This window comes from Capra hircus, chromosome 24, assembly GCF_001704415.2.
Source record: "Capra hircus breed San Clemente chromosome 24, ASM170441v1, whole genome shotgun sequence".
Classification (NCBI taxonomy): domain Eukaryota; kingdom Metazoa; phylum Chordata; class Mammalia; order Artiodactyla; family Bovidae; genus Capra; species Capra hircus.
This window is the reverse complement of record NC_030831.1, coordinates 59,395,327-59,539,505: the sequence shown is the minus strand read 5'-3', so window position 1 is coordinate 59,539,505 and position 144,179 is coordinate 59,395,327. Positions and strand designations below refer to the sequence as shown.

The following is a 144,179-nucleotide window of genomic DNA, read 5'->3' as shown; positions in this document are numbered from 1 at the left end:
AATGTAATTAAATTTATATTTTCCATTATAAATAGTAGTATATTATGATGCTGTTTTGTCCTTATGTCAAAAAACTAAATATCATCCTTGATTCTAAGGTCATACTACTTACTAAAGCCAGTTTCTTGTAATGAACTACTTCCCAGGTAGATCTATCAACCAGGAAAGAATGTACTGATAGCAATGATTTCAAATATTCCACCTAGACAAGTATATTTGTTACTAGAAAAATTTTAAAGGCATGAAACATTTTTGGTTTTGGTAATCAGATGATTGAGGAAGAATTACTGTGCACAAAAGATTTGAGTGAACTAGACATGAAGACTGAAAACTAAACAGCTGCATGCTACTTTGGTTCTTAAGGGAATCAATGAACGCCATAAGAGCTATGTTTTAAAATGAAAAAAAAAAGTAACTCACATCCAAAGTTGAATGTAGAAATACAAAACAGACACAAAAGTTCACCCCTTCTTTTAAATTTTTCATATTTTCTCAAAAGTTTGATAGATTTCTCTTTTTGGCCATCAAAATATTTTAATAATGGTTCAATTCCAGTATAAGTGAAATTCTCTTAATTGCTGTTGCTTCATATCACTCGAAGAAAATCGTTGAGGATATATCATTGGCATTAATTATGTTAAAGATAACATTGTTGCATACTATTTTTGTCCTTTACTATTCAAAAAACTAAATGATTTTTACATATATACATGTGTATACATATATATTTATTTTCATTTCCAAAATTTTTGTTGAATTAATCACAAGATATTACATGAGAAGTGCATTTTCAATTTATTTATATTTTGTTAAATTTCACCCTTAGGCATCAATATCATAATAATTATGAATGGAGGAGCTCCAGAGGAGATAATCTCTGAAAGCAGATTGCATTTTGCTATTACAACAGGCAACACTATGGCAGCAATTACCTCCTATGCTTTAGAGCGCGGCAGCTGGCCAATGGGCTGCACGTTTTTTCTCTCTTCAAAGAATATAATCAAATAAATGGTAGACAAGCTTTTGTAGACTCTTGGATATGTAAATTAAGCACCTATTTAACAAGTTATTTTGTCATCCTAATGAGTGGAAACATTGATTTTCAAGACTAATTATACTTGCTATTTTTAGAATAAGCAAGGGGTTTTGCATTATATAGTTTTGCAGAGCATTGGAATTAGGCAGGCTCTCTGCAGGTCAGGCCTCCTCCAAAGATGTCCACGATGTTTACATAAAAGTCGTCTCGGTGAAGGAGATGAGGTTTATAATTCAGCAATTCACCCTTGGGTCCAGTTCGCATTTTGAAGTCAATTGGAACTGTCTGCTTAGACATGCCTCCCCAAATGTCAATGAAGGTCTGCTTCTGTAAATAGCCACTAATTACTAACATATCTTTAGTGAATAAGTCTAGACCCTTATTTGTCCTCTGAAAAGGACCGCTCCTCTAGCAAAAAAATATTTTTTTGTTGAGCTAGGAAAATATCTTCTGAGTCTACTGAGATTCATTGCACAAATCTGTTTTATGTCAAATGGTTTCAAAGAGAGTCCCAAGGGAGGAGTTAACACTTAGGTTTTGGAGTTATCCAAAGAAATATAGAGTTAACAGTCCTTTCCAAGGAAAGAAGTATATAACCAGATACTAAAACAAAATTATATTTTATACTTCTGATTTTCAACGACAAGGAAATTCAGATTTTTCATGGAACACAGAAATACATCACCTAGACTAAAATTTCTGAACTGTTTTCTCTTAAGCACACTAAGGGTGTAAATCTGTGAACTGAATTTTAGAGTCAAGAATAAGTGGAAAATATACACAAGCTGGAAATTGGTGCTCAGGTCTCACACTGGCGGTCAGAGCATGCTTAGAGCCTGAATTTTATTAGTTAACAGAATACAATGTCTCCCTTCAGTGTTCCCCAGAGTTTTGCTCAAGAAATATATTGCTGATTTAAAAAGACTATCCTCCTATGGTTGAGTCTGGGCAGTGGCCTCCACAGTGCAGTTTACCTGAACTCTTCCTGAGAAACCATTTGCCTTCACAAAAGCTGATCTATTCCAGTTGAAGTGAAGTGAAGTGAAGTGAAGTCGCTCAGTCGTGTCCGACTCTTTGCTACCCCATGGACTGTAGCCCACCAGGCTCCTCCATCCATGGGATTCACCAGGCAAGAATACTGGAGTGGGTTGCCATTTCCTTCTCCAGGGGATCGTCCCAACCCAGGGATCGAACCCAGGTCTCCCACATTGCAGGCAGATGCTTTAACCTCTGAGCCACCAGGGAAGCCCATTCCAGTTGAAGAAGAAGCCAAATAGAGGAGGGATTTTTGAATCCATATCAGCACATGCACAAGCCTTCAAAGTCTCAGTGACGAGCACATTCTGGAGTTGACAGGAGCATTATTGTTAGCGACAGTCAACGTGTTTGCAAGATTCAAATGTGCACTATTTATATTAAACTACAACTGTAAATTGTTATCCTCTGTCTCTTTATTTCCCAATCTTAGCATATACTTGGATAGTTAGTCATCAGATTAAAAGTCACAATTGGAGAAGTAAAATCCTAGTTTAACGGGTTTTTATCGTTTTTTAATTTTTCCATCCTCAATACTAAAGAGGTAACATGTGTACACATGTATGTTTTACGTATATATTTGAAAAGTTGAATTAAACATGAGTCAGTTACTTGCTATATAACTGTATAGAGAGGTGACATAACATTTGCAGAGAATCAGTCTGGGTCAGGTACTGCCTTCTGGACTTCACACATATTATTTTCTTTAACCCTCACAGCAGTACTATGAGATTAGAATTATTGTCCTTGCTTGACGGAAGAAGCTGCATGTTATAGATGTTAGTAACTCACCTGCAGACACAACAGTCGTTTTCCCAGAAAGGAGGCTGAGGTGCAGGCGGTCGAGGCTATCGTCACACTGCAAAGCTCACCGCTCACTTGTTTCCTGTTTGCATATTCTAAAGCCCCATTCACTACACACTTGTTGTTGCTCAGTTGCTTAGTCATGCCAGACTCTTGGAGACCCCATGGACCGTAGCACTCCAGGCGCCTCTGTCCTCTACCATCTCCCAGAGTTGGCTCAAATTCATGTTCATCACTATATATGGGAAACAAATAAACTGAGGTTCCTGATTGCAGCCCATGAATTCAGTCAGAAAGACACCGATTTGCTGAAATTGCATATAATACTGTCATTGGTTGTATGTTATCAAGGGGATTGATCCGTAGACTCACATAGACATCATCAGAATCTCAGAGCGCTTTTTGTGATACGGAAAATGGTAAGACAGGACTTGCCTGGTGGTCTGGCTGTTAGGAATCCACCTGCCACAGCAAGAGAAGTCGCTGCAACGAAAGGCCCATGCACCACAATGAAGACCCAGTGGAGCCAAAAACAAAGAAATAAATGTCGCTTTTTTAAATAGTAGGACTGCTGTGACCCAAACAGTACATGCCACATCCATTTGCTCCAGGATGACCTCACTTCAGGCTTTAAAGGACACACGGAGATAAGGACATGTTAAGATAGGAAATGAGCAAGCATCAGAACTGATTTGTGAAACAGTTCACTCTGGCAGGAAACTCTTAACTGAATTGGAAACACCACATTAAATTAAAATAAACATTTGCATATTTGATAAACTAGACTCTTTGTTGCAAACACTGTAGAGCAGATGTGCCTGAGAACAACTTTTGGAATTTAAGAAACTGCACAGATTTTTTTTACTTGCTTAAAATAAAATCAGCATGAGCCTGGCCATGACCGGAAATTTTCTTGACTTTTTATTCTGATCTTGATGATGTATAAAGCCCAGGGAGCAAGGAATGCTGTGTAAAAAATATGCAAAATAACCTTCATCTTAATTCTCATTATTGCAAATCTAGAATAATTCTTTTTCACAATTTTCAAGCTTAATTGGTCACAATTTGTTATTTTGATTTTTGTAATCTTTGTAGACATTGAAATATTGATACAACAAAAACTGTTATGCCAACTATGAAATTTTTCATTCTTCCTAATGCCATTTGGATCCTGTCCCTCTATTTACTATCAAAAGACTGAAACCTGTTCAATGATTGCTGAATTGTTTCAGAGTTTTAGATAATTACCATTTTTGAGTGATTATTCTCCTGCAGGAAAATAAATGCTATTTACCATGCATTTGAGTTTGTTTTCCTTTTAAAGTGTGACTTTGAAATAAGTTCTCATCATGTGAAGAGCTTTGGAAAAACTAGAGCTGCTGAAGCTCAGAAAGACATCTGACTTGACACCTTCTATGAAACATGGTGTCCAGGAATGAACTGCAATCAGCAAACCCATACCATACTAAGCACACGGGTACTCCAGCACACACGCCTCAGAGGCCAGGAGAAAAACGCTGCCAAGTGAGCAGGCTTCTGAAGTGTTAATGCACGGCTTCCCTCCCCAGGGCACTGTGAAATGGCTTTCTCTCCCTCAAAAAAATAGCACAATTATCAGATTTCATTGAGACCCAGATGGAAGAAGATGAGTCTACAAAGGGATGATGGTCACATATCGAGTTCCGCAGAGAATCAGCCTGATGGAATTGGGGCCTCCCTGCGTCTGGCAGGATGGCCAACCGAGAGAATGCAGAGGTCAGTAGCCCAATAACAACGACACATGCATCCTTGGAAAAAAGCTGGGACTTGGGTATTTTCTCTGTCCACCTGATTATCAGTTTCTATAACGTGATCACACAGGGGAAATGTAATATGCATGTGCGTGTATGTGCATGTGTGTGTTCATGAAACCTAAGATTTGCTTATGTGTCACAGACAAAATTAGCTTAGTATGTGTCTAAGCAAACCATGGAGTATTTTTTCCTAAAGAGGTTAGAAAACTTCACTGTTTCAAAGTAGGTTTAAATACAATTTCTTAGGGCCAATTGTTGGATTAAAAATGACTTTTTGCTCTTCTGTGCATGTGTGCATGCTAAGTTGCTTTAGTCGTGTCCAACTCTGTGTGACCCTACAGAATGCAGCCCCCCAGGCTCCTCTGTCCATGGGATTCTCCAGGCAAGAATACTGGAGTGGGTTGCCATGCCCTCCTCCAACACATTTTACTTAATCTCTCACTCTGGCGCTTACAGGGAAATGTGAATAAGGCCTTCAAAACTTATAACCGAGCAGCTCCAAGGGACACAGGGCCAAAAAGTGGGTAATGTTTTGTCTAATATTTCATAGTGTCTTGTTCTTGTAATAGCTGTTGGTTTTCAGTGATATCTGGGTTCATGAAATATTCAAAAAAGTTACTATGCACAGTGGAAATTTCCTCTTTCTGACATCTAGCTATTTTTTATTTTATTTTTATTAACAAGTATTAAAACATTTTAAATGTCATGTAGATTGCAAAAGATGTCTTGAATCAATAAATATTCAATCAACAAATACATTTTACTTGAGGGTTTGTAAGCTTGACTTACAACTTTTCAATTATTTTTGTAGTAGGAATACTCAACATAGGGTCTACCCTCTTAGCGAATTTTAAGTACATTATTATTAGCTATCAACGGTAACAATGTATCTAGACTGTTATCGCCATACTTCCCCTGCCCTCAGCCCCTGGGAATCACCATTCTGTCCCTGTTTCTATAAGGCTGAGATATACAGTATGTGTCCTTGCGTCTGGCTTATTTTATTCAGCATAATATTCTCCAGGCTCATCCGTGTATAGCTGGAAGGATATCCTCTTTTTTAGGCTGAATAATATTCTATTGTGTGCATATATGCCACATTAACTTTATCCATCAGTCTGAGAAGGGGACGACCCAGGATGAGATGGCTGGATGGCATCACGGACTCAATGGACGTGAGTCTGAGTGAACTCCGGGAGGTGGTGATGAACAGGGAGGCCTGGCGTGCTGCGATTCATGGGGTGGCAAAGAGTCGGACACGACTGAGTGACTGAACTGAACTGCTTGAGGATACTTGAGTTGTTTTCATATCTTGGCTATTAATACTGACGCAATGAACATAGGAGTGCAGGTATCTCTTTGAGATACTGACTTCAGTTCTTTGCATAAAAACCCAAAAGTGGGCGTGAAGGATCATACGGTTGTTATATTTTAATGCTGTGAGGAACCTCCATACCACTTTTTCATAATGGGTGTGCCAATTCAATACCATCATTCGTGTATTAGGGCTCCCTTCTCTCCACATCCTCTTCAACACATTATCATCTGCTTTTTAAATAATAGCTGTCCTAACAGATGTGAGGTGACATCTCGTTGCGGTTTTGATTTGCATCCCCTGACGATACTGAGGAAATATCCTTGGAAAAATTGACTGACTTGCCAAAGTTCTAAGTCACTAAGTAGTTAAATTGGGTATTAAAACAAGGTTGTTTAACTCCAAAGGCTGGCTTTTGATCAATACCCCCATATTTTTGTGATTTTTTTTAAAGGAAGAATCTTTTTTTAAAAGGGTACAACTGGAAAGATTAATACTTTTGAGATATACGGAGTGAAATTCATCCAAGAACAACTAAATTCAATATTCTTAAATATTTTAGAATACAATGCTTTAAGATACAAGCCAGACTCAAACATTTATTAACCAGTTACCCAAGTGCTTCACAGGTCCCAAACTGTCTACCATTGGACTGAAAATTCCACTTCGCAATGAAATTAGATTGAACTACTAACATAGTGAGAGATTTCATACATTAGTATAACAGAATTTAAGTCAAAAATCATCTTTATACTAATTAGTGATATGGATCTTTGGAGACAAGGTGACATATTAAAGATCAGCTAATTTTTCTCCCCAATTACACTTCTCTCAAGAAACAAGAAAAATCACAGGAGCTCTAGAAAAGAAGGCATGTGTGTCTATGTGTGTATGTGTCTATGTGTGTGTCTATGTGTGTGTGTGTCTGTGTGTGTGTGTCTATGAGTGTGTGTTCAGTCTCTCAAGCATAGCTGACTCTTTGTGACCTCATGGACTGTAGTCTTCCAGGCTCCTCCATCCATGGTATTTCCCAAGCAAGAATTCTGGAGTGGGGTGCCATTCCTTCCCCCAGGGGATCTTCCTGACTCAGGAATCGAATCCACACCTCTTGCCTCTCCTGCATTGGAGGCAGATTCTGTATCATTGTGTCCCCTGGGAATGCCTTGAAACATACAATATGTTTGTGAAACAGAGAATATGTTTCAATGCCTTGAAACTTTCCCCGAAATTCAGGTATTTGAAATTTGCTCATTTCTCTGGAATCACCTTTAGATGCTTTACTTAAAGACAGAAAGTATATTTTCCTCCTTTCCCTGTGCAAAACGACGGGGAAGTTGTAAAATCAAGTTCATTGGGCATCAGACAGGCCATAACAAGGAGAAGCTATGTAAAATCCCCAGGGTTCGCCACAGAAAACAGGGTCAAGCCAAGAACATTAGTTAGTGCCAAGGCCACAGATGCAATGAAATAGTGAGATACAAGACAAAAGGCTAAATCTAAAAGTCTGAAGTAAGGTCAGTATTAAATGAACACATTAAAAAAAATAAATAAATGAACACGTAGACCTACCTAGAACAGGGATAACTCAAAGTGAGCAGTTTCCGAAAGTTCTTAAGGTAGTGTATCTCTTCCTTCTAGACCTGAATTCATGTGAACATGGGATAACTCTAGAATAGTTGATAACATCTAATATTTGTTGAGAAATAGGAAGTAGACTATATCACACTGTAAGTTTTTAGTTCCACGTTTGCTGAATTTTCAAATTTAGTCATATCCTACCTATATGTCATTACCCTATGGTTGTCTACAGAAGTCTAGAAATTCTTTTCTATCCAGTGTGCTTAGGGTATTGGGGATTTTCTTATAAACTCCAGGCATTTCCATAATACTATTTCAGATACCATAGCTTCTGCCACACATACTCTGCAAGACACCCTTACCACTGTGCACTCTTTCTCTCTAGCGCCCCTGGAAATCCACCAGAAACAACCAACAAGGACAGGCGGTCTACAAGCTGCTTCTAACATATACATCCACTGTATCTTTTTGCATGCTGTATACTTTGATGAGTATGCATAAAGTACAATATATGAATGTCTGTTCAATAGGTCAAGTATTGACTGTAAGTCATAGCAAGCAAGCACTAAACCTATCCCAACCACTTTTCTGCCTAACTTAATGGGCATTGGTTATTTTAAAACAAGAATCAATAAGAGTGACAGATGCCAATGCTATTGCTAGGAATATATATTACTACAAAAAACACCCATGTTATACTTGACCCTGTGTCTTGGAAGGCAGAAAATCAATATCCTTATATCCCTACTAGGGTTAAATTCTCTTCTTGGAATATGCTAATTAAAAGTCAACCAGAGTGCTAACATTTTCTGCATAACTAATACAAATTTATAAAAGGCAAAATAAATTATAATGAACAAGCACTTTTGTTGGAACATTAGTACCAAATTACATCCCTGCACACAAAAACTGCTTATTGTAACCCAAGAAGCCAAAACTACGTCAGGCTGTTCTCTTTCTTGTTACTATTACCTATTAATTATAAAACAATAATATGTGTGTGTGTGTATTTAAAACACACAAGCTCAAATTGTGGTACATTGTGAGGTGCCTTTGTCCCTGGATAATGTGTAGGTAGAAAAGCAATTTAAAGCAATAGAATGCATTCTTTAATGTCAGTACAGCTTTCAGTGTGACTTAAACTTAATGATTTTTGAGGAGAGAAATAAATGGGTTGAGCTCCATCAGATGTCTACTCAATTTCACACTGTAGATAGTGTTTTAAGAGAAAATTTACCATGGAAGTTAGAAAAGTAATTACTCTGCAACCACAGAACTATTGTCTTTTTCAAAGATGCATATATAATTTGGCCTTGGCCTCAGAGAAAGGCTGTCACAATATTAGGGGAACCATCCACTAGTACAGAAAAACCCAGGTCTAGAAGAAATGGAAAAAAAATTAAGAGATGCTAAATGAAGTACAAAATATTGTCATATGTGATTTTTAAAACCCTAGAAATTTATGACATAAAATGAAAATCCAAACAATCCATCCTGGTCTTTTTTAGCTATTCCCAACTGATCAATACTCTTGATGGATTTTTTTTAATTATTAAAAAGAAATTTTCTCATAGATCAACCAAACAGCCAAGTGCCTTTTCTAAAGGAAATTATGTTCAACACTTTCAGCAAAACTGTCCTTACCAAATTCTGCACCAGTTCAGTTATCTTCATTTTTTATTAGGGTCGACTGAGAATCTTTCTTCCTTCATACTGCAGCTTTGAAAGACTATAGTTTTCACCCTCTAAACACTAGTTGTTTGCATGCAATTTGAAGCTGCATACATTTTCCTCTTGAGAAATTTATGCGACTCAACCTTGATTTTTTTTTCCTTCCTTGAAAACAGCAATTTATGAACAAATTAAATTGGTTCTAATGCATTCAACAAAACAAGTGAATTGAAGACCTAGTAGTACCATGCTCAATTCTGAGCAACAAACATAAGAAATGAACAAAAGAGACAAACATCCTTGCCTGCAAAAAAAGCTTAGCTATACTTTCATATTTGCAGTTTCCCTTTCCATGTGGGTGGCTACAGCTGGAACAGGATGGTGTGTCTGGGTCTAAGAAGTCTACCCTACCTATTAAGAAAGCATTGTCATCGTAGGCTTGGTCCTACCTGGAAAATGCATTCTACGTGATTTCAAATCACAAGGTAACCACATAAAAAAGGTAAAATAAAAATCCTAACCAAAAGCAAAATCTGCAATCTCAATGAACTATTTTAAAAGAATTTTAAATTTCTATATTCAACTGCAAATTGTGAGATATAATTAAAAAGAGAACATGTGAAAATATCAGATAGAAGGTAGCTATCTACACTTTAAATACTGTCTATGCCCCACTACAGTACTATCTCTAAAATATTGTGTCTGTTCTTTCTTCACAGCTCATATTGAATTGGCTGGTCACTCTGCCTGATCGCTCTGCCTCAGGCAAATCCGTTATCCAGCTGATAGCAGCTGGAGAAAGGGCTTGTCCGGTCAGAATCTGAGATACGTCCCATGTCCTGAGATGCGTCCCTTCATCACCTCTTTCCTTTGAGAGTATCAGCCAGAGTGGCTTCCCAGCTGGTGCCAGTGGTAAAGAACCCACCCGCCCATGCAGGAGACGCAAGAGATGTATGTTCCATCCCTGGGTGGGAAGGTCCCCTGGAGAAGGGCATGGTAATCCGTTCCAGTCAGAATTCTCGCCTGGAGGATCCCATGGACAGAGGAACCCGACAGAGTGGCTAACCTTCAGAGAGGGTCCTCTTGCCAGGCGATCACTTATTTTTGCGTGGGGAAAGGGCCTTCTCTGATGCGGGGAGTGATGACAAAGGGCTGCGGTATTCATATAGGCTTGGACTGAAAACTTCCAGGCTTTCAGTTTTCAAATGTCAATATACGTACCGCCTTTTGCCTGAATTTATTCTTTCCGTTTGCATTTTGCCCCTCCCCGCTTTCTTAATCCAGGATCCACAAGTTTTCTTTCTATTGTGTAATACTTGATTATTTAATTGATTTTCACTAACCAGAACTTACATAGTTTCCCTGCCATTTTTTTTTCAGACTCTCAAGTTCTATGCATCAAATATCCTGATGTAAATAAGGAAGAAATGTTTGTTATCTAGTTCAGCTTTTTAATTTTATACACAAGGAAAAACAGACACAAAGTGTAAAAGTGAGTGTGGAAGATGTGTGTGTGTCTCTATTAGTCGCTCAGTCGTGTCTGACTCTGCGATCCCTTGGACTGTGGCCCGCCAGGCTCCTCCGTCCATGGAATTCTCCAGGCAAGAAAACTGGAGTGGGTTGCCATTCCTTTCTCTAGGGGATCTTCCAGACCCAGGGATCAAACGCAGGTCTCCTGCATTGCAGGCAGATTCTTTACCATCTGAGCCACCAGTTCAGTTCAGGCCACCAGAAGTAAATAAAATGAAAGCAAAGACCACCCCGCCTTCCCTTCCAGGAAGGAGACTCCCAGGCTGACTCCTCTACACTGCTTGGGCAGAGGCTAGAGGCTGCTAGAACTCCTTCAGGAACCACACTTCAGGGATAAATGGACAGAGTACCAATTTTCAACAGAACAGAAAAAACTTTTTCACTTGTGTGAATTATGAAGAGACTTACCACAATATTTAAGGACTCTTACAAAATGTAGTTGTGTGTGTGTGTGTGTGTTGGTCTTGACTCTTTTGAAATCAGTTCTCCTTCCTGAACAGTAGCTTAAGTCTGTATCCCAAAGGACTTCCTTCATTGCCCCAAGGCCAGGTCCAGACAAGCAGGGACAGCTCCTGCAGCCCAGAACCTGCTGAAGTTGCTCAGATGAGCCAATCTCAAGCCAGCCTTCTTGCCTTCCCTGCCCCCTTTTTTCCCATGAAGTCAAAGTGAAAGTATTAGTGTCTGACTCTTTGTGACCCCATGGACTGTAGCCCGCCAGGATCCTCTATTCATAGGGTTCTCCAGGCCAGAATACTGGAGTGGGTTGTCATTCCCTTCTCCAGGGGATCTTCCTGGCCCACGGATCGAACCCTGGTCATATGTTCTTTACTGTCTGAGCTGCCGGGGAAGCCCATATGTTTGCCTAGTGAAAGTGAAGTCGCTCAGTCGTGTCCGACTCTTTGCGACCCTATGGACTGTAGCCTACCAGGCTCCTCCCTCCATGGGATTCTCCAGGCAAGAGTACAGGAGTGGGTTGCCATTTCCTTCTCCAGGGGATCTTCCTGACCCAGGGATCGAACCTGGGTCTCCTGCATTCCAGGCAGACGCTTTAAACCTCTGAGCTACCAAGTGTGTTTCTATTAATCCAGTACTCCTAACTGCAACACTTATTTTAAATTGTTCATAATAGCATCTCCCTAACATCTGTTGTGAGGATTTAATGTACACAGTATATATAAATCGCTAGGTACAGTGCCTAGCATATAGAAAGAATGCAAGAAATAATTTCTGTATTCACCATTGCCCAAATAGTTTCAACATAACCAGCATAAGCTATTCAAAAGGCCTTCTAACGTGTAGTTGTTTTAAGGTAAAACGATCGCTTGCTGTATATCTTTCAATGTAGCTGCAAATGTTTATCTTTTTCTCTAACATACACTAGGCAAACTGAAACAGCAATGGGAAATCTAAAAGCCGGCAGCCCTTCTCAGGCTCCCCAGAACCGAATCCTGTTAACATTAGGCTCTGAAGTCAAATCAAAGGACCAAGGAATTTACAGCTTGCTGGAGGCATGCCACTGGTTCTAACCCTTCTGGATAAAGATAGGGGGGCGGGTGGGAGTAATCTGTTGTAAAAATGTAAGATCCAGTGGGAATAACACTGCCAATGGTGATTGCAGCCATGAAATTAAAAGATGCTTACTCCCTGGAAGAAAAGTTATGACCAACCTAGATAGCATATTCAAAAGCAGAGACATTACTTTGCCGACTAAGGTCCGTTTAGTCAAGGCTATGGTTTTTCTAGTAGTCACGTATGGATGTGAGAGCTGGACTGTGAAGAAAATTGAGTGCCGAAGAATTGATGCTTTTGAACTGTGGTGCTGGAGAAGACTCTTGAGAGTCCCTTGGACTGCAAGGAGATCCAACCAGTCCATCCTAAAGGAGATCAACCCTGGGATTTCTTTGGAAGGAATGATGCTGAAGCTGAAGCTCCAGTACTTTAGCCACCTCGTGCAAGGAGTTGACTCATTGGAAAAGACTCTGATGCTGGGAGGGATTGGGGGCAGGAGGAGAAGGGGACGACAGAGGATAAGATGGCTGGATGGCATCACTGACTCCATCGACGTGAGTCTGAGTGAACTCCGGGAGATGGTGATGGACAGGGAGGCCTGGTGTGCTGCGATTCATGGGGTCGCAAAGAGTCGGACACGACTTAGCGACTGAACTGAACTGAACTGAACTGAACTGAAGCGGGCCCCCGTGGCTTTCAGGCTCTTATCGCTCTTATCAGTCACTATCATATCACCACTTCAAGCCTTTATATATGCATGCAAATATTTCACAAAGCCAGAATCATCCCACAACCACTGCCTCTATTCGGTTCTGGCTGATGCAAGTCGTGCGCGGAGAAGAGAGGTAATCTTGCCCGGAAAGAGGCGACGCCTGCGTTCCCAGGACTTGGCGCAGCACGCCTCCCTCGCCTGCAGCACTGGCCAAACGCGCTCCGGGATCTCGCAGCTCGCCATGAGACCCACCTAACCTGCAGCCGGGAGCAGCGTCGAGGTTGTCTAATTCCTCGCAAATAAAGCATGTCAAAGTTTTGCCAAGAACTCTTTTTCTAGACTATTTCACAGCCTCTGGGCTAATCATGCCATCTGGTGGACAGATTAAGTAAATGCAAGGACGGTTTCTTGGTTACCTGCATGTATATGTGATGGAAAGTAGTAAAGGGATGGTATTTAAGACTAGGAAATAAAGTAGCATATTCCATTCTAACTATAAAAAGATCAGTTTCTAAGTAGTGGCATTCAGTTCAGTACAGCTCAGTTGCTCAGCCATATCCGGCTCTTTGTGACCCCATGGACTGCAGCACGGCCAGGCCTCCTGACCATCACCAACTCCCGGAGTTTACCCAAACTCATGTCCATTGAGTTGGTGATGCCATCCAAGTTATCTCATCCTCTGTCATTCCCTTCTCCTCCTGCCTTCAATCTTTCCCAGCATCAGGATCTTTTCCAATGAGTCAGTTCTTCCCATCAGGTAGCCAAAGTATTGGAGTTTCAGCCTCAGCATCAGTCCTTCCAATGAATATTCAGCACTGATTTCCTTTAGGATGGACTGATTGGATCTCGTTATAGTCCAAGGGACTCTCAAGAGTCTTCTGCAACACCATAGTTCAAAGCATCAATTTTTTGGCACTCAGCTTTCTTTATAGTCCAATACTCACATCCATACATGACCACTGGAAAAACCATAGCCTTGACTAGACGGACCTTTGTTGGCAAAGTAGCGTCTCTGCTTTTTAATATGCTCTCTAGGTTGGTCATAATTTTTCTTCCAAGGAACAAGCATCTTTTAATTTCATGGCTGCAGTCACCATCTGCAGTGATTTTGGAGCCCCCCAAAAATAGTCTGTCTCTGTTTCCATTGCTTCCCCATCTATTTGCCATGAAGTGATGGGACCAGATGCCATGATCTTAGTTTCAAACTTGCCCCAAATATATCTAACAAGTTCTACAGAGTAGTGCCAAACCCCTATTGGTCAGTTATGCAGGATAAACTTAAGAAAACTGCATTAATTTCTGAGTCTCATTTAATTTGCATTCATAATATCAGTTAATTTTCACAAGAGAAGATTACAAGGAGTATATTAAATTTCTCATTTTTTAATGAGAAATATCCTATGGCTTGAAACAAGTTAGGCATTCTACAGCAGGTAATTCTTCTGGCTTATCAACCCTTTGAATATTATTTCATTTATTGGAATTTTGGTTATATGGCACACAGAAACCCATGATCTTCTGTTTCGTTTGAAACTCTGAGAATCTATCGTACATACGTAGAACTTCTGCAAACAAAGACACCACACAATCGCATATGACTTCCATTCGAACATAAGCTACAATAAGCCAAAGTTTCTAGGGGAAAAGGCGCCACCTTGTGGAAAAGGAAGATAAAGAGAAAATGAGAAACTGCTGTTGCCTTTGGCCTGAGCAGGGCTTTTGAGACCACTGGATAGGCGGAAACTGCACTGTGGAGTCTTCGTCTCCATCCCCTCAGGATGTGGGTCTTTGTATGTTTTGGCTAATAGTCCACAGATACGTCTTTTCCAAATATATTTTTCACTGTCTGTGGTGTTTCTTCTCATTCTTTTTAGCTATAGAGTAAAAGTTCTTTATCAAGTTATTTATCAAGTACGAACTATGTTTGTAGTTTGTGGAGTGTTTCTATCATGAATAAGTGTTGGTTTTTGTCAAATACTTTTTCTGCATCTTTTGATATGATCATAAGATTTTTCCTCTTAAGCCTGGTGATATGACAGATGACATTAATTGGTTTTCCAATGCTGAATTAACCAAATGCTCTAGAGCTTCAAAAATAAATCTATTTTGTGCTTCTGTAGATTAAAGAACAGATTTAATCAGTAAGATGGAGAGATTACATTTAAGAACATTGTGGCTATTGCTAATTAGATTGTAGTCAGAGACAATCTAATTGTTAAGGTTAAAAGAATTTTAAGATGAAACCCCATAAATACATAGATTTTAAGATGAAACCCCATAAATACATAAATGCATATGGCTGAATTTCACCTAGACTTGACACTCCAATTTTGTTAATTATTTACACTTGAAAGTTAAAATCTAAGTGATTTAATTAACATAAAATTGTTTTCAAAAAAAACTCAAAGATTGATTTCATTCACACCCTTTGTTTTATGTTTAAAGTGCTTTCTTTTTGTATTTTTTTACATGCAGAAATATACACTGTATTTTCAATATAGTACATGCTTTTTCCCTACCTGCCCTTCACTGATAAGAAATTTACTGTAAATTACCTCCTTCCTTGAAACAAAATATTTTGGTTAAATTTACCAATCAACCTAAGGAAAGATTTTATTGGAATTATAATAATCTGTTTCAAATTTCGATAGACAAAGACTGAGCAAATGATGTTTTCAACCAAGGAGCAGTCTTTGTATTTCATGTTTTCCCATATCTTTTTTCCTTCAAAATTTCTGATCATATTTATTTAATTTTTTTTCTTAAATTCCTACAAAATGCAATGCCTTTGTCAATAATTCACTTGCTAGTGGACTCTTCTTAGGTAGCCCCTGAGAGTAACTGCTGTAGTCATAACTAATGGAGGCACTCTAATTCTGCAATTCTTTCATTCGTATAATTTCAAACCTACTCTGTACTTCTTTTTTTTGTTTGTTTTGCTATTATTGAAAACTGTTCCACTTCCAAATCTCTTATTCAAGAAACAGAATCCCAGTTCCTTCTATTCATCCAGTACATTCATCTATATCCTTCAGACTCCTCGTTTGCACACATCGCAGCCTAATCAGCTGAGATCCAAGACCGGGGATTTAAGATCTTCACAATGGCCTTCCCCACCCTTTTATATTTCTTCTGAATTCATAGCACAGTTTTAACCAAGGATGAGGACAACTGTCCAGTTTTGCAGAATTTTTATTTTGGGGGGGGGGGCATTTTTAATTCTGTGCTCCTCTCTAGGGATACCAGTTTTCCTGATCTTGAGTAATCTTATCTCTTTCCCATATTCCATCATGGGACTCTTTCCATTTTTGTTTTAAATGAATTCACAATGAATACTTCACTCCTTTCTTTCAAACAACAAACTCAGTTTTGAGCTGTATGTTATGAGCAGTGACCACCGTGTTACTTAATCCAATGACTCTTCTTTAGCCCTCATCTTTTGTGATCTTTTAGGAGCTCGGGACACTTTGACAGCTCCATTGTCCTAGAAACACTTTCCTCCCTTAGCTTCAGTGACATCATATCCTTCTGCTTTCCGCTGTATCTCTCTTGCTATTTTTTATCCTCTGTTGGCTCAGACGTCACCTGATCTTTGATGTCAGAAGTATTCAAGAATCAGATCAAGACTCATTTTTCTTTCCCTATTAATTTTTATTTAAAAATTCTTCAAATCTACTATAAAGAAAAAAAGTATAGTAACAAGTTAATGGTTCAAGTTGGTTAGCTTTTAATTTATTTCTTCCTCTGGTGCACTTGTAGTTTAAGTGTGTTGAAGAAAAACTGGATGCATGGATACCAACAACACCCAAAGCAAATTGTGTCCTAGCAGGTGACTCTGATGAGCTCAAGGGGGCAGAGTCTGTAGATTCAGGTTCAGAGTCCAGTTTGGAGACTGTGCTGGCGAAGTCCACTTCTGCCAGCTCTCAGGTCTCCACGAGATGTGCTGTCTGCAGAACTGCTCTGAAGGACTCCTCAGCCCGTTGTCACCGTAAATGCATTGACCTGGGCAGTCCTCCCCAACAAGAAAGTCCTTTTCCAACTAAGCCAAGAAAATGAAGCTTTGGAAATGAGCTGCGAGTGGAGAAGCAACTTCAAGTCAAATGGAAAATACATCTCTCTGATGCTCTGTGATCAGTTTTTTTAATAATGAAACTTATAGGAACTTAAAAAAATAAGAAAATAAAAAGATTTCATTAGACAAACTTGCTCTTGACTCAGTCCGAAAGAGTAGGAAAGATAACACTGAAACTATTCTAAGCAACAAAGTTGGTGTTGGTCACCGAGTCAGATGCACCATAATAGACACTGCCAGTGCCCCAGCTAAACCCCCTCTGGCCCCACTTTGCAGTGCCCTGGGCTTCACTCCTTGTTGCCAGCGCCTATTCCCTATAGGAGGAAACGCCAACCTACTCCATTATTCTTGCATGGAAAATTCCAGGCAAGAGGAGCCTGGGGGGCTCCAGTCCGAGGGGTTGCAGAAGAGTTGTACTGAGCACTCAGCACACCTCTGCCTGAGGGGTTCATCCCGCCGCTGGAGCCTGACTAGCCGTATACAGCAAGTCAGAGGTCCTGAAGGATTAACATTCTCGGGACAGCCCTCAGTCTGTGATTGTTGATTTCGATTGTGTCTCAGTGGGGTTAAATTAAGGTCTGTTTGCTCATGGTGGTGGCTGGCTAGCTGAGAGATCTTTTATTGGCTGCCTCTCCCACACCCCTGTAGGTGTTGCCTTCACTTCCCATATAAATTCAAATACTGTTCTCAGAGTCTATTTCTGGACAGATATAAATTATATGATCTATAACGTTGCCTGCATGGCTTTAAAAATATTTATGCTCATTTAGTACAATCATGCATCTTCTCACATTTTTAGATAATTCTTTACATCTGTAAAAATTATAAATTAAATATCATTATTAGAGTCCCCTTAGGTTCCCTAAATAAATTCTCTCCTGTAAATAATTGATATGATTTTTGCTTCGATTTCCTTGGAAGGAAAAGCAACATAAACTGAACTATACTTTGCAATGGATAAACAATGAAAACCAAATTTATGTCTTCTACTATAATTTAATATTACAGAAGAACAGAAGAGATTACAATATTGAGCAGTGTCATTTAAATAAGGAAAATATAGTATAAAACAGCATTAAGGGCAGTGGAAAAACCAATAGAAAAGAATAGAGAACTCACTGCTTACCCACATTAAGGAATGTATTAAATTTCTTCTTTGTCTTACATACATCTAAAATCAGTCACTGTATTAATGGGCATTTGAGTTTAGGTGAGGAAATATCCATACCATATTGAGATGACTCCGATAAATTGCTGCTCAAATGGCACATTCTGATTTTATTCTAGAAAAGAGGTTGGCAAACTCTGGCCTCTGGGCTAAATTCAGCTTGCTGCTGCTGCGTCGCTTCAGTCGTGTCCAACTCTGTGTGACCCCACAGATGGCAGCCCACCAGGCTCCCCTGTCCCTGGGATTCTCCAGGCAAGAACACTGGAGTGGGTTGCCATTTCCTTCTCCAATGCATGAAAGTGAAAAGTGAAAGTGAAGTCGTTCAGTCGTGTCCGACTCTTCGCGACCCAATGGATTGATTTTCCAGGCAAGAGTACTGGAGTGAGGTGCCATTGCCGTCTCCAAATGCAGCTTGCTACCTATTTTTGTCAATAAAGTTTTATTGGAACACAGCTATGCCCATTTGTTTGCATGTTGTCTGATGTTTTCACATTAGAGTAGGAGGGTGCAGTATTGTGACAGAGACCATATGGTCCTCCAGGCCTAACAGATTGCTTTCATATTTTTATATGAAAAACTAGCAAAGAAGGCAGTGGCACCCCACTCCAGTACTCTTGCCTGGAAAATCCCATGGATGGAGGAGCCTGGTGGGCTGCAGTCCATAGGGTCACTAAGAGTTGGACACGACTGAGCGACTTCACTTTCACTTTTCACTTTCATGCATTGGAGAAGGAAATGGCAACCCACTCCAGCATTCTTACCTGGAGAATCCCAGGACGGGGGAGCCTGCTGGGCTGCTGTCTATGGGGTCGCACAGAGTCGGACGCGACTGAAGCGACTTAGCAGCAGCAGCAGCAGCAGACTAACAGTAGAAACATCTATGCATCCAGACCTGCTTATCATTCTTTCTCTTCTTTTTAATATAAAGAACAAGCTTACTTTTATATTTAATATGTACAATTTCATGTTTCAATAAAATGGGTAAAATAACTTTGGAAAGCCAATTAAACTTGCATTTACCATGATTTATGAGTGAGTCATGTATGGATGTGAGAGTTGGACTGTGAAGAAAGCTGAGTGCCGAAGAATTGATGCTTTTGAACTGTGGTGCTGGAGAAGACCCTTGAGAGTCCCTTGGACTGCAAGGAGATCCAACCAGTCCATTCTGAAGGAGATCAACCCTGGGATTTCTTTGGAAGGAATGATGCTGAAGCTGAAACTCCAGTACTTTGGCCACCTCGTGCGAAGAGTTGACTCATTGGAAAAGACTCTGATACTGGGAGGGATTGGGGGCAGGAGGAGAAGGGGACAACAGAGGATGAGATGGCTGGATGGCATCACGGACTCCATGAACGTGAGTCTGAGTGAACTCCAGGGGTTGGTGTTGGACAGGGAGACCTGGTGTGCTGCGATTCATGAAGTCTCAAAGAGTCGGACACGACTGAGCGACTGAACTGAACTGAACTGATGAGTGAGTTGGACTCCTCATTTCTTTAAGGAGCCCCCCTGGTGTCTCAGTGGTAAATAATCCGCCTTCAATGTAGGAGTCACAGGATTAAATCCATGGGTGGGGAAAATCCCCTGGAGGAGGGCGTGGCAACCCACTCCAGTGTTCTTGCCTGGAGAATCCCAGGGACGAGGAGCCTGGTGGGCTGCCATCTATGGGGTCGCACAGAGTCGGACACGACTGAAGTGACTCAGCAGCAGCAGCAGCAGCAGACTAATAGTAGAAACATCTATGCATCCAGACCTGCTTATCATTCTTTCATTCTTTATCTTCTTTTTTAATATAAAGAACAAGCTTACTTTTATATTTAATATGTACAAATTCATATTTCAATACAATGGGTAAAATAACTTTGGAAAGCCAATTAAACTTGCATTTACCATGATTTATGAGCAAGTTGGACTCTTCAATTTTTTAAGGAGCCTCTCTGATGGCTCAGTGGTAAATAATCCAACCTCAATGTAGGAGTCACAGGAGATGCTGATTGGATCCATGGCGGGGGGAGATCCCCTGGAGGAGGGCATGGCAACCCACTCCAGTGTTCTTGCCTGGAGAATCCCACGGACCCAGCAGCCTGCCAGGCCAGAGTCCATGGGGTCGTAAAGAGTCAGACAAGACTGAGGCGGCTTAGCACACAAGCGTGCACCGACCACTGCTCTTCACTCTTCAATCGTCTACTACAATATCAGCAAATAAAAAAGCGCTTTGCCTTTGGAACGATGTCGTACCCCAATCAAGACACTTTGAAATGTTTTATAGTGGTTGAAAGTTTAAGCAAATAAAGTTTCTGATAACTGATCATTTTGAACTTTTAGAAATTAGTAATAGCCCATATCAAGTTATTCTTGATATTTTTATTCACACATTGTTTTGCTTTTTATACAAAATGCCTGGTTTTACACTGATGGAATGTTATTTTCATCCACATAGAATTAAATGTGCTTTTTCAGTTGTAACTATCTGCAACCAGTCCATTGTAAAGGAGATCAGTCCTGGGATTCCTTTGGAAGGAATGATGCTAAAGCTGAAACTCCAGTACTTTGGCCACCTCATGCGAAGAGCTGACTCTTTGGAAAAGACTCTGATGCTGGGAGGGATTGGGGACAGGAGGAGAAGGGGACAACAGAGGATGAGATGGCTGGATGGCATCACCAACTCGATGGACGTGAGTTTGAGTGAACTCTGGGATATGGTGATCGACAGGGAGGCCTGGCGTGCTGCGATTCATGGGGTCGCAAAGAATTGGACATGCCTGAGCAACTGAACTGAACTGAACTGAACCTGGTTGCTGCAGTTTTCAAGCACATCTATCTTGTCAATTTCATGGCCCTTAGAGTAGGACTAAGCATTGGTAAAAAGAGAAGATTTTGGTTTTATCTGTTCAAATAGGTTATTAGATAACTTTTAACTGATTTAAGGAATTATTGCATTCCCAATCAAGCTCTTATACAAGCTGAACTTTCTTAGCTACATTATTAAGGAAGTATTTTTTGCTATTATCTGGTATAATTTTATACATTGCTTAGCCACTTATAGAGACAAATTAAAAGTTAAAATCTTAGATTTTATATCTAATACAGGAATACACTGTCTATGGAAGTGTGGTTTTGTGTTGAGAGCTCTTTGTACATCAGCATTTTATAATAAAATATTATTTTACTAATTATTTTTCAAAAATTTTAAATAAAAAATTTCCTGAAGGATAACTTAGCCACCCCTTATTCATCATGACCATCTAACAGACCATTTTGAAAAGTTGCTATGACTTTTTTATAGTTTTAAATATTAAAATGTGCTTTAAAGAAATGTTTAGTAAGCTTACGCCATGATATTTCAAAGGCATGGTTCCCAGGTCCTTGCAAAAGACATTCTTAGACTGTAAAAATGGCAAGAAGTTTTAAAAAGATTTATATCTCAAAGGGTTAGTCAATGAATTTACAGTTATAAATTTTCTAAAACGAATGTTTCAGAGAAGGAAGGTCAGGGTCTGACTGAGCATCAGGAAGAAGTGTCTAAAGTTTAGTCACTCTGAGGGAAACTTCAGACAGCTTCATCAGGTATAAGGTATAATGGGTGCTGGCCCCTTCCAGGTGTGAGATTTCTTTGTGAATACCTTCTCAGTTTGAATTCTCAGAGCTATATGATAGGCCAGAATCACTGAGTGACTTGTAGCAAGTTTCCTGGCATCAAACAGTAGAGCTTCTACCCTGGAAGATCAACTTTCTCTTTTTGCTATCCCCCTTGTCCATTGTCCCCAAAAAGGGAATTAAAGGTAGAGTCAGTGCATTTGAAAACTTTTGGGACTTCCTTGGTGGCCGTGATTAAGACTCCACCCACTACAAGGGATTCCCTCGTAGCTCAGTCAGTAAAGAATTTGCCTACAATGCAGGAGACCCAGGTTGGATTCCTGGAAGATCCCGTGGAGAAGGAAATGGCAACCCACTCCTGTATTCTGGCCTGAAGAATTCCATGGACAGAGGAGCCCAGAGGGCTGCAGCCCATGGGCTCACAAGATTTGGACACAACTTAGTGACTAAACCACCACCACCCCTACAAGGGAGTCAGGTTCCATCCCTGGTCAGAGAACCAAGATCCTGTGTGCTGTGAAGCACAACTCCCCGCCCCTACTCCCAATTTTTTAAATATAAATAAAAGGTAAATAAAAATAAAAACGTGATATGTTTTGTTAAGCTCTGAATTTGCTATTTAAATATTTGATGTCCCAATATAGAAGTCAAGTGTGATTGCCTTGCCTTTTGCTGACATCTGCTGGCACTTTCATGAAACTATACTCCTTTGCCTTTTTTAATATGCTTTTTAAAGTCCTGGGAAAAAGACAGCCAGGTGTCCACTCTCAGGCCTGACAGGGTAACTCCAGCAACCTAAGTGCCTGTACACAAAACTCAAACCTCAGTGCCTGTCCACACAAAACTCAAACCTCAGTGCCTGTCCACACAAAACTCAAACCTAAGTGCCTGTCCACACAAAACTGAGCGCTCTGTCAATCAATGAAGACGACAGGGAGGTCTGCTCAGTGCTCTGCGGTGACCTGAAGGGAAGAAAATCCCCAAAGAGGGGTGTGTATACATATGGCAGACTCACTTTGCTGTACAGTAGCCACTAACACAGCATTGGAAAGCGACTATACCCCAGTAGCAATTAATTAAAACAACCGCCCCCCACCCCCCAAAAAAAGGATGACAGGATCTATTCTCCTTATACCTCCAAGACCTTGAGGAATTTCAATTCACCTGTGAGGATTTCAGTCCGGAATGAAAACTATTTGAACCAGAGCTGAGTTCACTGTCTCAGTTTTACGTGATACAATCTGATAAAAAAAAAAAGTTCAGAACCCACGATCTGCTTGGCCAACCATCCTACCCCTGGTGGGGATCCCAGGCCATCCTCTGAGTGAAGCAGGCAGGGAGTGTCATGGGCAAAATGCTTTGGCTTTGCGGCTACGAGGGGCAGCGATGACGTTCTGAGAGGCCTGGTGATGGAGAGGGGAGGTCCAGTATGGTGAGTCAGTGCTGGAGAGGATAGAAATGTGTGAACTGTGTCACACAGTGCAAAGAAAATGTAGCTGGAAAGGTTACTCTGAAGTCTCGTTGCCTTTTTCTGAACTCATGAGTGGGGCAGATACAGTGAGTGAACAATCGTGTTATCTGCTCGTTTTCCTATGGTCTAGTTCTGCCCTGTGCCTAGTTACAACTAACCAGACTAAATGACCACACTGAGACCTGCCTGGGAGGCAGCAAGAGATCACTACTCTTATTAAAACAACAACTGCAGCAGAAGTATCGTTTTGTATCTTATTTACCCTCCCCCCCTTTTTTTAAATACTTCTATTTCTTTATTTCTTTGGTTGTGCCAGGCCTTAGGTTCTGCATGTGGGATCTGGTTCCACAACCAGGGGCAGCAAACCGATACCCTTGCACTGGGGTCTCGAGCCACTGAACCACCAGGGAAGTCCCGTTAAATCCCCACTTAACAGGCTTGTCAGGTCAGCAAGTAAAGCAGATACTCTGGAGGTTAAGAGTATGGAGAATCACATAGGCGGTGTCTTTGGTGGCTCCCGCTCCATGCAAAGGAAGAAAGAACAAATGACTCAAAGTGAGCTGTGTCCTCACAGATCTGGCTAAGGTCTTCTTTTCAATGCAAACTTGAAGCCCAGCCAGGCCCACTTTCCACTCTTTTGGATGGAACTCTGTAGACATTGACTATTTTCCCACTGGGATATTTGAATACATGGCCATTTGTCATAATTAGATGAGGAAGGACTTGGAAATGATAAACATTAAGAGCCAGTTAGTGCATTACATTGATGATATTATCATAATTGCTCCTCAGAGAATTAAGGAGCAGGAGTTAAGAACTGTAGTCACCTGCTTGACAAACACAGGCTGGCTGATAAATTCTGCTACAATTCAAAGCTCATTGAAATTCCTGGGAAATACGTGGGTTAGAGCAGCCAGGGCCGTTACCATTTGGTGGTTGAAGGCACAGACCTCTTCTAGTGGCTTTATTTCATTAATGAGAACACTGATCCTTGACAGCTCACTTATAGAGATAATTAAAGGCTGAAAAGGGATGAAAATTCAAGTTTTCTGACTTTCAGTTCATATTTTCCAACTACTCCAAAAATGAGTTTCTAATTTGTTTAAATACGAAATATTTTAATCATATAGAAGATGATTTAACAAATTTCCATTCACCCATCATTCAGATAAACAAAGCTTAATATTGTTTTTTCCATTTGCTTGATAGTCAAGAAATGTAATTGGACAGACCCATCATAAGCACAGAAATTGAAACTGTAATCAGAAATCTTCCAGCAAACAAAAGCCCAGGTCCAGACAGCTTCACGGCTGAATTCTACCAAAAATTTAGAGAAGAGCTAACACCTATCCTCCTCAAACTCTTCCAGAAAATTGCAGAGGAAGGTAACTTCCAAACTCATTCTATGAGGCCACCATCACCCTAATACCAAAACCTGACAAAGATGCCACAAAAAAGAAAACTACAGGCCAATATCACTGATGAACATAGATGCAAAAATCCTTAACAAAATTCTAGCAATCAGAATCCAACAACACACTAGAAAGATCATACACCATGACCAAGTGGGCTTTATCCAAGGGATGCAAGGATTCTTCAATATCCACAAATCAGTCAATGTAATTCACCACATTAACAAATTGAAAAATAAAAGTCATATGATTATCTCAATAGATGCAGAGAAAGCCTTTGACAAAATTCAACATCCATTTATGATAAAAACTCTCCAGAAAGCAGGAATAGAAGGAACATACCTCAATATACTAAAAGCTATATATGACAAACCCACAGCAAATATTATCCTCAATGGTGAAAAATTGAAAGCATTTCCCCTAAAGTCAGGAACAAGACAAGGGTGCCCACTTTCACCACTATTATTTAACATAGTTCTGGAAGTTTTGGCCACAGCAATCAGAGCAGAAAAAGAAATAAAAGGATTCCAAACTGGAAAAGAAGTAAAACTCTCACTGTTTGCAGATGACATGATCCTCTACATAGAAAACCGTAAAGACTCCACAAGAAAGTTACTAGAGCTAAAAAATGAACATAGTAAAGTTGCAGGATATAAAATCAACACAACACAGAAATCCCTTGCATTGCTATACACTAATAATGAGAAAGTAGAAAAAGAAATTAAGGAAACAATATTTCTGCTTTATTGACTATGCCAAAGCCTTTGACTGTGTGGATCACAATAAACTGTGGAAAATTCTGAAAGAGATGGGAATACTAGACCACCTGACCTGCCTCTTGAGAAACCTATATGCAGGTCAGGAAGCAACAGTTAGAAATGGACATGGAACAACAGACTGGTTCCAAATAGGAAAAGGAGTATATCAAGGCTGTATATTGTCACCCTGCTTATTTAACTTATATGCAGAGTACATCATGAGAAACACTGGGCTGGAAGAAGCACAAGCTGGAATCAAGATTGCCAGGAGAAATATCAATAACCTCAGATATGCAGAGGACACCACCCTTATGGAGGAAGCAAGAATCCTCTTGATGAAAGTGAAAGTGGAGAGTGAAAAAGTTGGCTTAAAGCTCAACATTCAGAAAACGAAGATCATGGCATCTGGTCCCATCACTTTATGGGAAATAGATGGGGAAACAGTGGAAACAGTGTCAGACTTTAATTTTGGGGGCTCCAAAATAGCTGCAGATGGTGACTGCAGCCATGAAATTAAAAGACACTTACTCCTTGGAAGAAAGGTTATGACCAACCTAGACAGCATATTGAAAAGCAGAGACATTACTTTGCCAACAAAGGTCCATCTAGTCAAGGCTATGGTTTTTCCAGTGGTTGTGTATGGATGTGAGAGTTGGAATGTGAAGAAAGCTGAGCACCAAAGAATCAATGCTTTTGAACTGTGGTGTTGGAGAAGACTCTTGAGAGTCCCTTGGACTGCAAGGAGATTGAACCAGTCCATTCTGAAGGAAATCAGCCCTGGGATTTCTTTGGAAGGAATGATGCTGAAGCTGAAGCTCCAGTACTTTGGCCACCTCATGCGAAGAGTTGACTCATTGGAAAAGACCCTGATGCTGGGAGGGATTGGGGGCAGGAGGAGAAGGGGATGACAGAGGATGAGACGGCATCACTGACTCGATGGACATGAGTCTGAGTGAGCTCTGAGAGTTGGTGATGGACAGGGAGGCCTGGTGTGCTGCAATTCATGGGGTTCCAAAGAGTCGGACATGACTGAGCGACTGAACTGAACTGAACTGAAAGAAACTAAAGACCTATATATAGAAAACTATAAAACACTGGTGAAAGAAATCAATAGATGGAGAAATATACCATGTTCATGGATTGGAAGAATCAATATAGTGAAAATGAGTATACTACCCAAAGCAATCTACAGATTCAACACAATCCCTATCAAGCTACCAGCTGTATTTTTCACAGAGCTAGAACAAATAATTTCACAATTTGTATGGAAATACAATAAAACCTCCAATAGCAAAAGCAATCTTGAGAAAGAAGAATGAAGGAATCAACCTGCCTGACTTCAAGCTCTACTAAAAAGCCACAGTCATCAAGACAGTATGGTACTGGCACAAAGACAGAAATATAGAATAGAACAAAATAGAAAGCCCAGAGATAAATCCACACACCTATGGACACCTTATCTTTGACAAAGGAGGCAAGAATATACAATGGATTAAAGACAATCTCTTTAACAAGTAGTGCTGGGAAAACTGGTCAATCACTTGTAAAAGAATGAAACTAGAACACTTTCTAACACCATACACTAAAATAAACTCAAAATGGATTAAAGATCTAAACATAAGATTAGAAACTATAAAACTGCTAGAGGAGAACATAGGCAAAACACTCTCCGACATACATCACAGCAGGATCCTCTATGACCCACCCCCCAGAATATTGGAAATAAAAGCAAAAATAAACAAATGGGATCTAATTAAAATTAAAAGCTTCTGCACAACAAAGGAAACTATAAGCAAGGTGAAAAGATAGCCTTCAGAATGGGAGAAAATAATAGCAAATGAAGCAACTGACAAACAACTAATCTCAAAAATATACAAGCAACTCCTGAAGCTCAATTCCAGAAAAATAAACAGCCCAATCAAAAAATGGGCCAAAGAACTAAACAGACATTTCTCCAAAGAAGACATACAGATGGCTAACAAACACATGAAAAGATGCTCAACATCACTCATTATCAGAGAAACGCAAATCAAAAGCACAATGAGGTACCATTTTACACCAGTCAGAATGGCAGCGATCCAAAAGTCTACAAGCAATAAATGCTGGAGAGGGTGTGGAGAAAAGGGAACCCTCCTACACTGTTGGTGGGAATGCAAACTAGTACAGCCACTATGGAAAACAGTGTGGAGACTCCTTAAAAAACTGGGAATAGAACTGCCTTATGACCCAGCAATCCCATTGCTGGTCATACACACGGAGGAAACCAGAACTGAAAGAGACACGTATACCCCAATGTTCATTGCAGCACTGTTTATAATAGCCAGGACATGGAAGCAACCTAAATGTCATCAGCAGATGAATGGATAAGAAAGCTGTGGTACATATACACAATGGAGTATTACTCAGCCATTAAAAAGAATACATTTGAATCATTTTTACCACCTTCCTACAATAGTTAACAATGCCCCATGATATACAGGAAAATTGAGAGTCAATTCTAAGAGCTCTCATCAAAAGTAGAAAATTTTCCTTTCCTTTTCTCCTTTCTTTGTATTGTATCTACATGAGAAGATGGATGTTAGTAATCACTTCACAATGTACGTAAATCAAGCCATCATTCTGTAAACCTTAAAGAAGCATATATGCCAATTATTTTTCAATAAAACTGGGAAAAAAAGAAACATCAGTTTCCATGTTTTGTTGAAATGCTATTTCGACTGTTTCCTGTGTCAAGAAGAAAGTTATTAATCGTGAAATTGGCACGTATCCTGCTCACCCATATTTTTACTTTTCCATTACATATAAATGAATTCTCACTTTCAGCTCCAGCCATCCAGTAAGACACTGATCTGCTCCTCTGTCATTACCTGCATCTGAACTACTTGAGCTTTACAGAAAGTTTTGATATCCGGTAAGGCAAGTTCTTCTTCCTTATGCTGACACTGATGCTTCAGAATGACTTAGGTGTTCATGGTTCTTTGTTCCATTATCAGAAGTTTGAGATCAGGCTATGAAGTTTTGAAAAATAAACACAAAACCTCTGTTGAGAATCTGATTGAAACTGCTTTGAATGTAAAGATTACTTAAGAAAGCCTTCTGTTTTAAGACACTGAGTCTTCTTTTAGGTGAGCAAACACTGCTGAATACGATTTGATGGTATTTTATTTAAAATATACAACTCAGTGGTCACAAGAGTGTTTGGTACAAAATGTAGTTTTATTATACTATTCTATTTTGGTCTTACTAAAACAGAGTACATGTATATTTGGGAATTAGGGGTTACTTTCTTTTCTTATTCTGTGATGAAATTATACTATCTGTTTCTTGAGGCTGTAAAAAAAACTCACCTACAAAAATACCAAGACCCAATGTCTGTCTCCACTATAGGGCAGCAAATTTACTGTGTCAACTGATTTAATGTTTTTACTTTCTTCTATTTTTATACTTCTTATTGAGAGTATCATGGGAATATGTTCTTCAAAATTATTAACATTAGTTTTTGCTTTGAATTTTATTATTATTTTTTAAATCTGTATTTGAGGCCCTGTTTCATCTTAAGCGTTAACATGTACTTCTATCCATTTATTGATCATTTTGCCAGAGGTTTGTTTTCTTTATTTAGAATATGAGAATACATCATTTAGTGAAATAATTTCTTTTTTATAATACTAAACTTATATCAGCAGTATAGAAGTCAAGAACTTTTGGAGGCAAACGTTTTTATATAAGCATTTCTTTTATCAAAACCTCATATTAAAGTTTTGACCTTTAGATACAGACTGATGACATACATTTTAGACTTTTCCAATTTAGATTTATTCTTTATACCTTGAAAATAAAAGGATATTCTCTGAAATGCCCTTGAAAGGCTAGTTGAAATTAAAATTTGGATTCATTCTTTTTTGGTTGCGTGTTTTATCTAGAGGAAAAAAAAATCCTGAGGCAACTCTACTTGTTGAATAAATTATAAAGACAAGAGAAGTTGTTGCCATATCCTTATTCCCGCCCCCGCCTCGTAGCCCACCAGGCTCCTTTGTCCATGGGATTCTCCAGGCAAGAATACTGGAGCAGGTAGCCATTCCCTTCTTCAGGGGATCTTCCTGACCCAGGGATCAAATCCAGTCTCCTGAGTAATACGCAGATTCTTTATAGTCTGAGCCACCAGGGAAGCCAGACATCTATTCAAATACCAGAGATATTTCTAAGAACACATTAAGTGCTCAGATAATGAGCTCTTTGGGTCAACTGGATACTTTCAGTTCAGTTCAGTCACTCAGTTGTGTCCGACTCTTTGCAACCACATGGACTGCAGCACGCCAGACCTTCCTGTCCATCACCAACTCCCGGAGCTTGCTCAAACTCATGTCCATTGAGTAGGTGATGGCATCCAACCATCTCATCCTCTGTTGTTCCTTCTCCTCCCACCTTCAATCTTTCCCAGCATCAGGGTCTTTTCCATTGAGTCAGCTCTTCACATCAGGTGGGAAAAGTGTTGGGAGTTTCAGCTTCAACATCAGGCCTTCCAATGAACACCCGGGACTGATCTCCTTTAGGATGGACTGGTTGGATCTCCTTGCAGTCCAAGGGACTCGCAAGAGTCTTCTCCAACACCACAGTTCAAAAGCATCAATTCTTCGGTGCTCAACTTTCTTCACAGTCCAACTCTTACATCTATACATGACCACTGGAAAAACCGTAGCCTTGACTAGACAGACTTTTGTTGACAAAGTAATGTCTCTGCTTTTTAATATGCTGTCTAGGTTGGTCACAACTTTTCTTCCAAGGAGTAAGTTTCTTTTAATTTCATGGCTTCAGTCACCATCTGCAGTGATTTTGGAGCCCCCAAAAATAAAGTCTGACAGTTTCCACTGTTTCCCTATCTATTTGCCATGAAGTGATGGGACCGGATGCCATGATCTTTGTTTTCTGAATATTGAGTTTTAAGCCAACTTTTTCACTCTCCTCTTTCACTTTCATCCAGAGGCTCTTTAGTTCTTCTTCACTTTCTGCCATAAGGGTGGTGTCATCTGCATATTGAGGTTATTGATATTTCTCCCAGGAATCTTGATTCCAATTTGTGCTTCATCCAGCCCAGAATTTCTCATGATATTTCATTAGACATTGTGGTAGAGCAAAACATTGTGTACAATAAATGTGTACATTCATTCAGAGACTCAACTATAACTGTTTATTAGAATCACTGGGGATGTTTTTAAAACTATTCTGATCACAATCCCAGAAGTTCTCATTTAATTTGTCTGGGTGGCTCCTTGCATTGTACCAAAAAAAAAAAAAAAAAGCTCCCCCAGAGAAAACTGAGTTGAATGAACAGACAGAGTCATGAGCCAGAGTTTAAAAACCACCAGAGGCAAAATAAGGTTCAAACACCCGAAGTGCTGAATTCCAGCCAAGTAATCTCTAATAGAACACTGTAGAAAACTGTGTTTTACTAAAAAATGAGAAAGAATGCCACTAAGTCCTTGTCAATATAATGTGTGAAGAGTGATCAAATAATGTCACTATATTTTAAAAATTCTGGCTTTGCCTCCTCATGATACACCCATGTATAGCCTTGGAATTCAACATACTAAAGTCTTGCTTAGGGCCATCTACAATAATGAATGAATTAACTTTTGTTTTATGTAATTGCTCCTGACTTTATGTAATTTTTATATGTGTGTGGTTTATGTGTCATCTGCTCTTTGTATTAAATTATTCTGTACCACTTTCTTCTGTACCATTTCTCTATAGGACAGGGACTAAGAAATGACACGTGTTAAACCATAGAGAAAGAACAGTCCTAAATTCCATTATGCTATAGTTATCTAAACCTTGAAGCATTGCCTTTGTACAGTTAAGTGCATGACACAGCAATGTACTACACATCACTGCATACCTATCACTTGCAAAGAATAGTGTCATCCTTGGCCCAAAAGAGGTTACTGTCCAGTGAGAGAGCCAGTTTGCCAAGCATATCAATGCCATGTCATGTATTCAGCATTACCCATGTCAGTTGCTGCTGCTGCTAAGTCGCTTCAGTTGTGTCCAACTCTGTCCGACCCCATAGATGGCAGCCCACCAGGCTCCCTCATCCCTGAGATTCTCCAGGCAAGAACACTGGAGTGGGTTGCCATTTCCTTCTCCAAGGCATGAAAGTGAAAAGTGAAAGTGAAGTTGCTTAGTCGTGTCTGACTCTTAGCAACCCCATGGACTGCAGTCCACCAGGCTCCTCCATCCATGGGATTTTCCAGGCAAGAGTACTGGAGTGGGTTGCCATTGCCTTCTCCATCCATGTCAGTAAACATATGTTAATTGTATTCTTACTGTTGTTCAGTCGCTAAGTTATATCTGACTCTTTGCCACCCCATGAACTGCAGCATGCCAGGCTTCCCTGTCCTTCATTATCTCCCAGAGTTTGCTCAAACTCATGTCCATGTTGAGTCATGTAACCACCCAACCATCTCATCCTCTGTCACCCCTTTCTCTTGCCTTCAACATTCCGCAGCATCAGGGTATTTTCCAGTGAGTTGGCTCTTCACATCAGGTGGTCAAAGTATTGAGCTTCTAATATTCAGGGTTGATTTCCTTTAAGATTGACTAGTTTGATCTTCTTGCTGTCCAAGAGACTCTCCAGAGTCTTCTCCAGCACCACAGTTTGAAAGCAAAAATTCTTCAGGACTCAGCCTTCTTTACTGGTCCAACTCTCACATCCGTATGTGACTACTGGAAGAGCCATAGCTTTGACTCTGTGGACATTTGTTGGCAAATAGATGTCTCTGCTTTTTAATATGCTGTCTGGGTTTATCATAGCTTTTCTTACAGTTATATTCTTGACAGTCACATAATTGGTCCTGGTTCCAAAATGGTAGTCCTATAGGTCATCTTCATCTTTGTAGAGATAATTGCCTAATTGAATACAAGAAGTATCTATTATTGAAAGAAACATTATTTTAGAAAAAAATCTTGTAAATAAGGATATATATGTAAAGACAGAATTAAGATTCATAGCTTGGTTGATTATCTCTCCAGGCCAGTTGAGCAAGAACTTTCTCTTCTGCTGCAGATGAACAAGCACCCGGAAAACCATCAAGCTGGTAATAATTGTATACTGAGCACAGTAGTAGGGTCATCAGTAGAGAATAGTGTGGAAATGTATGCAGTCCAGAGAAGGGGAAGGCAATGGTAACCCACTCCAGTACTCTTGCCTGGAATATTCCATGGATGGAGGAGCCTGGTAGGCTACGGTCCATGGGGTCGCAAAGAGTCAGACACGCTGGAGCAACTCACACACACACACACACACAAACACAAACACACATACACACAAACACACACACACATGTAGTCCAGAGAAGCAGTAGTTTACAAGGATCACTAGATCAAGAGGAAACAGCTTGCCAAGGTCTGACATCATAAACACTGATGGAATGGCTCAGAAGACAGCCTGCACAAAAAGAATTCAGACGGAGTTTGGAGCGATGTGTCACGCTGCCATTTTTGATTAATCACATCCCCCTATCAAATATGTAACTGCGTTTCTAAAGAGCCGTAGTTAATAGTTTCTCCATTTCCACATCTCTGTTGTCATGGCAACAAATATAGAAGACCCACTGAGTGATCAGTCACCTGAAATGAAGGATAGAAAGGTGGATATGAGTTTCTCTATTTTTCTTTGCTCGAGAAGAAGCAGCCAGAAGCCCATTAAATGGGGCCCTATTAAATACTGGTCTTTCTCTAATTTTTGTGACTCACTCTTATTTTAAGACTTCAGATCATCTGTCAAAGTAGATGTGTAGATTTTCTGCCAAAGTGGAAATTTTCCACATGGTTCTCGTTGTAAAATGTACTTTTAATTATATTTGTAAACTCTTTCCCTCCTTTATTTACAAAATATTCAACTCAATTATTTGTCTCCATGTATCTTATCATTAGTGATTCAACTTAAAAAATATCTATTAATAGATTTGCAAATTTGGGGGTTTTTTTTAGTAATAGAAGCAATTATAGGCATCTGTACCCCAAACCCAATGGCAATGGTATCTAAAATAGATATTACTTTTTGGATGAATGGATGAATCCATCACGAACTTTTGGATCCCAACATTTTATTTTGCATCCAGGAGTTTCTGCCTATAGAATGGAGTGAAAATAAAGTCCATCCATGTTATAAGCTATAATTAATACATCTGGTAAATAATTAATATATCTGGTAAAATATATAACAAGCATGGCAAATCCCCCAATTTTTAGCAGTATAGTGGCAGGGTAATATTTTTGAAATATTTACCAGCACTCGGTATTTTGTGACTACTGTTTGTCTCACGTTGACTCTCTAATCACTGAGTCAAATAATTGTATTGCTTCAGAAGTGCAACTGAGGACAAAGCAGTCATTACTTTGCTTTAATTTTCCAGATTGTTATTTTTTTATTTTAAAAATTACAAAGGGTAAAATTAACTTTTTACCATATACAGTTCTCTGGGTTTTGACAAAGGCGTAGAGTATCGCATCCACCACTACTGTCTCTACACAAAATAGTTTGATCATCTCTTTCAGAGAATATCCCCCTCCCCTGTGACTTGCAATTCTTGAGAATCATTCATCTGATCTCTGTCTCCAATAATTTTGCCTTTTCCTACAATTGATGCATAACTACTTTCACTTAACAAAGTGCATTGGAGAGTCATCTATGTTGTTACAGGAACCAACAGTTTCTTTCTTACTGAGAGTATACAATGTGATATATACTACAGTCGGTTTATCCGTTTACTAGTTGAAGGACATTTGGGTTGTTTCTTGTTTTTTGGTGATAAGAAATAGAGTTGCTATAAATAAACATTTGCCTGCAAGATTTATACAAACAAGATTTTATTCCTCTTAGACAAATAACTGAGAGTGGAATTTACTGAGTTTTATAAGAAGTCTATGTCTAAGAAAAGGCCAAATTCTTTTCTCACAGAATTGCACTATTTTGCATTCCTATTAGGAATGCAGGAGAGTTAGAGTTGATCTGCATTCTGGTAAGCAGTTGGTATTGCCAATTTTTTTAAGTCTGAAATGATATTTCATTGCAGTTTTGATGGGGCTTTTACTAATGAATAATTATGTTGAGCATATTTTCATGTGCTTATTTGCCATCTCTGATGAAGTATCTGTTCAGATCTTTTGCCCGTTCTTTAATATCAGGTTCCTTCTTTTTCTTATTGCTGGATTCTGAGAGCTCTTATATAATCTGGAAACAAGTGCTTTGTCGGAAACATGATTTTTCTCCCAGTCTATGCTTATATGGAGCTTCCCTGGTGGCTCAGATGGTAAAGCGTCTGCCTGCAATGTGGGAGACCCAGGTTCGATCCCTGGGTTGGGAAGATCTCCTGGAGAAGGAAATGGCAACCCACTTCAGTATTCTTGCCTGGAGAATCCCACAGACAGAGGAGCACGGTAGGCTACAATCCACGGGGTCGCAAAGAGTCGGACACGACTGAGCGAAAGTCCTAGGTCCTTATGCTTGTATGGATGTGAGAGTTGGAGTGTGAAGAAAGCTGGGCACTGAAGAATTGATGATTTTGAACTATGGTGTTGGAGAAGACTCTTGAGAGTCCCTTGGACTGCAAGGAGATCCAACCAATCCATTCTAAAGGAGATCAGTCCTGGGTGTTCTTTGGAAGGAATGATGCTAAAGCTGAAACTCCAGTACTTTGGCCACCTCATGCGAAGAGTTGACTCATTGGAAAAGACTCTGATGTTGGGAAGGATTGGGGGCAAGAGGCAAAGGGGACGACAGAGGATGAGATGGCTGGATGGCATCACCGATTCGATGGATGTGAGTTTGAGTGAACTCTGGGAGTTGGTGATGGACAGGGAGGCCTGGCATGCTGCGGTTCATGGGGTCACAAAGAGTAGGACATGACTGAGCAACTGAACTGAACTGAACTGAACTGATGCTTGTCTTCTCTTCTTAACTGTGTTTTCACAGACTTAAAGTTTTTAATTTTGTAAAGCTCCAATTTTTCTTTTATGAATTTCACTAAAAGCTTTTTGACTGACCCAACACATTTTTCCTTCTATATTTTACAAATACATATACATATATAAGTTGTGAGCTATGGGGTCAAGATTTTGTGTATGTGTGCGGCACCACTTACTTTCTGTTGTTGTGTAGTTGCCAAGTCATGTCCAACTCTTTGCAACCTCATGGACTAAGCACTTCAGGCTTCCTGGTCCCTCACCATCTCCCAGAGTTTGCCCAAGTTTATGTCCATTGAACCACTTACTTAAAAGATGATCATCTCTCAATCAACTTATCCTTGAATCTTTGTTAAAACTGGCTTACTATATTTATGTTGGTTTACTTTTATATTGTTACAATAATCCACATGTCTGGATTTTGACCAATACCACAGTCTTAATTACTTTAGCTTTATCCTAGGTCTTGTAATTGGGTTGCATGAAATCAGTCAAAATGCTTTGTGCCCTCAGAAGCCTGGGAGACTCAGGTCACAGAACTTGGAGCATTGACCCAAAAGTCTGCAATAAAGTGTGTTTCTGTTCTTAGAAAACAAAACCAACTTAAATTTCTGTGATTTTCATAAGTTCTAAGTGTCACAAGGAAATAGTAACATTTAGCCAGTTTCCACAAAACTACTTACACATGATTTCATTAGCTGGGTGCATTATTGTGAGGACTTGTGAATGTGCAAGTCAGTCAACAAATAACCCAGCTCCTCGTGGCCCCTGACATATACCAGGTCCTAGACTGCAGCCATGAAACTAAAAGACGCTTACTCCTTGGAAAGTTATGATCAACCTGCTGCTGCTACTGCTAAGTCACTTCAGTCATGTCTAACTCTGTGCGACCCCATAGACAGCAGCCCACCAGGCTCCCCCGTCCCTGGGATTCTCCAGGCAAGAACACTGGAATGGGTTACCATTTCCTTCTCCTATGCATGAAAGTGAAAAGTGAAAGTGAAGTCGCTCAGTCATGTCCGACCCTTTGCGACCCCATGGACTGCAGCCTACCAGGCTCCTCTTTCCATGGGATTTTCCAGGCAAGAGCACTGGAGTGGGGTGCCATGGCCTTCTCCATTGATCAACCTAGACAGCATATTAACCTAGACAGCATATTAACAAGCAGAGACATGACTTTGCCAACAAAGGTCCATCTAGTCAAAGCTATGGTTTTCCCAGTGGTCATGTATGGATGTGAGAGTTGGACTGTGAAGAAAGCTGAGTGCTGAAGAATTGATGCTTTTGAACTGTGGTGTTGGAGAAGACTCTTGAGAGTCCTTGGACTGCAAGGAGATCCAACCAGTCCATTCTGAAGGAGATCAGCCCTGGGATTTCTTTGGAAGGAAGTTGGTGATGGACAGGGAGGCCTGGCTACTGCTACACACACACTATCCACTAATACCCCCTACTACTGGAGTATTAGTGGATAGAGTGTGTGTGTGTGTGTGTGTGTGTGTGTGTGTTAGCTGCCCAGTCGTGTCTGGTTCTTTGCGACCCAATGGACTGTAGCCTGACAGGCTCCTCTGTTCATGAAATTCTCCAGGCAAGAATACTGGAGTAGGTAGCCATTCTTTTCTCCAGGGATCGAACCCAGGTCTCCTGAATTACAAGCAGATTCTTTACCATATGAGCCACCAGGGAAGCCCTGGGAAAAGTAATAGAAACCGAATTTAGTAAAGGAATAAAGCAACTCTATATAGTTTGCATTCTCACATTTTTGTCAACTTACTTCCAGGAGGCATTTAACTTTTCTATGCAGAGTCATTGTAACCAAAATCAAGCACAGTTGAATGATCATGATAAATTATCTGTTAAAAGGAAATTTTAATTTATAACACAGTTACTGAATGTGTTTGCTGTAATTATACAAGGATCAGTCCATAGCATTTGAGAGGGGCTGGGTAGTGCTGATTTTCAAAGTTATCCATAAATCACTGAAATAAAGGACATGTCCTAAAGTTAAATTGTTTGAACAAAGTTGTACTTTTAATTATGCAAGTTTTTCCCTCAGCTCTGTGGTCTGGGCAAAGGGAACTAACATAAGTATGAATTAGGCCAGGCTTCCCAGTGGCGCTGGTGGGGAAGAACCCACTTGCCAATGCAAGAAACATGAGATGCTGGTTTGATCCCTGGATTGGGACGATCCCCTGGAGGAGGAAATGGCAACACACCCCAGGATTCTTACCTGGAGAATCCCATGGACAGAGGAACCTGGTGGGCTACAGTCCATAGGGTCGCAAAGAGTTAGACACAACTGAAGCAACTTAGCACACACAGATAAATTATGACATACCTCTGGAGTGGTTGCCCTGCCCTAGAGGGTCTTCCAACCCAGGGATCAAACCCACTTGTCTTTACGTCTCCTGCATTGACAGGCGGGTTCTTTACCACCAGCGCTTCCTGGGAAGCCCTTTAAGTCCTTGAATAAATCAAACATAATTTGGATAGGTATGGTTTCACTTCTATTTCTATTTATGTTTAAATGATTTGACAAATGGAAATACAGGAGCTGAGACAGAAATACTGTGTTTACTACCTGTGGAAAGCTAAATTTGCCATAAAATATTCCCAAGGGACCACAATGGCAAAATGCTGTTAAGATTGCAGAGTCGCTGAGAGAAAATTTGAAATTGTGGGTCAGTTCCAAGTACAAGTTTCAAATGTATGAGATATCTCTGCAGCCAAGATTATTTGGTCTGCCTGGGAATACAGAACCAACCTCAACAAACATAACATTCATTGTTTTGATACACACGGGTTACTGGCTGTCTCAAAAATTTCCATCTCTCATAAGTGTCTCCATAATTCACATGAGTAACCTTTATTCTTGCTGTATTTCAGCGTTTAAGACACCGAGACCACACATGTGCTAAACACAGGAGACAGCCAGGAAAACTCATGTGGGTCAGGTACAATTCACGGATAAAATTCGTATAAAACTTCTTTTCCTGATACAGTTATGTCTTTTCATTCTAGATTAATATTATATTTTCTGATAAAGTCTGGTCATTTTATAAGAAAGATGATGTTCTTTGCACTTAGGAAATAAAATTATAAAATCTGAGTATAATTGAAAATTATTTTATTTTTTCGGCTTTCAGGGACCTTAGCTTCATGAAGTACTGCTAGAATTCAAAGTACTGCTAAAATGTATTGACCACAGCCAATTTAATTTTTTAAATTTATTTTTAGTTGAAGGATAATTGCTTTACAATCTTGTGTTGGTTTTTGCCGTGTATCCACATGAATCAGCCATAGGTATACATATGTTGAACCTCCTGAACCTCCCTCCCACCTCCCACCCCATCCCACCCCGCTAGGTTGATACAGAGCCCCGGGCTGAGCTCCCTGAGTCAGGCAGCGACTTCCCACTGACTATCCATCTTGCGTATGGCAGTGCTCATGTTTCCCCGCTACTCTCTCCATTCATCCGACCCTCTCTTCCCCTCCACTCCCTGTGTCCACGAGTCTGTTCTTTATGCTTGCCTCTGGATTGCTGCCCTCCAAACTGGTTCATCAGTACCATCTTTCTAGATTCCATTTATATGTCTTAATATATGGTATTTGTTTATCTCTTTCTGACTGACTTCAATCTGTATAATAATCAGGCTCTAGGTTCTTCCACTTCATTAGCACTGACTCAAATGCGTTCCTTTTTAATGACTGAGTGATACTCCATTGTTTATAATTAAAAACCTGGGAAGGTATGCATCTGGGCTTCCGAGGGGGTGCCAGTGATAAAGAACCCACCCGTCAATGCAGGAGATACAAGCGAGGTAGGTCCTATCCCTGGGCTGGGAAGATCCCTTGGAGTAGGTAATGGCAACTCACTCTAGTATTCTTGCCTGGAAAATTCCATGGACAGAGAAACCTGGTGGGCTACAGCCCATTGGGTCACAGAAAGTTGGACATGACTAAGTGACTGAGTAACTTGAGTACACACACACTCACACAGAGATGCATCTAGATGTACCAAAGCTACTTTTTAAAAGAAAATTTTAAGTTATTCTTAATAGGATAGTTCAGAATACTGAGTGGAAGTTGCTAGCTGGTAAGACTGTTTAAATATCCAATGAACTGCAGAATTTAAGTCACAACAGTACTCCTCATGAATGCTTCATTAGTTTGAGAGTATACAGGTGTGGTTTAATGGGCTGTCTATTATTCCTATATGGAGTTTAAATAACATATCAGCATAGCCACTGTCACTACTTTATCAAGGCAGTGTCTTGCAAAGTTTTTCTTTTTTTCTACATGAAAAGACATTCCATGTGAGAGTGAAGGTCAGAAAGATGTAATGTACCTCTCTTCTTGTATTTGTGAAAGGAAAACTAAGATGGGGACCTAGAGATAAGAAGCGTCACATGAGATTGGGAAAATCAACTCTGATGTTTCTGTAAAAATATTTATTGAATTTGTATCCACATCATGCTGGGGATTGGGATTAGGAAAAGAGCAGATATGTTTAGATGGACATTAAATATCACTGTTGTTGATCTTCAGAGACATTAAAAATGGCATTGCAGAAACAATTAATTGAATCACTGCATGTAAGCTTGGTAGAAGCACAATTCCTTCTAAATAAAAATGCAAGGAGCAAAAGGCTAATCTGTCAGCCCTGTCATTCTCCTCTCTGACTCTCTGCTCCAGAATTCAGAACATTTCTTCCCCTGATTTATTGAAACAGAGAAACATCATATGCGTTACTTTATTTTTTACAGAGACAGAATGCTACCATATGATACTGAAAATGATTTGAACTTGGCAAGTCTTTATGCAATGAAATCAATCATGTAAATATATATTAACTTACCAAATTTTACAATGGAATTTCTTTTTTTATAAGAGGAGGGATTTCTGTCTTTTTAATTTACTGATGTATTTTAATGCACCAAGAAATGTCCTTGACAGCTGTGGTGGTTATTTAGTTGCTCAGTCATGTCCGACTCTTTGTGACCCCGTGGACTGCAGTACACTAGGCTTCCTGTCCTTCACCATCTCCTGGACCACACTCAAACTCATGTTCATTGAGTCAGTGATGCCACCCAACCATCTCATCCTCTGTCGTCCCCTTCTCCTTCCGCCTTCAATCTTTCCCAGCATCAGTCTTTTCTAATGAGTCAGCTCTTTGCATCAGGTGGCCAAAGTACTGGAGCTTCAGTTTCAGCATCAGTACTTCTAATGAATATTCAGAACTAATTTCCTTTAAGATGGACTGGTTGGATCTCCCTGCAGTCTAAGGGACTCTCAAGAGTCTTCGACACCACAATTCAAAAGCATCAATTCTTTGGCGCTCAGCTTTCTTTATAGTCCAACTCTCATATCCATACATGACTACTGGAAAAACCATAGCTTTGACTAGATGGACGTTAGTCAGCAAAGTGATGTCTGCTTTTTAATACGCCATCTAGGTTTGTCATAGCTTTTCATCCAAGGAGCAAGCATCTTTTATTTTCATGGCTTCAGTCACCATCTGCAGTGATTTTGAAGCCCAAGACAGTTGTGACTTTCCATAAATTTTACTGAATTAGTGAAAACAACAAATACATAAACAAACTTGAATCTCTATATCTGTCTCCAGTGAGCCCACTCCCCTGTCATCATCTTACATAACAGGATAAAAAAGAATCAAACATTCTAAAGAGAAGATACCATTTATAATATCCCTTTATTATCTTTAGCAATAGATTTTTCAAGTTGGTTTTTACATTTGGTATTCAAGTTTGTACTGCAGTATCATAAATCTTTCCCAAGTCTTTGAATTTCATCAATAAGATAGTCAACATCTGTTTGTCTTGTGGCAGGATTAGAAAAGACCATTCGGAAAAAATTTACTTTGTCCCCACAGGGCTGGTAGCTGAGCATGACTGTACCTTCCACTATCATCTGTGCTTTAATCTTTGGAGCAATCTGTGTATAAATGCAAATTTCATTAAAAAGAAGGCTTACAACTAAATACTGTTCTACCTCCTAGATGACTACATGACTATCATTAGCTTGAGGTAAATTGCAGGCAATTTAAAACTGTCAGGGATAATTTTTAAGGAGCAGCTTACTACAGAAAAAAAAAGCAGCATGTTCTAAACACATTAACGCTCTTGCTAGTCCATGATTCACAAGTACCAAACTCATAAAATAATGCAAGTGTCCTAGAATACATTAAAGAAGGTTGTGTGACATTTTGTTCACATTTATAAGCCAATCTAAACAGACAGATCCGGGAGAGAGGTAACATGAACTAGAGAATGGAAAAGTCGGAATACCTTCTGGTATTCTAACTTTCACTCTTTGAATTATGACAATACAACTTGAGTTTTTCAACAAGGTCACTGTTGCACAGCAAAACATGGCTTCTTCGTCAGCTCTACAGAGGAAAGTTCTACCTGTTTAAAGTCTTCGCAGCTCTTAAAACGATACCGCACAGGTGCTATTAGATCACATAGCAGTCTGGGGTCATTATGGAAACTATAGGACAAAGTGGCACCGAGACTGGGACATGCAGAGGGCATCCACACGCTGCTTAAAATGCAGAATTCAAATGATAACCCCCCTCTCACTCACACGCAAACTTACCTTTTGCAGTTCTTGATCTCTTTCAAAACTTTTTGGGATGTGTTTAAGTCTTGGTGGGAAATACCAGAAGCAGACATTGGTGAACTCAGGCTAAATCAAAAATTAACACTTTACAAGTATTCTTATAGTTTCATCTACTTCTCTAGTAATTTTATGAGTATTCTTAAAGCCCTACTTAATTTCTTAATTATCCCAGAAGTATTTTAATTACCCATGCCATCAAGCTGCCAAGGGGCTGACTGGCCCTTGAAGAGGAAGATGGATATAATACTAGCAAAACTCTCAATTTTATCATTAATATCTGTAATTTAGTATCTTAATAATAATTAACCAAGGATTATCAGGTAACTTAAAGACCACTTTTTCCTATGTCACCTACTCTCCAAAAATCCAACTGCATAGTCTAACTTACATGAAAAATGCTAGGAAAAATTAAATGTCTCTGATTAAGTGCTATCAAAATCAGAAAAGCAATTATAACCAAATAGTTTTATCTTAATCCTTTTTTTTAATATAGAGCCTGGTGGAATACAGTCCATGGGAACACTAAGAGTCAGACACAATTAAGCGTGCACAAAGGCAAGGCAACTATTAAATTACTCTATTAGGCCCTAAGCCTATAGAAAAAGAGAATTTAATGGAAAAGTTTTTAAGATCTAAATGTTTTGCAGCACTTAGATAAAATAAAATGTGTATGATAATTATTGCATATCACTTTTGAATTATCTCAAAGTGTTTTAGACAGGTAATAGATTCAAGAAAAAATACTCAGCAAATAAAGAAAAGATACATTAAAGTATCACCAAAAAAAAGTCCACTAATAGAGTCCTTACCTCTGCATCAAATACAAGCTTAAAGTTATCTTTTTTCTTTAAAACTTTATAGAAGTATTTTGCAAGTTCCATATATCTGTCAATCTGTACCTCAAAGCCATAGGTTCCCTGCAGTTTAAAAAAAAACATCAAAAGCTTTATTCAAGTAAGTACCTTTAAATTAAACCAAAGAAGCTCTTGAAATGTATTAAATTTATTTAAATGAACTTATTTAAATAAATGTGACTATCACCTACTAGCAGCGGGTATCCTCTATTCTCACTGCGTTCCTATTTCTGTCTCCTCAATCTGCTTTCACTCCCTACTGTCCGCGGAACTTGAGGCAGGTTACTTAGCCTTGTTAAGCTTATGTTGTCCAGATCTACAAATGTTAGATAAATATTTGACATGAGTTTTTAAAATAATTTTACTTGTTTGTTTGTTTTTGAATGTACTGTTCTCCCTTGCTGGGAGGGCTTTTTCTTTAGCTGTGGTGACTCAGGGCTACTTTCTAGTTGTGGGGTACAGACTCCTCTTGCTGTATAGCATGTGCTCTACGGTGAGTGTGCCCTAGGGTGCCTGTGCTCTAGGGTGCATGTGCCCTAGGGTGTGTGTGGCTCTAGGGTGTGTGTGCTCTAGGGTGTGTGGCTCTAGGGTGAGTGTGGCCTCAGGTGTGTGTGCTCTAGGGTGAGTGTACTCTAGGGTGTGTGTGCCCTAGGGAGCGTATGCTCTAGGTTGAGTGTGCTCTAGGGTGCATGTGCTCTAGGGTGAGTATGCCCTCAGGTGAGTGTACCCTAGGGTGTGTGGCTCTAGGGTGTGTGTGGCTCTAGGGTGTGTGTGGCTCTAGGGTGGGTGTGCTCTAGGGTGGGTGTGCCCTAGGGTGTGTGTGCCCTAGGGTGCGTGTGCCCTAGGGTGGGTGTGCCCTAGGATGCATCTGCCCTAGGGTGCGTGTGCCCTAGGGTGAGTGTGCCCTCAGGTGCATGTGCCCTAGGGTGAGTGTGCCCTAGGGTGTGTGTGCCCTAGGGTGAGTGTGCCCTAGGGTGTGTGGCTCTAGGGTGTGTGTGGCTCTAGGGTGGGTGTACCCTAGGGTGTGTGTGCTCCTGTGCTCTAGGGTGAATGTGCCCTAGGGTGGGTGTGCCCTAGGGTGAGTGTGCCCTCGGGTGCGTGTGCTCTAGGGTGCGTGTGCCCTAGGGTGGGTGTGCCCTAGGGTGAGTGTGCCCTCGGGTGCGTGTGCCCTAGGGTGCGTGTGCCCTAGGGTGAGTGTGCCCTAGGGTGGGTGTGCCCTAGGGTGTGTGTGCCCTCGGGTGCGTGTGCCCTCGGGTGCATGTGCTCTAGGGTGAGTGGCCTCTAGGGTGCCTGGCCTTCAGTGGCCATGCCCTGGGCTCTCGAGCGCAGGCCCAGCAGTTGTGGCTCTCGGCCTCCTGTGCTCCACAGCATGCGGGATCTTTCCAGACCAGGGGTGGATCCCACGTCTCCTGTGTTGGCAGGTGGATCCTTTACCACTCAGCCACCAGGGAAGCCCTTGACATCTGGTTTTCATCTGTCTAGTATGCAGAGCAATATGTTCCAAAAATTTCATACAATGCAGTGAGGAACAGGGGAAATATGGCAAATAAAGCCTTTGGCATACTGGCTGGCATAGGATGCCTTAGAACTGAGAGTTGCTGACCTTTAGCTGTAGCCCAGGTAAGTAGTTCACTGCTTTGCACTCTTGGTTTAATTCGCTCTTAGAGTGCTATAAAGTGGACTGCAAAGGCACGGAGAAACCAACCCATCTCTGTCTCTGTTAGCTTTCTTTCCCTCCGTGATTGCCACTTGTCTCATGGCTCCAAGCAATATGGAAAGGCTGATGACTCTCCCACTTATATTTCCACCTGAGACCTCATCTCTGAACCTCAGATTCATATGTTTGATTCCCTGTTAATATAACTAACATCTCAAAATGACATGCCCAGAACTGAACTCCTGACCTTTCTCCACAAACTTGTACTTCCCAGTGTTCCCAATCTCCATTCTATCCTTTAGTTGCCAAGGTCCAAACCATCAGCATCTCATCCTTGATTTTCTTCTTTTTTCACACCCACACTCAGTAGAATTTTTTGGAAAATGCCATTGGATTTAACTCTAAAAGGTAATTAAATTCTAATATATCTTAACCTATTTGTTGCCACTATGCTGGACCAATCACCCGCTCCTGCGTTACTGAATTTGCTTTCTAATGATCTCTGCTTCTGTCTGTGCATCCCAGATATCCTTTGCTGAGGGTACCCATTACTGGTTACTTTAGGGTATGCAATGTAGGGCCTTTACAACAGTATGAGGTGGCACTTCAGCATCTTCTCAATACTTGAGCTTTTGTGACCAGGCGGACTGCTGTCCTCGGGGCCGCAAAGACGCAGACGCCACTGAGCGCACACACATACCTGTGTGAAAGACAGTAGGAAGGAGGTAGGCAGACGGGGAAAGCTTTCAGACTGTGAATAAATATGACTGTGTGTGTGTGTGTTAGTCGCTCAGTCACGTCTGACTCTCTGTGACCCCAGGGACTGTGGCCCGCAAGGCTCCTCTGTCCATGGGAGTCTCCAGGCAAGAAAGCTGCAGTGGGTTGCCATTCCCTTCTCCAGGGGACCTTCCCAACCCAGGGACTGAACCCTAGAGTCTCACATTGCAGGCAAATTCTTTACCATTTGAGCCACCAGGCAAGCCCCAATATGACTCTAAGTGAAGGGAAAAGATGGGCAAAGGTGGAGTGGAAGCATCCTAGACTACAGGGAAATCTAAGATGTAGGAAGGCCTTTAAGACCTCTTCACATCAGCTCAGCTATTAGGGACAGTCTCCTGTCTCTCAGCAGCTGTATGCCTTAGCCTCCCTGGAAAGCACCGTCAGTCACTGACGGGAGAAAACCGGGACCCCAGCCTCAGGGCAAATGCAATCCTGACTTCAGAAGAAGCAGACGGGCTCTTGCGCAGTTAAGCTCGATAGCTTTCTCCTGGCCAAACACAGTCATTGTATGAATACGAAACTAGTCCAACTTTTGTAGAAAATCCATCCAAACAGAGAAGCTTGTTCATTAGTTTTGCTTTTGGACAATAATCAGCGTTTGTGGAACCTTATATTTCTATATGATTTTCTTATTACTTAGTTTTATAACCTACCACAGTATTTTATGGAATTAATTTTACTTTAAGGAAATATGAATTTCATTAAAAATGGCTCCTCTTTTCTGTAATCAATGAGGTATTCATTCTGTAATTACAGCAAATGAGGAAAAAAGTATAAAATTTTCACTTATATCTCTAGACTTTCTTCTTAATTCCCATCATCTTGTCAAGAGTACTGATGGAGACTCACCCAGCAAATGTTTAAATATTTAGTAGTTATAGATTAGGCAACAAACTTGCAAGGCAACTCCTCCCGTTCAAGCCTGCCATGGATATTTACCTGAACTTGCATTTTAACATATAAACATGTTCTTAAATATGAAAATAATTTCCATTCTGCTGTATACTGGAATTTTGTTTCCCTACTCTCAGGAATGGCCTTGTTAACATAATATCTGTTTATACACCTTTTTTTGGTAACAGTTTCCATATGCAAATGGTGATAAACCTGCTTCTGCATCACTATTCTAGATGAGTTTTAGCATTCCCATAGTGCTATGAATTATGTTAAGAAAGATAATATGGATTTGTGGAAAAATAGATTTTGAATTTGAGAGTCAGCTGTGCTCCTTAGATTAAGTTCTCTTCATCTATCAGCAAGTTAATTTCTTTACCTATTTACCAGATATAACCAGCTCAACTGTTGGGACACGTAAGCTAAATTACATAAGTAAAGCTTTAATATATGTTCAACGTATGGTAAACCCATGACTACTGAAGACCTATACTATTGAATAGATATATTTATTATTTCAATGCCTTATTATTGAAAGAATTTAAGGTGAGTTATCAATATATATACACTATTCAAAGCGGGTTTTTAAATGCTTATTTCAAACAAGGTGATTATCAGGTTAAGAAAAAGCAGGTGATAAAAGATAAATTTGTAAGAGAAAATGCTGCCAATGTATTATAGATTACTAAAGAAGTATCATGAATTTGCCTCTGTGATTCATGTTACAGAACATGTTTTTCTATTTGTGTTTTGTACTAGGACTTCTATATCCACCAAATAAAAATCTAAGCAATTTTTCTGGAGAAGGATAACTACCTGTGATACACAGAAGAGTCCCCTTGAGATGCAGAGGGTGGGTGATGCGTTGTGATCAGGTTCCCACTGCATTAAAGAAGCTGTCGGTTCATGTCAAAGCTTTCATCTTCAGAGGACCTACTGCCTATCTTCCTATAGAGGATTAGGAAGGAGGTGATAGAAATAGCTTCCTAAACGCATTTCCATTATTTAAGCTGAAAATTATAAACAGCAGAAGGAGGGTGTGAACATGTCCTGCTGTTGCGATCTTCGGAGAGACTGTATCTGTTGGCCTTGACCCTGTGTGTGTGTGTGTGTGTGTGTGTGTGTGTGTGTGTGTGTGTGTTTATTAATCACTCAGTCGTGTCCGACTCTTTGCGACCCATGGACTGTATCCTGCCAGGCTCTTCTGTCCATGGGATTCTCCAGGCAAGAACACTGGAGTGGGTTGCCATTTCTTTCTTCAGGGGATCTCCCCGATCCAGGCATCAAACCCAGGTCTCTTGCACCTCCTGCGTTAGCAGATGGATTTTCTACCACTGTGCCACCTGGGAAGCCCCGACCTTGACTCTAAGATAGATTGAATATTCAGGTAATTGATAAGTGTTCACAGCTGGGAATATATACTGACTTCAAGTGGCTTGACCTATTTCCAATTCCAATTAGAATAAAAAAAAGTTTCTTTTTTTTTAAAACCTGCAGGCAAATTTATATTCCTAACAGATTTTACTCCTACCATTTGATAGAATACATATTGATGGTAAAACAAGCTAAAATCTTCTCCACCTCAGTGGGATTTTGAGCTCAGAACCAAGCTTGCCATTTGCAGTTAGAGCAGTTTCGTTGACAGAAGTTTAACAAAATAAAAGGACCATAGGGCTCCTCTGGGGGCTCAAGGGTAAAGAACCTCCTGCGAATGTAGGAGATAGGGATTCAGTCCCTTATCTCGGGAGATCCCACCTGCCGCGGAGCAAATAAGCCCGTGTGCCACGACTGCCGTGCCTGCGCTCTGAAGCCTGCGAACTGCAGCTACCAGGCCCACGTGCTGCAAGGACCGGAGCCCCAGGCGCCCCAGAGCCTGCGCTCTGCAGCCAGAGAGGACACCGCAGGGAGAAGCCCGGAGCTAGAGCGCAGCCCCGCTTCGCCACAACTAAAGAGAAGCCCGAGCAGCGGTGAAGCCAAACACAAATAAATAAAATTTTAAAAAGAGAAGAACTTAAAATGAAAGGACCATAATCTGGGGAAAGACATCCAAAGTAAGCTCTAAAATGTGGGACTGGTTACATCGGGCATCCAAGCGCATAGGACCTCTTAAAAGGCGGCAAATTCCTACCTTTGCCTTCCACATTAACCAGAGCTTAAAGACATCAACATGTCGGCCGCATTGAACAGTTTTATCCCCGGTGTCAAAGTTAATATTGTAGACTTTATCAGGCTGGAAAAGGTATTCAGCCTGCATCTGGTTGCATGCTCCCAGAAGACCCTGAAAAAGGAATGGTGTATCTACTGTGTAAGTCATCCACGCCTCAATAAGAAGCCACAATCACTTATTTATTTCAGTTCACTTAGCATTTCTACTTTACAGGCACATTTAAATAGAATTTTTGTTTAGTTTATATAAACATATGTTACTTTCTTAGGATTTTCATGGATTCAGTCAGTTGTTCTTTGGATTTATCTGAAACAGTAGATGGTGTAATTAGATTGCCAGTTGCCTATATTTCTTTAACTTTTCTTAAAAACCTTGAAGTTTTGCTGCTCTTTTGAAATTATGTGACCAGCCTGCCTTGAAGTTAATTAGAATTGAGTGTCTGGTTCACTTTAACTAAGCTTTCTCATGAATCAACCATTTAGATGCCAGTCAAGCAAACTGCTCTGACGGCCACAGGAGGTAGAGAATAAAACAGTCCACTTATTTAATTTTGCCCTTCCTTAGCCATTTCCTCTTACATAAAAGGTGTCAAAAACCTTCCTCCTTGGTGTTGAAGAATGGAGAAATACTCCTTTTGAATGATTAAATAATAATCACTAGAGAAAAGAAATGTTTTCCATCAGCCAGTTGAAAAGAGGCTTTTCTCAAAAGACATGCATTGCCACAGCATAACAAAGGCTAAACCTGTGTGCGCTGACTGGGTAGAGTTTAAATCCATACCAACTATAACCTTTTGAATATGAAGCAAATAAGAATGTATTTATCACGTGCCTATTATATACTGGACACATCACAAATATACCGTCTGATCCTCATGGAAGACTTAGGGCGTAAGTGCTACTATTATATCATTTTTATAGATTGAAGAAACAGAAACTTCACCACAGTAAGGAATTTTCAAGATCATATATCTGTACAGTGCTAAGTCTGAGAGCTAACAAGAGGGTAGTTCGTCTGGGAGTCTGCGGCAATCCAATTTCCAAGGGAAGAAAACTCACACTCTTATTTAGGAGCGGCTTATGGGTCTAAGGAAAGGATCGCAACTGGTGATGAGATTTGAAGTACTGGGGTGAGATAGAGAAGAAATGATACCCTGCAGAGGAGAGGACCTTGTGTGTGTGTGTGTGTGCAGTGTGTGTGTATATGCACAATATACTACATACATATATATATACATACTACATACACTGTTTTCAAATATTTTAGTCTCCAGTCCCTATCTAACAAAATACTCAAGTAGCAGAATACCAGAGTGGGTCGCCATTCTCTTCTCCAGGGGATCCTCCCAACCCAGGGACGGACCCATGTCTCCTGCGTCTCCTGCATTGCAGGCAGATCCTTCGATTCTTTGCCATCTGGCTCAGGAGAATTCCAGGGACAGAGGAGCCTGGTGGGCTACAGTCCCTGGGGTCACAAAGAATCAGAAATGACTGAATGACTAATACGCTATACACTATAGGGTCCAATTTACACATGAAAAATATTTTCCCTTTAGTTTACTTCAAACTTCGACTTTAATATTTTGTTAGACAGGAAAGAAAGAAAGTGAAGTCACTCAGTCGTGTCCGGCTCTTTGCAACCCCATGGACTGTAGCCTACCAGGCTCCTCCCTCCATGGGATTCTCCAGGCAAGAGTACTGGAGTGGGTTGCCATTTCCTTCTCCAGGGGATCGTCCCAACCCAGGGATCGAACCCGGGTCTCCTGCATTCCAGGCAGACGCTTTAACCTCTGAGCCCCCAGGAAAGCCCCATTAGAACTAGAAACTGAAATATTTTAAAACAGTGTAAACAATGTGAGTTTCAACTATAGTTCTTAGATAAAGATTGTGTGTGTGCTCAGTTGAGTCTGACTCTTTGCAAACCCATGGACTGTAGCCCACCAGGCTCCTGTGCTGATGAGATTTCCCAGGCAAGAATACTGCAGTGGGTTGTCATTTCTTTTCCCAGGGATCCTCCTAAGCCAGGGGCTGAACCCACATCTCTGGCCTCTCCTGCACTGGCAGCTGGATGCTTTAGACTGCTGTGCCACCTGGGAAGCCTCTGAGGTAAAAATTAAGCACCTAAAATCTTTCATACTCTGTGCTGGGACTGTGGATTTGCAGCAAGGAAAAACTCTAGCCTAGTTGAGTTTACAGTCTGGGTTGTAGGAAGCTGAGCAGTGAAGGGCAGGGCTATTTCCACATACTCATTATGAGTGAAGAAATGAAGAAAGACTGCAGAAAATTTGGTTTTGAGCCCTAAATATAAAAGTACCGGAAATCTGCAAGTGGACTATAGACCTGAGAGCAAAGTGGAGGGCTTGTTGCCACGCAGGCAACTGAGCAGGAGCTGCATCAGAGCTCCTGGTCCCCGCCTGGACTGCTGAGAATGCCTCGGGGTAGGAGAGGACGAAGATGGTCTTAAAGCTAGAGAAGAGGTGTGTGATCTCATACCTCACTCAACAGAAAGTGGGGAGTACCAGCTCAGGCAGTTTATAATGGGAAGACAAGCACTTTAAGTTCAAACCACTGGAGTGCTTGTGAGTAAGAGAGAAAGAAAACAAAGCTATAAATGATAGCTACGTAAAGTATGTCTGCACCTCTGAGAACTAAGTAGAGACAGGGAACATTCAAATTGAACTTTGTAATTGTATCTCTTCTTGCAGGAGATCACGGGCTTATCTCCTTGTGTAGCATTACATTTACTATTGGCAGAGATAAAATACACAAGTGAAAAAGTGAAGTCGCTCAGTCGTGTCTGACTCTTTGCGACCCCGTGGACTGCAGCCCACCAGGCTCCTCTGTCCATAGGATTCTCCAGGCAAGAATACTGGAGTGGGTTGCCATTTCCTTTTCCAGGGGATCTTCCCAACCCAGGAATCGAACCCACGTCTCCCACATTGCAGGGAGACGCTTTAACCTCTGAGCCACCAGGGAAGCCTAAGCAAAAAATAATTTCATACAACCCGTAATTTTTTGCTTTTTATGCTAAATGTACATCACCGATACTGATAGTTATCCCTACTTAAAACAAGTCTTGTTTTGGCCTTACTCTCCGAGATAACAAATTGGTCAGCAGGCCAAATCTGACTCCAAAGAGGCCTCACATTCATTCATGGTGTCTTTAGAAGGGAGGTCACAAATGACCACATTTTCTGTCATCTATTCTATTTCTCATCACTGTCTATTGTCTTATCCCAGATCGCTTTCACATGTTAACTTACTACCTGCGGCCCTACAGTCACTGGATTCTGTGACACTTTAGTTACCCACTGCCAGTGTTAGTTGCTCAGTCGTGTCCGCCTCTTTACGACTCCATGGACTCTGTCCATGGGATTCTCCAGGAAAGAGTACTGGAGTGGGTTGCCATTTCCTTCTCCAGGGGATCTTCCTGACCCAGGGATCAAACCCGGGTCTCCCACATTGCAGGCAGATTCTTTACCATTTGACCCACTAGGGAAGCCCAGTGGTTGCTAATTAAGGAGCAGCTTTCCTCTAGAGGGCAAATGGTCCTGCACTACATGAATTCAGTGAGGCCATAATGATTTTGGTTTTGAACATGCACAAAGAACCTAGTCATGACCAGGGTCTCCATTACATCACTACTCGAAAACAGGGGTCACTTACTTTTTCCCGGGTCAGGAGAGCAGAGCACTGAAGGGGCACACCCATGAGTTTGTGGGGGTTCCAGGTCACGGAGTCGGCCCTAGGCGATAAAACAGCAGTGTTCACAGGCTGAGGAGACAAGACAGAAGCCTGGAGAGGTCCTTCCGCTTGCACGAGCAGCGGCCGAATTCTCACCTTTCAATGCCACTGAGTTTATAGGAATGCTTTCTGGACAACAGCAATCCACCTCCCCAAGCTGCCTACAATAGACAAAAAGGTTTTGTGTTTTTACGTGAATTATTTCTTTTCACATAGCACTGACTGCTCTTCCCTATGTTATATTTATTTCAAAAGTTGATGAAGATTTGATCGCTATGCTAGATAACTATAAACTGGGCTATAATTATCTCATTTAAAAGGGCCATGCATTTAGAATTTTCCTCCTATGGGTTCTCATTATCTATTCATGACATAGTAAAGTTTTAGGTTTCTATTGACAATTAATGCAAAGAGACACCTTCTGTATAATTTCCAGAGACAGAATTGTTTTAAAGTTGGCATCAGATTTGGCAATACTACAGAAAAATTGAAGTATCTACCATATTATATAACTTTACATTTGTCCAACTCTAATCAAAGCCAAAGACATCTTTGCACAGTCATTGTACCAATAACATCAAAAGTTTTTACTTCCATAACAGCTATTAATTAAGAAATATATATTAGAGTAAGGGGCTAAGTCTCTGATTTAAAATCAGGTTTAACTGTTTCTTCAAATTGATGTTCTAAATTGTTGGTTGAATATTGATAGGCATTTAGACTTAAAAAATATTGATACATATGTAGCTCTTTCTATGGGAGTGCATTGTCTATTTTAAGGTAATTTATGCAAGTGAGACTATTTTTTCTTGATATTTATTCATTATAAAAATTAGAGTTACAGAGAAATTTTGGTCTTGCTTGTAATGTCAATTAAGAAATTATGGGGACTGTGCCCAGGTAACATTCTTAAAAAAGGGAAATTATGAGCCAGACTCTAGGACATGACTTACATCCACGTGCATCCAGAGTCTGTGTATCTCACAAATATCTGCGATGTCATGGAGCGGGTCGAAGGCCCCAAACACGGTGCTGCCAGCTGTGGCCACCACACAGAAAGGAGTCTGGCCCTGGGATGGCAAAAGCGGCATCATTCTTACAGTCTCGTGAAGTCCATTGTTGCTGCTTAGTTGCTAACTCACATTCGAATCTTTTGCAGCCCCACGGACGATAGCTCACTAGATTCCTCTTTCCATGGGATTTCCCAGACAGGAACCCTGGAGTGGGGTGCCGTTTCCTGCTCCAGCCAATCTTCTCAACTCAGGGGTGCAAGCCACGTCTCCTGCACTGACAGGTGGATTCTTTACTACTGAGCCACCAGGGAAGCCCCTGAGTAAGGACATTAGATAACTAATAACTTCAAACATTTAGAGGCACCTACAGTAACAGAAAAAGCAGCTTAATCATAAGATGAACAAATATCATTGCCTCTGAATCTCATTTATTGTTATTTCTCTCTGAATTTATTTTCAGAAAATCATACCACAACAATAAAGATGACTAAACTCCTTTAGTAGTAAATAAACTACTTTATTTACTTTGGGTGGTAACTTTTCTTTTGATATTTAACAGAAACAAAATGGTCAGGGAAATATTGCAATGTCATTTAATTATTTCACTTCAGCTTTAGAAGAAATTTCCTACATTTAGAGATTACTTTATTTCCTGCAGCAATTCTTATCAGTTGCTTGCCACTAATGAAAGTCAGGAAAGAAAATACAGATGCATTCGCAAGTTAAATATGGAACTTCAGAACTTACCTTTCTTTGAGCTTGTAATATATTTTTCTCTAACTCAGCTGGAATCATCTTTCCCCTTAAAAAGTCAAACACACATTGTTTTCTTATGAGTGAACAAACATATTGATTTTACCAGTTAGAAGAATTAATAATATTCAAGATTAAAAAATTAGTTCTTAGTGACTCCCAAAGGTATTTATAGATGTGGAAAACAAGCCATAAGCAGTTCCCTAAACCAAGATAAAATATCATGTTATTCGAATTAAAGGAAGCTGAGTTTAGTATTCAGTCATCTTAAAATCTTCATTATTTACATATCAGAAGATTCTGATTTTTCTAAGATACATAATGGTTTTCTTTCTTCCCTCTTTTCTTTCTTCCTTTCTCTATTGATTAACCTTTAATTATAAAGACTTCTTGGGGCTTCCCTGATAGCTCGCTCAGTTGGTAAAGAATCCACCTGCAATGCGGAAGACCCTGGTGGTTCAAATCCTGGGCCGGGAAGATCCCCTGGAGAAGGGATAGGCTACCCACTCCAGTATTCTTGGGTTTCCCTGGTGGCTCAGCTGGTAAAGAATCCGCCTGCAATGTGGGAGACCTGGGTTCGATCCCTGGATTGGGAAGATTCCCAGGAGAAGGGAACGGTACCCACTCCAGTATTCTGGCCTGTATAGTCCATGGGATCACAAAGAGTCAGACACGACTGAGCGACTTTCACTTTCATAAAGACTTCTTGGCATTAAGACAGAAAAATCAAAGATACAAATTGGTGGGGGGAATGTGGCAAAAATTCAGGTGGTCTCACATTTTTCTTCACAGCAAATTTCTGGGACAAAAAAAACAAAAGCCAGTATTTTCCTGCTACATCGCGTTACCAGACTGAAACACCGTCTTCACTGGAAGCATTCCTCTTAAAGTCCAGGATCAAGTAAGGATGCCTACCACCATCAATATTACAGTACCTTTTTTTTCTGAAGAAACACCTGTTATCTAGGGAGGTAATCATGATGATAATAGATGATAGATAGAAACAAAAATAAGAAAAATCTCTAATTTAAGTACATACGGTTGTACACCTGGAATACCTAACATTGCTTATTGAAAAACTTTTGAAAACTATAAGAATGTTGAGCAATGGGAGGGTTACAATAGTAAATTAGGTTCCTATTTTTTTTTAACTAATTGTTCTGAATAAACACAGAAAATATCCTATTCGTAGTAGTAAAAACAGATACAAAATATCTGGGAAAGAGACTCTCAGCAAATGTACAGGGTTTATATAAAGAAAACCAAACAACTTGAAGTAAGTATAGAATGACAAACTTATAAAGCATGTTTGCAAAATATTTTATAGTCATATATTTTGCATTTCAAAATATCTCAGTATATAAATATTTTTACAAGCCAATAAATAATAAACTACCAATAAGAAATTGGCAAACGGAAATGAACAGACATGTTGCGGTAACACACAGCTGGTTGGTCAGTATACTAGACAGAAATAGTTCTAAACAACTGAAGGTCATCTTCATCTATCAGAATTTTCAAGTATAGAAGTATTGACAATATTCAAGTTTCTCCCAGTAGATAAGTGTCAGTTAACTCAAAAATATTTGAAGGGCAAATGAAAATCTATATGACATTTAAAGTGCAGACAGTCTTTGAACCTGTAATTCAACTTCTAGGGATTCATGTGAGAAATATTCAAATACAGACAGTCAAGTATACTTGTATAATTATATGCATTAAATCAGCACTTCCCAGGTGCTGTGAGTGGTAAAGAATCCACCTGCCAATACAGGAGACCCGAAAGATTCAGATTTGTTCCCTGGGTCAGGAAGATCTCTTCGAGAGGAAATGGTGACCCACTCTAGTATTTTTGCCTGGAAAATTCCATGAACAGAGGAGCCTGGCAGGCTACAGTCCATGGGGTCACAGAGTCAGACATGACCGAGCACACACACACACACACATTCATTTAATCATTGTCTTTAAATACTTAAATCTAGGTGAAAACCTTTTAAGTAAGATATGTGAAATTATATTTACAAAATGGAAAACTTCAAAGTAATTAAAAAAGAATAAGGAAAGTCTGTATAAATTCACAGGCTAAGGTTTCTAAGATATAGTCTAAAGCCAAAAAAATTTAAAAAATAAGTTGCAGATTGTAACACAGAATTTGATATGCATAAATATATTTAATATGCATCAAAATGATCTTCCAGAATATATGTATTTATCATATAGCTTATTCATGAAAAGTAAGATTCAAGAGAAATGGAAATATATTTTCACACTGTAAATTTCTGATGCAACTGACTTTTTCATCAAACATCATTATATTGCTACTTCAATATACTTAAAACAAAGAAAAGGTATGTGCACTCTCACTTGCACAGGGCTGTATTCAGTACAGGATACTGTATAGGATAACTTTGGTACTTCTTTCATAATTACTTCCAGTTAAAATTATTGAAACTAATCTGGGAAAAGTATTCTTGCTAAAAATTGGGATAATAGAAAAATGGGGTTCTAATCTTTATATGAAGGATAATGATAATAAAAATCTCGAGACTGTGTTAAGAAACATACCTTTCATCACATTTAACTTCGATTACATTATCTGTCCCAATACCAAGAGTGGCTGCAGCTTTCTTTATGGAATAATGACCCTTGGGCAAAAATGAACACAGGAAAGGCATTAATTTTCCTGCCTTAAATCGTCACTTACACTAGTGCACCACTCAAATTAGGGCATATATGCATACGTCTGAATGGATCTGTGCATATATACATATACACACACACACATACAGAAGTGTAGTTCTCAAGGCACACTTCCAGACCCTTGTCATGACGTTAGTTGAGATGAGGAAGGCTGTAGCACCTCTTTCTAGGAGGCATTGTCACTCAGCACAACACTTTGAACGCAGGGATTTGATTGTTCTTATTCTAGTTTTCTGTATCCACATGAATCGTGTCATTTATAAATTTACTGACAATATTCTCCAGGTAAATCCTTGCATGTTATGGACAGCTTTAAGTCTTGAATTTCCAATTTTTTTTTAGGAGGGGCCTAAAGAAAGGAATTAATTTTTCCTCTGCTTGTAGTTTTTAATTCTGACTTTGATATCAACTTTGATTTCTTGCCTTCTGGGTGACTACTATCTCATGGCACAATTCGCATAATATAAACAGAATCAGTAAGATGGAGCTGACAGCTCAAAGATGAACTTTTCCTGGGTTATTTTTAGTTGTCTGGAAAAGACCACATATATGAGAGAAAAGAGAAATTTAAAACCCTTACGATGTTTTCATTTCAATGAAGAGTATGAATACATAGATTAAATAGGAAATGATTTTTAAAAAATGACATTATGGGATTTTAGCTTATTTGCTCATAATATTGAAAAAGTATATGTTAAATGATAAAAATGACATTTATAAACAAGTATCGTTGATTGTATTGTTTTATAGTAAATTACATTAAGTATGCAGCAATGGAATTTGCCTGGTGGCTCAGTGGTAAAGAATCCGCCTGCAATGCAGGAGACTCGGGTTCGATCCCTGGGTCAGGAAGATCCCCTGGAGAAGGAAGTGGCAACCCACTCCAGTACTCTTGCCTGGGAAATCCCATGGACAGAGGAGCCTGGCATGCTACTGTCCATGGGGTCGAAAAAGAGTCAGACAAGACTTAGCCACTGAACCAAAACAATGCAGCAATGGTCGCAATTTGGTAATATGTATTTATATAATGCTAATTTGAGTTTAGTAAAGGAAGGGCATTGCAGACATAGGGACATTTTTAGAAAATCCAGTGTTTCCAAGTACTTTTAGGTACAATTCTCAAGCTGGGACTTCAATTACACTTTACAATTATGAATGTTACCAGGGTGGAAAAGAAAAAGTGATCAGATTTATCAGAGGGATTAACTGATTTTTATAAAGAAGTTTTGATACTATACACAGAGTCGGAACATGAAAGCTAAAGGGGACCTCAGTGGATCTATTGTCAATTTCATAAACAGTTGGCTGAGGGCATGTAAAAACAAAGCTTTCTCTTCAACCAACTCCTTCCGGCCTAACTGGAAAAACAGAACATTAATCACTTTCTTCTTCTCTTCATGCAATGTTAAAAAGAAGCATTAAATATTTGAAATTTTTATACCTTGATTTTTTTTTGGTAAAGATAGCAGAATGTTTTATATTTACAATCATATTTTTTTTTCCTGTTAGTTTCTCCTATGTTGAAATAAAATTTTTCCTGAATTATTTGTATTGTTAATCTATATAGTCTGTATAGACTGGAAAGTTGTTTTTCTCCTTTCCAATACCGATATATAAATCCAAACAGAGATTACAGAGTATTTTTAACATAAAAATGAAGCTAATATTCTCAATGTCTAAATTACTTTATCAGTATATCTTAGAAGATTCTTAAAGCTTAGAAAAATCTAGACTTGATACTTACTTGTTCAGAAACAAACAATACAATGCATGGGAGGACGGCCATGCCTCTTGCTTTTATCTCTGGATATTGCTTATAACGAGCTACTAATATACCATAGAGGTTTGATATACTCCCACCTATGGAAGAGAAATTGTGACTGTTAATCTAATTTCAAAAATCTGAAATGTTGATTGAGATGATTTGAGAGTTTTCTGAAAGTAAAATGGTGCAAATCACTGATGTTGTTTTTAAAATAGTCTTCCTTGAAAGTATTAAAAGAAATCACAAACAACAAAATCCACAACTTTTAGATTTCAAAAAACTTTGTTTATGATTATAACCAACAATATGGCTTATGAACATTCAAATTAGTTCAATGACTCAATCATATTAATTTAAATACATTTTTACTTTCTCCTATTATTTCTTTTCACTTATAAACCTTTTTCTTACCAGGTGAAAATATTCCATCTGCTTCTGTTTCTCTCCAGCCAATAATTTCACACATTTTCTTAAGAAGAACTGTTTCCATGACAGTAAATACTGGAGCTATTTCATAGGTAAACCTATAATATATAGAGAGAGAAATTCCACTGTCAATTATATTAAATGGAAGAGGATAAAGTCATGTGCTAGGTAAGATTATACAGATTTTTGTATTCTACAACAGACTGTGCAAGAAATGGTTAAATTTTATATGCTCTTGCACCTGATCAAGAGTATGTTAGTTCTCCAAAGTGTCATGGTTCCTATTGTTTTGTGCAATACCTGGGAATTTCGTTTGCCACCAAAAGGAAATTGAAAGTAGCCCCATCCCCTCAGCACACACACAACACTGTTAGGGACAGAAAATGCCCAGTTATCAATAAAATATATACACATTTCCTGAGGGTCAACATATTTACAGCTACAGATAATGATTTGCAGAATATGAAAGAGCTTTTTCTAAAAATTGATTTATAAATGTTATCGAGCTAAAGATTGTATTATGAGCAAACACATCAAAAAAAAAAAAAAAAGGCTAAAAACTGTTGGTTCCAGTGACAGCAAGTAGATGGTACAGGCAAGAACATTTCATCGAAAAGAATTCAAAGGAGACTGTTCTATACAGATGTATAGAACAGACTTTGGCCTCTGGGAGAGGGAGAGGGTGGGATGATTTGGGAGAATGGCATTGAAACATGTATAATATCATGTAAGAAACGAATTGCCAGTCTAGGTTTGAAGCAGGATACAGGATGCTTGGGGCTGGTGCACCGGGATGACCCAGAGAGATGGTATAGGGAGGGAGGTGGGACGGGGGTTCAGAACTGGGAACTCACATACACCCGTGGCGGATTCATGTTGATGTATGGCAAAACCAATACAGTATTGTAAAGCAAAATAAAAATAAATAAATAAATAAAAAAGAAGACTGCTGTGGGGGACTCTCCTCTGAGTCACCCTGCGAAATTAGCTCTACAGAAAGAAGTTGAGATTAAAACAGAAGGCTTGACGCTTTTCTTTATAAATACCAAAATGCAGTAAATAATAATGGATATACTGCTGCTGCTGCTAAGTCATTTCAGTTGTGTCTGACTCTGGGTGACCCCATAGACGGCAGACCACCAGGCTCCGCTGTCCCTGGGATTCTCCAGGCAAGAACACTGGAGTGGGTTGCCATTTCCTTCTCCAATGCATGAAAGTGAAAAGTGAAAGTGAAGTTGCTCAGTCGTGTCTGACTCTTCAGGACCCCATGGACTGCTGCCCACCAGGCTTCTCCATCCATGGGATCTTCCAGGCAAGAGTACTTCTCCAATGGATGTACTAAGGACTCCCAAATCAAAGAGTGGGCCCAGTTATTCTCAATAAATCCTTTTTATTTGTCCTCAAAACAAGTTTAAGGATCCCTTTAAGCGTAGTTCCATGTGGATCCCTGTACCAGGCACCAGCTATGTGCCATTTCAGATGTGCTCAGCTTGCTCTCTCTCAGGTCTTCGGACATGATTCAGGCCCAGCCACCATGACCACGTTCACCTATAACATGATAGAGAATCACACGTTTGCAGTCCCTACCCTTCAGCCCTGGGACTTCCTTTCGCCTTTATGACAAGCCATGGAATCAGCTGGGAGTCCCAAGAATGCCCAGTGATGATGGGTGGGGCACGTTGACATCCTATTGTGTAGTCCTTTGGTCGTAAGAGACCTGGTGGAGAACAAATTTGTTCCCTTGCTCCCTACAGAGGGCCTGATGGTAGAAGCAGTTCTCTACAGGGGGGTGTACATGCCCAGAGACCGTGCACTCGCTTCTGCTTATTCTAAGGGGTAACCAGGTCTAAAAGGGCCCTCGTGTTACCCTCTGCCTTGTCCTGACTCCCCTCATTCCCCATCAATCCTGCTCCTCTGGATGGCATGCGCTAATCCAGTGATAATACATAAGCTCTGGCCCAGGGCTCTGTACAAAAACCCAGGCTGAGAAAACCCACTGCCTATTAGAATTAAGCTGCTAGTTCTAAGAGGAACAAAGTTTACAAAGCAAGCCTTACAGACTTCTCTTTCAATGAGGCTCATTTTTGCCAGTACTGTGTCAGTTTCAGCTTCTTACACACATTACCTTTTGATCCTATTTCAATTCCGTGGAGTAGACATTATTCTTTTCAGACAACAGTCAGCCCGTCAGTTCAGTCGCTCAGTCATGTATGACTCTTTGTAACCCCATGGACTGCAGCACACCAGGCCTCTCTGTCCATCGCCAACTCCTAGAGTTTATTTAAACTCACATCCATTGAGTCGGAGATGCCATCCAACCATCTCATCCTCTGTCGTCCCCTTCTCCTCCCACCTTCAATCTTTCCCAGCATCAGGAAACAGTCTTTTCAAATGAGTCGGTTCTTCACATCAGGTGGCCAAAGTATTGGAGTTTCAGCTTCAACATCAGTCCTTCCAGTGAATATTCAGGACTGATTTCCTTTAGGATGGACTGGTTGGATCTCCTTGCAGTCCAAGGGACTCGCAAGAGGCTTCTCTAATACTACACTTCAAAAGCATCAATTCTTCGGTGCTCAGCTTTCTTTAGTCCAAATCTCATATCCATACATGACAACTGGAAAAATCATAACCTTAACTACACGGACCTTTGTGAGCAAAGTAATGTCTCTGCTTTTCAATGTGCTGTCTAGGTCAGTCATAACTTTCCTTCCAAGGAGTAAGCGTCTTTTAATTTCATGGCTGCAGTTACCATCTGCAGTGATTTTGGAGCCCCCCAAAATAAAGTCTGTCACTGTTTACACTGTTCTCCCATCTATTTCCCACGAAGCGATGGGACCAGATGCCATGATCTTGGTTTTCTGAATATTGAGCTTTAAGCCCACTTTTTCACTCTCCTCTTTCACTTTCATCAAGAGGCTCTTTAGTTCTTCTTAACTTTCTGCCATAAGGGTGGTGTCATCTGCATATCTGATATTATTGATATTTCTCCTGGCAATCTTGATTCCAGCCACTTAGCATGCATGCACACATCCGCTGATTCAAGTAAGAACAATTCAAACATATAGAACCATCTCTTAAATGCTTTCTCTTTGTGTTTCTCTACTATTTCTCTATTTAAACCAAAAATCTATATTTTCTTCGTACAGAGAATGATTGCTTCATAGCAATAAGATTCCATATAATTGAGTAAGATTTGTAAAATGATTTTTATGTAATAATTTATATAAAATGCATCACATTTTATATATCACAAATGATATAGGTTCTTTAAGGGTCTCCTGCATTGCAGGTGGATTCTTTACCAACTGAGCTATCAGAGAAGCTCCCAAAAGTGTTACTCTATGTGTGTTCAAATAAAGAGCTACAATCAAGCAATGAAAATTAAAACTAGAAATAAACTGTGCAGCTTATTTTTCTATGCATTTCACATTTATAAAACAGTGTGCACCATTAAGATCCCAATGACACTTAAACAGTGAAAATAAACCACAGCTTTCCTACACAGTAAAGCAGTCAGTTCTCATAAATGTTTAGTTCCTGGTTTTAAAGTTTAAATTTCTACCAGCTATCTCTTTTGATTGTAGTTAAATTATGTTACTATCTGAGACAGACTATTCCTTCCAATTTCATGTCCAATCATTTCCCTATTCCTTTAAACTTGAAATATATTGCCCTGAAATTAATTTTACTTCAAAACAGTACAGCGGTGTATCTCATTTTCATAAGACTGAAAGTTTTGTTGTGACAAAGGTCAAAATTTTTAAGGAGTCACATTGGAATTCGATTTCACTTTAATATTTTACTTTCTTCACCTTTGAGCAGATTAAGTTCTAATTACTATCCGGGCCACTTTCCATACACTGGTGTGCGTCATTTTCGGACTGTACGCTCCGGGCTGTTTCGGGTAGTATTGCAGTGATTTCAGTCCTGGAGCTGGACTCCCAGTCTGCACACTAATGACTCAGGCTAATCAACTGAACTTTACTATTTACCAGGAAATTTGGAACAAGAGAGACAGTCCAGAGGACCAGTTAAAATGTCCGCCAGGGAACAGGAACCATTTTCTTCGCATTTCTTTCTGGTATCACCTATTTGTTCCTGATAGAGCAAACATCCTGTCCAGCAACACGGAACTTCAACAACTGACACCTTCACTCTTGCTCACGTGTCTCACAGTCTCACGTTCCTCAGATTCAGAAGGACACTCACATGTTGGTATTTGCAGTGGCTGTCAACCATTCCCCTGCAAGTCCAATCACATCTAGCCCGCTGGAGAGCTGGTTAAAATAGCGAGGATGTCCTGGGAAAAAAAGACAAAATTGCACATGGGTCAAAGTGTAGACACAGGGCTGAAATGTGGTTAAATTTTATAGCAGTTTGTCAGCGAACAGGTGTTATGGATCAAGTACACGATTTCATTCAGTGAACATTCCTGAGCGATTATCCTATGCTGGGAGTGTTCTGGGTTTTAGGGCCCAGCGGTCATACAGGGTGGACATAGCTGCTACATGGGGGTCTCACTTACTATTGAAAGGAGGAGACATAATCAAATAATGACAAAAATGTATTTAAGTACAGTAAAAAGCAAAAACTATGAAGCAAAGGATCAGCATGTTATAAGACCATTTCTAAGGGGTCAGGAGTAGGAGAGGCAGTCTCCAGAGAAGGCTTTTGGAGGAAGTGATCTTTCAGAGAAGGTCTTAAGTCTATTTCCAAACAGTGGAGGAGGAGGAGCAGCTATAAGAAGCCACCAAAATGAGAAAGGCTCAAATACCAGAGTGAGGAACCCAGCTGAAGTAGAAAGACCGAGGGTGGGGTGTGGGAAGCTACCTCAGTGAACGGGGGAAAGATCACCTGGAAGATGAAATAATTTTCCTTCCAAAGCTGCTTATACGTTTTTGGGATGAAATATCAGGTCCCTAGAGATTATCATACTAAGCAAGAAACACCATGTGAGAGCTGGGCCATAAAGAAGACTGAGTGACAAAGAACTGACGCTTCCCAACTGTGGTGCCGGAGAAGGCTCGGAGAGGCCCTTGGACTGCAAGATCAAACCAGCCAATCTGAAAGGAAATCAGCCCTGATTATTCACTGGAAGAACTGATGCTGAAGCCGAGCCCCATTATTTTGGCTACCTGATGGCAAAGAGCCAACACGTTGGAAAAGACTGTGATGCTGGCAAACATTGAGGGCAGAAGGAGAAGGGGGCGGCAGAGGCTGAGATAGTTAGACAGCATCACCAACTCAGTGAACATGGACTTGAGCAAACTCCAGAAGACGATAGAGGACAGAGGAGCCTGGCGTGCTGCAGCCCATGGGGTCGCAGTCAGACACAACTTAGCGGCTGAGCAACAGATACGTGGAATCCAAAATACGACACAAATAAGCTTATCTACAAAACAGAAACAGAAGCACAAACACAGACAACAGACTTGTGATTGCCAAGGAGGAGGGGGTGGAGGGCAAACTGCTTTGGGAGTTTGGGGTTAGCAGATGGAAACTGTCACATGTAGGATGGATAAAGAGCAAGGTCCTAGTGTAGGGCACGGGATAGTCAACATCCTGTAAGAAACCAAAATGGAAAAGAATTCTTTAAAAATACAGGCAGCAAAAAAAGATAAATAATTTCAACTATAAAAATACCAGGTTCCTCTTATAATGATTTTTCAAATTTTTATATGAAGGACAATATTGCTTGTCAAATTGAACACTCCATATTCAACTCAGGTTAAATTAAGCTTCTCCTCCTTAGCCCCACAATGGATTGTTCTGTACACCGGCTTTACACTCTATCTTAAAGGTAACAAGTCTGATAGCTCTTTGTGAATCTGTTTTGCCTCTACAGTTTTGTTCAGATATCACTTGCTCCTGGAAATACCATTGTTTTAGGAGATTACGTTCAGTTACAATAATGTTATTTTAATCAGAAAACACTTTCCAAAATATAGGCTGTATATATAAATTACATATATATCTAATTTTAGCATCCTATATTTTATTGAAGTACAGAGATAATAAATCAAGCATCCAGTAATGAATATGATCAAATAAAGCAAAAAAATGAAAAAGGTAAATAAAAACTGTATGTTATTTGCCATTGGGATATATCCCTCCAAACCAAAATCATTTGGTTTACTTTCTCTGTTAATTAATAAACAATTCATATATGAAAATACCAATTTAAAATAAACTAGACAAATATTTTAAATAAAAATGAATGAAATTAGGGTATTTTTCAAACTTAAGGCTACTCATTCAGTCTCCAGTTTGGGCAAACAAACTTGAAAATTACCTGTTTTTACACCATATTTTAAGGTGTCTGTGCAATCAACCAGCAACTGCTCCAGAGATTCAGGATGGTCAGACAGTTCTAAGTCAAACCCATCCAAACCTTCAAGAAGCTGATGAGGATGATGAAAGTCCAATATTTTACTCTTAACATCAAAAGTTTTCTCAATGTAGTGCAGAAGAATATTTACCACTCGCAGCAGAAAACACTTTGTTAAATCTTCGCCCTCCTTGGATGGCAACAAATCTAGAGAAAAAAGAAATGAACAACAAGGTCAGTATCTAAAGAGTCAAAGAAACTCACTATCAGAATTTTAATCATAGAAAATTAAAGACATTTGAAGGCCACGCCAGATAGTAAATAAAGCAACATCTGTCCCAATCCTACAAATAATCTGCATTTGAAGTCCCACTTGTTGAATTGAATAACAATTGAATTGTTGAATCGAATAACAATTTTCACTAAAAAGCAAGCCAATTTAAATAAACGCCATGAAAGTAATTGGCCCTTTAAGCTCTACCAGGTGGTCCTTATTTGACTGTCTTCAAAAATGAGCTGGTAAGTCGTACTTTTAAAAGTCAGCTAAAGTGTACTTATAAAAGTTAGTCTATAGATCTTAAGAAAATCAAAATTGCTTCAATAATATGTATATAACAGAGTTTTATAAACTTTTTTGATTTTTTACTAAAAACATGAAACAACATTTGTTAACAGCATCCATACCTGAAGCATAAGCATTTGATAAATTAGTCATTAGATTCTCAGCAGGAGCTTCTTTTATCACGTCTTTGTCAGTTGATTGACAAGCATGAATGGACTTTTTTCTCATCTGTTTTTTATCTAAGTGGAGAAAGAAAATATTTATAATTATTAAAACATGCTAATAAGATGTATTACTGCAATCAAATCTGTAATCAAATGGATGCTTCGAAAAAAACTCATAACACTTGAAATTTTTATTTACATGTGATCTCTGGTGGAGCGGGATAAACTGGAGAGAAGCATGACCTCTACTGAAATTATGCAAGGGTCTTTAATCACCACACAGAGAGCAATGATACAACTGTTACACGCTAGCTTCGTGTCAGCTTAGCATAGAGGATTGATAATGTAATAATAAAGACCATTCATGAGAGTAAAGTGAAAGTGTTAGTCACTCAGCCATGTCTGACTCTTTGCGACCCCATGGACTGGAGTCCACTAGGAATTCTCCAGGCAAGAATCCTGGAGTGGATTGCCATTCCCTTCTCCAGGGGATCTTCCCAACCCAGGGACTGAACCCTGGTTTCCTACATGGCAACTTGATTCTTGACTGTCTGAACCACTAGGGAAGACCTGTCATCTTTCACTATAAATAACAATGCCTGCTAAGGGATAAGATCCTTGCATGGGTGTTGACATTTAAGTACATATAACCATATCTACTACATATTCAGAGTCCTAAGTGCTGTGCACACAATTTGATCCTCCAATATAGGTAACATATAGTAACCATCCAATATAGGTACATTTCCCCAGTATGTCGATAAACAGATTTAAAGAAGTTAAATAATAGTAATAAACCAACTCTTGTTGAGCACTTTTTATGGCCCAGGCACTGTTCTAAGTTCTTCACCTGTGTCATTCTATTCAATCCTCATAATACAGGCTTATGATATGGATACTGTTATTAACAAAAATAGCTTTATATATGGTTGGACTGGAATTTATAGACAAGTGTTTAAATCCAAAGATCAATACATTATCCTCTTTAAAAATTAATATTTGAAAATAATAAGTCTTATGGTCTTCTTCAATAAAATTGTTAAACCAAATATCCCGTCAAGCCAGCTATTTCATTGTTAATATCATTTCACGTCCTGAACAACATAGGAGAATAAAGAAAGTGCTAACTGTAATTTATAAAATCGATTGTTTGCCAATAGCTATATAGAAAAAACACGAAGTAATCAGAAAATGCCCTGGGGAAGGAAATGGGAACCCACTCCAGTATCCTTCCTGCGAAATCCCATGGACAGAGGAGCCTGGTGGGCTACGGTCCACGGGGTCACAAAAGAGTCAGACACAAGTCAGGGACTAAAAAACAACAGCAAGTCAGAAAAATGATGTATGGCTAAATTTTGTAGCTTCTATTTTGTAAGCTTAGTAGTATTGTTTCAAGTTCTACTGGATTTTTCTTGAAACAAAATAAGCTATTCCCCTATATAATCCAGATTGCATTTGTTAAGACTGCAGCAAGATTAATTTGGTTTAACTTTTAAGCATTGATACATTTATCAGTTTATAAAACATAAGCATTTTAAATGTTTATGTATAACGGACAAAAGTGTTTCAGTATAGCTTTCTCTGTAAGGAAAATCCTAATACATGAGAAAATTGCACATAAGAAAAGACAACATAGATTACAGAAATATGAGATACTTTTGCAGAGAATTCAGTATACTTAAAAACAGATTTTCATATTACATGGTGATCCAGTAGACATAAATTAATATTTTGTACAATTTTTTTTCTAGAGGAAAATTGCTTTTTTCCAAGTTTCAGTGCTATAGACAGTGAGTAATAATTGATAATAAATAAATTTTAAAGTACTAAAGCTTTAAATGCATCACTTCTTATAAATAGTGGAAACAAAAATCACAAGAAAAGTGAAATAAAAAAATTCTATCCATGAAAGAGTATTACAGAACATTTATTAAAAAGTTATGTAGCAACTAAAAGATTTGATATAGCAGAATAAGAATTATACTCCATTAATAGTTCAACTATGCATTGGCTCTACAACCTGAAATTAAATTAATATTTAATAACAAAATGCTTGCTTTAAATGCATAAGATGAAGATTGCTAATATGTTCTGTCAAAATATGTTAATAACTAATAATCATAGAAAATAAACAAGACTTGAGAGTCTGAACTTTTAATTTTCACTTTTTCTCACAAAATTTCAACTTACTTGCCAGGCTATATCCACACTCCTCGAGGTCCATGAAAAAATAATATCTACTTTAAGAGAATTCCTGCACCCAGAGCACACTTTGATGTAATGAAAAGAACTTGACTATTAAAGATGAGTAACTGCTATAATTTATAAGGGACCCTTTCAAGGTCCTTTTTTTCTTTTTCCTTTTTTGATGGCATAGAAATTTGGAGCAATTCCATTACTTGTAAAAACAGGCCGCAATACAATGCTCCTGTTTGTTTAGAGAATTTACTGAGAAAGAATTGTATGTAAGGGTTAGCTGCTCAGTCATGTCCAACTCTTTGCAACCCCATGGACTGTAGCCCACCAGGCTCCTCTGTTCATGGGATGCTCCTGGCAAGAATACTGGAGTGGGTTGCCATTTTCTTCTCCAGGAAATCTTCTCAACCAAGGGATCAAACCTGGGTCTGCTTTGCAGGTGAATTCTTTACTATTCGAGTTACCAGGGAAGTTATAATTGTATGTATCGTGTTTAAACATCACTTGCTTTTTAAAAGTATGATTTACTGGGAAAAAAAATGAATTTCAATTTCCCTTTAACAATTACAACTTTTATCTATAGATCGACATATATGTTAGGTATATTAATATTCTAGGGTACAAACAAAAATAATGCATGGGCATATTAATAGTATAATTCAAATGTTTGTAACAGGAATTATTTTCTACTTTTGGATTGAAAATTCTAAAATAATCCAAAAATACATGATGATGGTCATTTCTGAGCCCCATTTCCAGGTGAACCTTTTCTCAAGAGTTTGTCAACTAGTCCCTTGGAATTTACAACTATTAAATAACGTGCTGGTCAACATTGCTATTTTTTAAAATTAAGCACCTTTTGAGCTAATGAAAGAACATGAAAAGATGGGTGGCTCACAAAACAAAGGGGCCTGGAAATATGTTAGCTTCTCTCCTCCGCGTTTCGGGTCCGACTCTCTGCGACCCTGTGGACTGTTGCCTACCAGGCTCCTCCCTCCACGGGATTCTCCAGGCAAGAGTACCCGAGTGGGTTGCCATTTCCTTCTCCAGGATAAAAAGATTCAGTGATGTCTAATTCACTCTGATAATGATAGGGGGGGAAAAATGAGGGTTGTCAAAAGCCATTGACAAATTCCAACCTAATCTGGACCCATTATTACAATCTTTTCCTCATCAAGGAGTTCACTAGAGCCTCTAACAAATAAACAAAAGACACATTGGATGATTTGAAAACCATTTTCTCTGCGTGTTTCTTGCTCCTTTCATTGCTTGCAGGAGAACTGACTGATGACTGGGAAGTGACATAGAAGCGGGAGAATGGAAAACAGAAGCTCCCCGGAGTCCCGAGTCCGTAGCCGCATCCACCCGGCCGTGCTAAGCCGCTTCCGTCGCGTCCAGCTCCGTGCGACCCCATGGATGGAGCCCACCCGGCTCCTCTGTCCGTGGGACTCCCCAGGCAAGAAGATGCAGTGGGGTGCCATTTCCTCCTCCAGGGGATCTTCCGGGCCAGGGATCGAACCCCGGTCTCCAGCACTGGCAGGCGGGTTCTTCACCGCTTGTGTCTCTACATCCACTAGGGAAGATGATCTCATTATCTTCATTCGAAGGTCGGCTCTGCTCTTGACTCCTGGACCCCCGCTCATTTCTGTTCATAAACCCGGTTCTGTCCCTGCCCTGCTTGCACTGTGAGAACCCCCTCCCGTGCACAGTTCATCCCACAAAGTCCCCTAGCTTCCTCCTCCTCACCCGCTCCTTCCCCACACACTGACCGCGGGCACTCTGTGCTCTGAAGGACTCGGACAATCCCGGTTCTGAGCAAACGGGTCTCCCCCACAGAGTAATCTCTGTCGCTCTATTTCTTCCCCTTCACGTCCTCACAATGAGACCTTTATGTCTAAACACACAGCTGACCCTCCCCAGTCCAAGGGGAAATTAATGTTGCTGTCTTTTTCACTTGATTCTAATTTTATGCATTTGTAAAACATATATAAATTGAAATGAAAACTCAATAATTTTTATCTACAAAGCATGTCCAAGATTTCTTGTATTATATTACACTATATTAGATAGGACTTCCAGAGGAAATGGGGATAATACTCTTAAAAAACAGTCACTCAAGGTTAAACCTATAGCTTTTTTCCTATTGGACACTTACTGTATTAATACAGTGCTAAATATATTTCATATATTGACTCCTCATAGAACTTCAGTGATTTAGATATTATTACTGTTGTGTTCTGTTTCACATCTTTCTTTACTTCAGCCCTCCCAGCAATAAAGTGGGCACCATAGTAATACCTACTCATGAGCTTTCAATATAAAAAGAGATGATGCTTTTGAAGTGTTTATAGCAAACTATGAATTCTTTTTCCTGACAGTCTTGACAGATAGAAAAAAAAAACAATCAAAAATGATTTTGATAATGCCATTGCCTGGACCAAAAACTTCTAATGATGATATCTACTATAAACTCCTTAAGTTGACACTTTTCTTGCCTTCCCTCCTACCACTCACCTACAGAAACCTTTTGCATCTCAGAAATAGCTCCCTCACTCTCTCCTATTAACTCCACCTCTTCTTACTTCCTTGCACTTTGTATAGAGCAACTTCATATATTTTAAATGACTTCTCTCCTTCTTTCTCCTAATTAGAAGCCCATGGATCACACCTTTACTGAGTACTTATGTGCCAAGCACTCTTGTAAGAGAGATTCACATTAATCCATTTATTTCTCCCTGCAACCTTATAAAACGCTATTTACTTCCCTCATTTTACAGATGAAGCACCTAAAGCACAGAGAAGTCAAGCTATTTCCCAGAAATCACACAGCTAGTAAGTGGCAAACCCAGGATTCGAACTCGATCATTCTCATTGTAGAGTCCACTCTCTTAATCCTTCCTCTTGTCATAGCTTAGTAACTCCATAAATATTTGCATATTTCCACCACTGAACTGAAGTGATCTTTATTTCCCTCTGAATTATCAGAGCAACGTGTTTTCAATTTTTGTACAGCTCCTTTGGCAGTTTAAGGCATTTGTTAGAAGTTCTATCTTGGTGTTGGAGGGGAGGTACAAAAAGTACAATCAAATCCACCCTCAAGGAAGTTACAATTTAGCAGAAAAGAAGAATAACAGACAGGACAAAAGTCTACATATTTTAATGACATGAAAAATGCCACACTTATAATAAAATTATAATCAATTAGAGTAGTGACCTGGGATGGGACGCTCCATGAATGTGCCACCAAGTTGCTCTGAGAGAATTAACAGATGACTAACAGTCTGAAAGGCCATCTGCAGCTCTCTGAAGAGGGTGTGTGTGAGCTGAAATCTGAACCGAGTGACATTTAACGAGGTGATGAGACAGGAAAATCACATCCAAGAAAATTTTTAAAATGCACAGTATCTTGAGGTGCTAATTGAGGAAATAAGGAAAAATAAGTGTATGTGATATCCCAGGAAACCAGCGGGGAGAAGTTATCAACAGGGGAAGTGGGAAAGACCCATAAATGTGTTTGGCATTTAGCGGACAAAACCACACAGGATCTGGGCCGTGGAATGACGTGATCGTGGTTTCCTTATGGTTGTAGAAACAATTGTGAAGGGATTGTGGTTGAAAGTAGTCAGTCTCTTGGTAAAACTTAGAGCAAGAGTTTGTTTTTTTTTAATCGTCTGTGAGACTGGTGGAGATGCTAGAAGCAGGAGCGTAGGCTCTCCGACAAATTCTTCAAAATGAATCCCAATTAAAGGCATGAAATTGAGTGATGATGGCACTATGTAATACAAATATCTAAAATGGGCTATAGGCTTATGGAGGGAGAAAATTTCTTTCAGTTTGGAAATATATTAAGAATGGTAAATCTTATACGCTTCGAACTTTTAGTATACTCTGCATGCGGGCTTAGTTGTGTCCGACTCTTTGGGACCCCATGGACAGTATCCCATCAGGCTCCCCGTCCATGGAATTTTCCAGGCAAGAATACTGGAGAAGGTTGCCTTTTCCTGCTCCAGGGGATCATCCCAACCCAGGGATCAAACCCACGTTTCTTTCGTCCCCTGCGTTGGTAGGCGGATTCTTTACCACTGAGCCATCTGGGAAGCTCCGGGCTTTAGTATATGGCAGGCTCTAGTCGAAGCCCTTCAGAGGCATTCATTCATTCAACCCTCTCAACAAATCTAGGAAGTAGTTTATTAGTTAAAACAGTGTATGGCTGCCTTAACAAAAACAAAAATAAGAGTGATTTAAACCGATAATTTTATTTTCTCTTTTACGAAGAAGTCTAAACTGGGTGGAAGGTGTTCAGAGTTCTGCTCCATGAGTTCATCCAAAGACCTGAGTTCTTGTCTTCCATGGCACCGCCATTCCCTTCATCTGTGCTATCCATTTTATATGGTACTTAAAAGTAAAAGAAAAAAATGCTCAGAAAAATAGCATATTCAAAAATTTTAAAAACAGGTGAATTAACTTTAATAATATTTTTAAGTTTTATCATTTCAAGCATGAACTGCTTCTCAATGAAGATGTTAGATTTCATTTGAAATACTTAGTCTGTATTTAGATCTCATGCAATTTTCAATTAAAAAATAAATGAACATATATAAATTGTTTCAAAGATACTTCAAACTTTCCAATAACTAAATTGAGTATGAGTTTTTATATTTAAATTAACTATAAGGAAGTAAAGTTTGAAATTTATCTCTTCAACTACACTAGCTACATTTCAAGTACTCAAAAGCCACACGTGGCCACTCACCACTGAACTGGCAGCACCAGTCAAGATTGCTTCTTTCACCTTTTTATCCACAAAGCTAGCTTATTAGCCTTGTGCCTGAATTCTAGACCAAGGAATGGGGGGGAAGGAGATGAAAGAAATTAGGCTACTGTTTAAAGTGAGTTAGAACTTACGTACATCCCATTGGCCAGATCTTAGTTCCACGGTCAGAGACAGCCGCCCTGGTCACACAGAACCGCTGGGAGGCTAGGTTAGAAACCATAGTCACCTTCTAAACAAACTTTTTCTTTGGTAACACTTTGTGCATAGGGTAAGGAGGAGGAGAACGGGGGAAGGAAGGTTTTCCATTTCTAAAACAAAGAGAAGAGGGATACTAGGGAAAATTAACAGGCTATGCCATGCGCAGATACTAGTGTAGAACTTTCTTTAGATAAGTAATGGGAAACACAAAATGATCACACGCCTTGCGCACATTTATAGTTTTTAACGAGTAGAGTTGGAAAAAGAATGATATCTGGACCATGATAGAAGGCTGTTTGTAATTTCAATATATTGTTAAAAAAAATAACGTGTGGGTCATTGCCATTTAATGTTTTATTATTTTTTTTAACTTTGCCTGTGTTGATATTCTATCCCTTACACTGCATAAACTTTGAAGACAGAAAAAAATATTTGAGTATTTTTTTCTGTCTTCAGAAAATCATTTAATTATTTTCGTATCTATATGATGCTTAGTCATACTACAAAGTCCAAAGAAGAATTGTCACTGCTTTCACTGGAAATATTTATTAGCCTTTCTTTCCATATAATGTCTGATTATCTGGGTTCAAATAGAAAGATACGTTTGAAGACAGAGTAAATAATTAAGACTGTGGAATAGAAAGATACAAATAACACCCAGGAGACATATTGATGTGTGTTTACTTTGTAAGGTTTGACTTCATTTGTTTTCATTAGTCACTGATTTCTTCTGGGAGAATTTGTTTTTGTCTTTGAGAAACGATTTTAACAATACCATGAGGCACAATGTTCTGAATATACAAAGGACAGAGAGAACAGCTCTTGCTTTATGGAACAATCTGGTCCTTACAATTATGTGATTCTTTCATCTTACATTTCACTTTAGTTTTCCGATCCGCACTTGCAAACCTACTGTTTACACACTGTAAGGAGAAAAGATTATAATCATTCAATATACTTGAACCAATATTTTTCTTTGTACTTTTTGTGTCTAGACTATAGGACGTCTTTCTTTTATCAGCTTGCTTTGTAAAGCAGAAGAAGAGCTTTTTTTGTTTTGCTTTGTTTTTTGTAGCAAAGCAAAACAAATGCCATTCCCATTATTCAGATATATAATTCTAACAAAATACCAACAGTATAGAAACTATTTTCCAGAAAACTTAGGGAGTTTGCCCCCTACAAAGTATAACTAACAACTTTCAGAACAGAGATTCAACCCCAGACCAAAACGCAGATCTTCCAACTTTAATCTCTTCATTTTATTAAAACAACATAGCACACCATTTCCCATTTCTTTCCACCTAGTGATTTTTTAAAATCCAGCCTATTGTGTTTTCAGTATTTTATATTGGGTTCAGTTGGTGTGTGTTTTCACTTCAGCATAAAATATGAATATGTAAAGTAATACTGATGCTTGGCTTTGCAGATTCCTGACTTACCCCCTTCTTCAGGGTGCCTTCCCAACCTAGGGATTAAGGCCGGGTGTCCTGCACTGCAGGCAGACTCGTTGCCATCTGAGCCACCAGGTCAGCCCCTCACCGGGGGAAGTGAACGGCCATTTCATGTTGCTACTTCCTATTTGTTAACACACGCACTTTATGTTTCTTTTCTCAGAAGCTCCCACATTTTCTCAAAGCCTACATTTTGAAGCATGATTTTAGAATGCGGACTAATAGCAACAAATAATTCCAAGCTGAATTCCGCAGAGTTCAGTGTAACCTGGCCTGAACCACATCTGTAGCATCTGCGCTAAATGAATGACAGCAGCTTCAGGGAACAAAGGCAAATCTCAGGTTACCCCGGTCACGGAAGCCGGAAACAGCCAAGTGTTAATAATATCCAGTTTGCTACAAATAGTTGTTACGATGAGCTTTAGATTGGTTTTGGGAAATAGAATTATTTTTTATAAAAAACCATGTTATTTCTGTTAATATATAATACATTGCATGCAGATTCTTTACCATCTGAGCCACTAGTGAAGTGCAATATATATAACAGATTTGCAATTTTTGTGTTTAAATAAACTGATAAATATTTTAAATATACTAATTTAATTTGGAATATTTCTAGTAGAACCAGATTATTAGATATAACCCACATAAAGCAAATTCTTTGAGGTTTTCACTAATTTTTTAAGACTGTATGTAAAGGGATCCTGAGACCAAAAAGTTATCAAGTGCTGTGTTTGTAAACTTCAGTGTAGATACAAAATTGTTCTGAAATACACAGCAGGGTTTCAAATGGTATTGTCTTATTGAAAAGGAGGCAATAAGTTATTTTTTTTCCTCATGAAGATGTATTATTCATTTTTTAATGATGTACAGGTATGACAACTACACCTAGTGTTTGCATTTGAATCTCAAATGATCATTACTGAATACAAAGAGGAAAAAAATAACCTCTGGGTATCACGAAATAAACCAGTAACACAAATTGGCTCATGAATATTTATTTGTGCATTATTTCTTCTATGGATAAAACAAATGAATAAACTCATAAATATCCCCTGAATTATTTATCTATGCATCTTTTTGTAGAAGATGCTTGGTACAAAAATTTTTCTCCTTATATAAATGACATTTGAATAGTTTTAAAAAATCCTCTGCCATTATAATCACTGGATACCACTGTGCTAATAAAAAGCAAAGATGAAAGACAGAAATTTGCATAACTGAACACTGTTTGAAAATGAGATATTAGCTTGATTCTTGTTTACACATTAGAAAGCTTTAAAACTGTCCGAGATAGCCATGATTAACCAGAAAAGAGCAGAGGAAAATACATTTATCTCTCATCTTTCTAGTCTGCAGTAGGAATGAGGATAGAGCTCTATTTATCTATTAACTGTCATTCACTTAGTCTACAGCGTGAACTATATATACAAGATGAGAGGACTTCAGTCACTTGAGTTAATTAATTATTAAATGTATTTGTTTTGCTGTTAACTCAATTTTGCATGTCTTCCCCAAATTCCCTTTATTATTTGAAAAGTCCTACTTATTCTTACAGGACTCACTTATTCTTTCTCAACAGCATAAGATGAAATAGTTTTCTGTTTCCTCATTATTGATACAGAATGTTTTTTCAGTATTCTGGGATTTTACCTTAGGGTGTTGATTATCTTGCAATGTAATTATTTGCGTTTATGCGTTCTGCTTCATTGACTACATTATCAGTTTCTTGAAGTAACTACTATTGTGTCTTTCTCACCCTTGTCTATATTGATGTGCAAAACTGGAAACTTAGTAGATGGCTATTTTGTGTTAATGAAGTGAATTAAACAACCTCAGAAAATTCTATCAGCTCAGTCCGAATCACCTAGTGTGAGGACCAAAAATTAAATTTTAACCAAGGAAATAAAGCATCAAGAATACCATCATTATATTTTATATTATTATTGAATAAGAATTTAAGAACACGTCATATCTTACCATGAAAGAAGAAATATAAAATGCATGTTTTTAAGTCTTGGAATAAATGCAAAATATAGACATAGAACTGAGGCATCTGTGACACCAAGGTTCCATTTTTGGGAGTCACTTTAAATCATATCTTTGTCTCATTTTCTTCTAAGTTGCCAGCAAGATTTCAAAAGTTTCCTAACTGAATTTATTCTCTGTAATGATATTTCTTTCTTTTTTCTTCTCATTTTTTAAATTATGAAGGTATGATAACACATTTACAGGAGATTTGGAAAATTCAGAACAAAGTAACATTAATTAAATTTTATTCAACGCTTAAAAACCACAGTAAAGTGAGTATTATGTTAGTTCATTGATTTCTTAAAAGGACATTTATTGACTATAATGTGTCTGTAGGGGAGGAAAACATGTTTTTCTTTCCAGAAAACTCTAGGTTCTTGGCTGAGACTCGCCTGTAATAAAGACATATTCAGTTCAGTTCAGTTCAGTCACTCAGTCGTGTCCGACTCTTTGTGACCCCATGAACCGCACCACGCCAGGCCTCCCTGTCAAAACAATAATAAGTTTAATAACTTGTTTACCTTCTGCATACATAAGATTTAGCAAGGAAAACCTTTGTAACTCCCAAAATGGCCCAAGCTCCCACCTTAAATACCATTTTCAGCTAAAGATAAAAGAATACGTTGGAAGTCTGAGGGGAGACCCGCTGTGGGAGGTTGTCGGGAACAAGAAGACTAAGGCTGTTGTGCAGATTCGCACCAGTGCCTTCTCCACTGATGAGAATTTCTAGAGATGTGTGCACGTGGGCATGCTCAGTCGTGTCTGACTCTCTGCAACCCCATGGACCGCAGCCTGCCAGGCTCCTATGTCCATGGACTTTCCCAGGCAAGAATACTGGAGTGGGTATCCATTTCCTACTCCAGGGGATCTGACCCAGGGATTGAACCCAGGCTTCCTGCTTTGGCAGGCAGATCCTTCACCACTGAGCCCCCAGGGAAGCCCCCTGGCTGCATACTTGGTGTAATTTACTATAAACCAATACAATTGAAGATGCTTGTTTACAAATGTCACTTAATCATCCAACATATACTTTTTCAATATTATGTAGTTTCCCAACAATTTCCCTTTTCTGCTATGCTTAATTCTTCAAAACTGAATTATCTTAAGGACTTCTTTAATCTTAAATGGCCACATAAAGATTAGTTATTTCTTTCTGGAGAAAAATCATGGGGGAAAGACCTTCCCTGTTCAGAGCAGATGTGAACTATGTTTAAGCACTTACACACTTCTCTGTGTGTCTTTGGATTATTCCCTTTGTCTGGAATACATTCTTTTTTCCATACCTAGCCAATTTATACTTCAAAGTCAGTTCTAATCTTATTTATGAAGATTCCTTACTTCTTAGAGTACTACTAACAGCTTACTCCTCCCAAGAAAGCTATGAACCTCTGCTGCTGCTGCTAAGTCGCTTCAGTCGTGTCCGGCTCTGTGTGACCCCATGGACAGCCGCCCACCAGGCTCCCCTGTCCATAGGATTCTCCAGGCAAGAATACTGGAATGGTCTGCCATTTCCTTCTCCAATATGAACCGCTACAATTGTGTAATTGGTTGAGCCATGGCAACCAGTAAGTTCGAACCGAGTCGTATCTTTGACTCGACTGTGGCCTTTTCAGTGTTGGCGATAGTGCTGGCTTCATTCCCTATCTCCGGGCTCCGCCATATGCCTAGGACTTAGTACATGTTCAATTAAGACTTTTCAAATGAACAAAAATATCATTTCAGCCTCAGAACTGGATCAGAACTGGATTGCTTCCCTTCAAATAAGCTGTGAGGAGGATCCCTACATCATCCTCTTTTTACTGAATTTTACCTGGCTTTCTCCATCCATCCCAAAACAGATTTTCCATCTGCTCATACTGGTCCCCATAAAGCAAATGTGAATGAGTCCAGCTGATGAATCCAAATTCTAAATTTGAACCCAAATTCTAACTTTTAAAATTAACACTGAGACTCAAAACTTACTCCACTCTGAGGTTCAGGTTCCACTTAAGTTCATCTCAGCAGGATCCTTGCATCCATGGAAGGCTGAAGGAAATGTAGCTGAGAAAGAAATCTGAAAAAGCGTGAGGAATATGAGTGGAACTCTTTGAGGTAAAGACTGGATGAGCACACTGCTGCTGCTGCTGCTGCTGCTGCTAAGTCACCACCTCAGTCGTGTCCGACTCTGTGCAACCCCAGAGATGGCAGCCCCCCAGGGTCCCCCATCCCTGGGATTCTCCAGGCAAGAACACTGGGGTGGGTTGCCATTTCCTTCTCTAATGCATGAAAGTGAAAGTGAAGTCTCTCAGTCATGTCCGACCCTCAGCAACCCCAGGGACTGCAGCCTTCCAGGCTCCTCTGTCCATGGGATTTTCCAGGCAAGAGTACTGGAGTGGGGTGCCATTGCCTTCTCCCTGGGTGAGCATAACCACGTACAATTCATTTAATTCCATTTTCTAAATCATCAAATAACCTATTTCTTTGTAATCAGGGACAGATGGAGCAGGAGTGAAACTGCAAAATCAGGAGATTGCAGGAAGCCTCACATTTCATGAGAGACATTTGTAGGTTTACATTACACCAGCAACAGTGGTCGGCAAGCAGTGGGGGTGGTCAAAGTGACGAACCATCAGTGGGGTTTTCGTATCACGTGACACACTAGCTGTGCTTTTGGAAAATAAATTTTATTTTAAAGAATACACTACTTGACCTAAATGCCTAATAAATTCATAGCTTAGTTTTCTTGTTTTAAAGGTATGAATTTTAACAGACTTTAATAATTGTACAGTACTAACTTACAAGTAAGGAGCTGAAAAACAGTTTAAACTACATGAAGCAGACTTAAAATAGACATTTACAACCCAGCCATAATTATGTCACTCTCTTTAGCTCTCATTTTATTTACTTTGATGCTCTTGCAGGGGAGATTTATTCCCCCACCCCACAACCACCATTGTTTTCTGTTCCAGAGATTTCTTAAAAAATTATTTTTCTGCCTTCCACTTGTAGGTGCCCTCTGCAATCTCTCATCCTTTGCAACGAACAATTTTCATTAGTAGTCATGGATGTTTAAACCCTCAGTTCTGCTCCTTCAAAATAAGTATTATATTCTCAAATCCAAGGGCACTGTCTTTCAAAACATCATAAGATAGTAAGCAAATATGCTTTGTACTGTAAATAAGCCATACCTGGTATAAAGGAGGTACTGGGTGATTGTATTAACCTCTATGAAAGAACAAACAGCTTTCTTATATAGAGAGTTTAATGATGTTTGGAGATGATAAAACACTGATGGATTTAGCTAATAATAAAAGTTAGGAAAAGCAAAATCCCATAGATTTTATTTTTCAAGTGAATCAACACTAAATCATGAGAGCTTCAAGTTCTCAACGCTTGCTTCACTACCTTCCCATTAACGACTTCCTGTCTTTAGTCCCTTCCCAGCTGGCAGAGGCCCCACGGTTCATTACTGCAGTCTCCTGCCAATATTCTCAACATCTTGCTTTATTGTTTTGTAGCCTCTTTCCCACCCAGCAAATCTTCCTCAAAATTTCAGCCCAGCTCCTCTGCCATATTTCTTCCTGCGATGATAAAAGCCATCGAGCCCAGCGCCTGTGCACGCTGAGAGCAGCTGCACCTCTGGTTTTCAGTTTCTGTTGCCGTAAAGATCCCTCCTCTGTGGCCAAGCCTCACCTGCATATTTTTCCATCCTATCCCCCACAGGGACTTCACTCCCTCTTGGTTCCCTTCTCTCTCCTCTGACTTCGACTCCTTCCCCTTTACAGGAAACAAAGCTCCAACAGAAGGCTTGGGGGTGGGGTCGTGTCCCCACAAATCCCATATGTTGACGTCTCACCCCCAGTACCTTAGAATGCGACTGCATTTGGAAATAGGGTCTTTAAATAGCTGATTGAGTTAAACGGGGTTATTAGGATGGATCCTAATCCAATATACCTCGTGCTGTTATAGGAAAAAGAAATCAGGTCACGGAAATACACAGAGGAAAGAACAAATAAGACAGAGAAAGACAGCCACCTACAAAGCCAAGAAAACAGAGCAGACTCAGAAGAAACCAGTCTTACTGACATCTTAATCTCAAGACGTCTAGCCTCTAGAATCGGAGAAGGCAATGGCAGCCCACTCCAGTACTCTTTTGCCTGGAAAATCCCATGGAAGGAGGAGCCTGGTAGGCTGCAGTCCATGGGGTCGAGAAGAATCAGGCACGACTGAGCAACTTCACTTTCACTTTTCACTTTCATGCATTAGAGAAGGAAATGGCAACCCACTCCAGTGTTCTTGCCTGGAGAATCCCAGGGACGGGGGAGCCTGGTGGGCTGCCGTAGAGTCAGACACGACTGCAGTGACTTAGCAGCAGCAGCAGCAGCAGCAGCCTCTAGAACTGAGAGAAAATAAGTTCCTGTTGTTTAAGCTACTCAACCTATGGCAATTTGTTATGGATGCCCTAATGAACTAATACAGATTTCATTCGTCCTTATAGAAAGTCAAAACTTTTCCAACTTCAAAACTTCCTCTATTTGTGAACCCATATGATTCACTTTTATCATACAGTTTTTTTCTTCCTCTTGAGCATCAGGCTTCCTCACTTGCGGGCCATTTTACCTGTGTTTCCTCCACTTTTAGCAATTATTCAATTCGTTACCATTTGCATTCTACCTCGCAGGTATTGAAACTTTTTTCCTTTCCTGTCTCTAAATTTTAATCCTGATGACCACTTTCTCCTTTCTCAAATGTTTCCTTAACTTGTTTTTTATAATATCATACTATGTTGCTTTTCTCTCCACCTCTTCCTGATGATCACACCATCTTCAGCTCTACTGGGCTCCTGTTTCTCTTTGATATTTGTTTATTTAGAGTTCAAGCCATGACTTTCTTCAATTCTTATTTTACTTACCATGCTCATCATTTCAAAGTTCTAGTTCAAGTTGCCGGGCTTTAAACTCATTGGAAGCATAAACTAATACTCTAAAGTGGCATATTTGAGCCAGGACTCATTTTCTGTCCTTCCTGGCCTTTCTCCTGTTCCTGTGAATGCAGCATTGTATAGTCGCTTTCCCAGATGAGGAATGTGTCGGCCCTCACTCCTTCTTCTCCCCAACATCTCCCGTGAAATAGTTAAGTACTTTTGGCTTTACTTCTTCAGGAGTTCTATATTTTTATACTTCTCTTACATCTGTACTATCTTGATTCCCTAACTTCCACTCTTGACAGACACTGCATTTATAAAGTCATCAGTTTGAAGCATTAATATGACTTTAAAGTTATCCTACCTAAAATCTTTCAGTGGTACAAAGGCCCAAATTACTTAGTATGATATATAAAGTCCTTTCTGGTCCTGTCTGTGCCACCAAGTTTAACACTTCTCTTTCCGCAGCCTTCATAGTCTGTTTTCAAGGGGACTCTTACCCCCCAGGGGGTAAGATGATTAACACAATTCCATGTTCTTTGATCTGGTCCATTTAAAATGTAATCCCTTTAGCCCATCCTTCTCCCTAACCCTTTGCTTAGCTAATTGGTATTCATCCTTCTGGTCGTAAATTACACGTGTTCATTTTCCATAACTTCCCAGAGCATACAAAACTGAATTAGGTTCGCTTCCTATGCAATTCCTTGGCATTTTATGCTAACATATTTCGGTATTTAGACAGGTAAGCAGTCACTGACTGCTCATTGTCAGTCGTCTTTCAGTTCACATCCATTTCCGGACTTCTTAAGAGACAATAAATATCTATTAAATGAAATAATATGTCAATGTTTGAGTTTAGAGGATATTTCTTAAGCAAGACTGATACAGTTTGTAAAAAAAAAAATTTTTTTCAACATCTCCCTACTGTGTTCCACACAGCATGGAGCTTGGCATATTATAAATTTTTAAGGACAATGTGAACTTGATAAAAACAAAGAAACCCTAATAAATATAACTATTTTTAAATTAGCTTCCCTGCTTCTATATTAACAATGATATATGTTGTTAGGGAATACCTGACAAAATATTTTGGAAGAAAATTGTTGAGATTTAGCAATGACATTTCTTAAACACGCCACTCTGGTGTCCCATTAATAATACCCCAGACACCACCTTGTGTTCTTGTCCTCTGCTGCGACTTTGTCAGTCTTATATTTGTGTCTCCTAACATGTCACTGTAGATATAATAAATAGCAACAAGTCTCTCACATGACTTCAAAAATCCATTTTTCTTAAGTAGAGGCATGTTCATACAACTAGGCTCTTTATGATGGGTAAAGAAAATTGCTAACTTTCAATCTTAACATGAATTCAAAGAGCTAGGGTGTGTCCATGACATCCATGAGAAAATGTTTTACAAAACAATGTGTGTCTTCCAATAAAAGAAAAAGAAATGTATTTACTTAGCTAAAAGCATGTTATAAAAATAAAATTCACAGCAAAAATAAATACGATAAGGTGCGGCAGCAGTAGATTCCAGACTTTGAAGGAGTGAATGAGGACAGAATGATAGTCAGCGGCCAAAACCAGTCAACAAAGAAGCAGCAGGAAATGCTAAGTATTTGCAAAGCTGTTTACATACATGAGCGATTGAAACTACAGAGACTGACGGGTGTTTGCAAAACCTTTGAGATGCAGTCAAGTTTCTCGTTGGTGAGATTGGTTCAGTGATAATTGCTAAAATCTCAGAAAATCACACAAAATTGTGAATATCAAACTAAATAATGGGTGGATGCTCTTAAAAAAAAGAAAAAACCAAGTGCAAGAAACAAACACTGTCTACTATGGGCCAGGATAAAAGGCTTAATTATGGGAGTAAGGGAGAAAAACATCTGCTGCTGCTGCTGCTAAGTCACATCAGTTGTGTCCAACTCTGTGTGACCCCATAGACGGTGGCCCACGAGGCTCCCATCCCTGGGACTCTCCAGGCAAGAACACTGGAGTGGGTTGCCATTTCCTTCTCCAATGCATGAAAGTGAAAAGTGAAAATGAAGTTGCTCAGTCATGTCCAACTCTTAGCGACCCCATGGCCTGCAGCCTTCCAGGCTCCTCTGTCCATGGGATTTTCCAGGCAAGAGTACTGGAGTGGGGTGCCATTGCCTTCTCTGGAAAAACATCTTCTAGATTTTTCTAAAAGTGCTCAGGCACTTTGACTTGGAAAACTGAACTATAATCGAATAATTTGAAATCAATCGTCAGAATAGAATAGATAGTAGATGGAAACTGTTACATACAGAATAACTGGACAAGATCCTACCTACGGTACAGGGAACTGTATTCCCTAGCCTGGGATAAACCATAATAGAAAAGAAAAGAATGTTATGCATGTGTGTAAGTCACTGAGCCACTTTGCTGTACAGCAGAAATTAACACAGCATTGTAAATTAACTCTATTTTATTAAAAAAATACAAACTATGACAGACAGAAAAGAGCCAGACGTGAAGCAGCATGGGAGCATGGAGAGAGAAAGGCCAGCTCTGCTGGAGAGTTGGGAGGTTTCGGAAGGAAATGTAGTTTTCACTAGATGTGTAAGTTAAATTGTAAAGGAGGGTAGAAGAGCATCTCAAGCCAATGGAACTGTGATCTGAACACAGACGGCTGAAGGCCTCAGTTATGAATATGCACCACAGCGTGTTGAGTGCATTGACCTAAAGTTGGGGAAGCAGGGATGCAGATCGGAGCTATCTGTGTTCACCCAGCTCCGAGGCAGTCCTCGCCTGGGTCGTGTGCGTGTGCGTGTGCGTGTGCGTGTGCGTATGCGTGTGCGTGTGCTGAGTCCCTTCAGTGGTATCCGACTCCTTGCAGCCCTACGGACTGTAGGCCTCCAAGCTCCTCTGCCCGTGGGATTCTCCAGGCAAGAACACTGGAGTGGGGTGCCATGCCCTCCTCCAGGGGGTCTTCCCGACGCAGGGATTGGACCCACGTCTCTTATGCCTCCTGTACTGGCAGGCGGGTTCTCTACCACCAGCGCCACCTGGGAGCCCCGGGTCTTGTGAGTCCTGCCTGTGATACAGCTCCTGCCACTCCCTATGGACCGGAGGATGGGAAAATGTAGGATGCTGGTCCCAGATAACTGTTAGTTGCTCAGTCATGTCTGACTCTGCGACCCCATGGACTGTGGCCCGCCAGGCTCCTCTGTCCATGGGATTCTCCAGGCAAGAACACTGAAGTGGATGGCCATTCCCTTCTGCAAGGGATCTTCCTGACCCAAAGATCAAACCCAGGTCCCTTGCATTGCAGAAAGCTTCTTTACCATCTAAGCCGTCAGGGAAGCCCATCGTGTGAGTGCTCAGTTATAGGAACTTGTCTGAAGGGGAAGGAGCCTTTGTATTCTCCCTTGAGCATTGCCAGTTAAACTATTTCACCTCTCTGCAGGGGTCCAGCCAGTAAATTTCCAATTTTCGAACTTTCGCTCCCTTCTGACCTTGACTTGCTATCTCCCTACTCCACGGTCAGATGTCCAGTAGGCTGCTCCGTCAAGACCAAGGGCCAATTATTTTCTTACCATGAAGACCAAGAAAAAGGTGACTACAGGTGATTCGACCGCTAACACACACACACGCACACACAACGTGGACAGTCAGAGAGCTGAGTTAAAGCATAACTATTTTACCTCCAAATTACCACTAATGCTGAAAAGTACTGGTATTTATCTAAAGTGTTTCAGGGTCATGTGTGGGAAAGTTGAATGTTAGGTGGAGTTAATTTAACCAGCAGCTATTGTGAGATGAACTGTCAGAAAGAAACTTGCTTTTTAAAAAAACATGTTTGTCTTTATTTAGCCTCTCAAAGATCAGGTCAGCAGGCTTCCTTGGTGGCTCAGAGGCTAAAGAATCCACCTGCATTGCAGGATCCTTGGATTGGGAAGATCCTCTGGAGAAGGAAACAGCAATCCACTCCAGTATTCTTGCCTGGGAAATCCCATGGACAGAGAAGCCTGCTGAGCTATAGTCCTTGGGGTCACATAGGGTCGGACACAACTGAGCACACATAAGCGCCCACACAGTCTCTCAAAATTCAGAAGGTCAGCCATTCTAAAGGATATTGTTCTATGTTGAATATAATGAAATCCATGCTTTGTGCTCTGAGACAATGGGAATATCCTTAAATTTGGCTGATGGGGCATGAAATTCAATTACTGTTCATTCAAGTATTGTTTGAACTATTCCTTTGTTCTTTTATAAAATTTACCATATGGAAAGGAAGTACAATGTCTTCCAGTTGAAAGATATAATTGGCATTAATATACTATAATTAAATTGGCTTTATTTTCCATTAATTTTTTGAAGACTTGTATCCAGAAAGACAGTGAGAGAGAGAGAATAGTGAAAAAAAAAAAAAAAGGGGCAGAATAAACTTGAATAACTCAACTAGATGGCTTATAATCAACTTGATGCTGAGCAGTACCTTGTTGGACTTCCCAGCATGTCCTGCATTTCTTGCAGGCAAGACTCCGGCCTCCGTGACTTTTCCTGAGTTCCAAGGGGCAGATCAGTTGCTAATCAAGGAAGCTCGAGCGATGAAACTACCTGGGGCAAGATTAAAAAGGCCAGGGAGACTCATTAAGATTAGGAGAGCCACACTCTATGTTGTGTGTTCAGTTGCCAAGTCATGTCCAACTCTTTGGGACCCTACAGACTGCATCACACCAGGCTTCCCTGTCCCTCACTGTCTCCCAGAGTTTGCCCAAGTTCATGTCCATTGAGTCTGTGATGCCATCCAACCATCTCATCCTCTGTTGCTCCCTTCTCTGCCTCAGTCTTTCCCAGCATCAGGGTCTTTTCCAATGAGTCAGCTGTTCAAATCAGGTGGCCAAAGTGTTGGAGCTTCAACTTCAGCATCAGTCCTTCCAGTGAGTATTCAGGGTTGGTCTCCTTTAAGATGGACTGGTTTGATCTCCTTGCAGTCCAAGAGACTGTCAAGAGTCTTCTCCAACACCTCAGTTCAAAAGCATTAATTCTTCAGCACTCTGCCTTCTTTGTGGTCCAGCTCTCACATCCATACACGACTGCTAGAAAGAACATAGCTCTGACTACACAGATCTTTGTCGGCAAAGTGAGGTCTTTGCTTTCTACTACACTGTCTAAGTCTGTCATAGCTTTCCTGTCAAGAATCAATCGTCTTCTAATTCCAGGGCTGCAGTCGCCGTTTGCAGTGATCCTAGAGCCGAGCCGCAGAGATCAGTCACCTCTTCCACCTTCTCCCCCTCCTTCTATTTGCTGTGAAGTCATAGGGCTGGATACCATGGAGTTTTTTTAATGTTGAGTTTTAAGCCAGCTTTTTCACTCTCCTCTTTCACCCTTATCAAGAGGCTTTTTAGGTCCTCTTTGCTTTCTGCCATTTGAGTGGCATCATCTGCATATCTGAGGTTGTTGATATTTCTCCCAGCAACCTTGATTCCAGATTGTAACTCATCCAGCCTGGCATTTTGCATGACTCTACACATTCTAATCTTGTCAGCAATCTCTTCCTTTTGGAACTTTGCAGCAGAAAGAATGCAAAGTTGCTGTTAGTGCCTTGATCCTTATCACTTAGCCTTGCCTGACTATATAGCCTCTCCTTACTCACCAGGGAGAGGGGCGCAGTTCTTGGGGCACTAGGCCACTATGTTCTCTCTTTGCCTGGAAAGTAATGAAGCCATTCTTTCCTTCTCCTCTGTAACTGTTTCTGTATTTCTGTTTAGCACAGAGGCACAGAAAGCCAAGATGTTAGCAAAGAACTCAGCAAGTTTTTCAACTTAATTTTTTATAGCAATCATCTATAGTATAAATAAGTTAGCAATACATTTCATCATGAGGTCATCTCATTTAATTACTCTACCAAAGGTAGAGCATCTCTTCTGAAATATCTGTGTCAAATGATACATCATATTCTCTTAAACTAGAATCTGCCTTCGTATTAGTTTCTCTGGGATCCGAATAACTTCATCCTGCCTGCAAAAGTGAAAATACTGGATCAATCTTCCCTTTGAAACCTCCAATTTCCACATGATGGATTACAGTTATTTTGGAGACTAGCAACAATTTTCTTATCAGCCAAGAAAAATATAGAATGTGTTATTGGTTTTCATGAAAGGACTGTGGCATGATTTTTATAAACCTGCAATTTCAACATCTATTAAAAATGCTGGGGCTTAATTTAGACTTCTTCTGCCTTAGAATACAAATCATGAATCTTACAGAATTGTATTTACAAGCAGCCATTATTCACTAGAAGGTCTGTTGCTAATGCTGAAGCTCCAATACTTTGGCCATGTGATGTGAAGAGATGACTCATTGGAAAAATCCCTGATGCTGGGAAAGGTTGAGGGCAGGAGGAGAAGGGGGTGACAGAGAATGAGATGGTTGGATATTGTCACTGACTCAGTGAACTTGAGTTTCAGCAATCCATGGGAGATAGTGAAGGACGGGAGACAGGCATGCTACAGTCTGTGAGGTCACAAAGAGTCCAGAACTTAGCGACTGAACAGCAAATTGTTTTACTTAGAAACTTCACAGATACCAAGCTCAATGTTTGCATATGAACAGTAGAACCTTCCTTATAGCCTTATCAGGGAGTAGGCGTGGTCAATAGCAATTAATTTCAGTTTGTTTTTTATGCTTAAAAAATAGTCAGGGTAAAAGACTGTTTTGAAGGAAAGCATAAACATTAGATAACTAAAACAAGAAAAATAAATAGTACATATGTTTTAATATCGATTATCTAAATTCACCTAACTTTAAGTATGTTACAGTATCAGACTTTTAGTTAAAACACAAAGTCAGTATAAAGCAAAGACCTCAGACTAGCCACTTACATGTGATTTAAATAATTAAGAATTGTTAATTCTTAATAATAATTAAGAATTGTTTCACACCCCCAAAAAAGTAATTGAAAGACTGCTGCTGCTGCTGCTGCTAAGTCGCTTCAGTTGTGTCCAACTCTGTGCGACCCCAGAGACGGCAGCCCACTAGGCTACCCCGTCCCTGGGATTCTCCAGGCAAAATCACTGGAGTGGGTTGCCATTTCCTTCTCCAATGCATGAAAGTGAAAAGTCAAAGTGAAATCGCTCAGTCGTGTCTGACTCTATACTGTGGACTGCTAAAACATTCTAATTCCAAATTGTGTCAAGTGTTAAATCCAATGCAAAAATAGCACCAAGCTATAATCCTGAATTTTCCTTATGTCAGTTCCCATTTTTTTTTTCTTGCATTCATCCTGTAGAGACGAGAATAAGAATTTCTACGTTCTCACATCAATGGTGTTAGTTATATGAGTTTTGGTGCAATCCTGAATATTGATACTGCCTCATATTCTCAGACAAGTCAGTGAGAGCTCCCTCTGTAAATTATCCATTCCTCATCATTCTGACCTGTAACTCTCATGTCACTGGGCTGTAATTTCTCAGAGCAGTCAAAACTATCTGAAAGTGCAAAATTCATTCAATTGTTGACCATTTGATTGTCTGAACACCCTCTCTAACGTCCCCATGAGAACGAGGCTCTCAATGTACTCACTTCCGTATCCCTGGTTCCCAAGATGGGATGGCGGATACTGTTGTTTAGTCACTGAGTCGTGTCCGACTCTTTTGCGACCCTATGGACTGTAGCTCGCCAGGATTTTCTGTCCTTAGGATTTCCCAGGCAAGAGTACTGGAGTGGGTTGCCATTTCCACCTCCAGGGGATCTCGCCAACCCAGGGACTGAACCCACGCCTCCTGTACTGCAGGCAGACTCTTTACCGCTGAACCACCAGGGAAGCCCAGTGGTATATGCTGCGCCGTGCTTAGTTGCTCAGTCTGTCTGACTCTTTGTGACCCAGAAGGAAATGGCACCCCACTCCAGTACTCTTGCCTGGGAAATCCCATGGACGGAGAAGCCTGATAGACTACAGTCCATGGGGTCGCAAAAAGTTGGATACGACCAAGTGACTTCACTTTGGACTGTTGCCCACCAGGCTCCTCTGTCCATGGGAATTTTCCAGGGAAGATTGGCGTGGGTTGCTGTGCCCTCCTCCCAATGTTATTTGTTAAGTAGCTAATAATGATCTGGAAGAAATCAATTATTGTTTTTTCCTTAAAAACATTGACAGTCCTGAACTTCTTCGTCGGGACTCAAAATGTTTACCTGTGAAATAATACCTTTAATGACAAAATAAAATTCTCCATCTAATGAAAACTGTTGATTCATATTAATTAGGCCACAGTGACCATGTACCAAGCTCAGAGGTAACTGAGTCAGCCCTGCTCAACAAACCGCTTCCTCACACGTCAGTACCCTTAACCATCAGATTGAATAAGAACACTGATTAACAAAAGTGGAGTCCCTCAAAAGAAATTGCTATGTTACTTTTATTAGGAGAAATCATCTAGAAAAGGGTGCTGTTTCTAGACATATGAAGCTCTCAAGGAAAGATGACTAATGACAATTAACAGCTGGCAACTGAAGAGTTATTTGATCTCAAAGATAAACATAGTACAGGAGCGAGTTTTCCAGAAATCTAATTCCAAGCAGTGACAACCTTTAAGAGATCACATTAAAAACAAAAAAAGAAATTCCAAAATTACTTAAAATTCAGATATGGCTTTAAAAGTGTCATAATATATAAGATTTAATTTTTTCCAGCAACCTGTACCAGACACCTATCTTCTTAAAACAGCAAAAGATATTGCTGATTTAGAAATAGAAAACATTGAGAATTATGTGTTTTATATGAAAGATTATATGGCTAAATTTTTCTTGCTATACCTATTTTATTTTGCAGATGTAAATCATAAATCTGAGGTCAGAGTTTTGTTTTCTTGATCATTCTGTGTTGTTTTCCAAATGCTGGAATTTTGTACAGAAAATGGGAAGTAGATGGCACTCTTGGACTTGCAATCAGATGTGGGAAGCCTGTGCAGGATGGAATTCAAGCAATTAGCTCGGCAAGGTCCGCTTCCCTCACTTTGTTTACCAAAACTATTTTTTAAAACCATTTAATAGCTTCTACTACATGCTGCTTCCCCCCTTACAGTGTATTAAGAGACAAAAGTATCTTTTAACTATTGATAGTCCAACCTGAGCTTTTCCCTTTCTCAGTGCATTAAGAAAATCGCATTGCTGAATTATTCATACAGGAATTTTTTAACAAATATAGCAAAATTATTAATAAAATTACTTAAAATGAAGTGGAGAAATTTATAATGGGTCAAGTGGTACACGTTTTTCAGTTCTGGGGAACATATGTGTTGGCTTGGAGAGATCACATTTACAGAAAAAATATGCTTTAGATGTGATTATCCAGGATCTCCACAATAAGAGAAAGTATTTCTTTATCCACATTCAATAATCCTCAGTTTGTTCATGGCACTCATTTTTTGATGCAGGCCATATATATTTAATTGCCTCTTTTGATTGAGATAGGTTCATTTTTTATCCCATTTCTTCTCCTTCCATCAAAAATGCTGCCAAACTGTTAGCAGTCATGAGAAATTTCACCTTAATCTCCAAGTCTTTTGGTACCTGTGACCCACACATTCTCTCCTGAAAGGAAATCTAATCATTTTCTTCCTTTCCCCACAGGGACATTCTGTATCCTGCCATATCACACCTCATATCACAGTCGCCTGTGAGCATGTGTTATCCCCTTGCTAGACTCTCGAGACCCACGGTCACGAAGCCCCAGTCTAGAGACCCCAGAACCAAAGCCATCCACCTGTCCTTCTTGGTCATAGGTGAGAGGCCTCCAACCAAGGGCCCAGCAAGGGCCTACTTGGAGAAGTGGAACAATTTGAGCAGCTTCCATCTTCAGCCCCCTTTCCCCCACCCGTGATCACATTCTCCTCTCTCCCCCAGCAGGTGAGCAGCCTTTATCTCACCCCGCCGTGTCACTTGGGCTGGTCCTCCCTAGAGGACCATATGTGGACAAGGTAAACATATGTGTGTGTGCTGAGTCGCTCAGTCGTGTTTGACTCTTGCGACCCATAGATTGTAGCCTGCCAGACTCCTCTGTCCATAGGATTCTCCAGGCAAGAAGACAGGAGTGGGTAGATTTTTCCTTCTTCAGGGGATTTTCCCGACTCAGGAATCGAACCCTGGTCTCCTGCCTTGGCAGGCGGATTCTTTACAGACTGAGCTACATTGCTTCTTGACCAAGGTAAATATAAAATTTTCTGTTTAAAGGCTTGAGAATAGAAAGATTACTACTAAAATACACAGGCCTGACACTTGCATTAACAAACTGAATGACGTTTAGCAGGATAATTTCACATATGAGAGAAAGAGAAGTTATTGGTCCATTATCATACAGCCTCAATTACCCACTGTGTGCATACACAGAGGTCCTCAGGGAGATATATTTCTATGAAATGATGGAAGATAGAAGCGATTGAATTTTGAGTTTAGTTTTCTCTTAACTGAGAAGAAGAACAGAATACAGAGACGAGGGCAGGCTTTCTCTCCAAAGAGGAAATCTTCTGATTCTCCCACCGCTAATTTGCAGGAAAGAGGCAGGATAGCCCACTTCGGAGGTTAGTATGTCTGCCTGCTATAAAAACAGCCCGATCGGAGATTTCACCGCTGATATATCCACAGGAACCCTGTTCTGTAGGAGGGGAATCCTTATTCCTCTCTTGGAGGATGGCTCAAGGGACACTGTGAAAGCAGCAGTGATTTACGGTGTGAATTTGGGTAAGTTAGATAACCTCATTAACTTCATAGAGATCAATACCTTCATCAAGATCATTCTGAAGGTGATAATGTTTCCACTCATTCTCTCACTTACTTGATAAAAAATTAACAACTAATTGATTACTAAGTGCTATTTACCATTCTAAGCATTAAGGATATTGTCTTTTAAAAAAAAATGGTATTAGTGTACTGACCACTGAGTTACTAATGAATAGTATTCTTTCTGTAATAGCAGTGATTTATAGGCCCACATTTGTTTCCCTAGAATGCTTACATTTCTTCTAGTATATACAAAGCATAAATTCATAATCTTTACTTCATAAACCCAGGACCACTGATTTAGTAGAGGGGTAAATCCAAATTAAATCTTACACATATGAAAGAAAAGGTAAATATTATTTTAGACCTGGCCATTTTAAAGATATTTGGTTTTCAGTATTTTAGAAGCAACTTAAGATGATAAGAACATATTATTACTCAGTTTGGTTTCTAACTGCTTCCTCAGAGCTGGGAGAACAGAAGCTCTGCCTTTTATTACATATATATGCTAAACTAAAACATGCCGTATGCTTACTCAGTTCTTGATAGAACCAGAAGCAAGTGATTTACTTTCAAAAGAAGTCTTTCATATATATTTTTTTAATTATGAAAGATTTCAAACATGATAAAAGTACAGAGAACAATGAAGCAATGTACTCACTCAGTTCAGTTCAGTCGCTCAGTCGTGCCCGGCTCTTTGTGACCCCGTGAATCACAGCACACCAGGCCTCCCTGTCCATCACCAACTCCCGGACTACCCAGATTTTAAAATTGCTTTACTGTATTTACTTAGGGATTTTAATTATACACATTTACTATAAAATGTGTATATGTGAACAATAATATACTCTATTATATACAGATTTTTGAATATATAAAAATAAAATTTATATAAACTGTTACAAAAAGGATTAAAAATGTCTATCTCACCATCGACCTGTCCTCTCGTGAGTAAACCATGCACACCCTTCTCTTTATGATTTATAACGTCGTAACATATTCACTATCTATAAATAACAAACACAATTCCTCTGTGTATTTCTAAAATTTACACCATAATATGATTTACCTTCCTTTAGTAACCCCAATGTTAGATTTTAAGATTTATCAATTCTGAATGGAACTAATTAAATTTCTTTCTGCTGTATAAAAGCACCATAGTAAGGTGTTCCTTGTGTATATTGATAAACATTTATTTTTTCATTTGTTTTTGCTTTCCCAAATAAGGCTAGAATGATTATACTAATATGCTCACCTGTACACGTGTTCAGGTCTTTTAAATAGATCTTAATGCTGTAAGTAGAATGGCAGGATTGAAACACAGGCAGAGCTCAGCTTTACTAGAAATTGCCAGTTCCTCCTCTAAACAGTGCAAACATTTATATTCCTACAAGCCCAGTGGGAGAGGCTTTGTTTCACCATGTTCTAGCTAAGACTCGACATTATCAGAGTTCAAGGTGTGCCGATTATGTGAGAACGGTATTTTCCGGCTGTCATGTCTTCCATTTCCCTAGTAAGCCGTAAGATCGGGTGTCTCTCGTCCGTCTATTGGCTCTTGGGGCTCCCCTTCAGTGAACGCCTGTGTTTTTTATTGATTCCATAACCAACTTACTTTCTCTTGCTAGTTAATCTGTACTTTTCTAAGTTTTAAACTTTCACTTTTTACTTTCAGATTTTCAGTGTTCTCTATGCTATGAGCAGGAATCTAAGCTTTTAAACATATATATAGCTGAATGGTAAACATCACTCTTATAAAGCAATCCATCTTTTTGTTGCAGGAAGGGGGACCCCTTCCAGAACCCGAAACTGGGCTCTTGTCTAACACTCAGAAATGAACTGTCGGAGGAGACACATGTACTGACCAAGCAAGAGATTTTATTAGGAAAGGGCACCCGGGTGGAGAGAAGTCGGGGAAGAGAGCCCAGGAGATCAGCTCTGCCACATGGCTCGCAGTCTCGGGTTTTATGGTGATGGGATTAGTTTCTGGGTTGTCTTTAGCCAATCATTCTGACTCAGAGTCCTTCCTGGTGGTGCATGCCTTGTTCAGCCAAGGTGGATGCCAGAGCGAAGGATTCTGGGACGTGGTGTCTCCTTTTAACCTTTCCTGAACTCTTCCGGTTGGTGGAGGCTTATTAGTTCCGTGTTCCTCACCCAGACCTCCTGTCGTAAAACAACTCATGCAGATGGTTACTGTGGTGCCTGGCCAGGGCGGGCGGCTTCAATCAGTGTGCTTTCCCTAACATTTTCACTTTTCCATTGTTTTTTATACTGCTATCTCTATTACATCAAAAAATTCCCATATATATTCAAAACTATTTTCTAGCCTTCATCCTTGTTTATGTGGGGCTTCCCTCTGCATTCTTTTCCAAGCTTGTTTATGCTCTAATTTAGGTGCCCAGCCTTTTCATGTGAATTTTTAGGATCTGAATGTTAATTTTCACAACCACAACAACAACAACAACAACAACAACAAAACTGGCATTTTTATAGGGATTTGATTTGCCTTATTAACAATATTAGGTCTTTCAATCCATGAACACACAATATCTCTTCATTTATTTAGATCTATTTTAATTTCTTTCAACAAGGGTTTGCAATTTTCAATGTAAAATCTTGCGTTTACTCTGTTAAATTTATTTTCAAGTATTGATATGTGATTCCTTTTAATAGCATTGTAAATTTAATCATTTCCTAAATTTTATTTTTGGATTTCTGATTGCTATTTTATAGAAATACAATTGATTTTTTAATGTGGATCTCGTGTCATGCTGCTTTGCTTAATTCTCTCATTAATTCTAACAGACTTGTGGGGGTAGATTCACTTGTATTTTCTAGATCCAAAATCATGGCATGTCATCTGCAAGTAGAGAAAATCTTTGTTCTTTCCAGTCCGTATGCCTTTGTTTTTCCTTGTACTGACTACACCCTTTCAGTATATTGTTGAGTAGAGGTAGGACAGTGAACATCCTCGTCTTACTCCTGATTTGGTGGAAAACATCTGGTCTTTTATGTGTAAGTATGATGTTAGCTATAATTTTTGTGGGTTTTTCTTCGTTTATGACACTCATCAGTTTTAAGAAGTTCTCTTCTAAGCATAGTTTGCTGACTGTTTTTACTATGAAAGGTGCTTGTCTTTCACAAATGCTTTTTTCTGCACTTTTGAGATGATGGTGTGTTTCTCTTCTTTATTCTAATGATTAAATATGCTGTATCATTTGATAGTTAATTTGAACATCACTCATGGGTCACATTTTTTGTTTTCAATTTTAAAAGGCATACTCTACCCCAATAGGCCAGCCTATACCTGGGGCAAATTACAAGCTTCTTTCTACTTTTCAAGGTTGGTTAAAAGATTTTTTCCTGTTTCGTTTTCACTGAAGAGGGAACATCTCAAGGTCCTAGTCTTGTGGTATTATTGAGGATTTTTAAATCTATTTATAAGACTTAATTAAAAGTCCAAGGCTCCATGTGGAGCCAGAACCTCTGCTCCAAATTTCTAGGCTTTACATCTGGTCTTGTTGTCCCCTCTTCCAATTTTTGGAGTTTTCAAAATCATCAGTTTTAGTCTCTTGACTTGGCATAGAGGGTCTTGTCTATTTCTAGTACTCAGAAGTTTTTTTCTTTACACCTTATCTGTATATTTTAAGTGTTCTTATATTTTATTCAACATTTTATTATTTATAATGGAAAGGATCCATTTTGGCTGTCTTATGTTTTGCTGGAGACATTGATATTTATTATTTCACATTCTAGTGAATATCAGCAACAGTAACAAAAAACTAAATCATTGATTCTTTAAATAGCAATATTTATTATTAATAAATAGCAATTAGTTATTCAGTTCTGTCACTCATTCGTGTCTGACTCTTTGCAACCCCATGAACCACAGCACACCAGGCCTCCCTGTCCATCACCAATTCCCAAAGTCCACCCACACCCATGTCCATCAAGTTGGTAATGCCATCCAACCATTGCATCCTCTGTCATCCCCTTCTCCTGCCTTCAATCTTTCCCAGCATCAGGGTCTTTTCAAATGAGTCAGCTCTCCACATCAGGTGGCCAAAGTATTGGAGTTTCAGCTTCAACATCAGTCCTTCCAATGAACAACCAGGACTAATCTCCTTTAGGATAGACTGGTTGGATCTCCTTGCAGTCCAAGGGACTCTCAAGAGTCTTCTCAAACACCACAGTTCATAAGCATCAATTCTTCGGCACTCAGCTTTCTTTATAGTCCAACTCTCACATCCATACATAACTACTGGAAAAACCATAGCCTCAACTAGACGGACCTTTGTTGGCAAAGTAATGTCTCTGCTTTTGAGTATGCTCTCTAGGTTGGTCATAATTTTCCTTCCAAAGAGTAAGCGTCTTTTAATTTCATGGCTGCAGTCACCATCTGCAGTGATTTTGGAGCCCCAAAAAATAAAGTCAGCCATTGTTTCTACTGTTTCCCTATCTATTTCCCATGAAGTGATGGGACCGAATGCCATGATCTTCGTTTTCTGAATGTTGAGCTTTAAGCCAACTTTTTTACTCTCCTCTTTCACTTTCATCAAGAGGCTCTTGAGTTCTTCTTCACTTTCTGCCATAAGGGTGGTGTCATCTGCATATCTGAGGTTATTGATATTTCTCCCGGCGATCTTGATTCCAGCTTGTGCTTCTTCCAGCCCAGCGTTTCTCATGATGTACTCTGCATAGAAGCTAAATAAGCAGGGTGACAATATACAGCCTTGATGTACTCCTTTTCCTATTTGGAACCAGTCTGTTGTTCCATGTCCAGTTCTAACTGTTGCTTCCTGACCTGGATATAGGTTTCTCAAGAGGCAGGTCAAGTGCTCTGGTATTCCCATCTCTTTCAGAATTTTCCACAGTTTCTTGTGATCCACACAGTCAAAGGTTTTGGCATAATCAATAATGCAGAAATAGATGTTTTTTTGTAACTCTCTTGCTTTTTCCATGATCCAGAGGATGTTGGCAATTTGATCTCTGGTTCCTCTGTCTTTTCTAAAACCAGCTTGAACATATGGAAGTTCATGGTTCACATATTGCTAAAGCCTGGCTTGGAGAATTTTGAGCATTACTTTACTAGCATGTGAGATGAGTGCAATTGTGCGGTAGTTTGAGCATTCTTTGGCATTGCCTGTCTTTGAGATTGGAATGAAAACTGACCTTTTCAAGTCCTGGAAAATATATTATATTATATATTATAGTTACAATATAATAACTAATAACAATTAGTTATTAGCAAATAGTTATATTAGTTAATAGTAAAAATCATACAATGTAACATGAGATCTTCACCTTATATCTTAGAACTCTTTTTTTATGAGAAGCCAAGAAACACAATCCAGTAAAGGAAAGTACAAATTTGAATACTTTTCTATGACTCAAATGGACAGGGTGTGAGGATTTATTTTTTCTTCCAAAATAAACCATTCTACTAAATTAAAACAAAATCATCATTATATTTGAATATATGCCTATAAGTGTGATATTCAAGGGCAAGAAGATAGAGGGACAATGAAAAGATCCCACAAATCTTAGGAAAGAGGAATGTCACGTGAGTGCTACCAAACTTCACCGCATAGTTACGCACACCCCAGACATTATCACGCTCGTCCACATCGGGCCTCAGTCTCCTCTGTATTCACCGCACGGTTACGCACACCCCAGACATTATCACGCTCGTCCACATCGGGCCTCAGTCTTCTCTGTATGGTTCTCTAGAGGAAAGGAAAGCAAAGCCTGAAGTCTTGCCCCGTCTTGGAACTCTTTCAGGATATTCCTGGGTATACACCAGGTGTAGGAGAGCTAAAGACTGCAGAGAAATAAAAGGTACTTCTTCGTCATGAGCGTCCCAGGTGACTCAGTGGTAATGAATCTGCCTGTCAATGCAGAAGATGTGGGTTTGATCCTTGGGTTGGGAAGGTCCTCTGGAGAAGGAAATGGCAACCCACTCCAGTATTCTTGCCTGGGCAATCCCATGGACAGAGGAGCGTGGCAGGCCACAGTTCATGGGGTCACAAAAGAGTTGGACACGACTAAGTGATCAAACAACAACAATTTCCTCATGAAGAGCTGGAGTTCTCTCGACAGGAAATTAATTGTTTCTCTAAAAAAGTCATGGAAGTTCATTATAACTGTACTTTTAACAGAATAAGCCTTGAAAAATGCCTGGCACAGAGCAGGAGTTCAGTTTCCTACCTTTATTCTCCCTAGTTACAGTAACTATCATTATACGCTAAGTCTTTGCACATCAGTTGGGTATAGAACAGGAGAAATGGCCTGTGGCGACTGGCTAAGGTTCATTGCCTCAGGGATAATGTGGATACATTTCTGTAGTGATATTACTGATGCACGGACACTGTGTCTAATCTCCCATCACTACTTGCAGGAATGTGTCTTTCACATGCCCCTGTTGTTGCTGCTCATTCACCCAGGCGTGTCTGACTCTCTGTGACCCCGTGGACTGCAGCACGCCAGCCCTCCCTGTCCCTCACCATCTCCCAGAGCTTGCTCAAACTCATGTCCATTGAGACATGAATCCATTCACACGCCCTAGGCTTCTCGTTTACAGGGCTTCAAAACAGCCCTGTAAGAGTGGGGCTGTTTTTCTTCACTTTGAAGATGAGGCTCAAAGATGAACCTATTCGTGTAAGTAAGACGTGGAGCTTGGATTAAAATCAGGCTTTACTTAATTTCAAAGCACTGTAATGTCCACATTCTTAAAGGAGAGCACATTTCTAGTGTTCTTTGTGCAGCAGTGATGTCTTGAAAAAGAAATGGTTGTCTTCATGAGTGCATGCTCAGGGTTCTCACATGCATGAAGTCACACACTCTTTCTTTTAAGCGATTGTGAATGCCTGGGACGTTTCCCTTTACAGGAGGTACACCTGCTAAAGTTTAAAGAAATTGGTAACTCTTTGGGAGGGTCAGTAATAATAAAAATGCTTTGCCTCTCTAAACTTCACAAGTATATATATATAAGGAAAACAATTTGATGTTTACAGGACCTAAAACTCCATGAAGTGAGTGAGTAGGACTGTGCTAAGACTAATCATTTTATCTCAATGGCTAATGGTTTGTATGAGTAGATAAATTCATAAATAAGCCATGTCACCCTCTGGGAATGTGCTTGGGTAAAGCAATAGGGTGAGATGTAGCAGGAACGATCTTATCACTCTAATGTGGTGAAACTGATGATGTTAAGACTGAATCTCAGGGAACATCGTGTGATGACGACTTGCAAAACCACCTTCAATGGCGGTAAATACACAGCATTTACACGATTCCAAGAAATGGGGTACATGAGTTAATAGTGCAGAGCATGAGGGTACTCTTCTATCCCCAGAACATGCCCATGCTGACCGCCTGCCGACGTTTCTGTCTTCTAGTAAGAATCTTGATTTCTGAAACAATGTGTGTGATAGATAACATTATTGGAAATGTGCTCTTTATTTCTGGTTGCATGGTTTCTTGGTTGCTTTATGTCAGTGATAAACTGGCCTTTAGTTGGTTTCGATTGAAGGACATAGTAGAAACCTCAAGAATAGAATCACTTTGCTTATTTTCTATTCACTTACAAGAATGTTCAGTTCAATCAAAGGGTGATACTGAATACTGAAGAAGGGGAGACTGGTGTTTTCCTTTGTTAGAGACATTTGTGTCATTTATGGGCTTCGTCCATAAAAAATCAACTTTCTGACTCTCAGTAGTCTGAAGATGTTAAAATGGAAAATTGTGAGTCTTATTATTGATGATACAATCAATTATTTTCTACCTCCCATCTTTGAACAAAGAAATTTCTGATTTCATGGTAGCAAATCACCAACCACTTTTCTCTTATAAGCACTGATTTTTTTTTCTACTAGACAACAGAGATTTTCTTCTTTTAGTTTCCTGGATTCGACATGTTAAGCACTTGATGTTTTTGGATTCCAGAAGGATAAATCAAAAAAGCATGTTTGTATAGATCAGGATTTCCTCTGTTCTCGTGAGATAGTTCAATTCTTCTACTGAAAAACATTTGTTGGCTTCTCAGAAAATTTATAAAGACTAAAGTTTAGAAAATATAAATATAGCTTATAATTTTAAGATAGGAATGAGAAAAGATTTCATTCATCTGGACAGATATTTTCTCTTCTTCCATTTACTGCTCATTAGGCTTTCTTGTCACTCAGGCGTGTCTGACTCTTTGCAGCCCGATGGACTACAGGATCCCCAGCTCATGCCTGAAACCCAATCTCGTATATTTGAGGTTTATTTAAACAAATGTAAGCTTCAGTGTCTTTCCTGCTGCTAGTTCCAAATTCATGCATTTTCCTACAGGGATAATATTGGTGATCATCAGGGCTTATATCCAATCAGTTCTGAAATATCATATAGGTTATGAAGATACTGACGTAATAGTAGAAGCCCTACATCCATAAGACCCTCCACTATAGCCCCACCTTCCGCCAGGGACCTTGAACACACTTGGGCTGGAAATATTGAGAAGTTAACATTGAGATTCCTGCCAACTGAGAACAGTATGAAATTGAAACGGATTGAAATTTGGAAGTTAGAAGAGAGGAAATCTCAAGAGTCAATTAATTCAAGACATATTTTGTGATAAATTATAGTCCCTTTTTGTAGCTAACTTTAAAGAGACAAATACTGCATGGTCTCATTTTAGATATGGAATCTAAAATACAGCAGTCTCCCCTTAACCACAGAAAATTCCTTCCAAGACCCCCACTGTATATCTGAAACCACAGATAATACCGAACCTGTATTGTCCCTGTGTTGTGTTTTTCTTTATTCGTGCACGAGTGAGTGAGTGTCGCTCAGTCGTGTCCGACTCTTTGCGACCCCATGAACTGTGTAGCCCACCAGGCTCCTCCATCCATGGGATTTTCCAGGCAAGAATACTGGAGTGCGTTGCCATTTCCTTCTCCAGGAGATCTTCCCAACCCAGGGATTGAACCCAGGTCTCCCGCATTGTAGGCAGACGCTTTACTGTCTGAGCCACCAGGGAAGTCCTTACTTAGGATAAAGTTTCATTTATAAATTAGGTAAAATAAGACAATATCCGACTTGCCAGCATCACTACTCTTGCTTTTAGAGGCCAATATTAAGTGAAATAAGGGTTACTTGTACAAAAAAACTGATACATTGACAGTCAATCTGATAACAAGCATTTAAGGGCCTGGAGACATCAGACAAAGGGGAGATTCACACCAAGAGATGGAGCTGGTCAGCGCAAGATTTCATCACACTACTCATAATGGGGTGCAATACAAAACTTAGGAATCATTTGTTCCTGGAATCTTCCATTTAATATCATCACATCACGGTTCATTGAGAGTCACTGAAACTGCAGACAGAGTGGCCTCAGACAAGCGGGGACTTCAGGCACGTCAGACTCTTCATGACTCTATAGACTGTACCCTGCCAGGCTCCTCCATCCATGGAATTTTTCAGGTAGGAATAATAGAGTGGGTTGCCATTTCCTTCTCCAAGGGATCTTCGAGACCCAGGGATGGAATCTGGGTCTCCTGCACTTCTTGCATTGGCAGACCGATTCTTTGCCACTAAGCCACCTGGGAAGCCCAAGGGGGCACTTGTGTAGACAAATTCATACAAGCAGAGAGTAGAATAGTGGTTCCCAAAGACTCGCAGGAAAGAGTGACACTGCTCAAAGGGCAAAAGGTTAGCTATGGAAGGTGAGTTCTTGAGATCTAACATACAGCCTGGTGGCCTGGTATCTATCATTAATACTATATTGCATACTTTAAATTTGCTAACAGGGTAACTACAAAATTAAATTTTCAATCACACATGAAAAGGAAATGGTAACTATATAGAGGTGATGGATGTAATAATTAGCCTGATGTGGTGATCATTTAACAATGTATACATATCAAAACATCAAGTCACACAGCTTAAACATATATGATGTTCGTATGTCTGTTATAACCTCAATAAAGCTGTCTTTTAAGAAAAAGCCTGTGGTGGAAGCAATGCTGCCCACTCATTTTCACAGGGTCCATTGAATGACATACCAAAACCAAGGAAGCTAGTATCAGTCTGGGTCCAATCAGGAGACGGAAGCCACGTCAGTTCAGTTCAGTTCAGTCGCTCAGTCGTGTCCGACTCTTTGCAACCCCATGAATCGCAGCACGCCAGGCCTCCCTGTCCATCACCATCTCCCGGAGTTCACTCAGACTCACATCCATCGAGTCCGTGATGCCATCCAGCCATCTCATCCTCGGTCGTCCCCTTCTCCTCCTGCCCCCAATCCCTCCCAGCATCAGAGTCTTTTCCAATGAGTCAACTCTTCGCATGAGGTGGCCAAAGTACTGGAGTTTCAGCTTTAGCATCCTTCCTTCCAAAGAAATCCCAGGGCTGATCTTCAGAGTGGACTGGTTGGATCTCCTTGCAGTCCAAGGGACTCTCAAGAGTCTTCTCCAACACCACAGTTCAAAAGCATCAATTCTTTGGCGTTCAGCCTTCTTCACAGTCCAACTCTCACATCCATACATGACCACTGGAAAAACCATAGCCTTGACTAGACAGACCTTAGTCGGCAAAGTAATGTCTCTGCTTTTGAATATACTATCTAGGTTGATCATAACTTTTCTTCCAAAGAGTAAGCGTCTTTTAATTTCATGGCTGCAGTCACCATCTGCAGTGATTCTGGAGCCCCCAAAAAATAAAGTCTGACACTGTTTCCACTGTTTCCCCATCTATTTCCCACGAAGTGATGGGACCGGATGCCATGATCTTCTTTTTCTGAATGTTGAGCTTTAAGCCAACGTTTTTGCTCTCTTCTTTCACTTTCATCAAGAGGCTTTTTAGTTCCTCTTCACTTTCTGCCATAAGGGTGGTGTCATCTGCATATCTGAGGTGATTGATATTTCTCCCAGCAATCTTGATTCCAGCTTGTGCTTCTTCCAGCCCAGCGTTTCTCATGATGTACTCTGCATATAAGTTAAATAAGCAGGGTGACAATATACAGCTTGACATACTCCTTTTCCTATTTGGAACCAGTCTGTTGTTCCATGTCCAGTTCTAACTGTTGCTTCCTGACCTGCACATAGGTTTCTCAAGAGGCAGGTCAGGTGGTCTGGTATTCCCATCTCTTTCAGAATTTTCCAGTTTCTTGTGATTCACACAGTCAAAGGCTTTGGCATAGTCAATAAAGCAGAAATAGATGTTTTTCTGGAACTCTCTTGCTTTTTCCATGATCCAGCGGATGGTGGCAATTTGATCCCTGGTTCCTCTGCCTTTTCTAAAACCAGCTTGAACTCCAGGGAGTTCACAGTTCACGTATTGCCAAAGCCTGGCTTGGAGAATTTTGAGCATTACTTTACTAGCATGTGAGATGAGTGCAATTGTGCGGTAGTTTGAGCATTCTTTGGCATTGCCTTTCTTTGGAATTGGAATGAAAACTGAACTTTTCCAGTCCTGTGGCCACTGCTGAGTTTTCCAAATGTGCTGGCATATTGAGTGCAGCACTTTCACAGCATCATCTTTCCGGATTTGAAACAGCTCAATTGGAATTTCATCACCTCCACTAGCTTTGTTTGTAGTGATGCTTTCTAAGGCCCACTTGACTTCACATTCCAAGATGTCTGGTTCTAGATTAGTGATCACATCATCATGACTATCTGGGTCATGAAGATCTTTTTTGTACAGTTCTTCCATGAAGCCACGTAGTGATTTAATATTACCGAGAAGTTAAATATAAAGAATTATTAAACCTCGATTTAAGAGTGGGGCTTCCTTGGTGGCTCAGATGGTAAAGAATCTGTCGGCAGTGCAGGAGACCTGGGTTCAATCCCTGGGTCAGGAAGATCTCCTGGAGAAGGGAACAGCTACCCACACCAATATTGTTGCCTGGAGAATTCCATGGACAGGGGAGCCTGGTGGACTGCAGTCCATGGGGTCGCAAAGAGTCGGATATGACTGAGCAATTAACACTTTAAGAGTAACTATTAAATGTAAGAGAATTCTGTACAGCATGCAGGGACTAAGGGCACACACTCTAGAAAGGGAAATCTTGAACGGAGACCCTCATTCCGATGTTAGGAATTACATGTCATTGGAAAAGGTGTGGTCACAACCCACCGGATGACAGAAGTTTACGAACTGGCTTGCCCTCGAGCTGGTCTGCAGAGAGCACGCTTTGGGGATACACGTGAGCCTTGATTCACGGCTGTGTAAAGAAAATGGGATGCCAGATAACTATGTCTTTTGCAATTTGAAAATCAGTGTTATATTACTTTAATGGAAAAAATTAGGAAGCATTCTTTCTTTAAGATCTAGAACAGTAAATGTATAGAAAGGACAGTCTCATAACAAGGTCCCACTGTACAGCACAGAGAATTATATTCAGTATTCTGTGATAAACCATAATGGAAAAGAATATGAAAAAGCATGTGTATATAACATATATTCATTCTCACATAACTGAATATATACGTGTATGTACATGGGTGTGCGTGCAAGTGTGCATTCACACATATATGTAACTGAACGGCTTTGCTGTGAAACAGAAATTAACACTTCATTGTAAATCAACAAGACTTTAATAAAATAAATTTTAAAAAAAGAAAAGAGTCTTATAGGTCTGTGTAAACTTAAAAATAGAACTTTATAAGTCCAGGTTACAAAGTCATTTAAAATGGAAAAGTAGTCTACTCTGATAATGTTTTACTTAACTCTAATTTGGTAAATTAAGCCATATTTGAAGATTGCAGAATAGTAATTCCACCAAGATACTCTCATTGATATTAATTAATATGTTAGATACTCTATATTCTGGGAAATATATTTTTTAATCTAAAACTTGAATTCAGACTTGCTGTCTTTTTCTCTTAATTACCCTCACTGAAGGATGTGTACTGTAATGGTGTTTTCAAAGACCAGCAATTTCACTTACTTCTTGAATAGCATTTTTACTATTAGGTAGCATTCATGGTTTTGATGTGATTTCCTTACACTTATTTTACTTTTTCCTAATTTTTAATTGGATATTGATTTTCTGATTCTTCTGATTTAATAACAGCATTTAAAGCTATGAATTACATGTAGGATATTGAAACAGCTTAGTGTGAGAAGAATAAATAATGCTATTTGGAGCAACATGGCTGGAGCCACAGATCATCATATTAAGCAAAGAAAGTCAGAAAGAGACAAGTACCATATGATATCACTTGTGCATGGAATCTAAACTACGACACAAATGAATGTACCTATGACATACAGACTCACAGACATAGAGAACAGACGGGGTTGCCAAGGTGGGGGATGGAGGAGGGAAGAACTGGGAGTTTGGAAACAGCCCATGCAAAGCATCATACATAGAATGCGTAAGCAGGGTCCTCCTGCGTAGCACGGGGACTGTATTCAGTGTCCTGTGAGGAACCACAGTGAAAAAGAAAAAAATATATATATACAGATACGGACGTTGGCAATTTGATCTCTGGTTCCTCTGCCTTTTCTAAATCCAGCTTGAACATCCAGAAGTTCACGGTTCACGTACTGTTGAAGCCTGGCTTGGAGAATGTTGAGCATTACAACACTGCTTCAGATATATAAAATTCAGCAAAGGATTTTTAAAAGAAACGCTATTGTATTACATGATGGATTAGTCTGCAAAGATTACAAATAATACTGTAAATCTACCATTGTTAATATGGGAAAAACCTTCTACAACATATACCTATACAAAACGAGGGCAAGTTGCAAAGCACTATATGGAGTAGTATTCTATTTTTTAAAATAAACTTTTATTTTTTTTTTTAGTTTTTTATTTTTTTAATTTTAAAATCTTTAATTCTTACATGCGTTCCCAAACATGAACCCCCCTCCCACCTCCCTCCCCATAACATCTCTGTGGGTCATCCCCATGCACCAGCCCCAAGCTTGCTGTATCCTGCGTCAGACATAGACCGGCGATTCAAAAACTTTTAATTTTAGACCAAGTTTGGATTTGCAGAAAAATAACAACCATAGTACAAAGAGTTCCCGTATATCCCAAATCCAATTTCTTCTCATTAATCTCTTACACTGCAACTATGCCTCGTGGTAACTTTCTGTAGCACTTTATTTGAGGAATGTTTCTTGGTAAACCCTCAAATATCTGGATTTTGTTACATGGCACTAATAACATTTATCTTTTAACAGGTATGTTTTATTTTCTTACACTTAAATTTTAAAAGAATATATTTGGTCTCATTCCTCTTGTTTAATTGTTTTATGCTATCTTTATATTTCATGGTACCTTGTTTTCTATCCTTTCTGTCTTTTACTGTATGAACTGTCTTTCTTGACTGTTTTTACTCTGTTTTTTACTGTATGAATTGGTTTTAAGAAAGACTGTCAGATAGCATTAAGCTTTTCATCTCCCCAACAGTTATTGCGGTGTCTCTGTCTGCACCCGTATCTGCGTCTGCCTCTATGTCTCTGCCTACATCTGCGTTTGTTTGTCTCTATCTTCGTTCAATCTCTGAGTGCGGTGCTTGCTGCTGTGTCGTTGTTTTTATGAAAACAATAAAAGTAATATATTATCTGAGTCTTTGAATAACAAAAAATGTCTTCACACTACAATATCATAATAACCCAGCCTGATGCACGAGAGATGTTTGTCACAATATGTCCTGTGAAAACTATCTGTTGCTTCTTCATGTTTGTTTCTTGTGTAACTCACAGTCCAAGAAGCCTGTTATTTCTTCCTTTGCAACTAGTTTGTGTTTATGTGTGTGTGTGTGCATTTTCTTTCTAGCAGTTCCTTTTTTATCCTCAAAATTAAAAAAAATAATAATAAATTCTCCTACATAGCTTTAAGAGCCAGCCTTTGAATATTCCAGATAAGAAAATTAACACATTGAAAGACTGGCTCCTAAAGGTATGTAGGAGAATGTTTTTTAATTGTTTTCCTCTAAATGGCAGACTCATTCTGTTCATTGGTAATAAAATGTCTGCCAAATACCCACGTCTAAAAGAACCATAGATTGTCAGTCATTCTTTAAAGTGAAAACAGTGTTAGATGAAAAAAAGGTGCCAGTTCAGCTCAGCATTCAATGGAACGAGTGTTTCTCCTTAGGACAAGCTTGGTGGTTCGCTGCCCAGCAGCTGCTTTACGTGTATTTTCTATTGCCTTATATAGACTATTTCTCCCAGGCAACAAAGTGGTAAAGAACCCACTTGCCACTGCAGGAGAAGCAAGGTACAGGGGTTCCATCCCTGGGCCATGCAGATCGCCTGGAGCAGGGAAAGGATCTTGCCTGGAAAAGTCCATGGACAGAGGCACCGGGAGACCTGCAGTCCAGGCGGTCTCCGAGGCACACGACTGGGGGAGTGAGCACGGCATGGCATTCAAAGACCAACGTCTATTAAGGCAAACGATCTCCACTGTGTCCTCCCACACATTCCTAAGTAAAACTAGGCTTTTGTTTGCCTCCTTTGTTCTGCTTTGGGCTTTTGTGAAGCTGTGTGTGTGCGTTGGGGTTGGTTTGGGTTGACTGCATGAGCAAAGTCTTCATGTCTAGGAGGCCAGCTCAGCGTAACTTAATTTGTGCTGAGGAACCACTAATGTTATTCTTCTTTGCCTTTGTACCACCAGTGCAAATGTGAACACAGTGAAAAAGATAAATAACTTACTAGTTTTATTATAAAAGTGTGGCTGACCTCGCATTCCCCCTGAGAGGATCCGATGGACCTTCAGGGTTACCTGAAAAAAGACTGCAAAACCGTGCCATGGGCTACAATAAACTCAGAAACTGTAATGGGTGGGCTTATTGTACTTGATTGCCTTAATCCCAATACATCTAGTACATTGTTTTGAGTTTTTTCTCCTGGATTTTAATAATTATATAATATTTCTTAAAATGGTACTGCTCTATCTAATAAACGAATTTTGGAAAGAAAAGAAAGAGGAAAAACTTGAGGAAACCAAGACAAAATCTTCTGATTATAGAAATAATACATCTTCAAAACAAAGAAAGAAAATTGAGAAGCGATGTAAAATCATAAACATATAAAAAAATCACTTTCACCTGTCCATCCATCAGTTACTACTGGTGACATTTTGAAGTATATCCTTTCAAACTACTAGGCCAAAAAAAAGCTTGTGCAACAAATTTCATTACAACATTATTTCAGATACTATAAAGTTCAATAAAGGGTTGTTCAATAAATTTGGTTATATTATATAATAAATGACTCTGTATTATAAATAATGGGAATAGCAAGTTGCAAAGTAGTATGTAAGAGAGAATTGTGTTTTTCAATCATTTAAAAAAAAATTTTAGACCAATTTTGGATTTATAGGAGAATTTCAAGTATAGTACAGAGAGTTTCCATATCCTCCAAACTCAGCTTCTCCTACCACAGACTTGCTTTGCCTGTTGCCCAAACCCAGCATTTTTCCCCCCTATTTTATATTAATAGAATTATGACAATAGGGCTAACCTAGCTCCAATGATTTCATTATGGTAGAAAGCAAAATTTCCCTTTGATTTAATTATGTGCTTTCACAAGCATTTTATATTTGGAAATGGCATAATAATTTCAACTAGCTTTCTATTATACTATCTTAAATGAATTCAATTTGTAGGTTTTTAATATTTTTTTAATAAAAAGCATAAGAGGTTATGAAATGCTTTAACTCACCAAGACAAAATATCAGATCTAAGCCATGGGATGTTTGGCTTCATGAGGAACATACAGGGAAATGAATCCACCCTTTTATTAAAAATATATTATGACATATATTAATAAATCCAATAAAAAGATGAGTTAATCCCATTTAAATATTCACTGGGGCTTCCCTGGTGGTGCAGAGGTTAAAGCGTCTTCCTGTCTACTATGTTAATCTAATTTCACCCTAAAAAAACTCTGACACTTTGAGACACATTTTGCACATAAATATACTCAGCTTCATTGAAATTAAATAAATTACACAAGATCACAGACCTAGTTAATTTTCAGAGATTAACTGAACACATTTATGAATTACTCTAAAACCTATGCTATGGACTCAGAAACTGTAATTATCACCCCTTTAACCAAGGATTTATATATTTATATATAAGGTATTGGTATAAATTGTTAAGGAAAAAGAAGGTGACCTCTGCAGATAATCAAGAATATGGAGTTGCAGTCTAGAGAAAGGCCTTGCCACGTGGTTCAGTGGTAAAGAACTAACTTGCCAATGCAGAAGACGCAGGTTCCTTCCCTGGGTCAGGAAGACCTCCTGGAAAAGGAACGGCACCCCACTCCAGTATCTCTGTCTGGGAAATCCCATGGACAGAGGAGGCTGGCAGGGGTGGGAAAGGAGTCAGACACAACTGAGGGACTAAACAGCAAACCACCAATCCAATGAAGCCACTCTTCCCAGTGGACTTCTCCCGAGACGCTGGTGGAAAACAAACTTGATAAAAATAATAAAGTCTTTCTGAGACTGTATTTAAATAAGAATAAAATGTCTTAGTAGAATTAAGACTTGGGATATAATAGATGTTACACGGCCCTTCTCTGCCTTATGATGGTAAATATAAATTTCCAAACCAGGAAACCTCTCTGCATGCTATATGAGATGTTGCCCGATGGGTGAGTCATTTAACAAAGCCGTTCACTCTATTTGTTAACAGGCTGGAGGCAGTGAGGAACTCCGAAGCAAACTTCTCGTGACATTCTAGGACAAGCGTTCTTACCCATTACTGAAAGTGAAAACCCCTCAGTCATGTCTGACTCTTTGCAACCCCATGGGTTACAGTCCATGGAATTCTCCAGGCCAGAGTACTAGAGTGGGGAGCCTTTCCCTTCTCCAGGGGAATCTTCCCAACCGAGGGATGGAACCCAGGTCTCCCGCGTTGCAGGCGGATGCTTTAGCAGCTGAGCCAGGAGGAGGGGCACTGGTGAGCTCCTCTCTGTGTGAGCTGCACCCACAGCATTCAGGCTCCCGGGGCGGTTCGCTGGCCTTTACAGGGCAGACCCAGCTGGGCCAGGCGACCTAGCTGGGCCAGGCGACCTAGCTGGGCCAGGCGACCTAGCTGGGTTCTGCCTGGACCTAAGCCCCTAGCCTGTAAGACCGCATTTTTCCAGAAGGAAAAATCACATTGGTGCATGTCACAACATAGAAAATCCATGCTGACCTCCCAGGGGGCGCTTGTGACACTCCCTCCGTTGTGCCACGCTCTCGCAATCCGCGCGGCACGCTCTGACACATCGCGGTGTGCGGGCGTCTCCGGCGTGGCTCTGCGTGCGTGTTGTGACACGCTTTGTGTCGCGGCATCTCCCTGTTTCGTGGCCCTCTTGGGTCACAGTACAAGGAGGCGTGTAGTAGCACGGGGTGGTGGGTTGCAATAGTGAGCGTGCCGCTGCAGAAAGGGTTTGGCCGCGGTGTGGTTTTCTGTCTTGACATGCTGGACGGGCTCCATGTGCATTGTGTCCTGATACGGGGGCCTGCCTGGCCTGGGGTCAGGCCAGGGGGCACTCGGGTCCAGGAGAAGGGACCACAGGTGGTGTGGTCACGTGTCGGCAATTGGAGAGGCCTCGAAACACGTTCATGCGTCTCAGCACGGTTCCTTCTGTCACGATAAGAGGAATGGGTTGCTGTCACAACCCAAGGCTGTCACAGCTGCGCGTCTGCATGGGCGCGGTGTCGAGACATTCCCTGGTGTCCAGAGGCGGGCGTTTCCGACAGGGGCTCATCCTTGTGCACCTCAATCCAGGCAGCGGCTCAACATCCAGTCATGTCGCGACGGCCCCTTGGTGTGCCCGGTTGTGTCCCAACACAGCTGGTGTATCGAGACGCAGGGGCACTCCTGTCGTGGTGTGTCCAGGCAGTGACACGGGCCCTGTACTGTGGCGGGTGTGACATGTCTGGGCGAATCATGGTGTGTGCGCAGGAGCAAGTCACGATGTGCACGTGGAGATACGCATGTCAATGGAATGTACATGCAGATGTGTATATATTTATCACATTCTCTAATCCCATCAAATCCAGTAAATCAATGCTATTGAATAATATAATACAGCAGTATACCTTGCATATGCACTGAGAAGTCAAAAAAAAAAAACCTCATGTGGCTTTTTCATTAAAATATTCACTCTATCACAGTGGTAGGAACCAACTCCAGGGTCTCTGAGGTATGCCTGTTCCCAACACTAATCTAATGCAGCCATCCTACCTCACCAGAGGGGAGAGGAAAAAAAACTCTGAAATACTTGTGACGCGCACAGTCCAGAGGCATAAGCTCCCTAAAGATGGAGACCTGATCCATCAGGACCACAGAAGGCTTCCCGTCCCCCGCGCTCACCGCCGCATCCCTGAACACCCACTCGCAGCTGCTTTTCTTTCTAGGAAGCTGACTTTCATCTCTTTACGTGTTTGTTTCTGGCTGCTCTGGCTCTTTGTGGCTGCATGCGGGCTTTCTCCAGTTGTGGCCAGTGGGGCCTGCTCACTAGTTGGGAGAGGGCTGTCCTTGCAGTGGCTTCCCTGAGTGCAGAGCCTGGGCTCTAGAGCTCCAGCTCAGCGGCTGTGGCAGGTAGGCTACAGTTGCTCCGAGGCAAGTGGAATCTTCCCAGACCAGGGACCGAACCCACGTCCCCTGTGTTGGCAGGCGGGTGCTTTCCCACTGCTCCAGCAGGGAAGTCCTGGAATACTTTTGATCGAAAAGATTTCATATAACATTTGTCCTACAACCAGAAATATCCTAAAAAATGCTTTTTTTTTTTCCTGCATCCAAATTATGCTTCCTCGCTTATCTCTAACACTCAGCTATAACACCAAACCTCAGTACCCACTTTTGTACTCTAGTCTTCAGTTTAAAACTATAGTCCTTTACCTCAAGGGAAAGGTTGAAGAAGGAAAACAGATTTTTGGATAACCTAGGGTTGTGAACATGTTTCATTGCAGTGGGTCATTATCTTAACCTTTCAGTGGACAAACTAAACAGCTACAGATGAGTTTTATCTACGGGGTATCACTTAATTTAAAAAGATTAGCAGTCAACTTTTCATAAATGAATTTATTCTATAAAATAGTAATTTTAAAAAGTGACCCACAAGATGATGGTTTTTATTACAGTATGCTTAAAATGATATGGATGTTTATGACTTTCTTCAACTCCTAATATTGCATTAATCTGTTTAGAAAAAAAAATACTGATGTAGCATGGACCCTAAATGCAAAGCATATTTGTTAAATTATCATCTAGAAGCATAAAAAGGCCAGAGAAGTAAACAATTGTTGTATTTTAAAAATATTTATTTTCTTGGTCTTCATATTTATAAAGTTATAACTTGCCCTTTTTCAAAATCAAAGTAACTTAAGAGTCTCTAACCTCAGCCTTCGTTTGGGCTGCCTCCCAGGTGGTCTTGGGGATCAAATTTCGAATAAGGGAGAAAACCAGTCTAGCAGTCTAGTAATGATTAACTCCATTGGGTTTCATGCTAAGTTATTGCTTCACAGCAGGCTAAGATTATTCTCATAATCCAAGATAATTAGACTAAGTTTTTCATGGAGAGGAGTATCATAGAATTTCTGAGTAAAATAATATTAAGTAGCATCTGTAAAGCCTTAAAATACTCTAGACACTGCCTTTTACAGTATTTCTCTCATGGGGCAAAGTTATGGTATTGGTAAGTACCATGAGATACCCAGAACTCAGAGAGGTCAAGCAAAAGTTTTAAAGGCACACAGTAAACAGAGAAGACAGATTTCACATGTATCTGTTTAACTGCGAAGCTCATCCTCTTTATTCCTATGCTGGCTGCTTGGCACAGTGATGTATATTTCTAGTCCTGCCGTGACTGCCTGAGGCAAGCGCAGCAGGAATGCAAACCAACAACAGAGACCTCAAGTGTCACAGAGACAGTCAAATCCTTCCCTTGAGAAGCAGGAGTTTTGTTCTTCTGAATTGTTCTGAAATCAAAATATGTGTACATTTTTCACCAGCTGATCCAAAGTGGGATAGGCAAATTAGAATCTAATGTGCAATATTTTGAATGACTTTATACCTAAAGTGCCCCTTGACTGATTCACCTGGAAGTCTCAACAAGTCATCAAACTACTCACTTAACACTGCTTCTGCCTTCCTCTCAGAACAGGAAGTTGTCAGCTGTATTTATCAGAATAATGGTCTGCATTTCCAAAGCTCTTCATTGCCCTTGTTAAAACTTCTCTCTTTTCCTTAGCTTTGAATTTTATAGAAAGGCCTTACCAAACCAAGTCAAGGTTTAATTTTTCTATTGGGAGCTTAAATAATGATGAAATTTATTATTAAATTATCATGTTATTACATTCATATCATTAAAAAGTTTTACAATTATTCAATAACAGTGCTAAATTTTAAATATCAGTTATATCCAATTAACAATCCCAGTGTACCAGTTAAAATGAGTTAAGAAGGTTGAGTGCCAAAGAATTGCTGTTTTCAAATTGTGGTGCTGGAGAAGACTCTTGAGAGTCCCTTGGACTGTAAGGAGATTAAACCAGTCAACCCTGAATATTCATTGGAAGGACTGATGTTGAAGCTGAAACTCCAATATTTTGGCTACCTCATGGAAAGAGCCGACTTACTAGGAAAGAACCTGATGCTGGGAAAGATGGAGGGCAGGAGGAGAAGGGGGTGACAGAGGATGAGATGGTTGGATGGCATCACTGACTCAATGGACATGGGTTGGAGCAAACTCCAGGAATAGTGAAGGACAGGGAATCCTGGCACCCTGCAATCCATGGGGTAGCAAAGAGTCAGACACAAATTAGCAACTGAACAACAACAACAATATTAAACACATACAATTACATCTCAACAGTTTATTTTTAAAAAAAGGTCAGTTTTTTAAATTATTTCCTATGAGAATTCATTTAATCACATTTAGTTTTTTTCCCTTATGGGTTTCTCCTCTGTATCAACAAAAGATAAAAAGAATATTAAACAAGACTAGTTCCTTATACAAGACCCTTTGAAACCATCTACTTTGAAGTCGAGGCTGAATAAAATTAAGTATCAGTAATAGTAGACACCAAGGCTGATTTTTACTACATCCAACCAGGACTATTTAGTGAAATCTTTCAGGAATGGTGAAGCAAAATGAAGTGAAAGTTCCTCAGTCATGTCTGACTCTTTGTGACCCCATGGACTATACAGTCCATGGAATTCTCCAGGCCAGAATACTGGAGTGGGTAGCCTTTCCCTTCTCTGGGGGATCTTCCCAACCCAGGGATTGGACCCAGATCTCCCACATTGCAGGCAGATTCTTCAGCAGCTGAGCCACCAAGGAAACGCAAGAATACTGGAGTGGGTAGCCTATCTCTTCTCCAGGGGATCTTCCAGACCCAGGAATCAAACTGGGGTCTCCTGCATTGCAGACAGGTTCTTTACCAGCTGAGATACCAGGGAATGGTAATTGTGGAGAAAAAGAAAGAAAACTGGTCCCCCCATAATGACTGCCAGTACAAATGAATTTATCAGGAAGCAAAGCAGGCAGGCACCTATGTGATGCTATTCCAAATTGTATCCAATTCAAGGTCTATTCATCCCCGCAAGGCTTAATTAGAGACTTTCCTTCCAGCCACCAGTTAATACAGTTGCCTTTCCTCATACAAACCCCAAATAAACTCTTGGACTGGAAACCTGAGCAGGAAGAAAGATAATCTTTTTTTTTTTTTTAAAATGAGTGGGGGTTGAGTGGGGAGAGAAACATTCCAGAAGAAAAACCAAAGCTAGAGTCTGTCAAAGGCAGAATAGAAAATCTGGAATGAAATCCGAAATGAGGTCCAAATAGTCAGTAGAAGCAGGTGATATCCCCTGGGTACATAGACTTCAAAACTGGAGTCAGCCTCAGCTCAGGAAGGAAGCCTTACATTCATTTTTTATAGCATAGGAACCAACTTTTTAATTTATCTTAAACTATGCCTGAGGCCCAGGCCTCTGATGAACAGATTCAGAGGCATGAGATAGAGAAACTGAAAGATACCTTAGAGATCACAGTTCAACTAATTAGTCTGACAAATGGAAGCACTCAGCGGCAGAGCAATGAGGGAGGTTGCTTAAGTCCACACAGTGAATAGCAGAGACCAGGTCTAGTTGTTCAAAAGCTCCCTCTCCTTACGCCACAGCACGTACATGGAAGATACTGACCCAAGAGAAACCGAGTTCTGATGAGCACAAAGAATGGACCAGCATTTGAATGAAAGACAAACATCTGATTAAAGCTAGCTCTTCTCAGGGGCCGAAGTAAACCAGAGAAATAGCACGAAAACACGAGGAAAACAGTTCAAGAAGACGACAGCAGGTCAAAGGGGCACAGAGATGGGAAATGCACACGTCTGCTCAGTCCTGTCTGACTCTTAGCGACCCCATGGACTGCAGCCCGCCAGGCTCCTCTGCCCATGGGATTCTCCAGGCAAGAGTACTGGAGTGGGTGGCCACGCCTTTCTCCAGGGGATCTTCCCGCCCAAGAGACTGAAGCTGAGTCCACTGCGTCTCCTGCACCGCAGGGGGCTTCTTTACAGCCGAGGCACTGGGGAAGCTCTGGGTACAGCGTGCCAAATGCTCTATTTATTTCCCTTCACTTCACCTCTGTTCAAGGGGAAAAAGAAATGTTTCCTACCCAACTAAGGCCTCTTCGCAATTCACTCTGTTAGTAAAATGTGGAATAAAGTGTTCATTCTCTGAGGATGCTTTATATCATCATATGGTATAAAGACTAAAATTAAGACTCACTAGTGCTAGGCGTCCTTGGCGGCTCAGCAGTGAGGAATCCACCTGGCAGTGCAGGAGACTAGGGTTCAGTCCCTGGATTGGGAAGATCTCCTGGAGAAATAAGTAGCAACCCACTCCAGTATTCTTCCCTAGGAGATCCTATGGGCAGAGGAGCTTGGCGGCTACAGTCCCTGGGGTCACAAAAATTCGAACACGACTCAGTGACTGAGCAGCAACACACTGAGGGCTACCGTAATACCTGGAGAAACTGAGAGGCTCTGAATGGCCCAGTTTCTCCTGACTCTGTTCCTAAGAATAGGGCCCCTTAGCTGAATGACCTTCCTTATCAAAGGGGCCTGGAGCAGTTCCTGCTTAGTTCCAGATTAGGGTGTTTTAGTTCGCTGCTAGCTGGGAATTATTCAAAGAAGCCAGTCACATCCTCAAGTGAGAACCAGGGGTCACCTCACCTTCTTGATGGTTCAAAACCTGCCTCCCCAGCCCCCGGTTGATAGCTCTGTTCCCAAGTGCAGTCCCAGGGTGGCCTTGCATGGAATAGCGGTCCTCCCCGAGGCTGTGAGTATATGTGACTAACAAACTGGTGTGATCTCATCTGTCAAGTGTTGGGTGTCAAGCGTTAGCCATCCCCATATGTCTAGTGAAGGAATCTCCCACTCACTGATGGGGTATGATGGGGGTGGACGAAACACAGTATATGTTTACCAACTCTCCACACATCCAGATCACTCTGGTAGGTATCATCACAGTCAGAAAATCCAACAACTTCATAGTTTGCAAGGCTCTCTGATCACTGATCAAGAGTTTGCGGCCACTACTCAACCTTCCCATGCTCCTCACTCACCCCTGCACTGCGCTTATTACGGAAACTGACCATCTCCCAGACTGGCAGCAGCTTTCCATGTTTAGAGAATGTGACTTTTGACTTTCAAACTCACCATACGTAGCTCGGGCTTTCCAGGAGGCACTAGTGATAAAGAGTCTGACTGCTAATGCAGGAGATGAAAGAGACTAGCCTTGGATCCCTGGGTCTGGAAGATCTCCTGGAGGAGGAAATGGCAACCCACTCCAGTTATTCTTGCCCAGAGAATCCCCACGGACAGAGGAGCCTGGAGGGTTACAGTCCATGGGGTTGCAGAGGGTTAGGCATAACTAAGCACCTGAGGTTGCAGAAACATACCAAGTCTTTAAATTCCCTGGCTTTTTTTTCCTTTTTTTTTTTTTTCAATTCTTCTACACTATTTTTAATTTTTTCCATCTTCCTTGTATCGGGAAAGCCCAAGTTAGTAGCTATATTATGTTAACATCAGTAGTATGACCTTGTAGGAAAAAATTTGACATCACATAGTTGATTCACGCATATAAAATAAATAATTCATCATCCAACAAATATTTATTAAGTACCTTCTACAGGCTAGATTGTTTATTTTTCCTTGTTGATTTTCTTGATCAGACAGATCCTCTATGTGTGCACCTCTTTTATAACTGGTCTTATACTGACACACTGTTTTTTGTTCATCAGAACACTTATTTCAATCTATTAAAGATTAAAGTTTGTCTCGACACAAAATTGGCCCACTTTGAATGATTAAATTAGTTTTCCCTTTTGAGAAGGGAAGTTTAAAAACCAGGTTAGATTCAATTGACTGTGTGTCTCATGCAGTCAAACCTGTTGTGTTTTCATTCCAAGGGCATTTAAAAATTTAAGATCAAAAGTGAAAAGAAGATTACTTTTAAGTTTATTTTAAAGAAACTTGACATCAAATGGTTTTCAGGACTATAAATTATATTTTTCTGAAGTGCTGGAAAAAAAAGTCAAATAATAAACACTCAGTGAAGGATTGGACTGCTCACTATTACATATATATGACAGAATCATCTTTTTAAAAAACACAGCAAATCTTTCTCAATCTATTATTGCTATTGCACAGAGCAGTATTCTGGGGGCACCTACAACATCTTAGGCCATTTCATGTGTGTTTTTCAACCACAGCAGTAATGAAAGTGTCTAATTCAGGTGTTCATTTTCCCCCCAGGAGCTGATCAAAGAGTTTTAAGTCACTGCAAGGGTTCAAGTCCCAGCCTACTATTTATCAACTAGCTTCTATAAAGATTGACTTCTTATCATTGTGTGTGTGTCTGTCAGTCACTCAGTTGTGTCTGACTGTGACCCCACGGACTGTAGCCTACCAGGCTCCTCTGTCCAGGAATCCCCCATGGAATTCTCCAGGCAAGAATACTGAAGTGGGTTGCCATTTCCTCCAACAGAGGATTTTCCCGACCCAGGGATCGAAACCAGATCTCCTGCATTGCAGGCAGATTTTTTACCATTTAAGCAACCAGTAGAATTATACTATATCTATGTCATCTGGTCATTGTGATATTAAAGATAGCCTGTGCAGTCAGCCCTCTGTAACCCCAGGGTTCCGCACCTTTGGATTCAATGAACAATAATAAAAAATATTCTAAAACAAATTCCAAACAGTTTTAAAAAAGCAAAAGTTAAATTTGTTGTGCATCAGCAACCATTTCCATAGCATTTACATTGTATTTACAACTATTTACATAGCATTTACTTTAGTCAGGTATAAATATTCTGGAGATAATTTAAAGTACAGAGGAGAATATGCATAGGTCATCTGCAAGTACTCTGCCATTCTATGTTATATGAGGGACTTGAGCATCCACTGATGTTGGTATCTGTGAGAGATCTGGAGGCACTATGCCTGAGGGATGAGTACATCTGCATCACTTGGCACGGTGTTGGTCACACAGTAAGAACTCAGGAGACGCTAGCCATTAGTATTACTGATTATGTGTTACTGCAGCATTGGCCCCATCTTTTTGGGTAATGCTCAGTCACTAGGCTCCTAGGAGTTAGAGGCTGGTATTCCTAAATTTTCAATTTCCTGCACGGTTTCATAAAGCAATGTTCATTTGCTCTATCTACACCTGCTTCTTACAGAAGACACTTATACCTGCACACATATTCATTGTAGAAATGTTGATTACTGACACTAACTCACCAACTGGTCCTTGGGTTAGACTTTGTCAAGAGCAGAAATGTTATACCAATGCCTTTAAAATATTTACTTAGAACTCTTAATTATACAGAACAATGATAAATACTATACAGCATTATGTTGAAAAAAACATTCATGTTACAGATGAAAATCCTTCTTACTTTTAGGGCAATTTTACTATCTTCACATCTTTTATTTTGATTTACAGTTTTTCCTGACAATGCAAGCCAACTTAAGTTTTGGCTCACTTCCCTAAGATAGAAATAAACAACTTTGTCATGAGAGAAAAAGGACAGAGCTTAGTCTCTCCCAGCTCCATTTTCTCATGTGGTAGTTACCATGTTTCATTTGCGTTGTGCCTTTTGGAAACAGTCTCCACTTGATTCAAAACTAATGGTTTTCCTCCTTAAAAATTAATACTAAATACCGTATATGTGCTATTTGGGGATGGTATTAACACATACAGTTGGGAAATGGAATATTTCCTGCCATATCAGCAAACACAGATGTCACAGTCATCAGCAATTGCGGTCCTCCAGTGTGACCAGGTGAGCCCTAAGGGCACTCAGGAAGGAGAGGAATACCTGTGACTGAGCCGACTGCAGCCACTCCCTGTGGTGAGCCCCAAGGGAGTGCAGGATGTGCAAAACACAAGATCCTGGCCCCAGATAGCGGAGACGCACAGGAGATGCTCAGGAAAGGAGCGACTTCAGCGAGCCCACAGTCCTGCATCTTCCCACACACAGAAAAGCGCCAAATTCCCTAACTTGGGATACCTGGTGTTCTTTAATGAACAGTAATCTTTTGATGTTCAGACTACCTGTCCTTTGTTGCAAAACTTCTAAGTAGCCTGGCTCCTCCCCTCACCTCCTAGAGCAGTTCTCTCAAGGCTACTTGAGATGCTGCCTCCGGGGCCTAAGTCTTACAATTTTCTGCTGAATAAAACATACCTCAGCTTTTGGTTGTGACCATTTTTTAAATGAACGCAATCCAGCCTTTCACCTCTTAACAGCTGTCCATAGAGACTACGGATTTGGAAGTGGTAGAAGCAGTGGGTTCCACTAAGCTGAGTGATCACAGAACCCTCTGAAGAGTCTTTTGTTTTGTTTTTTAATTTTTTAGAACAAATTTTTGTGCTCTAACTTGTACTTAATAGATCAGAATTTCTAAGGGGCAGGACCTTCATACGTGTAAATATAGAAAGACCCCCAGCTGAACAGATTGACCAGCCAGGTTTGAGAATCACTCCTGCAGGGTATATAGCATCCATCTAAATATTTAGACTCATTATCTTTCAAACTCATTTGCCTGCATGTCTGTTTAGCAATGCCGTTTTCTGTAGTTACGTTTATACAGAAACAATACATTAGTCAGATTGAGGACTTCCTGGTGGCTCTGGTGGTAAAGAGTCTGCCTATAAGTAGGAGACCCAGGTTTGATCCCTGGGTCAGGAAGATCCCCTGGAGAAGGGAATGGCAACCATTCTGGTATTCTTTCCTGGAGAAGTCATTAGACAGAGGAGCCTGGTGGGCTACAGTCCATGGCGTCGCTAAGAGCTGGACTTGACTGCAGAACACGTCTTCTGTTTGAAAATGATTTGTCTTCTGGAACATCAAACGCTCCCATCTCTTCCTTACTCTTTAGTGACTTCTGAAGTCCTACAGAACCCTCAAGGTTCATGGAACACACATGTAAACCCATAACCCACAGTTCTCTAAGTACACAGCTCCACCTCTGAGTAACTAAAACTGCTCAACATCTCCGTGTGTGCAGCTCCTAAGTGTGCTTCTTGTAAGTCGCTACTCTGATGGGTGCTTTAATATTAGGCTCTCAAATCAATTCCATTTCACCACTGGAAATGAATACTTGGATTTCACTTCCAAATACTGGATTTGCTATAAAACTTGTTGAGGAGAACATCACTCTGATGTTCTACCCAATCAGTCACTTCAGTCACTCAGTCGTGTCCAGCTCTTTGCAATCCCATGGGCTGTAGCACGCCAGGCTTCCCTGTCCATCACCGACTCCCGGAGCTTGCTCAGACTCATGGCCATCGAGTTGGTAATGCCATCCAACCATCTACCCAATGGACCTCTCATAATATTCCAAGCAGCAAACTCCCCTTCAGATTTAGTAAGAAAAATTTATATAGTTGTGAAAACTTGGAAGTGAAGGCAGAAATAAGCTGTCTTTATAGACAATGAGTTTCAGTTTGTGGTGGTAAAATCATAGGTATTTCTTGGAGAAATTATTTTGGGTAAGCAGAGTCTGTGACCTCAAGGAACTCAGTCTAGTGGGAAAGCTAATTCTAAAACAACGCAATAAACTGAATGCTAGAGATATACGTAAGTTGCTATGGAAACAAGAAGATAAGTTCCGTTAGTAATTACTTTCCATTTTTGCCTTAGCTACAGGAGATAAGAACTAAATTTGTGCTCAATTACAGCAACATTAACATTTACCAGAGGCATAATTGCTTCTTCTTCCCCTCAATCTTACTTTATCTCTTTTATACTCTTCAATTCACCCTATCATATATCTTCCTTTCCCATTAAATAAAAAAAGTTAAAGCACTGCATTAAAAATATGAAATTTATAAAAAATTTACTAGATATTTCCTGCTTCTTTAAACTTCTTTTACAATTACAGGACAAAATCATCAGTATTTAGTAATGATATTACATTTCATAAACACATGGATTGATATAGTCTAATAAGTGAGTATTAAAAGATAGAAAAGAAAATGAAAGTGGAAAACTAAATGGGAGGCATTATGTTTAATTTATATAATCTGTTTAGTGGTAGAATAATAATGGAAATAACCCACAACCTCATTTCTTTAAGAGAGGCAAATCTCGGCTTAATTAAGCAAAAAGCCCAGTGCTCTTTAATATGGATCTAGCTTCGTTTTAAAGAGCCACCTACAAAGCAGTTAATAAAAAAATTCTAAGTATCCTATTGCAAACATATTTTCTCGTCCTATAGTATAACTTTCATGAAGCCCACTGTCTCAGCACTGCTGTAACAGCAACAATGCTCACCTGTGGACAAAAGATTGGGCAACATTACACAAAAGACACAAGGCCATAGCTGGTGCTCCTGCAGCCCCGGGGAAGACGCTGCCTCCTCACAGCCAGGCATGCAGTTCAAGCTACTCTTCCTTCTTGGGGATGCTCTATCCACACTGGTGTTTGTTCACTCTATAAATCCAGGGCAGGTTGGAAAATGAAACAAAAATAACTGGTCCAAACAAGCATAGGCCCTACAGTCTATGTTCTGTGCGCCTAAGCGGAGTGACGATGGCTTTACCTTCACTTTTCTGCTCTCAGTTTTTTTCCTATAAAGTAGTAACTATAATAACGTACACAGTAATGTATGCTTTCATCTCCATTCCGTAAAAGTCAAGCATCTTCCAGATAGCGGTTCTGTGAATCATAGACAGGATAAATAATGATTTAGCTCTGTCACTTCCTGAGTGATCATCCCTGCAAGATACATGACCTTTCTGGGTCTCAGTTTTCTTCCCCATAAAACAAGAGACTGTAAATTATATTTGGATCAGAGGATCACTGTGAGAGTTTGACAAATTTTAAAATGTAAAGTGCTTTAAAATAGTGTGTTAGAAGACTAATTGTTATGAAGGGGCTACTGTCAGTAGTGGGGTCTTGTTACGCCATTATCATGTTCATTAAGAATACCAAAATGCCTCAGTGTGTGTGACAACTGTGTGTCACAATTTTGCCAGCCTAATGACAAAACGTTCACGTTGCTAATTCCAGTATGTCTCTGCACTATGCAAGCCATCTTCTCAACACTGCTTCAGCCAGAGGCTTGGTTCGAGTTTTTTCTTCAGAGAGTCAAGAGCTTCTAAAATAATTTACAGCATCAGATGAACTCGCATGTTGCTTCTTCTGTGATAAAGAGACTTTGACAATAATGTTCCCATTTCTCCAAAAATAAATTTGAAGTTCACTGTAGCAGTCATGTGGAATTCATGGTTGCCATACATGCACCTTTTTCCCGGATCTTATTTCTGCCCTCAGTCTGATTCTGTATTCTTAGCTGTGTTTTAGTATTTATGTTCTTGTGTATGCTCCCATAAATACTTTGCAGAAGAGGCAGCTATTAATAAATAATCAAAACAACTTTGTTTTTGCACTTTGCTAAGACACCCCCTTATTCCCTATGAGAATAAACTGAGTCTGTGGATGAACGCATGATCACCCTGCCTGTCAGGTGTTTTGAATTACGTTTCTCCCAGTCTCAGCAGGGCCTGAGAGCTATGTTTTAACCAAAGGGTCAATGAATGAAAGAGTAGAGAATAAAAACAGAGATAAGAGAAACCAAAGTATGAATCATTAAAATGCTGCAAAATTACTTCCAAACTGTATGAGCTGATTGTTCTTGTTACTCATGCTGAGGCAAAGCATGAAGTAAGTGAAAGAATCCCAAAGTAAGAAAAAAAAAAAAAATGACCCTTTCTTTTATAATTTCAAAGAAAATCATCATAGCATATTTAAATTCTAGTGGCAAAAGTAAAACTGTGTGTGAACTTCCTCTTCGCCATTTCCAAGTAATCATGCCTGCAAAAAGGACATGACCTCATTGCTTTCTGGGGAATGACCCCTTCAACAACTTCTCCAGCAAAGGACCTGGACACGATGACTGCCACATACTCAGGCTGACTACAGTCACGGAGGTGCCTACAGAATTCCCAAATAAGTGTCCACCCAGGTCAGCCATACAGTTTGTTATAGGACATGCTCTCCAAAACATTTGCTTGGTGCTTTATGCCTTTCTTTCTGCAATAGCACTAGGTTAAATGACTCCTGCTATCACCTACCAAAAATAACAATAACAATCATAATGAAATTTATATATCAAAAAATGGAATTTTATATCTCTAAGTCCTATTATTAGATTTGAAGACCATATATATACAACAACACTGATTTGGGTACCCTGCCACATAACGCCTTCAAAATTATCTAGATATCAACAGCTCTGAAGCAGCCTAAGTTTCCAAGGCAGTATTATTAAAGAGTGCACACTCATACATACACAAGCCTGATGGAAAATGTTTTCTGATTCTCAACCTCTGGAACAATTTCCAGGTCACTGAGCTTGAACTTGCACGGACAGAGGTACAGAAATTATTATGAAAGTGAAGCTCAGCATCACACTAGTGGTTGGTTTGCAAACAAAAGGCATGCTCTGTGTTTAACCCTTTGCTATCTCTAAGAATTGGCTAGCTCTGGGAGAAGTAGACTCTCTGATGTCAAGGAGGCCACAGATGCCAGAATCTCAAGAATACAGAAAATAAGAAAATGTAGATAAAATGGGCTTCCCCAGTGGCTCAAGCGGTAAAGAATCTGCCTGCAATGCAGGAGACACAGGAGAGGCGGGTTCAATCCCTATCCCTGGAGGAGGAAATGGCAGCCACTCCAGTGTTCTTGCCTGGAAAATCCCACGGAGAGGGGGCCCGGTGGGCTACAGTCCATGGGGTCTCATAGATGTGGACCTGACTGAACATGCGCACACACAGATAATATAATTGGCCCTGTGATGAATGAATGCCAAACAGACAAATACAAAAGGAAATACAGTTGAAACAAGCGAGTGAAGTTGCTCAGTCGTGTCCGACTCTTTGCGACCCCATGGACTGTAGTCTACCAGGCTCCTCCGTCCATAGGATTCTCCAGGCAAGAGTACTGGAGTGGGTTGCCATTGCCTTCTCCAGGGGATCTTCCTGACCCAGGGATCGAACCCTGGTCTCCCACATTGTAGGCAGACGCTTTACCGTCTGAGCCACCAGGGAAGTCTGAAACAGTTGAAACAATCTATCACTATATCCATGTTTGTATTACTGCTATAACTATATCCCTACCCAATATGAACAGTAGCTGTCTATGAATGTGGGATTAAGGGTGATTTTAACAGCTAGCATGCACTGAATACCATGATTTTATTGGTAATCTAATTACAATGTCTTAACTAATATTCCCAATAACTATATTAGATAGGTTCTGTTATTATTTGCATTTTGATGAGGAAACTAACTCTAAGGGATACTAAGTGACTTTCTCAAAGTCACCTAGCTAGTGACGGTCAGAGTTTAGACTCTAGATAAAGTCAACTTGATTCCAAAGAGTATTTGGTTAACTAATAACTGAATTGTGTATCTGAATATGTATTACTTTTATGGATAAAAGGAAACATATTTTGAAGAATTAGGCTTGTGTGCAAACATGTAGGAATATATAATCATATATAAGCACACATTATATACACAAATGAATGTGTATATATACGTATGCAAATATATATAATTATGTATATGCACAAACATTAATGTCCTGAGACCAAAATTTTCAGAAAGCAAAGGTCCTGTAGACTATATGAGGGCAAGAGAATACAAGATAATAAGATAGCTTCTGTCCTTACTTTTCCTACTTGTTTTCTTTATGTATATATGCGGGTGTGTATGAAAGCAGGTTATTTTAACAGATGTATGTGTGCTTTGAAGATAAAAACATTTTCAAATCCATTTATGTACAATGTTTTTTCATAACAGATAAACAGAACAGTGTTGGATCAGTGATCACCTTCTTTCAATGATCAGACACAAGGGAAGCAGAGTGCTACTTAAGAGCAGCTGAGTGTCAAATATCTCCTACATTACAAAGTCAAAGAAAGGTTATTTAATTATTGAAGTAGCTCACAGATGTTTGAAAAAAAAATCAAGCAGAGATTCAGTTCCCCAGCAAACGAAAAGAAAGCTTTGAGAAAAACCCATTTGGCCAATGCTATTCTGATGTAATATTCATGCTATTTGAAATGATGCTGTCCCCATTTCCTTCAGAGTGGCATTTTAGCAGCACTGAAAATCAGAAGTACTTTCTTTGGAATGACTCTACTGAGAAAGGAAGAGGAAAATGAGCTTTGAAAAACTGGAATTCACATATCAGCAAGAGGCTCGACATTTGGTAAAAGATCAAACGTTTCCCTAGTTCTTAAACTCTCTGAAACTTCTGATCTGAGTTAATATCAAACCTTCCCTTGCCTGGTGACTCAGTGGTCAAGATTCCACCTGCCAGAGCGAGGGGCTTCCCTGGTGACTCAGATGGTAAAGAAGCCAATGCAAGAGATAGGGTTTGACCCCTTGGTCGGGAAGATCCCCTGGAGAAGGAAAGGGCGGCCCACTCCAGGATTTTTGCCTGGGAAATCCCATGGACAGAGGAGCCTGGTAGGCTACAGTCCATGGAGTCACAAAATCAGACACAATTTAGCAACTGAACAACAACAATGGGGAATTCAGCAAAATGAGGAGGAACCCCTCCTTCAATTAATGTGGGCAGTTTCCCATTTGCGTCCTGGAAGACAGGAATCACAAACACCAGGACTGGGCCCACTGAATTTTGTTACCTGCTGGACTGTGGGTGACTTTCTGTCCCGATCTCCCCTCTGCAGTATCCCAGTCTTCACTTGACTGCCTTCTCAAGAAGAGTATATTTTTAAAAATTCTCATTTCCCTCATCAAGTTTTCTACATTGCTTGTGAACTCAAATATTAAAACTTTTTTTTATAGATTAAGCTCATTCTGGTTAATGAGAGTCAGCTGAATAACAGTATCTGAATATATGGTTTTCGGACCTCTAATATCTTATGGGGAAAATACTATAGTATTTTGCAGCAAATATGCTAAATAAACCAAAATACAGAATTCCATGGACAGCGAAGCCTGGCAGGCTACAGTCTATAGAATGGCAAAGAGTTGGACACAACTCAGCGATTAACAAATACATACAAACACTGAAAAGTTAAATGGTACCGTTAATATTTATTTTGGTTGATTTCTGTGCTGAAAGCTTAATAGGCATCATTCCTTTAAAGGTAACAAGATCTTGTGTGGCATTTCTTATGCACATTTAAAGATGAAGAAACGGAGACAGAGAAATAAATACCACCCTTCAAAACTTTCATAATTGGTAAGTCAGGATTTGAAATAGACTGTTTCTTTGCAAGAAAATTAGACAAAGAAAGATCCTGATGGACAGAAAAGGACCACTTTCTAACTATAATTCTAAGCAAGTTATTTGCTTTCCATTATCTCTGTTTCATCAGCTGTAAAGTGAAGGGAATGATAGAATTTTCTTCAAATGGTTTTGTGATAATTAAATGTGCTAATTTGCATACAGTGGTTAGCATTTGACTGGCACAGTTTTTATTATATGATAGGTCTCATTACCATCATCGGTAATCCGCAGCAGTAACCACAGGATCATCATATTCTTTCCAATTTTCAGGGAAACTACAGAGGATTTAGAAAGTGAAGGATATAAAAAGCCTACGGTGAGACAGACATCAGAATAGCGATCAATATTACACAGAAAGGAGTTGAGACTACTTTGTTCCCACTCCAGCCAACTGCAGAGAAAAGGAAAGTCTAGAGAATAGAATATTTGATGGAGCTGAAACCTTTGATTCTATCGCTAATCACACCACATTATCTTTTATAGGCACCTGTTTAGTGCCTCCACCAGCCTTGAATTTAAAGTTTTGGTGGAAAAAATGAATCCTAGAAGTACAGGATGAGATGCACTCTGCCAGGGCCAGTGGATTTGCTGACGTTGCCCAGGTTCCTCAACAGATGACCGAAGAGAATGTTGCAACTTCTCTCAAAAAGAAGATTCTTCGGGTGTCACGGAAAATTATAACAGATAGAGTTAAACAGGCAAGAAGACTTTATACAAGAACATTGCAATGATTCAAAACAATTGCCACGGGGAGAGAGATTAAACTTCACTCTGCTGAAACAAAAGGCAGGAGGAATTTTAAATCCTGAGGTGAGCTCATGGGGACGCATTGAAGGATGTTATTCATTGTGGAGGCCATTTGTGTTTGCAAAATTGCCACTTATCAAAGTTTCGGCTCCTACCCCAGTGCAGGGACTGGAAAGAAAGGTCCTATCTTTCCCAGTGATTACATGCCATAGAGATGACAACCAGGTCTTTGAGAAAGGTATTCCTGGGTTGTTAAACTGGCAAGAGTCTGGGAGAATATTATAAAATTTTATATCTGTATTATATGGCCCTTGCATGGAGAAAAGAAGCACAGATTTATGCATCTACGTTTCCAAGGAATGTCTCCATCCATAAGTTTTGACCCATATAGAGTAACAAAGCAATTTTCAGTATTAACTTTACCACTTATTAGATGTGTGCCCTTAAGTTGTTTAACCAATCTGTGCTTCATTTATTTAATCTATGATTTACGGAGGCTGTCAAGACCTATTCACAGGGTTACTGTGACAACACTCGGCGCACAGAACACACTAAATCAATGCTAGCTACTATCACGCCCCAAAGTTCCAAAGTGAAGAGAATTGAGCTGATAAAATAAATGGTTACATGATTTTCTAAGGATGACCACCTCATTTTTAAATAGACATCTGATTTAATGACTAAGTGCGGAAGGTATGCTCAGAGGTTAAAGCGTCTCCCTGCAATGTGGGAGGCCTGAGTTCAATCCCTGGGGTTGGGAAGATCCCCTGGAGAAGGAAATGGCAACCTACTCCAGTATTCTTGCCTGGAGAATCCCACGGACAAAGGAGCCTGGTGGGCTACAGTCCACGAGGTCACAAAGAGTCGGACACGACTGAGCGACTTCACTTTCACTTTCACAAAATGTACGGCAATCTTATTCTTTACAGTTTTTATTTCGTTAGTAATAGTAGCAATGGTATACTCACAGGAGTTTTAGAGTGTGGGGTGGGGCAAGGAGAGAGAGAGGGGAGAGAGAGTCTGAGAATGCACAGCACATGGGAGAAAGAGATATGAAGAATTATCCTTCATAGATGACCAGTACTAGGACATCTTTGGAGGCTACTCTGCTCTGATGCTTATGAAATTACACAAAATATCAGGCAACCCAATCACTCTGCACTTGTGTGTAATTTCCGTGGGTCTCCTTGCAAAGAACTGCTTTATTTTACTCTGACAGAGAGAAGGAAAAGTTCAGTAGTCATATACAAAAATTCTGCAGTTATATAAACAGCAACAGCATAGTTTTAAAATCCTAAAGTCTTTGCTGCTTTTACTACAGAGAAAAGTTTTTCCCACTTTACATCATTCATTACTGGGAACATTTTTATTTTGTTTCACCAGAAATAAAGAAATGCCTTTACAAGATGAAGAACAGCTTATCGTTGGCTTGTCAAACACAGCACGGGAGAGAAGAATGAGTATGCAGTGCTGAGTGGTTCGCTTGTTTTTACGATGGTTCTGCCCTGAATTATCATTGGCAGCTACATAAGAGTTCCAGGTAGTTCAGTGGCAAAACATTCACCTGAAGTGTAGGAGATGCAGCTTTGATCCCTGGGCCAGGAAGAGCCCCTGAAGAAGGAAATGGCAACCCGCTCAGTATTCTTGCCTGGAGAATTCCATGGACAAGAGGAGCCTAGTGGGCTACAGTCTATCAGTTCAGTCGCTCAGACGTGTCTGACTCTTTGCGACCCCGTGGACTGCAGCAGACCAGGCCTCCCTGTCCATCACCAACTCCCAGAGTTCACTCAAATCCATGTCCATTGAGTCGGTGATGCCATCCAACCATCTCGTCCTCTGTCATCCCCTTCTCCTCCTGCCCTCAATCTTTCCCAGCATCAGGGTCTTTTCAAATGAGTCAGCTCTGTGCATCAGGTGGCCAAAGTACTGGAGCTTCAGCTTCAGCATCAGTCCTTCCAGTGAACACCCAGGACTGATCTCCTATAGTCCATAGGGTCACAAAATAGTCAGATGTGACTTAGCGACGAAACAATAACAGCTACATAAGCTTTAAAGGACATAGAAAGATTAGAGAGTTCAGTCTTAGCACTTCCATATCATAGAATATGAGGCTGTCACTTAAAAATGACTGGATTCTCTAGATAGCAACTTGAAAAGAGCACTAAAATAAAAAAAATCAGAGACATATAACTTAGATAAGTAGAAACTTTTGCATAAAATCAAGAGAAGCACAAAATATATTATATTGCCATTACTATTTAGAATCTTACTAGACATTCTGTCCAGGGCAAAAAGAAAACAAAATTGAATAATTGGTACAAATATTGGAAAAAGACAAAAACTATTGTCTGTGGAGAAAATGCAAGAAAATCTACTGATGCCTTATTAATCTGGATAAGATGGTTCAATAATGGGAATTGGTACAATTAAACAGCAACAATGTTTATTTATATAGTAACCAAAACTGTTCAAAATATAATAGAAAATTATTCCATCATATGAACAACAAAATATATAAAATGTCTAGAAATCAATTCAACTGGAAATGTTTGGGACCCATGTAAAGCATATTATGAAACTTTATTAAAGGCAAAAAAACCCCACCTAAATAAATGGAGAACCAAGTCATGTTTGATGGGAAGACTTGGCATGAGAAACATTTTTACAAAATTGTTTATAAATTCATTGTGAGTCCAATCAATACCCTCAATGGTATTACACTTATGTCTTGGCAAAACCATTTTAAAGATAATTGGAATTGAGAAGAATCAGCCTAGCCACAAACATTTTTGAAGAATAGTGATAGAAAATCATTTGCACCTGTCCATGAATGAGTCTAAAATCTACAGAAGCTAAGAGTGTAATATTAGCACACACACAAAAATCAATGGCAAAACCCAGAAAATAAATACACACATGGTTGTACTTGCGCATAATTTAGCAAACATTTGTGTGCAGAGACTGTAACCACTGTGACAGATACTTACCCCAGCTGCTCAAGTGCCATCATTCTTCTGACGTCAACTTGACAAAGACTAGGGTGAAGGAAGAGTTGGAGTCTAGAGCCTAATATTTAAGGAGCCACTCACTCTCAGGGCTCTGCAGGCGCCAACTCTGGATGTCATGACCCTGACAGAAAGAGCCTCCTTAAATCATTTTATGCCCTGTTCATCTTCTAGCTAACCCTGGTGCAGGGCTTATTCTCTCTCAAGGATTTATTGAAACCACTTCACCAGCCTCAGGAATTCCATCCATCAACACGTATAGTAACCCGCGGGTCATTCCATCTTACCCATACCTTCATTCTCACTAAGTCCTGCAGGCCTTGCTTCAGACTCACCCTCCCCTTCAGAAGGTTTTTCACTGTGCCTTGGCCGGTGTAGTTCCGTCATCAGCAAACTCCCCTAATATCCTCATCTTTCACCGAGTACCCCCTCTACTGGTTTGTTTCAGTTGAACCTGCGAACACAGGATCCTCTGAAATTTGGTCGAGTCATACCCTTGGGTCTCAAGATCAGAAGGTAGGATCTATGCGTTGCGCCTCTTCTTTTTCTTGAATTGCAAGATAAATCACCATAACTCTCGTAGGAGACAGGTAACTCTCTAATACTTCTTTACAGAAAAAGAGAACACCCCGCCTTTGTGGTCTTCACCACCATCCCCTCTTCGTGGTCACGTTCAATCTGATGGTCCCACCCCCGCATCCACGCACGTGAGGGTAACTCAGAGTTTTCTTTTGCTCCAAGCTCTGTCATCACCTCGGGTGACTCAACACAACGTACACGGCCACACAGCACCCTGGCCCTGAGCTGCTTTTGATTTCTGTCATCTCCTGCAAGCTTCTCCTCTCTTCCTCTTCACCCTACGACTAAGACACAGCCCAGTTTCCCAATATTGTTGCACAGTCACCAACGCTAATCTGAACATCTCGGGCCCTGACTACACCTTCCTCTCCTTCTAGCCCGATTCTTTAGCAACATACTCTGACTATCCTTTAACTCCCGGGCCTCTATTACTGATTCTTAATTCTGTTAACTCATTAGCCCTTTGCTTTTTCCCCTCCGTGAAATTCTGCAATGCATCGTTTATCAAAACTCTCAAAACTAAACCCCTTGATCTTTTCTGTTTTCGTTTTCATATAGACAACGAATTTTCCAGATATGCAATTGGGAAGTTGAGCACCCTCTGAAATAATCATACAATAAGATATTTGTAGTCACGCATTCCAAACAGACTTTCAAAACTGGCTCAGTTTCCAGTACAATTATTTTTTCTAGCCAATGCCTGCTCCCTGGATTAAATACCAACTTAAACTTAAACTCACAGATTAAAACTTTTAATCCCCAGAGGAAATAAAGGATGAGATCTTATACACTTTCCCCCAAACCCACCTGTAAACTTGTGCAACCCTAACACATTCCGTCAGAGCTTTTTCATCCTAATTAGGTCCTGTCCCCATGAAAGTTTTCCTGATCATCCTGCTACTCGTCTTCTTAGGAACCTTATACCTCATGGAACCCCTTTACTTCTTGGCTATTCAACTATTCTTTCTCAATGGAAACGTCCCCATAATCTTAAACATACACAAACCTTTCCTATGTGAATAATTTTAGCTGTATTAAGGCACAATTTGTAGACTCTGAAAATGGTGACAAATCAGCTACTCTCCAACATAAAATTAAAAGTAAAAACAAAAAAATAACAACCTTGCTAAGTTTATATCTCACACCTGCGTCAGGGAGGAAGTGGTGCCTGACACAAACAGGCCACCCTTGCTGCTTTCCTGCTCAACAGTGAAGAGTTTCCCTGCTGTTTTAGGGCTAAACGGTGTCTGACCGGATCGTAGCCCACCGGGCTCCTCTGTCTGTAGGATTGCCCCGGCAAGAATACTGCAGTGGGTTGCCATTTCCTTCTCCAGGGGATCTTCCTGACCCAGGGATCAAATTCAAGTCTCCTGCATTGGCAGGTGGATTCTTTACCACTGAGCTACCTGGGAAACCCAAAATGTTCCCTAGACCATTTCAGATATAACGGTCTCTGCTTGGACTCATTAAAATCACGGGCACCATAATTCTTATAATTCTGAGTTTACCTCAGGATTCACACTGATTTTGGAAGGACTCTAGGCTTATCTTAATATGCAAGGCTGCATAACCTAAACTGAAAAGCCATAAAGAGCACACACTTCCCTTATTGAAACGAACATATTAGAATATGCTCTTAAAGGGTCTGGAAACTCACAAAGCCTGAAGAGAGTTTATTTTTAAAAACATATAAGTGTAGTAGTTTTTCCTTGACTAAAATGTGTTAAGAATATCTGGGTCATTAAATGAAGGATGTTCTATTTAGTTCTCTCAGCACGTCAATAATCCAATGCAAAAAAAAAATTTTTTTAATAACCCAATGCAGATCACTGAAGCTGATTACAGAACTCACAGTGGGATTTTATTGCATCAATTTCAGTCATTAATTTTCAAACCTGGATTATGGAGCGGTATATTGTGTGGTGTGATACATAGATAATAGATGGGTAGATAGATATTAAGATAGATCGATTTTACCACCATTTGCATAACTATGGGCAGTTCTGCCATACTTGAGGAAATTAGTATTAGAAAATCTTTCTAACATTTAATACACACCCTAAGAAAACTTTCTTATTCTTCACAAATCTTAGCTTAACAAGGGCACATAGTGAGTAGCCGATAAATAGTTACTGGTGTACTTACAGAAATCCAATTAGGAATTGGTATCACAGAGATGATACCAAAATAATTTTAGTTATTCAAATTTTTGTATGCCAAACATGACCAATCCAGCAAAGCTGCACTAGAGTCTTATCGCTGGGCGCAACACATTTAGATGAAAATACATTTGGACACCCAAGACTGACTCATGTCACTGTATAGTGAAAACCACCACAACATTATAAAGTAATTAGCCTCCAATGAAAACAAATAATTAAAATAAAATAAAATACACTTGGAGTTGCATTTTGCTTGTGCTTGTGTGTGTGTGCTAAATCACTTCAGTCGTGTCTGACTCTTTTTGACCCCACGGACTGCAGCCCACCAGGCTCCTCTGTCCTTTGGATTCTCCAGGCAAGAATACTGGAGTGGATTGCCATGCCCTCCTCCAGGGGAATCTTCCCCACCCAGGGATCGAACCCGCGTCTCTTATGCCTCCTTATGTGTGTGTGAATGTGTCTGTCTAGGGCAGAGAGATAATCTGAAACAAAAATTTGTACATACAATAGCTATGGAAGATATTTATTTCTCATGTATGCTGAACAAAATAATAAGCAGCGAAAAAGGAACTAGTAACTTTTAGGGGCACATAAATGTGTTTTTAATGAACAAAATCAAAATAACTTAAATGCTACTTTTTTTCTGCATTATGACCAATTTTAGAGAGAAAATGAAGAATAAAAAATTGTTAAAAGACAGATGAGGGAAAAACAGGGATGTGAAATAATAAATACCTAGGCACATAAAGTGATGAGAAAAATGTTAAAGAACTTTATTTTGCAACCTACAGACCTCTAAAATCTTCAACCACAAATAGACTCACATGTAAATGCCATTTCTTGGCATAGGTCGAAGATCAATTTTTGGTTTTGGCCCCAGCATTATTTTCTGAACAAAATATTATTTATTGTGCATGGCTATCTACATGCATGTTTGTGGTTCATGAAGCTTTTTGACGTACAGTTTTAAGTACCCGCTATTCGAGTGTCCTCTGGAGTCTGCAAGCCAGGTTGAAAAGAAGGCGCAGCTGGAGCCTGAGAGCCCCAATCACAGCAGGGCTGATTGTGCCACGCTTCTGCTTCTGCTCCCCATCATTAGCGTCCTTGTTCTTCTTCCGTCTGAACTTGACAAAATCTGCTTTGGAACTGAATGTGAAATTTACTGGAAGCAGAGAAGAGATGGGAAATAATTGATGTCACTCAGGAGAATGGAAGCAAAAGCATGATTACCCTCTTCCACATGTGGTTATAGCACTATTTCATGTAGAGATGAAAACCCAGCTCCAGAATGATAGTCTGATCTGAGCCAAAACTGCCTACATACTTTAACTAGTCTAATGATTTTAAGACAAACGTAGTCCTAATCATAATCATGAACCATCAGTGGGACACAGTGCTGAGATGAGTAGAGCATTCATACTAATAGGTAGGTTAAACTAAGCAGTCTCATACATGTAAGAGAAAATATATCTCTGGTAAAGCAGTACACTCGCTAATGTGCTTGTCCATGATGTCTTAACACAGCAGTCTTCACTGCATTCAAGATGGTTAGCAAAGATCATATGCTAGTTCTTAATACCATATAATTTTCATACATTGCACACAATAATCACATAATTATTGTTTATAATATTATTTAAGTAATAATACATTTTTGGAGAATTCTCTAGTTGTCTTAGCCAAAGTTGGAGATGTTGCCTAATTATGTACAGTTAGAAAAATTAAAGTTTTGATTAACTTAAAATTGTAGGTCTCAGCCATTAAAAAGAATACATTTAAATCAGTTCTAATGAGGTGGATGAAACTGGAGCCTATTATACAGAGTGAAGTAAGCCAGAAAGAAAAACACCAATACGGTATATTAACGCATATATATGGAATTTAGAAAGACAGTAACGATAACCCTGTATGCAAGAGAACAAAAGAGACACAGATGTATAGAACAGTCTTTTGGACTCTGTGGGAGAGGGAGAGGGTGGGATGATCTGGGAGAATAGCCTTGAAACATGTATAATATCATATAAGAAACGAGTCACCAGTCTAGGTTCGATGCAGGATACAGGATGCTTGGGGCTGGTGCACTGGGATGACCCAGAGGGATGGTACGGGGAGAGAAGTGGGAGGGGGGTTCAGGATGGGGAACACGTGTATACCTGTGGCAGAATCGTGTTGATGTATGGCAAAACCAATACAATATTATAAAGTAAAAAAAAAAAATTTGTAGGTGTCAACTGAACTTGTAGTTAAGGAATAGGAAGTGAAAGATTATGAATTGATCTGTCTTTCAATAAAACATCTTTTATTCTTGGAGAAGCAGGACACATTAGTCCTTTTATCTGGTCTGTTAGCTTCTGGGAAAGGCCAATCATTTTCTGAATCCCGTGCACCTGGTGTTCTGTAGATGTGACTTTAGATGCATTCCCAGTGAGAATCTTCCAATTATAGCAGTGCCATATCTGTGCTCTGAAAATACATCTGCCTGGGAAAATCAGTCAGTCAGTCAATATAGTCGCTCAGTCATGTCTGACTCTTCGTGACCCCATGGACTGCAGCACACCAGGCTTCCCTGTCCATCACCAACTCCCAGAGCTTGCTCAAACTCTTGCCCATCGAGTCGGTGATGTCATCCAACCATCTCATCCTCTGTCATCCCCTTCTCCTCCCACCAAATCAGTGCTAGCTTTTTTTCTTTTTTTCCCAATTCTTAAGTAGAACTACACTGATAATAAACAATAAATAAAATTTTTGGAACAGGATATGATGCTGGGCTTATTATCTGTACTTATTAACTTTATACTAATTTTAATTTCTTTGAAACTAATTTCTTTTCAGAGTTTGTAGTAACAGTTCAGTTCAGTTCAGTCGCTCAGTGATGTCCGACTCTTTGCAGCCCCATGAATCGCAGCACACCAGGCCTCCCTGTCCATCACCAATTCCCGGAGTTCACCCAAACTCATGTTCATCGAGTCGGTGATGCCATCCAGCCATCTCATCCTCTGTCATCCCCTTCTCCTCCTGCCCCCAGTCCCTCCCAGTATCAGGGTCTTTTCCAGTGAGACAGCTCTTCACATCAGGTGGCCAAAGTATTGGAGTCTCAGCCTCAGCATCAGTTCTTTCAATGAACACCCAGGACTGGTCTCCTTTAGGATGGACTGGTTGGATCTCCTTGCAGTCCAAGGGACTCTCAAGAGTCTTCTCCAACACCACAGTTCAAAAGCATCAATTCTTCGGCACTCAGCTTTCTTCACAGTCCAACTCTCACATCCATACATGACCACTGGAAAAACCATAGCCTTGACTAGACGGACCTTTGTTGGCAAAGTAATACCTCTGTTTTTTAGGTTGGTCATAATTTTCCTTCCAAGGAGTAAGCTTTTAATTTCATGGTTGCAATCACCATCTGCAGTAATTTTGGAGCCCAAAAAAGTAAAGTCTGACACTGTTTCCACTGTTTCCCCATCTATTTCCCATGGAGTGATGGGACCAGATGCCATGATCTTCGTTTTCTGAATGTTGAGCTTTAAGCCAGCTTTTTTGCTCTCCTCTTTCACTTTCATCAAGAGGCTTTTTAGTTCCTCTTCACTTTCTGCCATAAGGGTGGTGTCATCTGCATATCTGAGGTTATTGATATTCCTCCCGGCAATCTTGATTCCAGCTTGTGCTTCTTCCAGTCCAGCGTTTCTCATGATGTACTCTGCATAGAAGTTAAATAAGCAGGGTGACAATATACAGCCTTGACGTACTTCTTTTCCTATTTGGAACCAGTCTGTTGTTCCATGTCCAGTTCTAACTGTTGCTTCCTGACCTGCATATAGGTTTCTCAAGAGGCAGGTGAGGTGGTCTGGTATTCCCATCTCTTTCAGAATTTTCCATAGTTTCTTGTGATCCACACAGTCAAAGGCTTTGGCATAGTCAATAAAGCAGAAATAGATTTTTTCTGGAACTCTCTTGCTTTTTCCATGATCCAGCAGATGTTGGCAATCTGATCTCTGGTTCCTCTGTCTTTCCTACAGCCAGCCTGAACATCTGAAAGTTCACGGTTCACATATTGTTGAAGCCTGGCTTGGAGAATTTTGAGCATTACTTTGCTAGCATGTGAGATGAGTATAATTGTGTGGTAGTTTGAGCATTCTTTGGCATTGCTTTTCTTTGGGATTGGAATGAAAACTGACCTTTTCCAGTCCTGTGGCCACTGCTGAGTTTTCCCCATTTGCTGGCATATTGAGTGCAGCACTTTCACAGCATCATCTTTCAGGATTTGAAATAGTTCTACTGGAATTCCATCACCTCCACTAGCTTTGTTTGTAGTGATGCTTTCTAAGGCCCACTTGACTTCACATTCCAGAATGTCTGGCTCTAGGTGAGTGATCACACCATTGTGATTATCTTGGTCATGAAGATCTTTTTTGTACAGTTCTGTGTATTCTTGCCACCTCTTCTTAATATCTTCTGCTTCCGTTAGGTCCATACCATTTCTGTCCTTTATTGTGCCCATCTTTGCATGAAATGTTCCCTTGGTATCTCTAATTTTCTTGAAGAGATCTCTAGTCATTCCCATTCTGTTGTTTTCCTCTATTTCTTTGCATTGATCACTGAGGAAGGTTTTCTTATCTCTCCTTGCTAGTCTTTGGAACTCTGCATTCAAATGGGAATATTTTTCCTTTTTTCCTTTGCTTTTCACTTCTCTTCTTTTCACAGCTATTTGTAATGCCTCCTCAGACAGCCATTTTGCTATATAAGTTTCCATAATAGAATTACACTGATATAAAGTGTATAAGCCAATAAAACAGTTCTATATTGTAGCTGGTACCTCTATCCTACTATTTAAAGAGATTATTTTGTCTACCTATCAAAATGGAACACACTTGATTTATGATATCAAAAAGACACAGAATATATCAAAGATAGGCATTTTAGGAAGTCTACTTGAGTTTCAAGGTAGCAGATGTTGTCGAGTCACTGAGTTGTGTCTGACTTTTTGTGACCCAATGGACTGCAGCACATCAGGCCCTCCCTTCCTTCACTTGGAGCTTGCTGAAACTCATGTCCATTGAGTTGGTGATGCCATTCAACCATCTCATCCTCTGCCGCTCCCTTCTCCTCCTGCCCTTAATCTTTCCCAGTATCAGGTCTTTTCCAGTGAGTCGGCTTTTCACATCAGGTGGCCTCAGCTTCAGCATCAGTCCTTCCAATGAATATTCAGGCTTGATTTCCTTTAGGACTGATTGGTTTGATCTTCTTGCTGTCCAAGGAACTCTCAAGAATCTTCTCCAACACCACAGTTCAAAAGCATCCATTCTTCAGTGCTCAGCCTTCTTTATGGTCCAACTCTCACATTCATGCATGACTCCTGGAAAAAACCATAGCTTTGACTATGGAAGTCTACTTTGAGTTTCAAGTCTACTTTGAGTTTTAAGGGTCAGTATTATAGCTTAGCATTATCAGAAGATAAAACCCTATAATTCCCTTGCCCTCCAATCTGAGAATATACAGAGAAAATGTCTCAGAGCATAAAAACCAGAAATTCAATGGACTGTGAAGGAACACGTAATATACAGCTGCAATTTCCATAACCATCTTCACGTCTTTAGTGTTAGCGGTCTGAAAGTGATTTTCCAACCCAAGGCAAGCCAGAAAGTAAAATGTATGGCTAGCATCACCCAGCAAGGTCTCAGAGGTGTCGGCAGTGTTCTCTCTCTCTCATTCATTTTATCCCTGTGGAAAACTTTTCTATTGTTAAATCCAAATCAAGAGAAAATACCTACCTCCTACGTGTTCTTTTACAAAAGAAAAGAAAAAATGAAAAGAACAAAAGTGGAAAAAGAAAAGAAGGAAGATTCACGTTAAAAAAAAACAACAAATTTTACGAAATATGCAAGGTGATAATGGATGTTTTATGTAGAACAAGTCCAGAAATAAAGAAAGTGGAAATTATTCTTTCTTATAAATTACTCTCTGTATATTCAGATCATTTGCTCGGACTGAATTACCAGTTATTGGACTGAAATTCAGGACACTTTTAAGAGAGGGACTTTTTTTAGATTGAACAGCTATTAAATTTGGTGATTTAATAATTATTGATCAATTAGCCTCAGTAGTGTGCTTAGTCGCTCAGTCATATCCAACTCTTTGTGACCCCATGGACTGTAGCCCGCCAGGCTCCTCTGTCCATGAGATTCTCCAGGCAGGGATACTGGAGTGGGTTGCCACACCCTCCTCCAGGGGAATCTTCCCAACCCAGGGATCGAACCCAAATCTCCCAAATGGCAAGCAGGTTCTTTACCATCTGAGCCACCAGGGAAGCCTCAGGATTTAAGTCTGACTTCTCTAAAGTACTTCAAATCTGCACTGCCTGTTCCAGGTCATGGAGTGCAGTGGAATTAAAAGACCTTCCCCCAGGTTGCAGACGTTCACTTCCCAGAGGATTCTCACCTGAAGCATAACATCCCCAGGAATAGTGCATCATTTTTAGATAATTCCTTCAAAATTAAAGCTAGTATCACAATCCACCCCAGTATTCTTGCCTGGAGAATCCCATGAACAGAGGAGCCTGGTGGGCTACAGTGCATGGGGTCACAAAGAGTCAGACATGACTGAGGTGACATAGCATGCAATTAAGTAGGGTGATTAGTAAGAAGATGGGCATATGGAGAAACATAAAAATTAACATAGGACTTCTCAAACTAAATTTCAAAAGTACCATGAAAGGATACGTCTTATTATTCACCCCTGAGGCTGTCCTGGGTGCTACTTAATTCAAGATTTATCTGTCAACAAACAGCCTCTGGTAACCACAAATATGGTCTCTTTTCATGAGCTTGCTTTTGAAGTATTGTATTGTCCAAAAAGTTCATCTGGGTTTTTCCATATGGTGTTACGGAAAAAGCCAAGCAAACTTTTTGGCCAACCTAATGAAGCTGACCTACAGCCCCTATGTTAGTTCCTGATACACAATATGCTGATTTGATATCTCTGTACACTTCAAAATGATCACCACAATAAGTCCAGTTCATACAAAGACCGGCCAATCTGTCTTTTGATTGGAACATTTAGTCCACCCACCTTTGAAGCAACTATTGACAGTGTTTATTTCCGTTTTGCTCACTGTTTGAAGGTTGCTTTTGTAGTTTTTTCATTCCTTTATTCTTGCTTTGCTCTCTTCCCTTGTGACTTGATGACTCTTTAGTGTTATGTTTGAATTCCTCTTTCAATTGTATATGAATCTGTCATAGATTTTTGATTTATGGGTACCATGAGGTTTACCTATAGCATCTTCCCTGGTGGCTCAGATGGTAAAGAATCTGCCTGCAATGCAGGAAACCTGGGTTCAACCCCTGGGTCAGGAAGATCCCCTGGAGAAGAGAATGGCAACCCAATCCCAGTATTCTTGCCTGGGAAATCCCATGGACAGAGGAGCCTGACAGGCTATAGTCTAAGGGGTCACGAAGAGTCGGACATGACTAAGTGACTACGCAAATGAAACAGTATACAAAAAAACAATTATATACAATATATTGCTGACCTCTTAGCTACTTATTTTACCATCTTGCATATTCACTCTCTGTTGGCATCATGTTGTACACCTTTTACATCTTGGATAGAAAGGATTACACTACTCTCTCTTTACCTTTCCTGCTGGCTTTGTGAGTGATTGCCGTAGTAACTTGACAGTGTATCTGCCTTTACCAATGAGATTTTCTTTTATCATTTTCTTATTTCTGGTGTTTTGCCTTTTTCTTTTGGTTTAGAGAAGTCCCTTTAACCCTTCTCATAAAGCTGGTTTCCTGGTGTGAACTCTCAGCTTTTCTTGCCTGTAAATCTCTCGATCTCTCCTTCCCTTTCTGCTCAGCAAATGCAAGTGCTCTTCCCCAGCTTGGTCCTTGCAACAAGTGTTATAGTCAGCCATCAGCCAAGGGCTTAATAGCAAGCAGATGTCACTCTCAAATTTGGTCATTTGAGGAGAATATAGTAAAGAGATATTTTCAAGGATGTTGGCAGGAGGAAAGGGAACTCACAAGAAATTGAAAGCAGAGTTTGTTAGAGGTAGATTGTTTTATCGCCTTTAAAAGTGATGAAGCAAAAGGAGGGAGCAGAAAAGGCCATATGATTAGGACTTGACTTTGATAAAGGGTGAGCAACGCAGGAGACTCAGTTTCGATCCCTGGGTCAGGAAGATTGCCTGGAGAAAGGCAAGGCAACCCACTGCAGTATTCTTGCCTAGAGAATTCCATGAACAGAGGAGCCGGGCCGGCTACAGTCCATGGGGTTGCAAAGAGTCGGACACGACTGTGAGACTAACACTTTCACTTCGGTGAAGGGAGTTGGAAAATAAACACCCAGCTTTGCTCTCTGTCGATCAACGTCTGCTGCTACTGCTTCCCATTGGACAAACCCAACTGGAGACCGGAAGACAATGGAGTCAAAAATCCACCAATTCACACAAGGCTGTCGGGGCACAGAGCATGCTGGAGAAGGATGGAGAAGATTCGGAAGGCCAAACAGAAGACATCCACATAAGCTCCTTCAGATTTTCTCAGTATAATTGGCTTTAAAGAAACAGCTCATGGTAACATTCACTAGTCCTGCCCTGACTGCTAGAGAATCTGAGCATCCTTATGTTTATATGCTGGACTTGTACAGCTGCCCTTCTGGGAACTGTTTTCTTACATTCTTTGCACATCTTTAATTTGATATTAGAGTTTGTTTCTTCCCATTTTGCAACAGCTCCTAGTATTAGTTTTGGTTATCTTTTTTTTCAAAACCTACTATTTCTTTCTTGGTCTAGGTTATATATTCCTTTGCTGTACCCAGGATTTAAGAAAAAAATCTTTGGGGATTTAAATATATATCATTTTGTTTAATAGAGTCTAGATTTCCAGTTTGGAGAAACAAGACGTCCTTCACCTACAGATGATATCTTCTAATATAAGTTTTTAGATATTTTCTAATATATGTTTTAAACAATTAAAACTTTAATTCATCCAGAACTTGTTTGCATGTGTAGTAAAGCCAGGTGTGCACTTTTATTCTTCCAGAAGCATAGCCAGCTATGCCAGCACCATTTAATGACTCAAACATTCTATTATGAATAAATGTAATCATCATTTTACATATATCAAATTTTGATCTACACTGAAATTAATTTCTAAATACTCTTGGGTTTTTTCTGCAATGAGTTTGCTTATTTAAAGACCAAGACAAAAGAGACTTAATTACACTGATTTTATAACATGATCTAATGTCTAGACCCTGATGCTGGGGAGATTGAAGGTGGAAGGAGAAGCGGACGACAGAGGGTGAGATGGTTGGATGGCATCACCGACTCAATGGACATGAGTTGGGGTAAACTCCGGGAGTTGGTGATGGACAGGGAGGCCTTGCATGCTGCAGTCCATGGGGTTGCAAAGATTCAGACTTGACTGAGCAACTGAACTGAACTGAACTGAATGTCTAAAATGGAAGTCAACCACCAGGTTTTTTTTTTTCATACTTTTTTTGGATACTTTAAAGCATTTGTTACTTATATAAAATGTAATATAATTTTCCAGTAAAAAAATCAATTGGGGTTATAATTGCAATTTCATTATTTTATATATCAATTTTGGAGCTTTAATATTTTAATGGCAATAAAACCTCCTATTAACAGCACATCATGTCCTTACATGTGTTTATATAATAGTTTATAGCCATCAGTTCAATTTAATAGCTTTCTACCTAAAGGCTCTGATTTTTTTCCTGTTAAATTTCTCCTCTTGTTAAATTTCCTGTTAAGATTTCTTCTTTCCTGTTAAATTTCGAGTGTTGTTACCACTGGGAATGGAAATTTTTTTCTATTTCCACTTCGAGTAATTAACTGTTAGAGTTGAATAAAGTTTATCTGGTCCCAGACAACTTTACAAAACTGTGTAAGTATAAGAGCCTTACTGTAGTCTTTTGAGTTTTCTAAATACAAAATCATACTACCAGAAAAGAGATCATCTGAGCACTACTTTCCCATTTTTATTAGTGATACTTCACATATGCCAATGCATAATGAATAATGAAATGAACGTTTTTGTTCAGCCAGGCCGAGGAGCAAAGCCCTGCCGTGTGACTGCAGACTGCCCCTGTACACCCTCCCAGTCCTTCCTCTACCGAGGACTCTTCTCCTGAGACAGTCCCATGAATATATGCATTCTTAAAACTGCAATGAATTGTTTTGTGCCTCATGAATGATATCCCACCATATTTATCTTTCTGCAATTCATTTTCATATACTATTAGGTTCCTAAGATCTTTTCCACAATGATACATGTAGTTCTAATTTATTTACATTACTTGATATGTACTATTTCAATGGAAAAACATGTTCTGGCGTACTTGTCCATTTTCTGGTTGGTGTCTCAGGGTGATCTTTATTTCTGCTTTACGGTGTATTTTTATGCATGTGAATCAGAATATGTATCTAAAAGCTGAATTCTTTGCGGAAGTCTACTTTTATTTTCACCTAGAAAGGCTATTGACAAAGTGTCTGCCAAAGTACTCTATGTCATCTTGTCACTTCATACTTCAACCAGCAATTCCCATTCCTCTCCTTTCTAGCCACCATTTGTAAGAAACATTTTTAAAACTCTTGTAATACAATGGATGTGAAATTGTATTGTGTAGTTTTGATTGGCACTTAAATTTCTTGTGAGATTATTTTATAAACCTTTGAGATTTTTTCCTCTGTGAATTACTCCGTGTCTTTTAGCCATTTTTTA

General features: G+C 39.9%; 1 protein-coding gene across 1 annotated transcript; it reads right to left on the bottom strand.

The window, feature by feature from the left end:
• On the bottom strand, nucleotides 41,200–110,580 carry LOC102176752 (glutamate decarboxylase 1-like). The gene is made up of 14 exons (XM_013974462.2): nucleotides 110,312–110,580; nucleotides 65,105–65,361; nucleotides 63,022–63,112; nucleotides 58,798–58,910; nucleotides 58,366–58,481; nucleotides 56,487–56,566; nucleotides 53,916–53,970; nucleotides 53,109–53,225; nucleotides 52,252–52,316; nucleotides 52,078–52,156; nucleotides 48,374–48,523; nucleotides 42,870–42,977; nucleotides 42,037–42,126; nucleotides 41,200–41,373 (listed from the first exon to the last, which is right to left on the bottom strand). Exons 1-14 carry the CDS (start codon nucleotides 110,578–110,580, stop codon nucleotides 41,200–41,202), a joined length of 1,764 nt encoding a protein of 587 aa, XP_013829916.2.

What these genes read in the sequence shown, in the direction of transcription:
- LOC102176752 (XM_013974462.2), bottom strand. Translation starts at nt 110,580, where the DNA reads ATGTCAAGACAGAAAACCACACCGCGGCCAAACCCTTTCTGCAGCGGC. An exon ending in GACTCTGGATGCACGTGGAT is followed by an intron (nt 52,317 to 53,108) that starts GTAAGTCATGTC and finishes TGTCTATTGTAG; the next exon opens with GCAGCTTGGGGAGGTGGATT. An exon ending in GAGATCAAGAACTGCAAAAG is followed by an intron (nt 41,374 to 42,036) that starts GTAAGTTTGCGT and finishes ATTTATACACAG; the next exon opens with ATTGCTCCAAAGATTAAAGC.